At 41.2% G+C, this 127,824-nt stretch overlaps 1 protein-coding gene across 1 annotated transcript; it reads right to left on the reverse strand.

The window, feature by feature from the left end:
• Positions 1–24,533: 24,533 nt before the first annotated feature.
• Positions 24,534–121,444, reverse strand: LOC308075674 (GDNF family receptor alpha-4-like; the record flags this gene model as incomplete). Its single annotated transcript, XM_080415622.1, has 8 exons — positions 24,534–24,683; positions 25,900–26,105; positions 32,286–32,420; positions 35,373–35,482; positions 39,876–40,224; positions 45,335–45,415; positions 47,450–47,725; positions 121,402–121,444. 8 exons carry the CDS (start codon positions 121,442–121,444, stop codon positions 24,534–24,536), a joined length of 1,350 nt encoding a protein of 449 aa, XP_080271748.1.
• Positions 121,445–127,824: the final 6,380 nt, after the last annotated feature.

A 127,824-nucleotide genomic window follows, 5' to 3' on the forward strand; every position in this document is an offset into this window, starting at 1 on the left:
AGAATTTAGTTGTTTAACTTCATATATGTGGTCAATTAATCATGACAAAGCCTATTTAAAAAATAATAATTAGAGAACCGGTAGGGGCGGGCAGTGACACCATTGTACCCGAAAAAGGCAACCCATTTTGGGTATGGCTGTCTCAAAAGTCCCGTCGCGTCACATTAAGACTGGTGAACTGCTGATTGGCTGAAGGGGAAAAATTATCATTGGCTGAAGGGGTTGTCAGTCAACGGTATTACTCCCGCCCAACTCCAGCACAGCCAATATTGCAGACAGGCGGATCAGGCCAGACTCACTCCTGAAATGAAATGGAATTGAGATTTCCGGAGGGAGGGTTTACCAGGCTAGCTCTAAGCTACTCTACGTATGGATTCATGTCTCGCCTGGATGAGTCCCGGATAAGTATTAAGTATTATTGAGGATATAGTCAATCCTGGGAAGAGCTGTCTCCGGTAGTCTACTCATCCAGGCTGCGTAAACACTGGAGAGTCAGCCTCTATGTATGATTTTATGTTTTAATGTTTTATTTATTGTTTAATTTGTTGTGTGATGTTGATGATTTGTATGTACTCTATGGACCCCCTGTGTGTCTGGAATAAAGTTCGAATTGAATGGAATTTTAAATGTTTCCCTCATTCAGTGCCATTCTTATTTATGGCAGTTTGGTTCTGAGTAGACTGCCCCAACGCTCCTGATTTCGTGTATAGAGGGGCGGGTGTAAAGAGCCGGCGAGAGATTGCGGCTGATCCCATTGGTTCACCGATCTGTCCGTCAACCCCCGCCCCGTTAACACAACATTACGAGCGACGCCCACTGCACTCTGGTTGGTTGGGAAGTGAAACACTTCCTCATACCGAGTACACCGACGCGCTGGGCCAGGCTTTTATTTTTTAGCAACACTAAACAATAAAAGCCTGGAGATCGAGGCTAGGTTCTGAGTGCCACAGCCAAAATTCATTGTAAAAAAAAAAGTGCTTAGGAGCCGAGATACAGCCTTTTTCAGTAAGAAGTTAAACAAGAAGTGAATGGAGCAGCACATTTTCAAATCATCATATCTTGGGTTCTGAACACTTTTTTTCAAAAAAATTAAAAGGGAAAAAAAGAATATAAAAAAAGATATGACGTCTTAGACGTCACATGGCGCTCAGGGCGCTCAGAGGCCATGACGTCTTAGACGTCATGTTTCACTGTTAAGTGCAGATTATCTCAAATGTCATGAATAGGATCACAGCTTAAACAGTACAATCATGTTCAGTATATGCATAGATTCGACCTACAGTACACTTTGATATGAGAGTGTTTCAGAGTGTTCACCAGTTGTCTTTGGTTGGTCTGTAACAACTGTGTGCTCTGGTGAACCTGTTGGTGTTGCATGTCTGACACTTGTGTCACAGTCTTTTGTCTCCGAGTCTGTGTTCAGATCAATGTCCTGTTCACTAGTGGCTTGAAAGGTTTCCTCATTGGTTTTCTGTTTCTCCTGTCCTGTCTCCCATCAGGTGTATGGATCACAAAGGATCTCGGCTGCTCATGTTTCTGCAGGACCACAGCTCGCTGCCAGGTCTCTCCTCTTTGCACCCTGACATCTCCTGCTTGCAAGTCAGACTTGAATTTTTTAAAAAAATCATGTATTACATGTATAACAATACATGTGATCATGCATTGTATTGTTATATTGTTATTATGTATTATGAGGCAAAATCCTTTGTTTCTGTATTTCTGTTTGTTTCTTCTGTCTTTTCTTTTTACTTTTTTGAGACTGAAATTGTTTTCCTAAATTGTCATGTATGTAAGTGTTGAAAGGGTAAACAAAATAAGCTATTTTAGCTTCAGCTTATACCTTTTTTGGTCATAACTATGTTATATTTATTTATTATTATTGTTTTATGCGAATAGAGCATATTGTTTTTTTGCATAGTGAAAATGATCAAAATAAAAACTAGTGAAGTGAAGTGACAGGCTCTTGGTTTGCCTGTCGAAGTATAGTTTTAGCTTGTTTTTTCTCTCAGCTTGCTGCGTACCTTGTCAGATCCGTCTGGAGTAAGCGGTGAGGTTGAAGTTGGCAGTTTTCCGTTTAGCAGCCTTCCCATTAGCAGCTGTGCCGGTGACAATCCTACACCTTCCAGCGGTGTGTTGCCATACTCCAATAGTGAAATGTAGGGGTCATCTTTGCTGCACTCTTCTTTCTTCAGCAAGTTTTTAATAGTCTGTATTGCCCTTTCTGCTTGACGATTCGACTGGGCGTGACCAGGACTGGACGTGATGCGCTTGAATTCCCACTTGTTTGCAAAGTCTTTAAACTCAGCACTGGCATATTGAGTCCCGTTGTCTGAAATTAAAAGGTCGCAAAATCCATGCCTAGAAAATATCGATTTCAGTGTCACTATGACACTGCTGGTGTTTTTCACCTTTAATATTTCTGGGAACTTAGAGAAATAATCCACACACAGAAGGGTCGGATCCTCTAAAAATGAAAAGAGGCCAGTCCCTACTTTCTCCCACGGTCTGTCTGGTATTGGGTGTGAGAGCAAAGGCTCTCTCGGGTTGCTGGTGTAGTTCCTCAACCATTCTGTCTCTGAGCGCCACAGGAATCCTCCTGGGAGCGTGCACGACAGGTGTAACAGTGTGGTCAATCTGGATATGGTGCTAACCAGGTAACCAGTCCATTGAACAGATCCTCATACTCTTTAAGGATGTCATCCTCCATTCCAACTTCATGCATCCTCTTCACCAAGCCTAGTTTCACACAAGTGGCTCCTCCCAGTATAGCTGGGACATTTTCTTGTGTGATTTCAAACTCAATGTTGTTCTTCTGGCCTTTATATTCACATGTTAACGCTCTCTTGCCCAGTGGCGCTATCTTTTGGCCAAAGAAAGCAACAATTGCATTTACTCGCACTGAGCCTGCCTCTGACCTCCAGCGTATTGAATGTTTTAACTGTCATTGCATTGCAGTCTGCGCCGGTGTCCAATTTAAATGTCACAACTTTTGTATTTATTCTCAGGCTTTCAGTCCATTTTCCCTCCCTCAGTTTCTGTCTCAGCAGACTCCATCACACTGATGTGCTTGTCATGCTCCTTACTGAGTGTGCCAATGAACACGTCGTCATCTTCCTCCTCACTACTGCTCTACTGCATGCACTCTCTTTCTATATTGTTGCTGCCAAGAGCCTGACTGACTCTGTGTCTGACTCTGTGATCTGCACATTTTGGCAAAGTGATTTTTCGTTTGGCAGTATTTTGCAAATTTGGCCAATTGCAGGACATCTATTTGTTCCATGTTTGAAACCGCATCTATTGCAACTTGGCACATTTTGTTCTGTCTTTGTTTTTACTCTTAAGTCTTTTTTTCCTGACAGTTTTTACTGTGTTCATTTCCACTTCTTCTGACAGTGCTTTGACTTGAGTATTTGTTAATTCACTTGCCCTGCAAATATCAATGGCTTTTTCAAGTGACAAACTGCTTCTCTTAACAGTCTTCCTCTCACTTGGTCATTAGTTATGCCACACACAATTCGGTCACTTACCAGGGAATCGTGCAGATCTCCAAAATCACAGTCCGTGGCCTTGTTCTTTTAATCCGTCACATAGGAATCAATGGGCCCTGACTGCTACTGTGCTCGTGTGACGAATATGTGCCGTATATAGGCCTACGGTAATATTTCCTGGGCTCACAGTAGTCCTTAAACTGCAATGTCTCTGCTTTTTCCGCGACTCCGCTGGCAATACTGAAGAGCTCAAAACGTTGGCTCCATGCAGCTCCTTCAATTTTTGGCAAGATTGCCTCGCAAACTCCGTTTCGGTGGAGGTTGAAACTTCTGACACCATGTAATGTATTGACGAAGCGTGACAACGACTTTATATATACGTGACTTTACTTATCAGCAGGTACAGATAACAACATATAGACCGGTGCATATCCATCATAGTACAGTGAGCTTTACGACACTGCCGTTAAATATAAGTCTGCTATGGGTGCCTGCGAGGCACAACCACCTAGTATATATCTGAGGAGGAGACGAAATGAGACATTGTGAAGATGACAGGCCAGTGGGTTAGTGTGCACATGTCAGTTCAAATCCTGGTTCCAGCCGTGCAACTCCGTCAGTGTGGGGCTGCAGCGAAAGCTGTGCAGCCTGGAACAAGCATTGTGTTGCCCTGGAGGGAAAAAGGAGCAAGGTTATATGGGCTGGATGGTTGGCATGTTCTGTCTCCATCTGTCTTCTTTGTGCAGGCCTCCACTGATTGCTTTTGAGCCTTTTCCACTAGTTTAGCTCCAGCTGTATAAAGCCGAGCAAAGCAACTGGCCATTAAGGGGCATACTGTAGATCATCTTGTCGCAGAGCAGACAGCCTGGCTCAAAAGTGGACCAGCAAAAACCCAAAGTGTAAAAGCACCCAGAAATGGCACCAGCTATACTATTGCAGGTGTCCATTTACAATGTTGTGGACATTTATGTTGTGTTGCTGTTATCTTTATAATTTTTTTAAACCAATTTTTCACTCCAATTTAGTCACTATGCCAATTGATTCCTCCCCACACACCTTTCTGTGACAACTCACTGCTGTTATATTGGTTCACCTGCCAGTGAGGAACCCCCACTAGGAGGACATAGAGCCTTCATGCTACTCCTCCCGCTCAACACTCCCTGCTGACAAGTGCCGCCCCAGCCGGTAGGTGTAGGATTACGTGCAGTGCTAATTATCACTCCCCGCCCGGCTTCCCTCCTCTGAACACGGGCCAATTGCGTTTGTGTAGACGCTCGACAAAGCCGGATGCACCATGGTGGATTTGAACCCACAACCTCCGCGGTGGTGGGCAGTCACTTCGCCACTGTGCCACCCGAGCACCCCATGTTGCTGTTATCTTTGATTGTAAAATCTGCATGTAATCTGTTGCACCTTGCTACTGTGGATGAGGTACAGTACATTTGTCCACTCAATCTCACCAATTTACCCATGTATGTGCATGTCAACAAACAAGCAAACGTTTTGTCCTATAATGTCCTAATGTTTACAGTCAAAATTATTAAAATTCACCGACATAGTACAAAGGCTAAGAACCAATATCTACCAATACTTATTCAACATTTGTTTCAGGATCGTGAGGGGGTTATAATTTGAGGGGAGAATTCAACTTTAAAACTTTAAGCAGACATACCAACATGAAAAGTTTTTGTGTATCAATTGCAGGTGTAAAACTGTGGAACAGTTTGAGTGAGGAACAAAAGCAATGTCCAAGCGTCCATCAGTTTAAAGCAATGTTCAAGGGTTTGGAGTTCACAAGATACAGGGATGATGGGAATGGAAGGCAGTATAGAGTATTATAAGGTAGTATGTTGCGCTATTATATATTTAAGTATTTTTATTTTATTTTATATTTTGTATTATATAGTATGGAACAATGTTCTACACTATTTTTCATAGTATTAACATATTTAGAGTTGATGTGTATCGTGTATTGTATTACATTTGTTAATTAGAATAGTTATTTTTGATAATATGTAGGAATATGTCTATATATATATATATATATATATATATATATATATATATATATATATATATATATATATATATATATATATATAATATATATATATATATATGTAGGATATTTTTTTAAATATACAATATAATTGAAGAGTATGTTAAGAGTAGTATAATGTAAAGCACGGAAGTCAGTGAGTAATTATTTAGCTCACAGATATAAAAGGGGTAGGAGTTTTTAAGTTTTACTTCATCTCACTCCTTTTTGGATATGTTTAGATTACTTTCTCTGTATTTTTTCCTCTTATTTCTTTTTTTGCCATATTTTAATCTGCATTTAAATTGTTTATCTTTGTGATTTTGTGCAAAATAAAATAATTCTGTTTTTATTAACATATTTGAAATAAACATGACAAAACAAAACAAATGTCACTGCTATCTAATTAACACAGTATTTTAATATACCAGACCTACTGTTCCATTGACTTGCATATTAGTGTGATGGGTTATTATAGGCCTAGCACATTTTGTCTTATTTACTACGACTGAATTATCTTTGTTTCGTAGAATTGAACATACTTTGTTCTGCTAACAGTGTTTCTCTTAGTTGATATTTATTATACATGCAACTAGTCTTTAAAAAAGATTAGATGCAAAATAATAATTTTCAGACACTCCCCAGAGCAGAAGGCAGACACTCTGTGAATGCAGACACTTCCTAGCCCAGTGGTTCTCAACCTTGTCTGTGACCCCCCAAAATAATCTTATTTGAACTGGGGACCCCCCAAATAAATATTGTGGAAAATAGCAGATCTACTACGCCTCGCGTTGCCAGGCGTTTTGAGCTTGTAGATCGGCTATTTTCAAATGTTTTGCCTCTTTCTTATATTATTTGACAATTTGGCCAATGTTTGACCAGTTTTTATAGTATAGTTTGTTGATTACTTTAGTTTTGATGCTGTGATGGTAATTTTTTTAGGTATTAAAAAGGTCTTAAAAGTTCTTAAATTGTCACTTCACACTGTCATCTGGGGAACCCCCCAAAATCATGTGGGGACCCCCCTGGGGGTCCCAACCCACAGGTTGAGAACCACTGCCGTAGCTTACAAGCAGCGGGCTCTTTTCCCGCCCCCCTCCTCCCCTCCCCTCCCCACACCTGCGCGAGACAGACTGACAGAACAGGTGTTTGACATTAGCTCGATATATTTAGGAAGTTAAAGAGTGAAACCACCACATGGAAGTTGAGGAGAGTTGTTGTCACTATTGCCAGGGAGTGAGATAAAAACTGCTAAAAGACATGTGTGACTGACTGTGTGACAGTCAGTTGAAAGAGGAGAAGTTAGCATCATGCCAGACTGCATTTGGAGAACTATTGATTGGAACCTGGTGAGTTAGCTACCTTGTTTGTTTGTGTGTGTGTGTGTGTGTGTGTGTGTGTGTGTGTGTGTGTGCGCGTGCACGCGCGTGCGGGGCGTAGCCAGGAATTAATTAGTAGCGAGGCACAATATGGATGGGCACAGTGTGCGCGTGCAAAATCTTTCCATCAATTAATTAATTAATTAATTAATTAATTAGTACTTAGTTTTGCCTATCTGCACATGATTTAGCAGCACAATTAATTTGTATTGGTTGAGTAGGCCTAGATAATAAACAGGTTGTCAACTCCAATCAGTAAGAAATTGACACCCACTGCCCAAATGAACAGCTTAACAGTGTGACTTTGAATGCAGAGATAACTGTCCACATTATGTTGTTATTTTAGTTGAAAATTATATTTGAAAATCAAAATACATAAATACTCTTATCAAAATGGCTTAATATGATATATACAAAAAAAGAATATATATATATATATATATATATATATATATATATATATATATTTGTTTTGGGTAGGCACAAAACCCAAATGGGTGTAATCTGTGGATTCCTCTATAAGGACAAGTTACATGACATATCGTTGCTGGGTGGAAAACCTTTTAAGTCCAAAACTTTTCAGGAAAAATAATCAGTGTTCCAATGGATCCAATGTTGTAGCAAGCTCTTGTTAACACTTTTTATTGGTTCAATATTAGTACAATATTAGTACCCCCCCCCCCCCTCCTCCCCCCCAACACACACACACACACACACACACACACACACACACACACACACACACACACACACACACACACACACACACACACACACACACACACACACACACACACACACACACACACACACACACACACACACACTTAACCACTTTCACTTCATTAATATTATATATATATTTTTTGAAGTAGCCTAGCAGAAGTAGCAGATTTATAAGCTCACAACGTGCCGCGATGTGATGCATTGTGAGCTTTTGTGAGACACTGTTGTATGACGAAGTGGGGCAATAATTTATGAAAAAACATAGTAGAAATATGGAGGTTTTTATATACAGTACATAATGTTTAACTAAGTACTCAATACTCAATCTATTCATTATCATTTTCTTTTCTAAGTGCTGTTCTACCATTATGGCAATAATTATGACATAATTTACAGTAATGAAAATATAAAATGTGCTTTTCAGCTTCTTCTCAGCGACTGCAGAGTCGGAGGTGTGTGCTGGACCCTGAAGCCTGCCCTACAGAAGTCCCTGGCCACTGATGTGCTACACCAGAATGCTATGTATGTGCAATACTAAACATCAACCAGGATGAACATGTTACCAACAAGCATCTGTATGGGATGGGTGGCTACCAGTGGTGTAAAGTAGCCTAGTACATTTACTCACGTGGATGAATGAGAAGATGGCACCCATGGAGAATGAGGCTGGTCGGAAGACGACTGGAGACGGCGCTGGAGGACTCATCCGAGGATGAACTAGAGAGAGGGGGGGGGGGCTCTAACTCTCTATGATGAGTTCCAAAGTTTAACCCTGCAGGGCCTGCAAGTCAAGTAGAAGACTGCTCAAGGTAGGAACCTTGTTTTTCTTTTCTCTGCTGCTTGCTGCTGCTTGTGTTGTATGCTATGTGTATACTAATGTGATTCAAGCTGTTTTACTATGGATGTGGCTCTTGGTCACTTCAATTATCCTGTGTGTGAGTTTGCTATTTTAAGTTCAAGCTGTGAGGTTTCGGGTTTTGACATGACGTTCATTTGGATTAGAAGACTGATGTGGATCTACAGTGCAGTCTTCTGTGTTGTGGCTCGTGTTGGTTATGATCTGTGACAGGGTATCCTCGGGTACCCATGCGTTGTTGTTGTTTTTTTGGTTTAGTGACAGGGTGACTGTACTGGTTCATGACTGGCTTGGTGGCAACACTATGTAGGCCTATTCCTCATGGCCATGTGGCGCAGATGGCATTTTAGAATTTTGGACTGTGTGAGCACCATGTGCGCGTGCAGAACATGTTAAATTCTTATTTTTGCCTTCAAACGACCATAAAACAACAGTAACAACAACACACTCTCCCAGCCTTAACTAGCACCATAATACTGTGTTGATAATCTACTGGTTCCGTCTCAACTTGTGACCTTTTCACTAGTAGCAAGTGATACACACACACACACACACACACACACACACACACACACACACACACACACACACACACACACACACACACACACACACACACACACACACACACACACACACACAGTCACGTCACCTCTGTACTTTTTATTGGTTGCAGATGGCAACTGTTCCATTAATTATGACTTTGTTCATATTGAAGCACACACGTGTATGTTGTGTACACACATACATGGTCTGTCTCAGGGGCACCAGATTGCATCGATTAATCATTACTGTCTTAAAAATAGCCGATCTACAAGCTCAATACGCAACACGTTTTGAGCTTGTAGATAGGGTATTTTTGCAACTTTTATGTGACACTGTATGACGACGTATTAATTTACGAAAGGAAAAAAAACATAAAATGTTACATTATGGACATAGGAGGTTTTTGACGGTGACGATATCCACCTTGATGAATACGTTAGGTTGTTGACTCTCTAGCTCTGGATCAAAAGAGCAAAAGATCAAAATGACCTTGAAGGATTATGGACATGCCAGTAATATACAGTACAGTAGATGTTATACGTGACACATCTGTTCGCCGGAAGATTGTCTATTTCTCCCAGAACATTCTGTGTAAATCACAGGTTTTCAAAGTGTGGGGGGGGGGGGGGGGTGCCAATTGGAAAGGCAAGGAAAATAAAATTAATTAATTAATTAATTACCCAAGTTTGTGATCCACTGCTCTAAGCGAACATCCAATAGAGCACCGAAGTCTGACATCACTGTCGCTAGGGGGTGCTATCCCGCTGGGTCACAGAGTAATTATTTTCTATTGGAGTTCCCATAGACAAATCTTAGATCACGCCATTTAAGAACTGTGTTCCAAAAATAAACAAATCACCTCAGCTATTTTACTCATTATGGATATGAAGCATCAACTGAGGGTGAAAAAGTACTAATTTATCCAAAGAGTATTTTTCTTTTCTCACATACCTGACAAAATCTCCAGGGTGGTTTGTTTATTTTTGGAACACAGTTCTTATATGACGCAATCTAGGATTTCCCTATGGGAATTCCAATACAAAAAATTATAATTATGTGACCCAAGGGTAGTGGGAGTGACGTCAGGACTCTATAGACTTCTCGTCTTAGTTAGCGATGACTTTCTAATCACTCTTTCCTCGTTGGAGCTGAAACCACGGTGCCGTTTGCTAACAAGTCATTGCTCTCCAGAGGAAAACATAGAGAAAATTACACTGACATATTTCACCAACCTTCGTCGCAGTGTTTACAGCAATTAGCAGGCAAAATCAATTTCAATTACACCTCGCAACCATAGACGTTGGAGAATGTGTTGTGTTGTCTGCCTCGCAGAATGCCAAAATATGAGTAGCAAAACTGTGTACAGTATATCGTTGCTGTCGGGTGGAAACCTCATATGTCAAACTGTTACTTTTCAGTATTCATATTCAAAAGCATCAAAAGTAGCAGATCCGCAAGCTCGAAACGCGTCGCGCCGCGTTTCGAGCCGCGTTTCGAGCTTGCGGATTTGCTACTTTCGATGCTTTTGTGTGACGCCATAGTGTGTATGATCAAGTGGGGCGTTAATTTACGGAAAAAAGCGCGAGTTAAAACACGGAGATAAGAGGTTTCTGCCTGACCGTGACGATATGCAGGTAAAGTGTTCCAGCACCAACACACAGTGGATGGCAGGAGGCCTCAGCACCCCGGAGCAACAGTCGATTGCTCCCATTGATCGCCCCTGAACCCCGAGCCATTTAGCACAAAGCCACGTGAAAGAGGTGAAACTGTGAAAGTGGTGGTGAAAAGGTAGCTATTAAAGTACATATACTCAACTACTATTACTTATAACCACTTAAACCCTATATGGTTGACCGGAGTGCCTCATGGCTCTATGCTAGTGTCCTTTCTGTTATTGTGGGGAAAGCTTTCGCTTGAAAATAGCAGATCGACAAGCTCACAACTTGCAACGCAACGCGTTATGAGCTTGTCGATCAGCTATTTTCTGCGAAAGCTTTCACCACAATATGGATGGTGGGGTTTAAAAGCTACCTCAAAAGTAACATTTTTAGGTACTTTTACTTTGAGTGTTTACAATGTTTTATACTTTTGTACTTCTACTCCACTACAATTTTTTGACAGCATTAGTCAGTTACTTTGCCGATTTAAATTATTATTACAAAACATATTAACCGCTTAAGCCCTAATAATGTATAGGGCTATTTGAAAATAGCAGATCCACAAGCTCACAAGTCCGGCTATTTTCGAAACATTTTGGACAGATTTGAGAAGGCTATATACTCTTACCATATGTTGATGCCAATACTTTTGTGCTTTTCCTCAAGTCAAATTTTGAATACAGCGTGTTTTTTACTTGTAACAATAAAAAGCACTCACTCAGTTCCACCACTGAAGGAACTCTTGAGTGATAGATGCCACATAGACAAACTCACAGTACGATACAAGTGTATTGGAACAGCGTGACAGGGAGAAACGGGGCAGCGTGGCATTAAATTCCCTCTGTCGGGCTGTGTTTCACAGTGTGTGTCCCTGTACAATCCATCTCACTGATAGCCCAAAATCACCCGTCCTCACATAAAAGCACCTCTGTTTTGTTCTCCTCACTGGGAGGGGGGGGGGCATTGCAGCAATACTTCTGAATCATGTAAACTGCAGAAATCTCACATCTTCACACACTCTGACTCATGGACTCCCACAGAGATCTAACACAGTGGTTCTCAACCTCTTTTTTTTTTCTCCGGTATTATGCTTATTTCAATGATCAATCAATCGATTGCGTTCCGGCTTGGATAAATGGAACTACCATAGTATTATAGTAGGCTACTTTAAGTTGCTGTTTATTGGTATTATTGGTAAAAAGAAAAAAAAAACATTAAAAAAAAAAAGGATCCCTGGCTAATTTTGATGATGTCATTTGCCCATGTTTTACATGGAATGGAATGTAAACAATAAAAAAACAACATATTACTTCCTAAGGTTAGTATGGGCATCAAATCAATATTTTAAATATGTTTTGCATAATCTTTTCAATTATTTGGCCAGTGCTTGCAAAATCTTTGAATATATATATTTTTAAAGCGAACATTTGTAACTCAAATCTGTGCTTTGGGGATGTCCCTGGAACTAAATATTTTGAGATGGGGGGTCGGACGGTGGCTAAATACATTTTGGGGGTCCTTGAGATGAAAAAGTTTGAGCACCACTGATATAGCAACATGCGTTTTTCAGAAACCATGTTAGAGAAGACATTTGTAGCTGCGTTCCCGGATTGAATGGGTTAAACTCCTCAATACCCTCACGGCCCACTAGGGCTGTCAACTTTCCTCAGAAATGATATTCGAATATTGGTCTTAGAAATTGGCAGATATTCGAATACTATTATTATTATTTAAAAAAAAAATTTTTTTTTCAAAAAAAATATATTTTCTTTCTTTTTTGACAGAAACAATACAAAAAACAATGTATCAAGTGCTCGGATCCAATAAAACTTATATTTTGTTTGTTTTTATAACTTGATACATTGTTTTTTGTATTGTCCCTGTCAAATATATATATTTTTTTAATATTCGAATATTAATTTTCATATTCGAATATACATATTTTCCCCATATTCGAGGAATATTCGATATTCGAATATTAATTCACCAGCCCTACGGCCCACCAGCGGTCCCAGGCCCGCAGGTTGAGAAGCACTGTCTCAAGAGAAGCCCATCAAAGCAAGTTCCCACATTATTCTTATTTTCTTTGTAAAGCTATATGCCTCGCAACATTAATCCTCGCCAGTATCGTACCGATTACAGAAGGAGATCCATTTAACAGGAGCAAAGGTCTACGAACACACAGCTTTGGGGGAGTTTACAAGAGAGATAGCGTGACGCCTATAGTGACTGACTTAAGTTTTCATGGTACACAGGTCAAGTATTTGCCATTAATCAAGACGGGAAACTAAACAAGATAAGTGATGCATAGGGTGATGAATGATGTAGCGTCTCTAAAGGGCCTGGAAATGTTAGAAACAAACTTCTGCAATAACAGACTTGAATCAAGTTGTCTACATTTGTCATGCAATAAAATGCCTTCATCTGTACTGGTGGAAAGTACATTTACTCAAGTACAGCACTTAACCACTTGAACCCTAACACATATGCCAAAATGGGCAATTTATGCTAAAAGAGATGTGGTGTTGAAGGAAACGACAGAAGACCAAGTACAGTTACAACTCAGGTCTGTTTCACCAAGAATAGTGGGATTTAAGTGGTAAAGTACAATTTTGAGGTACGTTTACTTTATTTGAGTCTGTACATTTTTCAATATTTCACACTTCTACTCCACTACATCTCAGAGGTTGTACTTTTTACTCCACTACAATAATTTGACAGCTCTAGTTACAGGTTACTTTGTAGATTTGGATTGCTATTATAAAACATACATTAACCAAAGAAATGTTGGAATTAAATAACATAAGCCTAACCTAACCCTAACCCTAAAACCGAAATAAAGTAACAAAAAAACGCCCAAAAACGGCCACAATCAGCCCAATAACCGCACATTTTTGCGCGCGCACAGGTCGCGCAGCATGCACGCGTTGCCTAGGGCGCATTCTGACATTAACACGGCCCTGCTGATCCGAAAATAGCTGATGTACAAGCTCACAAGGTGTCGCAATGTGACGCGTTGTGAGCTTGTAGATCAGCTATTTTTGAAAAAGTTAGAATAAAAAAAATCTGGTTACTTTTACTTTGTTACTGTAACTATATTCTTATGCCAGTACTTTAAATACCGGCCTTTTACTTGTATTATGTTGTGCTATTGCGACTTTTACTCAAGTTAAACAAGTTCACAGTATAAATCCAGAATAAAAACCATAATTTCCATAATTCATCTTTGATATTCAAGCCCGTACTAAATAGTATATTTAGAGTGTCGTTTGGAAAGTGCAGACAGTTTCTGTCCTGTTTTGTTTCTAGAGTTCTGTGACAGCCACATCTTTGTACCTCATCTTATCATCTCCTCTGAAAATAGCACTTCACAGTCAGTAAAGGCAAAGAAAGTAAAAGAGACTATAAAAGAGAAAGTGTGAAGAAGAACCATTCCATATCTCTGAGGGACACTATTATATATTTTTTTGCAGATTTCAATGTCAAAGGCATTTCTTCCCCTCCTGCACAACAAAAAAAATAACCTTTTTGAAGCATGATTCATATGCATGGTACTAAAATATTAAATGGTGCATTCATCCAACGCGCTTTACAATGTGTGTTACATTCACACCCCGATGGAAGAGGAAACAGTGCAAGGTACCAACCTGCTCATCGGGAGCAGTTAGGGGTTCAGTGTGTTCAGTCAAGGGTAGCACAGGTCCGCCTGGAGCCGAAGACCCGAGTCCGGGGCCAAAATATTTACTTGTCCCTCGGGCACGGGTCGGATCTGTCTCGGTCGCTCTATCTCTTGGGCCACTGACACTATACTGTTGCATGACTTTTGGTTTTCTATGGCTAATCAAAAGCTTGGTAAAATGGATATTCATCAGCTTTACCAAGTTATGCCTGATGATCACGCCAAAACCAAATAATGAGGGCTTTGTGAAACAAACCTGGTAACGTCGATGTGTGTGTCTGCATTCCTGTAATGCTACAGAATACTTCATAAAGTAAATTACTGAATAAAAGCTATTTATGTTTCCACGAATAGCCATGAACCATGTTACATGGTTTCATGTCTACTTTGATATTTGTGTGAATAAAATGTCTTCTGACACACAATCTTAATGACATCGATTGATATATTCTCAAGCAAATGTATATAATAAAATAAAAACGGAAAATATCAATCCATCTAATAACTTTTAAATGTTCATTTATTTATTTTTTAATTGAATTCTGAGCCAATTATCAGAAAACTCTGCAATATGAAATGTAATATTCATTCAATTGGGAATGAGGTCAGAACTGCCAAATTGTCATTATTTCATATTACAGTATGTCTATTCTTTGTCTTAATTTATCAGTTTGGCAAAGTAATCAAAAGAGTTGGGGGATTTGTTTTATCTCGCTTGTCATCCAATTTTGTATTTTTTTCCAAATCCCCTTCTGCTTTTGTCAACACCAAGATGAGCCGTTTGTAAAAAAAAAATGCTTCAGGCATTTCACTTTAATTAAGATATAGTTTGGAATTGATTAGAAAAGCGAACAATAAACAATACATTTTAATAGGGAAAAGTGCCGTCTTGTTTTGTGTTTGTGGTAGGTCTGCCAGTCAGGGGAAAACTGATCTACTGATTCATACTTAGTTGCACTCTGGTGTCTCGCAGCTAAAATAGCAGATCTACAAGCTGGAAGCGCGTATTTTCGGCACAAGACGCGATGCATGACACCATCATACGCCAAAGTATAAACCAGGCTTTAATTACTGTAATAAAGGGGGATATTTGAAAAGGGGGGAAATGATAAACATGGGAAAAGTGGGCCTGATGTGCAAACAAAGGAAAAGCATGAGATGAATAATGTAAACACACACATCTCATTCATCAAACTTTAGATCATAGCAATGCAAATTCTTGGCTGTTTATGCCTCGAGGCACTCAATTTTTAAGAGCCATTTCAGGGCAAAAAAAACTGACAAAAACAAAACAAAAACAAGCATTTATCATCACTATCTTGCAGAAACCTTGTATGTCCAAAAAAAAGGTCCAATATTTATTAAACCCACAGAGAGACTTAAAGCTACACTATGTCATTTTCCTCTTCCACCCCGGATTTGAACCCGGTTTCCTGCACAAGTGCTGATTCTTTTTTACCACTGAGCTAATCGAGCCTCCCTGCTTGCTCAGGGGATAAATTAAAGTTTGACCTTCCGGTCAAAATTTGTCTAGGTGAGACATGACCTTTGACACGATCTAAATGTCTCAATAGAAGAGCAGGGAGACAAAATACAACCACCCCAATTGTATAAGTTATATTGTATTAACATACTCTACCATTCAGATTGGACAAAATTGCATTTTATTCATAAAAAAGCTTTAACCACTTTCACTGAGAAACAAAATAATACAACAATAGCAGTATGTGGCAAAGTAGTTAAATTTACATTTTACACCAAGTTGTTTAATTGAAAGAAAATCTCTGTCTCGATGAGTTTGAGCGTAGATCATTCAGGAAGAGATTTTTTTTTTCCTTCTCCACAGCTGCATTTTTTTTTTGTGGAATGACGATCTCTAGAGTTTGATCATTTTCCGGGGTTCTTCCATTCATCACCACAATGTGTTCCTATAATCAGCATGTGAAATGTAAACCGGTCTGTCCCTGTGGTGCTGCGTTTCAGAAGTCACCCCATCACAGCGGTTCCAGGGCCAATCCCCTCGACAGTACATTAGACCTTGACGGAAACAAAGCAGTGCATCCTTGACTTACTTATGCTGAAATCAGCAGAGACGCATTCCCCCTCCTCCTCCTACTCCTCCTACTCCTCCTGGGCTCCGTAAGGCCTCTCTTCCGGATGCACAGTCACCCACTTAACCAAAAATATTTTTTATTGTTTGGTTAACCACCAATATACTTAGTATTAAACAAATCAACAATTGGATGTGCCAACATTTTCCTCAATTAAACAAAGACAAAACTGAAGTGAGCCATGGAAGCCATGGAAGCCCCCTTCTAACCCTGTCAGATGCAGAGAAACTTGTTCATGCCTTTATCTCCTCTAGACTGGACTACTGCAACGCACTCTTCATTGGGATTCCTGGCAAAAGTATTCAGAAGCTGCAATACATCCAAAACAGCGCTGCCAGGGTCCTAATGAGAGTGCGTAAGCACGATCATATAACACCGATCCTATTTTCACTGCACTGGCTCCCCGTTTCAGCTAGGATCGACTACAAGGTCCTGCTGATCACCCACAACTGCATAAATGGACATGCCCCTCCCTACCTACAGAAATTAATTAGGCCCCCACAAAATTCCACCCGCACCCTCAGATCTACAAGCAGATTCCTCCTCGATGTCCCTGGTACAAACCTACGTACTATGGGTGACCGGGCCTTCTGCTCGGCAGCGCCGCGCCTGTGGAACAGCCTTCCTATTAACCTGAGAGCACCACAGACCCTGGACTCTTTTAAAATAGGCCTGAAAACGTTTTTGTTTCAGAGGGCATTTTCGTGCTGAATTGTTGTTTAGTCTGTTTTTAAATCTTGCTTTTAACTTTATATGATTGATGATGTTTTACCATGTGGCACTTTGAGATTCCTTGTGAATGAAAAGCGCATTACAAATAAAATTTATTATTATTATTATTATAAGACAGATTAAAAGTCAGCGCCCAACTCCAATCGGTAATGTTATAAACCTCTATAGCCAAGTCAAAAACATGGACTCAGACCTAAATGTAAACGGTCACATTAAGTCCAGGGCCCTCTGGGAGCACGGCCTCTGCCTTCCTGCCTCAAGGAATTTTCCCGCAGGTGCGTGGAGGGCCGACTGGGGGGTCCCCTCCACCCAGCCCCGTACCCAGGATTGGGGTGCCTTGTTTGGGTAGAGGCGGGCGGCGTGTCGCCTGGTTCTTTTTGAAAATTCCGAAAGTCCAAAGTACCACCAGGTCCCTGCGGAGGGGGTCCCCTCCACCCAGCCCCGTACCCAGGATCGGGGTGCCTTGGGCTGGGTAGAGGGGCGGCGTGAGGCCCCTGCCCTGGTTCTTTTTGAGAAAAAAAAAAACGCGCTTTCACAAAGTCAGCCTACTATCACCTCAAAAATATAGCACAGGTTAAAGGACTTATGTAGCAGGATCTAGAAAAAAATGCATTCATCTTCAGTAGACTTGACTACTGCAACGGCGTCTTTACAGGTCTCCCTAAAATATCAGACGACTGCAGTTGATTCAGAACGCTGCTGCTCGAGTCCTTATTTCAAGAAAGTGGAGCATATCACTCCCGATCTTAAATCCTTACGCTGGCTCCCTGTGTGTCAAAGACTTGATTTCAAAATACTACTGTTGGTCTATAAAACTTTGAATGTTTTATAGGGACAAAATAAATGTCAGCGTTCTGACCTGTAATTTCCAACACTTTTACTTCTACTCCACTACATCTCAGAGGCAAATGTTGTACTTTTTACTCCACTACATTTATTTGAACACTTAAGTTACTAGTTACTTTGTAGATTTTTATTATTATTACAAAAACATACATTAACCACTTCAGTACTTTTTGACCATTTGAAAATGGCCGATCTACAAGCTCACAATGCGTCGCATTGTGAGCTTGTAGATCTGCTATTTTCAAAAGATTATTATACATTTGAAAACTTGAAATGGGACATTCTGCATAATTCGTACTTTTACTTTTGGCACTTTAAGTATATTTTGATGCCAATACTTTTGTACTTTTACTCAAGTAAATTTTTAATTCCGGACTTTTACTTGTAACAGAGTATTTCTACATTGCAGTATTGATACTTTTACTTAAGTAAAAATTGTGAGTAAAAAATTAATACTTTTTCCACCACAGCTCTCAGGTCATCTGGGAAAGGTCTGCTTTCTGTCCCTGAAAACCAAAAAATAAACGTGGGGGAAGCAGCATTGAGTTTCTATGCACCAAATATCGGGATCAAACTCCCAGAAAAACTGCAGGTCTGCTGCCACTCTTATTTATTTTTAAACGCAACTAAAGACCGTTCTGTTTGCCGCTGCCTTTGATTGAGTTACTTTTATTTAATTTTTTGTATTTCTCTTCTGCAATGCAACTGTATCTGTGCTCTCCTGGCCTCTCACCCGGATGCACACACCCACTCCACCAAAAATGCTCTTTGTTTTTTTAACCACTTAAAGCGTTAGTTCACCCCCAAAATGACTTATTTTCTATCGATTACACCCCATGGAGACTTCATGGAATTCATGGATTTCTTTTAGTTTTTGTCGTATTCCTTGGCCAATAATTTGATGACTGGCGGCGGCTCCGGTAGGAGACTCAAAGTGTCCACTTTGAGTCTCCTACCTGAGGCATTAGCATCTTTCCGCCGGTCATCAAATTATTGGCTTAGGAATGCGACAAAAACAAAAAAAATCTCATTAAATTCAAGGCTTTATGGGGTGTGTAATTGATAGAAAATAAGTAATTTTTTGAAAGTCTATATACTTGGTAATACTTGGTTCGGTTGTTCTCAAACAGTATTTTAATTTCAAGGACCCCCATAACTCTCAGAGTTACCGACCTTGTAAGGGTCCATTTGGAAACCCCTCAAGGAACTTTGAGAGGGGGGGGGGGGGTCGAGGGGGTCCTCAGCAAAATGTGTCAGTGCAGCATCACAATCACACACTTTATCCATTTCTACGTTGGCTATTCAAACATATTGTAGCAGATCTAAAAGCTTGTACAAGTACAAGCTTGCAGCATAGCTTGTACATCTACTATTTTTTTAAAATGTTTTGGAACATTTAGCATTATGTTTTAACACAAATCATCTATTCTGGGGGTCCCTGGCACAAAACATTTTAAGACGGGGGTCCGCGGCCAAATATATATCAATTTGGGGGTCCTTTGCACGAAAAAGTTTGAGAACCATTTAACTAAATGTTCCACAGTTCAGCTGAAACTATAAGTGACCAAAGGGGACAGGCATCATTACAGTTTGCTAAACAGGGGACCAGCTGAGGGGTGAAGAAAGTTACATCGTGTCAAGGTCCTGTGCAGATACGTACTGTATCAATGAAACGGCTGAGCCCTACACAACGATTACCATCATCGTTGTTTTGAGCAATTAGATTGCAAATTAAGTCACTTGGCTGGCAAATTATTTCTGCAAAGATTGTACGAGCACGGCTTGAATCTTCTCTCTCTCTCTCTGTATCTCTCTATATTTCTCTTACACACACACACACACACACACACACACACACACACACACACACACACACACACACACACACACACACACACACACACACACACACACACACACACACACACACACACACACACACTACCGTGGCCTACCTGCCTGTGAGGGTGAGGGAGAGAATACAATAGAGCGAGCGACTGCTGTGTAGCAGAGCAGAGCAGAGTCTCGAACGGTAGAAAGAAAGGGAGCCTCATAGAGCATTTTTTTTTATATAAGAGTATATACAGTATAATATGTACAATAACAATGTAACAGGTTGACGACGTGCTGTGGAAACATCAAACGATTTCCATCTCCGCTCTTCACATTGATGTGGGCTGCCACTCACGACAGAGACGGCAGCAGTTATAATACTAATTCAAATTACCGTAACCCATGAAAGTGGGTTGTAACAAAGGTCCCTGCCCCCCCCCCCCTCCTCCTATTCACCAACGCCACTGTTGCTAACTGATTAACCCATTAAAACTGGGAAAGAATCTGTGTCATTTTAGATGTGAGCTAAAAAGCATAATTTTATACTTTGGCTATTAAAAAAATTGCAGACATACAAGCTCATAGCGCGTCACTTCGTGACGTGCTATATGAGCTTGTAGATCTGCTATTTTTGTGCAAATGTGTGCAAATCTTTATATATATATATGTCACAGGGTGAATGGAGAACCAGGTAGATTGAAGACAGAGCGCTCGTTTTTAGGCACGGGGCTTCGGGGCGAGGCGGGGCTTTTCGAGATAGGGTTTATTAGCGAGGCTCGCGAGGAGGAGGAGGAGAAGGAGGACGCGGCACTGCGAGGCGGGGGTTTATTACGTGAGGCGAGGAGGAGCTCCTCCTCGCGAAATAAACCGTCCTCCTCCTCCGAGGAGGAGAAGGAGAACGCGGAGAGGCGGGGCTTTGATGTGCCGACGCAGGACCTGTCTTTTGTTGTTCCCCCCCACATAGCAACCAGGAAGCTACGCTAGGGGAACGCTGAACACGCGTGCACACGCACACACTTGTCCACGACGGAGGCGCGCCGACAAGTGGAGCTTGAGGCCGAGGAAGCGTGCCCTCGCGCCTCCAGGCGCGAGTGCCCGCGCTGACCGGCCGATGCTCCACTTGTCGACTCAGCGCCGTTTGAGTTGTAAACCGATAGGGACAGAATAGTTCTTTTCATGGATCACTGTGTGTGTGTGTGTGTGTGTGTGTGTGTGTGTGTGTGTGTGTGTGTGTGTGTGTGTGTGTGTGTGTGTGTGTGTCAGGGAGAAAGTAAAACAAAAGCCAGAACACAATAAAAGTATCTTAACAGTCCTGCTTTCAATAAACCAAAAAAAGCATGAGTGTGTGTGTGTGTGTGTGTGTGTGTGTGTGTGACTGTGTGTGTGTGGTCGCAGCCATATATGTTGTGCACAACAAGCCTGGCTTGTGGCTCCCTCTAGTGTTGCTTCTACAGAATTGCTGGGTGGGTGGTAAAAACGAACGCGCCTTCTTCAATCTACCTGGTTCTCCATTCACCCTGTAACATATGTATATATATATATATATATAGTTTTAAGCAAAATGTTTTAACTCAGATCTTTGCTTCTTCGGCGGCCAAATACATATAATTTTGGGCGTCCTTGACATGAAAAAGTTTGAGCACCACTGATATACTGTAGCAACATAAGTTTTTCAGAAAACTGTTAGGATTTTGCATCGGCCTCAGGTCTTAATGGGTTAAAATAAGTCTGCATGTAAATGTCATCATCTGTGAAGTGTTTTTTTCCCCAGCACTTATACAGCATCTGAACACGTATAAGAACAACGCCTCCACATTCATAAGTGTCTCATGTCAGACAGGCTCCTCGCCTCGCTCTGTAATGGGCTGGCTCTTTGCAACTATGAAGGTTAAAACCCAGAACATTCCATCCAACTTCTGTGATGTTTTTTTTTGTTTACTTTTCCATTAGAACCAGAACCACCCCTTTGAGGAGGGGGGTATGTCATAAAAAAAGCAACAATACAACAAAAAAATAGCCGATCTACAAGCTCACACGTTGTGAGCTTGTAGATCGTCTATTTTTGAAACAGTTTAAACACTTAAACCCTCTAGATAAACTGGACGTGAGTTGGCTCTCTACTTGGACCGCTTATTTACGTCAACACCAATTGTCTGATCTGCAAGCTCACAACATGTCGTGTTGCAATGCGTAGTGAGCTTGTAGATCGGCTATTTTTGGCTAATGTTCCCCCCCCCCCCCCAGAAAATGGATGCTTTGGTTGGAATGGTTAGGTTCTGACAATCTCATCTGCAAGCCCCGACCTAACCAAAATCACTTTTCACATTTGTATGCAGGGTTTGATTTGTAAAGAAGAAAGACAAAAGGGGGGGAAACAGTGGGGGGACATATTTTCTCAACTACTTAAGCCGTATTCTTTGTACAACAAATAGAGAAAATAGCGGATCTAAAAGCTCACAATGTGTCTGGCATTTTGAGCTTTAACCCCCAAAATCTTCCCCAAATAGCAACGCCCATGGTTGATGTGATTAATGTGTCCTCCTGTGTCCTCCTCCCCCGGAGTCAAAAGTATGTAATCAAAACAAAAGAAAACAAATATACAATAACAACAAATGCTCAAGTAAAGTTCAGATACACCAAAAAATTACTTAAAGCAGCACTATGTAACTTTCCTCTTCTACCGTGGATTTGAACCCGGTTTCCTGCGCAAGTGCTGATTTTTTTTTATACCATTGAGCTAATAGAGCCGGCCTGCTTGCTCGGGGGATAAATTTAATCTTGACCATCAGGACAAAATCTGTGTCAGATGATCCTGTGTCTAGGTGAGACATGACCTTTGACACGATCTAAAATGTATCAATAGAAGAGTACGGAGGCTAAATCAGTGGTGGAAAGTAACTAAGTACATGTACTCAAGTACTGAACTTAAGTACAATTTTGAGGTATTTGTACTTCACTTGAGTATTTCCAATGTCCAATACTTTTACTTCTACTCCACTACATCTCAGAGGGATTTTATACTTAGGCTATTTGAAAATAGCCGATCTACATGCTCACAACGCGGCGCATCACAACACGTCGCATCGCGATGCGTTGTGAGCTTGTAGATCTGCTATTTTCTAACAATTCAGTACTTTAACTTTTTGTACTTTTACTCAAGTAAATTTTGAATACCAGACTTTTACTTGTAACAGAGTACTTCTATATTGCAGTATTGGTACTTTTACCTAAGTAAAACATTTGAGTACTTTTTCCACCACTGGACAAAATCACCAACCACCCCAACTGTATAAGTTATAAGTATTGACATACTCTACCATACAGATTGGACCAAATTACATTTTATCCATTGAGGAAAAGTTACATAGTGAGGCTTAAAGTACAGTACTCAAGTACATGTACCTGGTTTTACAGTCCACCACTGCTATGGCCCCAGGGCTTTGACATGCATCCTCTGACTTTGCCACATGTCTTCTAGACGACATTCTAGAAGCTTCGTCCAGTCTGTGTAATGGTCCAGGACGGACGGACGGCTGAGCGAGCCACAGCTTCTCTCTCTCTCTCTCTCTCTCTCTCTCTCTCTCCCACTCCGCCATTTCCAGTATTGATCAGCGCCAGTAATGGTCCTCTCAGTCGGGTTGAGGGCAGTTGCCCATTAACCCATTAAGACCTGAGGCCCATTCTACGAATGCCTTCTAAACCAGTAGTTTATTTCAATATTTTTTCTAAAATGTAAAAAAAAAAAGAAATAGCAGATCTACAAGCTCGCAGCGCGGCACGAAGTGACACGTTGTGAGCTTGTATATCTGCTTTTTTTTTTTTTTTACGCTAAACGCTAAATATCTAAGAGGACACAGATTGCTTTCCCGGTTTTAACGGGTTAAAAGTCCAATATCCTCGAGGGGCTTTTCCAATCACTTTGAGCACAAAAGTACAAAATAGAGACAAAGTTCACCGCTTGGCTCCTCAGACCTCTTTCTCCACAAAAAAGAGAAAGAAAAGAAGAAAAATGAAAAAAATAAAAAAAATAAAGACACCACACATTTGAGATAAGAGCCCTCCTGTTCTGATATCATGAATCTTTCAAAGATAACCACACACACACACACACACACACACACACACACACACACACACACACACACACACACACACACACACACACACACACACACACACACACACACATTGTGTCTCTGAGTATAGCATTATCGTTTTTTTTACATTTTCATATTCACTCTGGAAAATAAAATGGAATTATGGTCAGATAGCGGGGTGCTTGGGTTTAGTCCACATAATGCGGTGTACTTTTCAGTCCACTCGACCCCGCAATAGCAATGTACACATGTACAGATTGACTCCAATCTGTCTTTTGTCTCTCTGAATCACACTCCGTGAGGGAATAGCGACTGGACCACTGAAACACGAAAATAGAAAAAACAAAAACAAACAAACAAACAAACAAACAGATAAGCTGTACATATATTTAGATGGTAAGGAAGGGGCCCGGGGTTTTCCATTTTTGGCGTTTTCCCTCCGGAACTCTGTGAATCCGCCCATCTGCTTGTTTCTGGCAAGGTCGCACGGTACGGTACGGTACGGCACGGCACGGCACACGGGCCCGGCAGTCTTTAGTGTCCGTTACAGAGCACACAACACCAGCAGCAGCGGCAGCAGAAGGCCGGTGAAGCCGGTGGCGTGAGGCTTTAGGTCAGGAGGAGATGAGGAGGAGCTCGGGAGGATGTTGGATGGCAGGGTGGAGCTGTCCCAGAGTCGCTCGTTTCCCATCGTCTAGGGAGAAAAAAATGACACAGTCATATTATACCAGCTTGCGGCAAGCTAAACCCCTTGAAAAGTACTGTCAACTCATGACTCTTGCTAAACATGACTAACTATACGTATATTTTAAACTCAAGAGTTACATTATTTTTTTATAAAAGCACTGTTGGCAGTGTTGTAGTGCTAATTTTGGAAGTGGGGGAGCGCACCTCTGAAGCCTCCCGATAGCCGCCCCGCCCCCCGTGACCTTATTTTCGGACAAATGTCCCCCCCTCCCCCCAGAATGGAACGCATTTTTCCCATAGAGATTTCCAAATATGTATATTATATACTTAATTATTTTAAGCTTTGAACCAATGAAAGGATTATCCGCACTCTCTGCAGTAGTTTCTTATGTTCTTTTTTAATAGGTTCACAGCAGCAGCAGTCCATCTAGAGAAACGGACGCGTTTCGGCACGTCGGCCTTCCTCAGTGTTTCAAACTAGAATACATCAAAAGGAAGTGACATAGCTACTGTAAGCGATAGTGTACAGCTGTGTCTAATTAGTGAATACAATTCACTCACAATTCATAATACTGTCAATGTTTACATTCAATGCGTCATATATAGTACTTTTATTTTATTTTTCTGTTTCCATCCAGAATCACCACAACCAAATGATTTTGGTTTGATTCATAAAAAAATATTCAATCCCTTTGGGAATTTAGGAAACGGATTTGTAGTAGTACCCGGTCTCTGTCCCCACCTCAAGCCTAGAACCAAGCCATCCAGGCTCCTGGTGAATCAAACATTTCATTCTGTGTCACATTTAATTGAAAACCGCAAAAGGGTATTAAATATAGTATATCTCTGCTGTCAACTCCAATATGTAATTAGTTAGGAGGTCAAAAGGGTGTGGAGCAGGGAGTCAGCAAAACGATGAATAGCGAATAGCACTGATTTATGAAAAAAAAAATATATCTCAAAATGGAGTTAGCTGTTTTCTGCCCGACAGCAATGATTATAATATAATTACATATTCAAATATGTTTTTGACACAGAATCAAATGTTTTATGGTCATGATTCACGATTCACCAGGAGCCTGCATGGCTTGGTTCCAGTCTTAAAATGATTTATATAAATATTTTTGGAAATCTCTATGGGAAAAATGACTGGGCTTTCTATCTGTGGAACCACACCATGGCTGCCACTGGTATGCCCTATTATACCCTGACGCAGGCACTACCTGTGGGGGTATCGTGGCGTCCAGGCTGGTCTGCGTGGTTCCCACCGCGTAGCCGTCATCATGCAGAGAGGAAGTGGTGCTCTCCTCCTCCTCCTCCTCTCTGACTCCGCCTCGGGCCAGGCTGGGCGCCGCGCTGGATTGGCCGAGAGTGGTGGTGGTGGTGTGCTGCTGGTCTGATTCGCTGCCAAATGCCAGGAGGGCATTCCCTGCTCGGAGACACACACACACACACACACACACACACACACACACACACACACACACACACACACACACACACACACACACACACACAAATTACACAAGTGAAACGAGGATTATCGACGTTCTGGTCACGCCTCGCTCTGTGATTTGCTAGCCTGACACTTGAGCCTGAATTTACATTTCGTTTCACTCCATTGTTTAGTCTGAAGGCGCTTCCCATTGGAGCCGTTTTCTGACATGGGCGTTGCCAAAGAGCGAGACTTCGGCGGCGATTGGTTCATCCCTGTTCATACGCTAACCAATCACAATAAGTAAAAAGTGACACTGATCCATGCACTCTTGATGAATTGAATACATAGGACCACAATGGAAACAAGCCCTCAGGGCTTTTTTGTGTTATACTTATTATATAACTGTACCTCTGTACTTTTTTTGCAAACATTTAATAACATATTCAATCAATCAGTCAAAGTTGCACATGTGTTGCTAATCGCTTGCTAACCATCTAACCACACACTGTAAAAGTACGTCGGTCGATATTTCTACAACCTGTCGCCACAAAGTTGTTGTGGTTTTAACTTCACATCACATACAATCGCTCAACGCCACCGCCGCCAGTGTTGTTTTGAAACGTCTGGCACGGTTGTTTCACGGCGTCACATTGATTGGCCCCGATTAGATTTTCAACCAGCAACACCCTGCAAATGACAGACGGCATCAGCAGATCCTTGAATCGCCACAAATATTTGTGTAATGGCCGCGGCTAGCGTTTCAGGGTCTGGAGCCAAGCTAGTGACTCGCACAGACAAGGACGAACTCCTGCGTCCAAACTGGACCGTTTGGGCTCGGGCCCCCAGCTTTTGGCTCGCGTGGCGCGAGCCAAAAGCTGGGGGCCCGAGTCGTGGCGTCAGCCCCGTTTGGACACTTGTCAGCTGAGGAGATGAAGGGAGACGTTCAGTATTCTCTTCAGCTCTAACTACTGCACCTGCCTCTCTCTCTCTCTCTCTCTGTCTCTCTCTCCATCCCCTCATTGACCCATAGACCAATGGCACCGGCAGTGTTGCCAGATTTTGCAAAAGAAATAAGCAACCAGGTCTATGAAAACAAGCCAAAACCATATACGTTGGCTGTATGCGATGCGTTGTGAGCTTGTAGATCTGCTTTTAAAAAAACAAATCTTGAGGGAAAAAAGTGTGGAATATTTTGTAAACATTTTGACAACACAAATCTTGTATGGGGGTGGGGGTCCCTGGCATAAAATATTATCAGATGGGGGTCCGCAGACAAATGCATATTAATTTGGGGAGTCCTTGACATGAAAATGTTTGAGAACCACTGGTTTAGACAGCCCAAAACTTACAGCCCAATATTTACAAGCAACTATACGGAAAAACAAGCCCAGAGTTGCTTATAATAAGCGGACTTGGCAACACTGGGCACCGGCCAAGCAACTCTAAGAACTCTCTCTGTGTCCTCTTTCCCCTCTCTCTCTCTTTCCCTTTCTCTCTCTCTCTCTGTCTCTCTCTGTCTCTCTGCCCCGAGGAGTCGCGGCCAAAAGATTTACCTCCCCGCCCCACAGGGAGAGAACATAGTCCTTATTTAAACAGGCGGGATGAAAAAGGCTGTCACAGAGAAAGTCAATAGTAAGAGGACCATTAATTATTCACTCTGCACAGACGGGGTCATGAGTCAAAATTGGAGTCGAGGCATGCAGATCATCAAGGGTGAGATTCGCAGGGAAGATAAAGTTAAAGGAGTTCTGCAGCACGCGGTTAGAAGATGTCCTTTGGTTAAAATAAGTGTCAAATAGCTCTATATTCTGATAGCAATCATTGCTGTAGAGTGTTTGTTCAGTAACGGCGTCCTCACTGTCTCTCCAGTTCACTATCAATTATAGCCAATCAGTAGAGTGAACCTATACATGATACAGGATATACAAGGGAAATTGGTAGTGCTGGCTGAGAAATGAGCTGACAAAAGTGAAATTGGAACACTATAAAATTGAAGTTGATGAATGACTACTCTCTCCTAGAATTGGCAACCCACCTGAACATTTATTTTCTGTTTATCAAAGAGCTGGCGAGACAGGGAGACCCCAGTTATTGAACAAACACGCTATAGCAATGATTACTATCAGAATATAGTGCTTTAACAAAAAACAATACCACTTACACAACCTTTAAATCCTCAGTGTTAATCTCACTCGGAGAGTGTACATGTAATCAGATGGCCCCTTATGGGTTACATTTGCAATCTGAGTTACAAAAGGATAAATGAACGTTTATCCTTTTAACTGAGTATTTACTGTAACAGTAGCCTATAGGATCCCCTTTATATCTGTCTTTTTATGGCCTAATTTGCACCTGCCATCTGTATCTGCTATGAGGATAATGAACCGTCTGATCACACACTCACACCCGGCACGCGTTTGATAGGCTCTCATTATGTGCATTCTGCTGCTGATCTGTCTGTGTTCAGATCACACACACACACACACACACACACACACACACACACACACACACACACACACACACACACACACACACACACACACACACACACACACACACACACACACACACACACACACACACACACACACACACACACACACAATAGGAAAGAGAAAATAAATTGGGTGCACTTGTGAGGATACAAACAAACATAGCAATTTTACTTGACGATTAATTGTCACTCAAATAATTGCAAACGATTTAATTGTGTTGAACATTGGAACAGTATGAATAACATTTCTGTTTGGCTGTCAGGCTTCATAAAAACAAAAGTTGCACAGGGCAGATATGACAAATAACATACATATTTGAGCTTGTAGATCAGCTATTTCCAATATTTTAGATTTTTTTTGTTATATTTTGATGCCAATTCTTTTGTACTTTTACTCAAGTAAATTTTGAATTCTGGACTTTTACTTGTAACAGAGTATTTATTTTTTTGCAGTATCGGTACTTTTACTTAAACATTTGTGTACTTTTTCCAACACTGCCCCAGCATAGGGATTCTAGGGTTCATGTGGTGGTTAGCCACATGATGGAAATGTATAAGCAAGCACCGTACCCTATCTACTGTATGAATGAACGTCTGTAACCAATTGTGACTGTACTATCCTTTCAGATATGGTACAGTGACAACTCACAAATGGACTTGGCGAGGCCCAGCTCTTTCTCATCACCCCGACCCATTATTCTTCCAAAACCCTGACACTTTGGAGTATCCCGTTTATAACCATGGCCATTCGTCAAAGATGGGCCTACCCACCATTCTGAGTTGTTTCCTGTTGAAAATTCAACGTTTTTTTTTTTTTGCTGTACAGTATAGTGGGTCAGGGCTATAGTGTGGCTGCTGTGAAAGAGCTCTGCTTACAGTATTTACACCCTCATCGTTGAGTGATTCAGTCAATTGATTTGTGATGAAAATGCCCTGAAGACAATGCCTACATGGGGGGGCGCATACACGTGCGTGTGCATGAACGTGCGTGAATGGGCGCGCACGTGCACAAAGGTGCACATTCATTTAAGGGTCCCGGTTAGGGGATGGTCACCCTAGTTTTAGTAACTGACCCTAATTCCACCTGCAATATTTGCTACTATTTGCTTTACCTGTCCACTATGTTGATTGGGTACCACTGTGGCTAGGGGGGGGCAGAGGCTCGAGTTACATTCCTTGGTGCATTATTTGTCATATCGTCGCTGTTGGGCAGAAACCTTGTATCTCCATATTTCTGTCCCCTCCCCCCCCCCCCCCCTTTTTCCCCCTATAAATTAACGCCTTACTTCATCATACAAGAGTGTCACACAAAAGTAGTGAAAATAGCAAATCTACGAGCTTGAAGATCGGCTATTTTCACTGTTTAAAAATGTTCATAGATTGGGCCTGATCCGCTGGCGTAGCGGGTTCGAGTCCCGACCCCGACGCTCTTTGCTGCGCGTCACTTCCCATCTCTCTCTCTCCCTATTTCCTGTCAGCATACTGTCCTAGCTATAATAAAGGCATAATAAGCCCCCAAATAAATCTTTAAAAAAATGTGTATTGGAACAGTTTCTCGGACATATGAGGTTTTCATAAGATGTTATCTTATTGGTCACAGAGGATGGAAGCACATGCCGACCCTGCCGACCGAAGTGCAAATAAGTGCTTTGTTTTTCACATCAACTCTGAGCGTTGTTGCCATTACTGTATGTCTACAATTACCTGGCTGCTACACACATCAACACAATCATTACACACACACATACGGTATACACACACACACACACACACACACACACACACACACACACACACACACACACACACACACACACACACATAAAGAATAACCTACAGCCAAAACATAACCTGGTGAAAATAATCATTATGAATCCCTCAAGGTGAATGGTAAAACAGAAGCAGAGCAACATGCCTGCATCAACGCTCTGCTTCAAGATAATTGGAGGCTGCAGTGAAGAGACTTGTGCTGCTCAGGCCTGTCGCAATTATTACATAATTGCCTAATCGCAATTATTTGAGATAATTGCAGTTATTTTTTTACACAATCATCATGATCATTTCCACGTAGAAAATGTTGCATATCTTTTCAAACATTTTCAAAAAAAATTGAAAGCTCAAAACACGTCACATCTTGTCAGTCCTTTACTGTCAGTAAATGAACGCCCTACTTGATCACACTACAGCGTCACACAAAAGTATCAAAGGTAGCAGATCCGCAAGCTCGAAAAGCGCTTTTTGAGCTTGTCGATCTACTACTTTTGCTATTTTTGCATTTTAATCCTGACAACAGTTTTGGACATGTGAGGTTTCCACCCGACAGAGACTACCGCATATATTTTTAAATAATAAATTATAATAAAACATGTTTTCCGCCCAATACCAGCCCAACATCCACGGCCCTCGATGCCCTCCAGGCCAGCGTTCTAAATGTGCCCCTTAGGAGAACACACAGCTACATTAAGTCCTACACATTCCTTCTGCTATCGGGCTATTAAACGCCAGGCAGTAGTCATTGTAAATGACTGTTGTTGCATTCTTTTTAAACTCAAGGTTATTTATGAAACAATAACAAAAGAATTAATTGTGTCTACTGCTGGCTCGTTGTGCCATTATATTGACCCGTGTATGTTGTTGATGTGTTTGCCTCCATGACATGGTATAACTACCTTGCCTGTGAGTCTTTTGTTTCATGTGCGTGTGTGTGTTTGTGTGGGGGAGGGGGGAGGGGTATAAGCAGCAAATGAAACTGCCCTTTTTTGGATCAATAAAGTGGTTATGAGTCTGAATCTGCACACAAGATACACATATCGCTGCTGTTGAGCAGAAGTAGGTTTGCCAACCGTCCTTTGAAATACGGAATCGTGACACACTTCTTACAGGTACATCAAACAGCTCATATACATAATATACTATAATACCCAGGTTGTTTACCACTTAAACCCTCTGTCTCTGTTAGGGCATTAACGAATAGTGATTTATGGTATTCGAATTATTCGACCCAAAAGTATTCGAATAGTCGATTATTCGGTTTGATTATAAAAAATAAAAAAATAAAAAAATGTAAAAAAGTTTTTTTTTTTTTTTTTTTTTTTCAATTACATTGATGACTCGACTCAAGGAATGCGAGTTGACGTCACACCAGAGCTCACAGCTGCGTGTCTGCTCTAGAAAAGCCACTAAAAAAAAGAAAATCTAAAAAAAAAAAAAAAAAAAATGCTTTTATTTTTTATTTTTTATTTTTTATTTTTTATTTTTTCGAATAGTCGAATAGTGGTTTGATAGTCGAATAGTCGGTTTGATATTCGAATATTCGAATATTCGACTATTCTGTGAATGCCCTAGTCTCTGTACTTGGACCGCTTTTTTCGGTCCATACCAAATCTCTTTGCCAACAATAGCTGATCTACAAGCTCACAACGCGTTGTGTTTCGATGCATTGTGAGTGTATAGATCGGCTATTTTTGGGGCTAATGTTCACCCCGGACTATGGAAAGTAGTTAATGTAATATACAAAAACTGTACATATACAGTGAGACTTTTTCTTGGCGTCCCTTATTCTTCTGGTAAACCTAAGCAGAAGCCTTGGATCTATTGTATACTTCGTGACATGGCGGTGTCAGGCGGAAATTGCCATGATCTACCAGTTAACATAACGTATGGGTGTCACTCACGAAGACAGAGGTTGTCAGTGAAGAGTCCCAGGAAGTCACGGCACTCGTCCCTCTGGTTCCCTGTGGCCGAACACGAGCACCACGGCGCCACGCTGGACGAGGAGTTGTCCACGTAGTTGGGGGTTATCGAACTTCCTGTGGAACCAACCACAACCACAAGCCTGTCAATATTAAATATTCATCATCCCCCTTTTGAGATTCTGCGACAGCTCATTTCTTAATGCTGTTAAACATACATGAACATCACATTGGCCCGTCTTACAATAAATGCACCAAATCTCTGTACGTACAGTATTTGTACTTGAAATTCGGCACACACGTCGCAGACGACCCGAGGGAGTGCCGTGGCCGGCGTCGAGTTGGTCGGTTAGGCGGTTGTCCAGAACTGCCAGAAAAGGCTCTGGCCGTGGTCCAAATGAGCCAATTGATTGCCATGGCAACCCCAGCCCATGCTTGATTTGGCAGATTCCCCACAACTGCCATGTGTTTACTTAGTCAGTCCACTTTCCACAGTGAGTTTGCACTCTTCAGACATTCTCCACACATTTTCTGTGTGGGGAGTATAGTGTGCTCCTCGGAATGCATCATAACCAATAAGAACGGACTATGACAAATCAGACATCTTGAACACATGACTACCGGAGATAATGTGTACCGATTTGTGTGTGTTGGAGTAAAATCACACAAAATGGCTGAAAATCTAGTCTGGCACTATTGTCTCCCCTGTATGGGGAGTTGCGTCATGATCCAAAGAATCCGGGGGTGGGAGGGGCACTTGATTGTACAACCCACCTAAGGTTCAAGAGTCATAAGCCAGTACGTGAATCAACCTGTTCTAGCGCCACCATGAAAAATTTGGAGCAGAGGTTCTTCCTTGGCCTAGTGGGAGTGTGCGTGCAAAGTTTTAACGCCAATCGGTCCAGCGGTGCTGGTGATGAGCTGCTCACAGACAGACAAACAAACAAACGGACGGACGGACGGACGGACGGACGGACGGACAGGGGCGGAAACATAATCTCCGGCCTGACGGAAACGGCCTGACGGAGATAATAATGTTCCTGTTTGGGAGTTTGAACAGAGACTCTTGCTTGATAGAAGGTATTTTGTTAGGTTTCATCATGTAGTCAGATAACTGTTGCACTTCAGTTTTTTCCCTTTTCTTTTTCTAGGTCACACAAGTGCTTGACATCTGGCTTTTCTTTCTGCCAGGTTTTTATTTTTCCTTTTTTTTTCTCTCTCTCTCCAGTGGAGCTGAGAGAGGATTTGAAGTGCCTTAATAAATACAGGGCAGGAATGAAAATGCCAAGTGTTTGTTTGCGCTGAGGGGCACCATTTGCGGCTCTCCAAATGCATTATGTTAGACCCACCACTCCTGTTGTGGGCTTTTGCTAACCATTCGCCAAAAAACAAAAAGCTGCTGTTCCTTTGATGCATGCAGTAATGGTGCTTATGCCGTTTGTTTTAGTCCAAGGGGCAGTGGTTCAATATGTGTACATTCCCTTTCTCCTTCTGTTTCTTCTCAGCATTTATCTTTATTCATTGATTCCTATTGCTGCCTTTCCAAAACCTTCCCCTCTGTATTGATTGCATTTCTCAATCGCCTTTTCACATACTGTGGTGGAAGGCTATTAAGTATATTTACTCAAGTACTGTACTTTTCAATATATCCCCTTTACTTGTAACAGAGTATTTTTATATTGTGGTATTGCTACTTCTACTTAAAGGGATAGTTCACCCCCAAATGACATTTTTTCTATCGATTAGTCACCCCATGAAGACTTGAATTCATGGATATTTCTTTGTTTTTGTCGCATTCCTAAGCCAATGATTTGATGACTGGCAGCGGTTCTGGTAGGAGTCACAAAGAGTCTCCTTTGTGTCTCCTACCGGAACCGCTGCCTACCGGTCCGCTGGTCATCAATTTATTGGCTTAGGAATGCGACAAAAACAAAAAAATATCCATGAATTCAAGGCTTCATGGGGTGACTAATCGATAGAAAATAAGTAATTCTGTGGGTGAACTATCCCTTTAACGCATTAAGACCTGAGGCGATTCTTAAAACATTTGTAAATCAGATTTTTTTGAAAAAAATCTAAAACATTTTTTTTCAAGATTTTTCAAAAATAGCAGATCTACAAGCTCATAGCGCGGCACTCGGCACACTATTTTTGAATAGCCAAATCTATAGAATAGCCAAATCTAAAGTGACGCAGATGCGTTCCAGGTCTTAATAGGTTAAATAATAAATGTGTGTACTTCTTCCACCACTGGTATTGACTGCATTTCTGTCAATGGCCTTCTCACACATACAGCACATTTTGTCCGTTCACATATTTATGTATACAGTAATCTCCCCCAACCCCCACTCATGATCTTCAACGTTTCTCCTTCTAAACCAAGCCATCCAGGCTCCTGGTGAATCATGACCATAAAACATTTGATTCTGTGTAAAAAAAAAGAAAAAAGAATATGATAATATATACTATTTTTAATAAATATCTTATTTTTTGCGGGGTTTTTTTCAGAATCAAATGTTTTATGGTCATGATTCACCAGGAGCCTGGATGGCTTGGTTACAGGCTTAAAATAAGGGGGGGGGGAATGGGTTTTCTATCTGTGGCACCACAAAATGGTCGCCACTGCTATGCCCTATAAAGAATTTCCATCACCTTTTTCCTCACTGTTCTGTGCTGTGGTCTCTCGTGTGTGTACTTACCTTTTAGGGCTGTCATGATTATGACATTTTACTTGACTTTTAATTGACACTCAAATAACTGCGATTAGCGATTTAATTGTGTTTCTGTCGTTGAACATCAGGACATTATGAATAGCAATTACATTTCTGTTTGGCTTTTAGGCTTCGTAAACACAAGTTACACAGGGCAGATATGACAAATACACATTTAATTACTTCATACTTAAAAGATAAAAACATTAATAGTGGAAATAGACCATCTATTTCCACAATGTTTTTTTTTTTCGTTTTTTTTCGTTTACACATGAAAATGATTATGACGATTATACAAACAATAATCGCAATTATCTCAAATAATGGCGATTAGGCAAAATTGTGAAAGGCCTCTTACCTATGAGCCCTGTGTAGGCCAGCAGACAGGCTCCATAGTTTCCCTGTTTGCAGCCGTTGGGAGATGACGTGGAGGAGTGACAGTCATACTGGAACTGTGCCAGACGAGACCTGTAGAACAGTGGTGGAAAAAGTACTCAAAATTTGTACTTAAGTAAAAGTATCAATTCTGCAATGTAGAAATGTTTGTACATGTAAAATTAAGGTATTCAAAATGTACTCATTGTGCAGAATGTCCCATTTCACAAGTTCAAAATGTATAAAAATCTTTTGAAAATAGCAGATCTACAAGCTCACAATGTGTCGCATCGCGACGCATTGTGAGCTTGTAGATCTGCTATTTTCAAATGGCTGAAATATATATATATAGGGCTGAAGTGGTTAATGTATGTATTGTGATAATAATCTAAATCTACAAAGTAACTAGTAACTAAAGCTGTCAAATAATTGCAGTGGAGTAAAAGTACAATATTTGACTCTGAGATGTAGTGGAGTAGAAGTAAAAGTATTGAAAATGGGAAATATTATTATATTATATATTATAAGTAAAATTCCTCAAAAGTGTACTTAAAGGTAGGGTAAGTGATATTTTTTGGTTAAAACAAAAAGTATTTTCTTAAAAGGTTAAAATACTATATTCTGATAGTAATCATTGCTATAGAGTGTTTTTTCAGTAACAGATGTCTCCCTGTCTCTCCAGCTCTTTAATAAACAGAAAATACATTTTTCGGTAGGTGTCAAAATCTCAGCCAATCAGGAGAAAGTACACATTTTTAAGCTTAATTTGTATAGTGTTCCAGTTCCAATTTTGCATGCTCATTTCTTAGTGTCATCACTTCCAATTTCACTTGTTTAATCTGTATCCTGATTGAGTTCTCTGTCCTGGTTGGATAAAATTGGAAATGAAACTGAAACTGAAACGAAAATGCATTTTCTGTTTAACACATCGACCGCCAGAGGTTAATCTCATAATGTACTCACCAGTGCCAAGGTGTTTTTGTTGTTTTTTTGTTTTTTTCATGTCGCCATAGATCTTGTTAAAATCCTTAAGATTGAGATTGAGCCGGTCTGTTTACATCCGCGAGATCTCCCTGTATCTGCCAGTGAAGATCGCGTGTCAAACGGGGCATCCATGTTTGAGTTAGAGCGGATTACGTTAAAAAGTGAAATGCGAGGAGAAAAAACTACAGGAAGAGAATTGAGTTTCAGTTTCGTCTGTAGAACGAGGGCGGACGTGATCGTCAAAACCGGATCCCAAATAATTCCGTTTCCGGTCATCAAACCGGAAACGGAAGTGGATCAAAAAAATTCCGAAAGTGCACCCGGACCGCGCATGCGCGAAAAGACCGCAGCCCGTAGGGCTACGGTCTCGGCGCTTAACAGTTGGATTTAACGGACCGTAGGACTACGTTCTTGGCGGTTAATGTGTTAATAAAGAGGTGGAGAGACAAGGAGACTCCTAATACTGAACAAACACTCTATAGCAATGAGTACTATCAGAATATAGAGCTATTTAACAATTATTTTAACCAACACAAATCACTTACCCTACCTTTAAGTACAGTACTTAAGTAAATGTACTTAGTTACTTTACACCACTGTAAAGAACCACAATCAACTGTATTGTCACATCATAGGTTTTTGTTATTTTCCATAAAAAGAGAAAGGGAAGAAGAAGAGGGGAGGGGGGGGCAGGGGTTGCAAGGGGAAGAGAGAGAGCGAGATCAATAAAAAAACAACAATGTCTACATATCTCTATATAATTAAGGAAACCTCTGTGGACAGGATCTCTCTGTCCTGCCCGGTTCTCCTCAATGGCTGGAGCCATTGATATGAATTTACACACGGCCATTGTTCATTAGCATAATGCACCAAATAACGTCGCCCGTTTTTAACTTTTACAAAATGTAAGCTGTTTATTAACGCTTTTATGTCAACACCGGAGAATCGGAGTTTGGGCTATAGGAGCTGTCGCCATGGTTATAGCGCCCCAAGCTATAGACCATTTATTGTCTCCGCCAGGCCGAAAGGCATGGCGAGAGAGTATGTTTTCGCCCCTGTCCGTCCGTCCGTCCGTGTGTCCGTGTGTCCGTCCGTGTGTCCTGTCTGTGTGTTAGCAGCTAATCTCTGGCACCGTTGGCCCGGTCGCTCCGAAACTGTGCACACACACTCCCTGGATGCCAATTCAGAACCTCTGCCCCAATTTCTTCACATGGGCCTGTTATAGCGCCACCAGGAGGCCGATTTGTGCAAAACCCTTTTTTTTACATTACTCCTACACATTTTATTCAAATGTCATGCAAATTGGTACACAGTATCTCTATAGTCATGTGATCAACACAAATCTGTCCGATTTCCCATATTCCATCCACATTGCCTATGGTTGGCTTCCAAAGTTTGCAGGATTGGTCCGTTTTGAACAAAAAGCCTCAAACTATGCACGCAGCTTGCGATTTCCGTGAATTTTCACACACACATTCCCACTAGGCCGAGGAAGAAATGCCACCCTTTTCACATTGGCCTGTTATAGCGCCACCAGCAGGTCTAATTTAGCAAAATACATTTTTGGAACAAAATGCCTCAAATCATGAATGCAGTGTCTGATTGCCGTGAAAGACCTAAGAATAAATGGCACCCTTTTCACATTGGCCTATTATAGCACCACCAGGAGACCACAATAACGTACCTGACCTGGCGGAGACCTGTGCTCCGAGGAGCACTTCTTCTAGTTTGTTTACAAACATTGAGCCTGGACGCACAGGTGACTGTTTCATGTAATTAATTCCCAACAGATCCCCAAACCTGCTGTTTTGGGGAGCGCTGGTTTCAGTTCATTCAACCTCGTCTTGTGTGTTGGCTAGTGGGGTGCGCCCTAGCAAGACATATATACTTCATCGCGCAACGGTATTGCGCGCCGAGAACAGCTGACATACAAGCTCACATTCTCTGCGCGCGACACCTTCGCGGGACGGAGCATAAATTAGGCTTGACGGGCTGCAGCTGCGCGAGTCAAGCAGATTCTGGTGCCATGATCATAAAGCGCTCCCTCCGTTCTTATGACAGCCACTGGAGGTGGCTTGTGAGCGGTGGGGTTCTTTTGCTGCCGACCTGCGCGCGCATACTGTTTTTATTTTATTTAGGGACCCACTTGCAATATCCTCACGGCCCACCAGGGGGCCTGCCACCCACAGGTTGGGGATCGCTGGTGTACTGTGAAAGCACGAGGGTCCTAATGCAGAGCCCTTGAGAATACGATCAACTAGGGTTAAAGTGGTTAATACTAAAATAAAACCGTTGTATTGAAGTGGAACATTATTTATATATATCTTTTTGCTCTGTTTTGTTCGCTCCCTTTTTCCCTGACTTCATCTGGGCTTCTTTGATGAAGATTTATAGGTATTTTCCCCACCGCCTTTTTGTCAAAATTACGGCCGGTCAACGCAGAGAGTGAAGGCGACGGACTATAAAGCGATGGTGATTGAAAGCGCATTATGTTTCAACCCCCATATGCAGCCAGGATCATTATCAAAGCCCTGGGAGTGTAATGGGGCAGTGAGGAATAATGACCATGAGCAGAGATAGCAGTGAGCGATAACTCTGATCCATCTAGCTCTTTATCTGTGCTAAATAGTTAATGTGTTATTCCAACAGGCTCTCTGGGCTGTTCTAGTGTCCAGTGTTAGGTGGAGGAGGACAGGACAGCGAGACGGTTTGTTGATAGAACGGATGTTGTTGTTGGTTTGAGCAGCGTGTGAAGCAAGCCGGTCTATATTCAGTGACCTATTCAACACTTTCTCCTCATTGGCTGTCCTTTAAGGCAATGGGGAGTCTGCAATGCCTTCCCATACTCTGAACGGGCGTAAGAGCTATCGCTATATGTCTCTGAAATGTCTCTGAAACAGTGTTCAAAGGACTTGAATATGTTTTTATAAAACTGCAGTTTTTATTATAAGCCTAGTAGTTTAAGTTACTTTTGTTTATGTTTACAGTTCGATGTTGGATTGTTTGTGCCTGTAAGAGTGCATGAATGAATCCACTAGTGAGCTTTAGATGTGAAAGGCACCTTAATTTAACTCTATATATAAATTATATATCCTACATATAATTAACTTAATGTCAGTCTGTCAGTCTGTCTGAAGTGCTTGGTTCTCCTCAGTGGCTGAAGCAATTGCTCTGCATTTGCACTTGGCCATTCATTATTAGCAAATACCCACCGTGAGGAAGCCTGTTTTTCACTTCACCCAAATTCAAGCTGTTTATTAGCCTTTTTTTGGAAACACTGTCTAACTCTACATGGTCCCCCTGGCTATGGGATTGAGGAATAAGTAAGCAGGTCTATGAAAACGATGCTCATATCCCCAACGGGTATGGACTATATATAACAGCAGATATACAAGCTTGTAGATCTGCTATTTTTGAACATTCATGAACATTTTGTGCAAATCTTTTGCAAATCCTCACTGCGACGTAAAATAAATGAATTACAGCCATAAGTTGTACAAACCTGCACACATAGTCGTCCTTACAGGTGCGCATTTGCGTCAGGCAGCTGGGTTTCGGGTGCACGACTTCGTAAGAGCAGCCGGGCACGACGGTTTGCCTCCGGCGCTCGGCGCACGCCGTACCCGTGCAGGGGCAGAAGAGCAGCTCGTGGGTGTAGTCGGCGGGCACGCGGTCAAAGAAGCGGCGCAGCGCCTTGTTGCATTTGGCCCGGTTGCACAGGCCCGACTTGGCGGTGGGTTTGATGCACGCCGTCACGTACTCCGTGCGGAGCTTCTGGCACACGTCGTCAACGTTGCACGCTTTGGCGGCGTCCAGGCAGCGGTTCACAGTCATGCCAACCACCTCAGAGTCTGTGGATGTATAAGAGAGAGAGAGAGAGGTTGTAAGATAAGACGGTATTCTTATAGCACTCTTAACCACTTAATCCATTAAAGGAGAATTCCGGACAAATTAAGTGTTATCTTTGATGTCTCGTTACTCACCTACCGATGTGAAAAGTAGCGTTCTTTTTTTTCATATATTCCCCTGTCGTCATTTTTTAAACCCCCTCCGTTGTCATAATGGGAGCGCGTGGCTAAGGGAAATTCGTCTATTATAACCGATTTAACACTGGTTGCTTGTTTCTTCCAGAACCTGGCAACTCGTGTTGCCAGAATCTGGAAACAAGCAACCAGTGTTAAATCGTTCGCCATTGACGGCAGCCTCGCAGATAGTTTCAACGCATGTTTGACTATCATGAGACTCTACTATGAATACTAGTAGTGAAAAAAACAACTTTGCGTCGGTTATAATAGACGAATTTCCCTTAGCCACGCGCTCCCATTATGACAACGGAGGGGGTTTAAAAAATGACGACAGGGGAATATATGAAAAAAAAGAACGCTACTTTTCACATCGGTAGGTGAGTAACGAGACATCAAAGATAACACTTAATTTGTCCGGAATTCTCCTTTAAGACCTGAGGCAGATTCTACAAAATGTGTAGAATCTTCTAATTTAATGTCTTCTAAATTCCAACAGTTTTCTAAAAAACGTATGTTGCTATGTCAGTGGTTCTCAAACTTTTTCATAATTGTCTTGGACCCCCACAATTATATGTATTTGGCCGTGGACCCTCCATCTCAAAATACTTGGTTCCAGGGACCCCCAGAAGCAAAGATTTGTGTTAAAAAGGTTCGCTTTAAAGAATATATATATTCAAAGATTTGGACACATTTTCAAAATGTTTAAAAAATAGCAGATCTACAAGCTCATAGCAAGGAGCTTGTATATCTGCTATTTTTGAATAGCCAAAGTGTAAAATAATGCTTTTTTAGCTCAAATCTAAAAATGACACAGATGCATTCCCGACCGGTCTTAATGAGTTAAAGAGCCCGTAACCAGGAAATGCCCTGTTTTGGGCATTTCCTGCATTTCTGGGCGGGGCTAAACTCCTAACCCGATCAGGTGCGTTTCAGTGATGTCACCGATGGCATAATTCCTAACTACACCAGTCTTCTGCCAAGGTGCACCAGTCTTCTGATGCTATACCCTAGAGTGCACCGCCATCTTTCGGCTAGAATAATTATTTGACTGCCTTCAGTGGACACCTGGTTCTGGTTATAAAGGAAACTTCTTAAACTAAAAACTAAAAAGCCCATCACAGTACTTCATGGGTTCTGGATAGATAGATAGATATATTAATCAACATGCTCAATGACAATACGGTCATATTTACGGTTGGCTGTTATACCGTTTGAGAAGTGATATTCAGTTTTTAGGGCATGAGGAGTCTAATCATCTTGTGGCTTATTTCCTATGCACCGGAGATTGAAGCAAAATAGTTGTTTTACGTGAGGAGATTACAGTATGCCTCTAGCTGACAGCAAATCCATCTTTATGATTATGAGAAGGAAGAAGAAGAAGAAAAAAAAAAGAAAATGTAAATACATTTTTTGGGGGGGAGAACGTTACATTAATAACAGCTTGTACAAATATAAATGTGCTCTTTAAGCAGATTGCAATTGCAATATTTTGTTGTTAATGGTCTCACTGTTGTGCTCAATTATGTGTATTGTTTTCATTTTGTAGCATACTGTCATCATAAATAATGTTAATCTCTGCCACTAAGCTGTGAATGAAACGGTAGCCGGAAGACTCGCCCCAAAACACACTCGCCCCCATTATTTCATGGACCGCTCGCCCCCAGCGGTTATTGTATTCTTGTATTTGTTTTACTGAGGTTCAGGTTAGGAATAAGGTTAGGGTTAGGCATAGTTTTACTGAGGTTCAGGTTAGGAATAAGGTTAGGGTTAGGCATAGTTATACTGAGGTTAAGGTTAGGAATAAGTTTAGGTTTAAGCATAGTTTTACTGAGGTTAAGGTTAGGAATCCGTTTAGGGTGGGCATAGTTTTACTGAGGTTAAGGTTACGAATAAGGTTAGGTTTAGGCATACAGTATTTTTACTGAGGTTACGTTTGGGACTAAGGTTAGGTTTAGGCATAGTTTTACTGAGATTAACGTTTAGGAATAAGGTTAGGTTTAGGCACATAGTTTTACTGAGGTTACTTTGAGGTCGCCGGATTTGACCCGGGGAGACCGTGTTTTGGGGCGAGTGTTCTTGTATCCAATGAAACCAGCAGAAAGTCACATCTGACAGACTAGCAGCCATGAAAAAAAACAAAAAATAATTTTGACATTTTGTATACAAATCTTTTGTCACAGTGGTCCCTGGCGCAAAATCTTTTCAGATGGGGGTCTGCGGTCAAATACATAATTAATTTTGTCCATCCTTGACATGCAAAAGTGTGAGAAGCACTGGTTTAACTGTCTAATATGCCAGTGTGTGTGAGTGCAGGGCACTGCAAGGAAGTGATGGTAACACCATTACTATAACGCTGAACCCAGCACCCAACGCTAGAGTGTATCACCACCATGGCAAGCATGCCATGAATTAGATTGGGTGTTGGCATACATGCAAGCCTTTGTTAAAAGTTTAATTTGCAAATTTGGATTTATTCTAGGAAAAAATCCACTGTGAAACTTCACTGATTAAACAGAAAGTAGAGCACCTAAAGCAGAGTTTTTACGAACAATATAATGAATCAAAAGATGAAAAATTACACTAATGTTTTGCCAGTCAAAGTTATTCTAATCAAGGCTTTTGCTTGCATGCTAATTAAAAAGCTGTGGGCTTATAATTTCATTGTGAAGTGGACAACCATAGACGCTTCCAATGGTTTGGCTTGTTGCTGTTTGGCTTGGTACACAAATATTAAAGATGCCAACTGGAACCGAAAATGGTTCTTCAGAGTGGTGCCATAGAACACAGACAGCATTGACCATTATCAAGTCAAGGACACCCAAATTGATATGTATTTGGCCGCGGACCCCCATCTGAATTTTTTTTGTGCCAGGGACCCCCCAGAAGAGAAGATTTATGTTCAAAAGTTTCCAATTGTTTTTGATATTTAAAAAAAATAGCAGATGTACAAGCTTGTAGATCTGCCATTTTTATATATAAATACATATATAAATGGATAAAGTCGTTACAATGATTGTGACGCTACATTAACCACTTTAGCTGGGGACCCCCTCAAGGACCCCTGGGGGTCCCCGGGAAAACTACTGTTTTAAAGAACCATTTAAGAGCCATTATGTTTCTTCGTATAGAAGCTTCCAACGGCTGACTTGTCACTATTTGGCTCGGTACCGCAGCTATCCCTGTGAGTATTACCTAGCTGGCTCACTAATCACATCTCTGCTCTGGAAAGCTCCAAGACAGACTATGATGGCCTGAATAAACACTTTCTGTTCTGCTATCTAATGATCCTGTTTGGGAGCCAGTGTGTGTACTCTGGTGCCAGCTTCAGACAAAAACAACTTCTGTATACATGTTGCCTCGGTAACTACTACACCACACAGGCACATAACGGGGGCGATTCCCATACCTGAGGGCCGGGGTCCCCACTGGTCGGTATACACCACCCCAGAGACATAACCAGAGTTCCCTTTGCAGCTACACCCAAATATGTTGTGTGTCATGCTGACTATAACAAGCACGATATCAGACCCAAAGAAACCGTGTCGTCATGAGTCGGATCGGCGTTGTGACGTAGGTGTCCCCTCACACCTACGTTACACCGCCGATCCGATCGCGTAGCGCCCTGAACCTCTAAGTAAGTAAGTGAGTAAGTAAGCCTATTGTCGGTATCAGCCAGAACGCGGGAGTCGATCTCCGCTACAATGCACTAGACCCTTGGGAGATGAGTGCTGAGGTGGAGCGCCACACCTACCATCAGCTCCCAGCCCTTAACGCACGACTTGCCGCACCCAAGCCGTGCTACTCATACTCTGAGTTGGCGGTGCCCGGGATCTCTACCGACTAAGCTACTCGGAATCTCTTGTTACATAAAAGCTGCCGTGTTAAGTGGCCAGATGTGTGGGCCGCAAACGCTTTTGAGAATTTCAAGTGGGAACCTGATCCAGGAAAGGTTGGTAACGACTGCCGCGAATGAGTCATGCATGCACGCTTGATTGAGATGTCCTAAAATGGGAGGATATAGCGGGAAAAACTACAAAGCATGTTTTTAATCTAGCACTTATGTCTTTATTGTTTAAAAAAAAATCGAAGTAAAGTTGGTTCCTTCCTTTCCTTATGTAAAGCAACTTTGGGTACTGAGAAAAGCGCTATTTAAATCTGAGCTATTATTATTATTATTATGATGAAGGTAATAGAACAGTAGTTCTCCTCAATCTTTTCGTAATCAGGCCCCACTTGAAAATTTCAAAAGCTTCCGCGGACCACCTATCTGACCACTTAAGTCAGGAGGGTGGGCTGCGTGCTTTATCAGAGCAGGTTCATGGTAATGATCAATCAATCGATTGTGTTCCGAGAACTTCCGACTTGGATTGATGGAAATAACGTAATATAAGTTCTTATACAAATAGGTATCACTATGAAAACCCACATTTCAAGGTTTTAACCCATTAAAACCGGGATAGCATCTGTGTCATATTAGATTTAAGCGTTGGCTAATCAAAATGAATAGCGTTGGCTATTTCTGGGAAAATAAAATAAAATCTTGAAAGTGTGAGAACCACTGATTTAGAAGCCGTTTGTAGAACCGGTCTCAGGTCTTAACCCATTCAATCCGGGGACGCATCTCTGTCATTTTAGATTTCTTTGGGCTATTCAAAACTAGAAGATCTACAAGCTCATAGCACGGCTATGAGCTTGTAGATCTGCTATTTTTGGAAAATCGTGAAAATGTGTGCAAATCTTTGAATATGTATTTTTTTAAAGCGAACATTTGGGGTGGGGGGGGGGCGCTTTAAAAATATATATATTTAAAGATTTGCACAAATTCTCACGATTCTCCCAAAATAGCAGATATACAAGCTCATAGCGCATATTTTTCAAAATATGAATGTTATATTATCATTAGAATCTTAGTGTGCTAGAAGGTGAGTGAACTTGCCAGCGGTGATGGAGGCCAGGCGGACGTAGTCATAGTCTCTGTCCACTGCTTCATACGGATAGCTCTCCACCAGGTTCAGCCCTGAAATAATAAAACACAGCAGTATGGCAATTTAATGAAACCCTAATTATCATCTTTAAAACAAGAGGAGATCCGAGCACTCAAAACATGTGGAGAGGATGCTCAGATCTCCTCTTCTTTTTAAGCATGCATTCCCGCTGATCCTAGCACCTTCAGTATACTTTTTAGACTTTAAAAAAAAAATCTCCCTTGAGCACCCGGTTGGCCTCTGGGTTTTTTCCTTAATATCATCTTCTTTAGGTTTTGTATTATTCATAAATGAATGCCCTGTTTTATAATTTATTATACAACAGTGTCACGCAAAAGTAGCGGAAAATACCGATCTACACGCGCTGTGAGAAAGAAGAGTTCTATTGTGCACGCCACCACTTACATTGAAGCTCCACCAATCCATGAACCTCATGATGTTCAACACTGTTACTTTTGATGCTTTTGTGTGACGCTGTAGTATGATCAAGTAGGGCGTTAATTTACGAGAAAAAAAAAAAGGTTTAAAACACAGAGATCTATATGCCCGACAGCAACGCAATGTACATTGTTGTGTAAACAAATTATGACTTTGCTGATAGTGCCAAATGCAACCAACTCTTCTTCCTCAGCAAATCTACGCAAAAAAAAACCAAAACAACACAAGTTCTATTACTGTATTTACCCAGGGGTTGACACTAACACCTGCCCGCCTGCCCGGGGCAGGTAAATAAAATGGTAGGGCAGGTGAAGTTTGCTATCTGGTTGCCCCACGGGCAGGTGCACATTTTGTCTCTCCAGCTCTTTATTAAACAGAAAATGCCTTTTCGGGTCAGGATACCAATTTCATCGAATCAGGACAGAGAACTCAGACAGGATACAGTTTAAACAAGTGAAATTGGAAGTGATGACACAAAGAAATTAGCATGTAAAATTGGAACTGGACCATTGGCTGAAATGGTGTCACCTAACTGGAAATTTATTTTCTGTCTATCAAAGAGCTGGAGAGACAGAGAGACCCCTGTTACTGAACAAACACTATAGCAATGAGTACCGTAAATTTCGGACTATAAGCCGCGACTTTTTTCCAATTTTTCGACCCTGCGGCTTATATAACGGTGCGGCTTATCTATGGATTTTTACAGCTAACGGCCACTAGGGGACCTCCTAAATCTATGGATTTTACACCCGCGGCTTATAGTCCAGTGCGGCTTGTATATGTACAAATCATTCAATTTAGCTGCTGCGGCTTATATTCAGGTGCGGCTTATAGTGCGGTAAATTACGGTACTATCAGAATATAGAGCTTTAACCCATAACAAAACCCTTTTTGTTTTAACCAAAAAATATAAAAGTCATATTCATAGCTATTTAGATATTTGGCATACATATTGAGGTATGACATTTTTTTTCGTGCAGCCCCATAATTCGCAAGTAGAAAGTAAAAAATCAGTGTTTAATTGAATGGTAATTCAAATTTAACCTATAATTTTATAAAGGACGACTTACTTTTCGGGCAAGTGGGCAAGACCTGTGGGCAAGTAGAAAATGACCTGTACTTGCCCAACGGGCAAGTGCCTCTGAGACCTTAGTGTCAACCCCTGTATACCCACCACCAGTGGTGGAAAGTAACTAAGTACATTTACTCAAGTATTGTACTTAAGTACAATTTTTAAGGTATTTTTACTTTACTGGACTATTTCCCATTTTCAATACTTCTACTTCTACTCCACTACATCTCAGAGGCAAATATTGTACTGTTTTACTCCACTACAATTATTTGAAAGCTTAATTTACTAGTTACTTTGCAGATATAAATTATTAAATTATAAAACATACATTAACCACTTTACCTAGTTTATACCTAGGCTATTTGCAAACATTATAGTACTTTTACTTTTGGTACTCTAAGTATATTTTGATGCCAATACCTTTGTACTTTTACTCAAGTAATTTTTTTTTCACACAGGCCTTTTACTTGTAACAGAGTAATTTTCATATTGTGGTATTGCTTTTACTTCAAGTAAAACATCCGAGTACTTCTTCCACCAACAACAACAAACTGACCATGGATGACAGACTGGTGCAGGCTCCAGTAGATGCTGAGGCAGTTCTTCTCCTTCTTCATGCCCCGCTTGCACTGGCAGCCGTGCAGCGGGCTGGAGAGCAGCGCCGACACGGCGTTGGCGCACTGGCTCCGCGCCCCGGGCCCCAGCTTCATGCTGCCGTTGCCCGCCACGCACTGGCGCAGGGTCCGCAGGCGCGGGCTGCACGCCTCGTCGCTGGAGCACGAGTCTCCGGCCACCAGGCAGTCTCTGCCGGCCAGTATCACCTCCAACAGAGCTGTGTGTTGTCCAGGACAAAAACAATAATTAATTTGGATATAAACATTATCCATTGTGACTGTGTGTGATCGACAAGACCCACTGCCTCCATCTAGAGGCGTTACAGAAATATAGCACTGGCCTTTTTTTAAAGGCGTGCCCCCTTTCCAAAGCCACGCCCCCTTTCCTGGCTGGGGTATATAAATAAACGTAAGTGCACGCCTCTTAATCCAGGGCTGTCCATAGACCATATTCACACGGCAGCCATTTTGGAATTTAACATTGAAAGTGCCACCCCGTTGCCGTGGCAACCGGGGTGGCACTTCATTGACTTAAAGGAGAATTCCGGACATTTTAAGTGTTAAGTGTTATCGTTACTCACCTACCGACGTAAAAAGTGGCGTTCTTTTTTTCCAGAGATTCCCCTGTCGTCATTTTTTAAACCCCCTCCGTTGTCATAATGGGAGCGCGTGGCTTAGGGAAATTCGTCTATTATAACCGATGCAAAGTTATTTTTTTCTCTACTACTAGTCATTGTAGAGTCTCATGATAGTCAAACATGCGCTGAAAGTTCCTGAGAGGCTACCGTTAATGGCGAACGATTTAACATTGCTTGTTTCTTTCCAGAACCTTTCCAGAACCTGGCAACTTGGTGTTGCCAGGTTGAGAAACAAGCAACCAGTGTTAAATCGTTCACCATTAACGGTAGCCTCTCAGGAACTTCCCATTATGACAACGGAGGGGGTTTAAAAAATGACGACAGGGGAATCTCTGGAAAAAAAAGAACGCCACTTTTTACGTCGGTAGGTGAGTAACTAGACATCAAAGATAACACTTAAAATGTCCGGAATTCTCCTTTAATAGCAACATGGCCGCCGTGTGAATATGGTCTATACTAGGACTGCTTGTGTACACACACAGTCAAAAAAGAGAGACATGCCATCTCCGGGTTTACTTCCCGTATCTGCGTGACATATAGCTGGCCGGCCTCTTTAGGAGACCGGAATTAGGTAGGAGTCTATTCATTCCGATGGGAGAAGTTAACGTGAACACAGCTTCTGAACCATTCTTTAGCCCCATGGTCACTGAACTAAATATTGGACCCGATCGCATCAAGCCACACCGATATTCAGAACATTTTGACTCTAAAATTGCTTTTTTCAGAGAGACAAATCAGGACAAAAATCTACTTTATTATCGACCTTTCTCTGTCCCAGCAACACACTCTTGCGGGATCCAGCACCAGTAAACATAGGACGTTCTCGAGATCTGCCGTCAGATGGAGACCATTTGTATGCAATGTGTGTAACATTTTGCCTCTAGTCTAGCGACTAGACTGGGATGGCGTATCTTTCTAAATCCACCGTCTTTGTCTGTGTGCATGGGCCAGCAGAGCAGGGAGAGAGAGGTCAGGATGTTTGGGAGAGAGCCGTTTATAAAACACTTAAACCCTTTAGCAGCCATTCCCAACCTGTGGGCCCGGGCAGGGCCCACTGGTGGCCTGTGAGGATATTGCAAGTGGGACCCCCAAAGGTTTTGTAATAAAAGGACAGGAGGCTCAAGCCCCCTTTGATGTCTACTGTATATGCGGCACGTGGCTGCTTTGTAGTGATGATGGCGCTGGTATCCTCAGGAGAAGACTACAGTCAGTGGTGGAAAGTAACTAAGTACATTTACTCAAGTACTGTACTTACATACCATTTTGATGTATTTCTTTCAATACTTTTACTTCTACTCCATCTCAGAGGTGATCAAAAAGGTTAACCAAAGAACCCGCTTTTTGTATAGGATTGGACGTCTAGTCAGTAAGAATACTCTGAAGATTCTTGCAGGGGCCCTCATACAAGGTTATTATGATTATGCATGCACTTCATGGTATCACAACACCTCCAAGGCCTTAAAAACAAGGCTCCAAACATCCCAAAACAAACTTGTAAGGCTACTTCTTGGCCTCAATCACAAAACCCATCTAACCCCTGCTCATTTTGCTAGGATTGGATGGCTTAGGGTTGAGGACAGAGTACAGCAACTTGCTATGGGCCTGGTCTTCAAGATACACCACGTCCACGATCATAACACCAGAGGCAGCTCCACAAATCATGTTCAACACAGATTTGGCTCAACAAAGGGAATGAACTCGTTCTCATGCTATTCATCAAACATGTGGAATGCCCTACCAAAAGGAGTAAAGGAGTGTAAAACCCTACTCACTTTCAAAACTGCCCTAAAGATACACCTTCAGGAGGCTGCAATTCGAAAATGGCCCCTGTCTAAGTCTTAACCTACCCCCCTACCCCCCCCCCCTATTTCTTTTTCTTCTCTTGTACATTTTTTTCCATTCTTCATGCCAGTAACCTGTAAGCTGATTGTATGACATTCTGTATAGTAGTGTGTATATCTGTCTGTCTCTTATATGTCATCATGATTTGTGTGCATGGGGATCTCATCTAAAACAAGCTCAGTGCTTAATGAGTCTCCCAGTTTAGTAGACCTTGTATTGTGAATTTGTACTTCCATGTACTGATGTTCTCATGTCTTACTAAATAAAGTACATCAATCAATCAATCAATCAATCAAGGTAAATATTGTACTTTTACTCCATTACACTTATTTGAAAACTTTAGTTCCTAGTTATTTTTTAGATTTTGATTATTACAAAACATGCATTAAACCACTTCAGCCCTATGCTCTACCTATACTTAGGTTATCGAAAATAGCAGATCTACAAGCTCACAATTGCATCGCAAAGCAACTCGAGCTTGTAGATCTTCTATTTTCAAAGCATTTTTATACATTTGGAAACTTGTGCAATATGGGACATTCTGCAAAACGAGTACTTTTACTTTCAGTATGTTTTAATGCAAATACTTTTGTACTTTTACTCAAGTAAATTTTGAATACCGGACTTTCATTTGCAACATAGTATTTCTACATTGCAGCATTGATACTTATACTTAAGTGAAAAAAACTGTGAGCTCTTTTTCCCACCACTGAATACAGTCACCACCATGCTCATGTTTATACCGTGAGATTCAATGAATTATTGGTATGTTGGGACGCTAACTGCCACCGGGCCGCTTCCTGTATTCGCTCTGTTGCACATCAAAGATCTCAGATTTCTCTCCAGACAGTGATCCAATTTATTCCACGCATGCATGCAAGCATTTCCAGTTATTCTTTTTAATTTCAGCGAAAGACTAGACCAACCAGACGGATTAGACTGATTTGATTTAACTGGGGACGGAGCTCCTCGTGGACTATAAAAGTTGCAGGAATTAATTTCTGTGAGAAACGGTGTGGCGCCACAACTTGACTGGTATACAGCTTTACCCTGTGGGGGCTGATAAGACGTAATTCAGTTGTTGGTTTTTTTTTGCCTCCTGAATTGCGATGTAATTCACTTGCTCCGCGCATGTAAGCAAACAATGGAATAGCCGTGAGTAATTAAATGCCATAGGTCTTGAGAGCACATTTATGTTTAACCCTTTAAGACCGGGAACGCATCTGGGTGTCATTTTTGGATTTCTTTGGGCTATTCAAAAATTGCAGATATCATCTTCAAGCTCATAGCGCGGCACCGAGTGCCACGCTATGAGCTTGGAGATCTGCTATTTTTGTTTTTTAATCTTGAAAATCTTTGAATATATATATTTTTCAAAGCGAACATTTTAGCTTCTACAAATGTCTTCCAAATCAACAGTTTTTTTTTGTTTTTAACTCATTTTGCTATAATCAGTGGTTCAGTGGTTCAGTTTTTCATGTCAAGGACCCCCAAAATGATATGTATTTGTCCGTGGACCCCCTCATCTCAAAATATTTTGTTCCAGGGACCCCCAGAAGCAAAGATTTCAGTTAAAAATGTATATATATCTTCAAAGATTTGCAAAAAATGTTACGATTTTTTCAACAAATAGCAGATCTACAAGCTCATAGCGCGGCACTCGGTGCCGCGCTGTGAGCTTGTATATCTGCTATTTTTGAATAGCCAAAGAAATCTAAAAATGACACAGATTCCTTCCCCGGTCTAAATGGGTTAATGAAGTAATAATACAGTGTAGGCTACTATGATACATGCAAGGCCAGGGCTATAAAAACCAGTTCAGTTACTGGAAGTCGTTCATCTTGCATGTCATAAACGCTGTGTTGTGTAGGCCTACAACTGCATCCTTCATCAGTTTGGTACGTCAGTGGATGAAGTACTGAGATTCCTTTTACTTAAGTAATAGCAGCAATACCACCACCATGTAGACATACTTTGTTAAAAGTAAAAGGTCTCGAGTAAAAGTAAAAAATAATAGATCGGCTATTTTCACCGTTGTACAACAAAGTATAACACAGGGTTAAAAGAAATCTATTAGAATTGTTTTTGTTGATTCGTTGATATATTAGAAATGTAAAATAATGATGTATAAAAACTTCAATTATATATAATTATTTAATTAACTTACATGAGCATGATTAAGTCGGTTATTGGCTCTAAATATGGGTTTCCATACATTTTCCGTTAATTGCCCAGCCCTAGTTTAAAGGTAGGGTACGTGATTTTTCTTTGGTTAAAATAAGTATAAAATAGCTCTATATTCTGATAGTACTCATTGATATAGAGTGTTTGTTCAGTAACAGGAGTCTCTCCATGTCTCTCCAGCTCTTTATTAAACAGAAAAGGCATTTTCAGGACAGGATACCAACGTTTTCCATTAGGATAGAGAACTCAGTCAGGATACAGACTAAACAAGTGCAATTGGAAGTGATGACACAAATAAATGAGCAGACACAATTGGAACTGGAGCACTACAAAAATGAAGCTAATAAATGGGTACTCTCTTCTTATTGGCTGACATTTTGTCACCAACCTGAAAATGTAGGCTATTTTCTGTTTATCAAAGAGCTGGAGAGACAGGGAGACCCCTGTGACTGAACAAACACTCCATGGCAATGATTCCTATCAGAATATAATGCTTTAAACCTTTAGTTTTAACCAAAACATATCGCTTACCATACATTTAATCAATTTCCAGAATTTCCCTAAATGGTTTATCTCATCTTATCTGTATCTCTGTAAAACTTCACTCACCCCAAATACGTTCAGCCGTGTCCCAGAAATTCTATAAGAGGCACGAAGTGGAGCCTATAAGGTGTCACAATATGGGGCTGTGTGCTGTCTCTGTGGATAAAACCACAGACAGCTTCTGAGCTAATGAGCCTCTGTGTGGCCTGTGGAGGCCAAGGTTCTGTCTGTAACGTCAGAGAGGCGTTTCCCACATCCCTTAAATATGTCTCACAAAAAAAGGAGGTGCAGCTTTTAGTCTGCAGCATCAGTCCCACTTTTACAAGTTACTTTTGGAAGTCAAGTCTCCACACTTTCAAGCTTTGTGACCAAAAGGCCCTTTTTCAATTGACCTGCCATGAATATTAACCACTTAAAGGGATAGTTCACCCCCAAAATGACTTTTCTTTCCTATCGATCAGTCACGGAGACTTGAATTCATGGATATGTATTTTTTTGTCGCATTCCTAAACCAATAATTTGATGACCGGCAGCGGTTCCAGTAGGAGACACAAAGTCTCCTTTGTGTCTCCTACTGGAACCGCTGCCTACCGGTCCGCTGGTCATCAAATTATTCATGAATTCAAGTCTCCATGGGGTGACAAATCGAAAGAAAAAACATAATTTTGGGGGTGAACTATCCCTTTAAGCCTCTATATACTGTACTTCTCTTTATTTTGATTTTTTAATGATAGCCTGTAATGGCATGGCCAAGGTCGTAGAGCAGCTATTTCAGTATTTTTTGTTGGGATACTGATTGTACACTTATCGTATATTTGGTTATTATATTGGACACACGTTATGTCATGGCCTTTATACCCTACACTGGTAGGCTAGAACCAATCAGCTCCAAGGCACCACCTACACTCTCAGTCATCTCAGTCATTACAGCACACCTGCAGCACAACACCCAAATGACATACATCAGTGATTCCCAAACCTTTTCATGTCAAGGACCCCCAAATTGACACTTATTAGCCAGCAGACCCCCATTTGAAAAGATATGCCATGGACCCCCATGAGAGATTTTTACAGCTATAGCAGATTCTCAACCATTTTAATTTCAAAGACCCTCAGTTTGATTTGCATAAGACCATATGGACCCCCCCACCCGATACCATTTTGATCTCTGGGACCCCAAACTACCGTACATAACACTGTAGTAGCCTCAGTGTTAATTTAAAGGAGCGATCCAGACATTTTAAGTGTTATCTTTGATGTGTCGCTTATCACTCACCATCCTTGAAAGGGACGTTGAGTTATTTCAGAGAGTCCCGTGTCGTAATTTTTTCGACCCCCTCCGTTGGCATAATGGGAGCGCGTGCATAAGTGAAATTCGTCTATAATAACAGATGCAAAGTTATTTTTTTCTCTACTACTACTCATTGTAGAGTCTCATGATACTCAAACATGCACTGAAAGTTCCTGAGAGGCTAACGCTAATGCCGAACGAGCTAACGCTGGTTGCTTGTTTCTCTCCCAGAACCTGGCAACTCGGTGTTGCCAGGGAGAGAAATAAGCAAACAGTGTTAGCTCGTTCGGCATTAGCGTTAGCCTCTCAGGAACTTTCAGTGCATGTTTGAGTATCATGAGACTCTACAATGAGTAGTAGTAGAGAAAAAAATAACTTTGCATATAACAAATGTGTGCGCTCTCTGAGTTGCAGACCCATAAGGGTCCATTTGGTTCCTAACAATCAACCATTTGGCTGGGGACCCCCTGGAACACAAAAGAGTTTACATACGTCCATTATGACGTCAGGGTCATAACAAGACACAGAGCAATAAAAAGAAGAGTACAATAAAAACTGAAAAATTACGTTTTCGTATGTCAAATAGCAGCCCTTCCACAATGCGTCGCAGTGTGATGCATCAGTGAGCCTGTAGATCTGCTATAGTATTTCCTCTTATTTTTGAAAATTTTACAAATTCCGATTTTTTAATTATTATTTCATTATTTATTTTTTTATAATTTCGAAAGCTTTTAAAAAGTCGCAAACTCATTTTGTCTGTAATGTCGGCCCAAAACAGGGACGTCATGGTTAAAGGAGATCTCTAAACAAAGTGTGATGGGTATTTAGAGCAGCCGGAATGCCGTGGCGTAACGTACCGTAGATAGAAGTCACATTCCCGCCGCGGACTTCATTACGTTCCATTTTCATTTTCATTTTTTTATCTCTCCTGAAGTGGGCCCATTAAGTCAGCGCGGCCGCCAGGGTAACCGATCAGCTAATCTGCATGTGATTTATGTGGCAGGGGAAACTCTAGGACTTAAAAACCGTGGCTCGGAAGGCATTGATTACTGACATGGTTAACCCACTAAGACCTGAAGCCGATTCTAAAAATGTCTTCTAAATCCCAACAGTATTCTGAAAAAACGTATGTTTCTATATCAGTGGTTCTCAATCTTCTTCATGTCAAGGACCCACAACATTATATGTATTTGGCCGCCTACCCCCATTTCAAAATGTTTTGTTCCAGGGACCCCCCAGAAGCAAAGATTTGAGTTAAAAATGTTCGCTTAAAAAATATATATATTCAAAGGTTTGCACACACACACACACACACATTGCACACAACAAAAATAGCAGATCTACAAGCTCGTAGCGCGGCACTCGGTGCCGCGCTATGAGCTTGTATATCTGCTATTTTTGAATAGCCAAAGTGTAAAATAATGCTTTTTTAGCTCAAATCAAAAAATTACACAGATGCGTTCCAGGTCTGAAACTGTTAATTGGCTAAACCCACTGGTACACTGAGACAAGCTTATTGGAAATGTCAAATCAAGCGGGCTCATTTGCATTCATGATGTATGGCGCCTATTCCAGCTTCTGCCCAGCCAGCACATAAACTGACATACGCACGCACGCAGCCGCGGAGTAAAGGGGCCTGGGATCACTGCCTCCAGTTTGCAGCTTGACCATCTGTCCTCCGAGACGCTGGCTCGGCCGAGATATTTATTTTCTCTCTCTCTCTCTCTCTCTCTCTCTCTCTCTCTCTCTCTGTGTCCACGTGTGTATGTGACAGTGGTGGAAAAAGTACTCAAATGTTTTTACTTAAGTAAAAGTATCAATACTGCAATGTGGAAGTACGCGCTGTTACAAGTAAAAGTCCGGAATTCAAAATTTACTTGATTAAAAGTATAAAAGTATTGGTATCAAAATGGAGTTAAAGTACCAAAAGTAAAAGTTCTACAATGTTTGAAAATAGCAGATCTACAAGCTCACAATGCGTCGCGATGCGACGCGTTGTGAGCTTGTAGATCGGCTATTTTCAAATAGCCTACAGTATGTATAAAATAGGGCTAAAGTGGTTAATGTACGTTTTATAATGTAATATATTTATATATGCAAAGTAACTAGAAACTAAAGTTTTCTAATAATTGTAGTGGAGTAAAAGTACAATATTTGCCTCTGAGATGTAGTGGAGTAGAAGTAAAAGTATAGACAATTGGAAATACTCGTGTAAAGTACAGTACTTGAGTAAATGTACTTAGTTACTTTACAACACTGGTATGGGGTGTGAGGATGCAAACATGGAATAGGAGGAGACACATCATGAGCGAGACTCGGGTGGCTTTCACACTCTATAGTTTGCTGAATTTTATCCGATTCAAGAGTCAAGATGTTACGTCGTTGCATTTTTCATTAGGTCCGATTAGTGTTTGTTCACACAGTTGTCTTAACCCATTAAGACCGGGAACGCATCTGTGTCATTTTAGATTTCTTTGGCTATTCAAAAATAGCAGATATGCAAGCCCATCGCGTGGCACAGAGGGCCACGCGATGGTATGAGCTTGTAGATCAGCTATTTTTGAAAAGACGTGAAAATGCGTGCAAAATCTTTGAATATATATATTTTAAAGCGAACATTTGTAACTGAAACATCTTTGCTTCTGGCGGGGGGGGGGACAAAATGTTTTTAGATATATGTATATATTTTTTTTCTTCAAAACACTGTTAGGATTTAGAAAACATTTTTAGAATCGGCCTCAGGTCTTAGTGGGTTAAGTGAAAAAACATTTTGTGGGTTAGGGTAAATTAACGCCCTACTTCATCGTACACAAGTAGCGAAAATATAGCTTGTATTTTCGCTTATTTTGAAAAAAGTTAAACTGAAAGTAGTTGTCTGGTTTTGGACATACAAAGTTTTCTTCTGACAGCAACAAATGCCATGTGGTTCATATATTGGACAGAACATTTCTATAGGGGAAAATCACATTGTCGTGGGCTCAGGGCAGCAAATGGAGCAACAGCAGCGTACTGCGATATACATGTAGCGTTCATTATTATGATTGGTTGTTCCAAGTTGGAACACATCATCAAAACAGTTCAATTCCACACCCCCACCATGAACCTGCAATTTGTTTGAAAATGGAGCCAAATGCACACATTTCAGCACCGCAGAGAATGAGTAGCGACACTCACACACACACACACACACACACACACACACACACACACACACACACACACACACACACACACACACACACACACACACACACACACACACACACACACACACCGCCTGAATCATTTTGTAAAAAAGGGTAACATGAACATGTTAGTCGTGGGTCAAGTGCACAATCCAACACAATCACACCACGTGAATAATAATCCTCCATGTCTCACATGGCCGCTGCATTTTATGCTTGGAACAGTATAACATATTACCTACTTAAAACGTGTTGCAATAACTGACTCCATGGGTATATTGTGATCACAGTTAAGGTGCCTTGTTCAGGCCGACACAGAGCATCTATAATTTTTCTTGGCAACGTGAAAATTATACACATCCCAAATAAAATAGTTTTTTTTTTCATCACAAGAATAATTTCCAAAAGAAAGTAGTCCCTGACTGCCTGCACGACTGTTATATCGTTTTCCCTCCTTTGTTGTTTCCGAGACTTTCATTTTTATTGGCTTTATTTATTATTCTTTGATGCCGTTTGAAGATTGAAAACTACAGGTTTTTCCTGACAGTAGCCAATTATTTTTACTCCTTGTATTTTCCAATTTACCGGTTGCGCCAATTAATTCCTCTGTGTTTTAATTTCTGTGTTTTGCCATTGCTGTTGTACCCTACTGGCTCACCTATAGTGAGGAGACCCCACTGCCCCAGACAATAGCAGTTTCTGGTGCTGCGACAAAGATTGCCCTCCTCACCCAGCTTCTGTCCCCCCGACCAGAGGCATAGTTTCGGGAAAGAAAACTACGGGGTGGCATGAAAAGTGCTTGGGTGGCGCAGTGGTAAAGTCCCACCTGCCCACCACCACGGAAGTTGTGGGATCGAATCCACCGTGTGTCCACCTTTGTCAAGCGTCTATACGAACACAAAATTCAGGAGTAAAAAAATAAATAATAATAATAATGAAAAATAATGTTCACCTAACGACAACCAATTAGGGACACCAGGTTGAATGTGGCACATTTTTGTTGCAGACAAGAAAACGCAAGTCTACTGTATATAACGTGTCACGTACAGATGGATGGACGTGATTTGAGATGCCCTCAGTGCTGATCTGAAATCTCATTAATCTGCCAAAAAAATGGAGAAAATATGCATAAATATGCATAAAATAACTGAATTGGAGGTTACATGTGAACGCTAAGGGGTGACAATTGCCATTCCCTGGCATCCCATCATGCCGCCCCCCACTGTTGCACCATTCTTTATTTTGTGGTGCCCCTTCGAGAGGGTTACTGGCTGATGGACAATCGTGTTGTACCGCAAAATTGTGCAAGGAATTCAACTTAAAAAAAAAATCTAAAAATATTTCTTGATCTATTGAAATGAGGTCAGTTGAATTCCTGACAACCAAAAAAAGCTATTAACAAGCCTTAGCAACGTGGAATCCAGCGCAGAGCAGCAAGAAAAGGTATTCACTTTTTATTGGCTTTTTTGTTAAGCTTTTAGGAGCATAAATTCGTTCTGAATAAAGTTTATCAATACACTTCTTGGGCAGGCCAGTAAAAAAATGAATTACTGCGGGGCAAGTATGGCTATAGATAAAAGTGCGTATCAGTTGTTCAGCATCTTTATGTGTTAAAAGGGTTCTTACTTTCTTAGGTGAAAAACTGCAGTCTTTGTCACCTTGTCTGTGTGAGATTGAAAATTGAGGTCAGCATTCAAGATGACTCGCAGGTTTCCGCCCTCTCTTTGTTGAAGCTTGTCTCTTTTTTTACTTAGAGCCCACTAGAAGTATACCTCTGGCTTTTCTTCATTTACTTTCAAGACATTTCTGTTAATCCATTTATTCTGGCCATAATAGGCTGCAACAATCTTATACACACGACACATGGTTCAACATCTCAACGCCTTTCAGTAAGTTATTTTAAGAACACGACACTAACATTATTTATTTACATAATGTAAAGGTTCTACCTCATCAAGCCCGTGTATAGATTGTGTTGACAGGCTTTGAACCACAGAATAATATAAACCAATACATTAAATGAGACAATGAAACATTCATATTCCATGTCGGTGAGGAAATGAGGAAGCATGATTGCAAATTAATTAAAATATGCACGATCCGGTTCTTTCAGTTTATTGTGATTTATAAATCGTCGCTGTTCGGTGGAAAACTTGTATGTCCGAAACCGTTCCTTTTAAAAATGATATAGAATAGTGAAAATAGCAGATCTGCAAGCTCACAACGCGTCGCGATGTGTTGTGAGCTTGTAGACCTTTTGTGCGAAACTTGTACTGTATGATTTTGTAGGGCATTAATTTACGAATATATAAATACAGTCGGTGCTGTCGGGTGGAAACCTTGTATATTCCAAACCTTTCAGGAAATGAAAATAACCTTTTTTTATTGTTTGTATATTAAGGCTATATTATCAATAAATCTTAGTGTTTTGCCAATTATTTGGGGACCCACATAGAACTTTGAAATATGGAAATACTTGGTTTCTGCCAAACTGCAACAAAATAGATCACTGTTCTCCCCTAATAATAATAATAATAATAATAATAATTATTATTATTATTATTATTATAATGAATGAAAATTCATAGTAGATATGTTAACCATTTAAAGCGTTGTTTAAAAGTAACTTTTTTAAATTCATAAAATGCAATTTTGGCCAATCTGTATGGTAGAGAATGTAAATACAATATAACTCATACAATTAGAGTGGTGTTACATAGTGCAGCTTTAATGAAACAAAAACATAGGAAAGGACCAATGATACATTCCCCAGAATTCATGAATATAATACATCTCAATGAATCTCTTTTGTTCCTCTCACTGATACTGCATCACCATGACGATGCTCTGAGAAGACGGACACAAAGTCATTTTGCCTGTCATTTTGCCTGTCATAGACATTGGTGGAAGAAGTGCTCAGATATTTTACTTAAGTAAAAGTAGCAATACCACAATATAAACATACTCTGTTACAAGTAAAAGGCCTGTGTTCAAAGTGTTACTTGAGGAAAAGTACAAAAGTATTGGCATCAAAATGTACTTAAAGTACCAAAAGTAAAAGTACTAAAATGTGTGAATATAGAATAGCAGAAAATAGCAGCTCACAACATGTCGCGATGCGACGCGTTGTGAGCTTGTAGATCGGCAATTTTCAAATGGCCTAGGTATAAAATAGGGCTAAAGTGGTTAACGTATGTTTTATAATGTAATAATTTATATCTGCAAAGTAACTAGTAACTAAAGTCTTTAGAATAATTTTTGTGGAGTAAAAGTTCAATATTTGCCTCGGAGATGTAGTGGAGTAAAAGTAAAAGTACAGAAAATTAGAAATACTCCAGTAAAGTAAAAAATACCTCGGAATTGTACTTAAGTAAAGTACTTGAGTAAATGTACTTAGTTACTTTACACCACTGGTTGTCATAGATGTAACATTGAGATAGACTGAACACAAAATGTTTGTTTGTTGTTTGTTTGTTTGTTTATTTTCACTTACTAGATAATTTAAAAATGATACACAAAGAATCAGTACAAATGTGAAGGAGAATGCCTAAAACCCCTACAGGGGCTTGAGAAGTTGCATTCTCCGGGAATATTTGTACATTCATAGGCTAGAATTACATCAATGGGGAATATACACATCTATTACAAATAAAAAATTAATAGACATGTCATATAGATGGAAAACAAAAAAAATTGGACAATATAACAAAGAAAAGAAACAGCTAAAACATATCGCAACAATAAGCACAAAAGGCACAAAAAGTAAACCTCTAGGGAGAATATTGAATGGACCCAGGTTCATTAGGCAGACCATATGGAAAGTATTTGGTGGTTTAGAGAAGCTATTTCAGAACCTTCTTCAATTGGAGAGAAGACAACTCCCATATTTTAGACCCTCTGAAGTCTATATTAAAGGTATCATGACATTCATGTTTACACCACATTCAGAGTCTTTGTCCTGGTCCTTCAAACGTGTACAAAACGTTTTAACTGAAAATTCCACTCCAGTGATTCACTGTAGGTGTTTTTGTCTCACATTTCTAAAGCCTTTTCAACTGCAATGAAAAAATAAATCTTTGCCTGCGGGTGTCGCTGGTGAGGGATTTTGCCTGTCAATCATCGCCTCTGCTCCGCCCCCCCCCCCCCCCAAAGGAAAGGATAGGGGAGGGGAGGGGCGAGGAGGAGAGTGGGCGGGATTAATCGACTGTGACCTCACTGCCGAAGGGCCAAGCTCAGATTACTTTTCAGCCTAATTATTCAGAAAGCCCCAGACCACAGAAAATCCACTGAATGTTCAAAGTTCCGATTTTTGGGGTGTAATTGAGGTCATAAAACCCCAAAAAAAAACATTAAAAATAAAAAAAAGTGAAAATGAATATCATCGAACCTTTAAACTGAGTTTGAGACGTTTGGGCTTTTGGGGGTCTGAGGTTATTAGAGCTAAGTCAAATATATGATGAAAAAAGGAGGGAAGGGTTCTCCCCAATGAGCCATGAACAAATTGACCAATTTGAAGATGGGTTCACTTGATGAACACTGAGGACACCTAATCGAATAAATTGGCTGAGATGGCTGAGATGAATGTCTTGGAGTTACAGTTTGTACACAACTTATTGATCTTAGTGCTTGTTTCTGAAGACGGTATATGGGCTCAAGTTTGGTCTGATTAGTACTACTACTAGCCTAGACTGTATTACAATAATAAATATACGTATAAATCATAGAATAATATAACATGGTGACTACCTCAGAGCTGACCAAATGACAGGTTTTACGTACTGTAGGATACCAATATTCTTAGCGATGTTTGTGGATATAGCCAGGATCCAGGATAACGATTCATCAAGCATAATGCCAAGGAATCGTGTGGAACACACATTAGTTATAGGGATGTTCTCAGTGTCTATTTTAGATGATAAAAAATATGTGGTTTAAGGCCAAGACATATGAAGTTTTTTTTTATTTTTTATGTTGAGTGATAATTTATTGGACCGAAACCGACAGCTTACCAAGTTCTTCATTTTAGACCTTTATAATGGTGTCAGGATCTTTATGAGAGTATAGGACGCTTGTGTCATCTGCAAATACAATTTTAGACAGTTTATCTGAGACATTTGGAAAGTAAATGTATGTGTCCTCTCATGTGAATGCTGCGTATTGTGTACTCAGCACATATTCTGTATACTGTACTGTACCTATTATTCATGTGTGTGTTAAGGCTCGCTGAATCGGCTTGACTCATGTAGCTGGGGAGGGTTGTTGTCACATAAATGCACAGGTGCACAAATGGCTTATCTGTGAAACCAGTGGTGGAAATGTACAGTATAGTATATAAAGAATACTCTGTTAAGTATTTTTTTCTTTTTCTTTTTTTTAAGCCTGTATTGGCATCAAAATACTGTATAAGAAATAAGAAATGTCCCCCCGGAAATAACCGATCCACAAGCTCATATTGCGAGCTTTGTCGGTTATTTTCGAATAGGTCAAGTGGTTAATGTATGTTTTGTAATACTTAGGTGCATTAAGTAACTAGTAACTGAAGCTGTCAGATAATTGATAGAAAAGTACAATATTTGCCTCTGAGATGTAGCGGAGAAGTACAAGTAGACACTATTGAAAAATGGAAATAAGCCAGTTAAGTAAAAGTACCTCAAAATTATACAAAAAAGAACAGTACTTAAGTAAATGTGCTTAAATTACTTTCCTCCACTGCATACAACATTTCAGGGTGTGTTGTCAGTGGCTTTACTCTGGCTGATAGATTCCTAACCTCTCAGTGCGACTGAGGGAGGAATAATAAACCTTGGTACCTTTCTATCTCCCTCACGGCTTGTTGGAGGATTATAAAGCTCTTATCATAATAAAATAGCAGAGCAGAGCCAGCCTGCCACTTTCACCTTTAACCCTTTAAGACCGGGAAAGCATCTGTGTCATTTTAGATTTCAGCTATAAAGCATTATTTTATACTGTTATACTTATATACAAGCTCATAGCGCGTCACTTTGTGCTTGTAGAGCTGCTATTTTTTAAAATATTGTGAAAATATATATATATTTTTTAAAGTGTACATTTTAACTCAAATCTTTGCTTCTGGAGGTCCATGGAACAAAATATTTTGAGATGGGGGTCGGCGGCCAAATACGTATCATTTTGGGGGTCCTTGACATGAAAAAGTTTGAGTTTTTTTAGAAAACTGTTAGGATTTAGAACAGGGGTCTTCAACAGGGGGTCCGGGACCCCTAGGGGGTCCTCAGAGCTACTATAGGGGGTCCGCCAAATCTTTGTGTGAGAGGATTTTTAATTTAATTCTTTTTACATTAACCACTTCAACCCCAGCATTGCTATTCTGAGGGGAACATTAACCGAAAATAGCAGATCTACAAGCTCACAACGCCTCGCAGCGCGAGGCGTTGTGAGCTTGTAGATCGGCTATTTTTAGCAAAGAGATATAGGTGACTGTAGAGGGAAAAAAGAGGGAAAAAAAGTTTAATCTGAAACACAATGTTATACAATATAGTGGGGGTCCCTGCTTCATCTCTCTCTCAGCTAGGGGGTCCTTGGGCTGAAAACGTTGAAGACCCCTGATTTAGAAGACATTTTTTGTCGGAATCGGCCTCGGGTCTTAATGGGTTAAGCTCCTTCTCAAGTTTTATCATTCTGGTGCGTTCAAACACATTTAAATCTCCCTTTAATGAGAGCGTTGGCACGGCACCATCCCGAAGAAACCTCCTCTCATCCAGGTTCACTCTGGAGGAATCCACCCGTATAATACTGGATGCCCTGTGTTATAAGCCAAGAGCGGAGATTATGCAATAGTAGCAATACTATAAAAAATTATGTTTATCTTTTAACACCTTTACCGCCGGGCCCGTAGTTCTACGGGCCGTTAAATCCAACGGTTAAGCGCCGAGCCCGTAGTCCTACGGGCTGCGGTCTTTTCGCGCATGCGCGGTCCGGGTGCACTTTCGGAATTTTTTTGATCCACTTCCGTTTCCGGTTTGATGACAGGAAATAGAATTATTTGGGATCCGGTTTCGACGATCACGCCCGCTCCCATTCTACAGACGAAACTGAAACTCAATTCTCTTCCTGTAGTTTTTTCTCCTCGCATTTCACTGTTTAACGTAATCCGCTCTAACTACAGTCATGGAAGTCCGTTTGACATGCGGTCTTCACTGGGAGATACAGGGAGATCTCGCGGATGTAAACAGACCGTTCACGGCTCAATCTTAAGGATTTTAACAAGATCTATGGCGACATGAAAAAAACAAAAAAACAACAAAAACACCTTGGCACTGGTGAGTACATTATGAGATTAACCTCTGGCGGTGGATGTGTTAAAGCTACCACAGTCAAATAAAGACACATTTCTCTATAGGCCTACATTGTTTTAGTTTTTTTTGCACCACAACAATACATTAACATTTTATTTATTTAGATTCTCGCAGTAGACCTTATATTTTTCATACACTAATGCAGTGGTTCTCAAACCTTTCAGGCCGTGACCCCCCAATATAATCACTTTTGAACCTCGGACCCCCCACCCTGACAAGCACTTGGAATTGTAGGAGTTGAAGCATTACATTTACTCGGTTCCACAAATAAATATTGTGAGAATAGCTGATTAGCTATTCTCTATTTGCCAATGTTTAGCAATTTGTTATAGTATTTGATTAGATTTTTTAATTATCACTTTAGAAATGTGCTGTTGAACCAGAAAACAATGTTGCACGTAAAGAAAATCTTCTGGGGGGTCCTGGCCCACAGTTTGAGAGCCACTGCACTAATGCGCTGGTTCTCAAAGTGGGGTCCTTCAGGGTTCCTTGAGGGGGTTCTAAATGGACCCTTACAGGTCTGTAACTTATTATTGTTATGCATACTAGACCATGAGCACCCAAGCCCCGGTGAAGGGCGCAGGTGAAAGTACAGACCTTGCTGCTTATTTCTCGCGCGAAACCCGCGAAACCTGGCAACGTTATCTCCCATTGTTTGACACATAATGGCTAATAAAAAGCTGAGATTTTATGAAATTAGGAAACGGGCTTCGCAGTTAAGTTCAGATGGTAATGGGCAATGGCTGTGTGCAAAATCAGATCAAGTGCTCCAGCCAGTGAGGAGAAACGGGCACACACCGAGGCCACACCGAGGCCACAGAGGTTAGTCAAATTATAGTTAGATATGTTATGTTACGTTATAATGGGGTCCTTGCAATGAAAAGGTTTGAGGACCACTGAACTAATGTATTCCCCTGTTGGCCCTGCTTAACCCATTAAGACCTGAGGCCGATAAAAAAAATGTTTTCTAAATCCTAACGCTTTAAATATATACATATATATTTAAAGATTTGCACAAATTTTCACGATTTTACAAAAATAGCAGATCTACAAGCTCGTAGCGCGGCACTCGGTGCCGCGCTATGAGCTTGTAGATCTGCTATTTTTGAATAGCCTAAAGAAATCTAAAAAGTGACAGATGCGTTCCCGGTCTTAATGGGTTAATGAAGTATTCCATCGGCAAATAGATCGGCCAAAAGTGCCCTTTTAGACATTTCAGCCCCTGACCCTGTGACATTCTCTTCACGTCTCTGCTACGAATGCTGTAGACGGTAGAACTATAGGGCTGGGCAATTAGCCACTTAAACCACATACTAGGGATGCAAATTATTGATGCATTCATTAATTGATAGTTGATAACCTTATCGATCAATTAATTGATAAGCAGCGTTTATTAGGACCAAAAGGAAAATTCTTGTCTGAAACCGGAAATGAGTGCAGAAACATAATGGCCTTGTTGTATAAAACATTAACGAGCGTCAACGAGCATCGGCTGGACACAGACACACACACACACACACACACACACACACACACACACACACACACACACACACACACACACACACACACACACACACACACACACACACACACACACACACACACACACACACACACACACACACACCTCCCCTCTGCAGTGGTCTATGGAGTCTGTCTCTTTCTCTCCAAACGAACCTTGAATATGATGGAATATGATTAAGGATCACTGTGATTATGGTAAGCTCACATTTGATATCACACACACCATTCCTATAACTTTCACCAGCCAAAAACACCAGCCAAAAAAAAAAAGAAGTAAAAATTGTTTTTCGATACATTTAATCGATTAAATTCTTAATGGCAATGAATCGATTAGAGATTAATTGTTAACATCCCTACCACTTAAGTTGTTGAGCGGAGTCCCTCAGGGCTCTATACTGGTGCATTAAAATTGTTTCCCCCGCTCGACCTCAAATACCTTCACGTAAAATAGCCGATCTACAACCGTACAATGCGTCACAACGTGGCACATTGTAAGTTTGTAGATCTGCTATTTTCTGTGAAAGTTTTCCCCAGAATACGGACGCTGGGGTTTAAGTGGTTAACTGAAACTATATCAAAACAGATATTTAGAACCAATAAACGACTTAATCTTGCTCATGTACTGTAGGGTAATTTGAATAACCTAGAGAAGCAGGTTTTTTATTATTTATTAAATAAATTAATGAATACAATTTATAATCTATCAACGTTTCGACATGATGTCTGCTAAATGTCCTGTTTCCATTTTCCCTGTTCTCACAACAATGAACATTTAGCCTCCCAAACAACTAAATATACATTCTTGATTCCCACATTACTGGGTTCCCAGTTAAGACAATATGTCAGCACCGTTGCTCTATACTGTAGTTAGTAAGCTATTATGGCAATATTTTGCTGGTAATGAATATGCATATATCGTCTCTGTCGGGTGGAAACCTCATTATGTCCAAAACTGTTACTTTTCAGGGTTCAAATTCAAAAGCACCAAAAGCAGCAGATCTACAAACTCAAAACGTGTCGCTTCGCGCTGCGTTTCAAGCTTGTGTGGATCTGCTACTTTTGGTGCTTTTGTGTGACGCTGTAGTGTGATCAAGTAGGGCGTTAATTTACGGAAAAACACAAAAAGTTATAGTATGGAGATAAGAGGTGTCTGCCTGTTTTATAGTATTTTATAGTCCTATTTGAAATGGTAGAAAACAATCTAGTGTGTATGAGACAATCCAGGGCATTCTCAGAACGCTCTCGTATCAATCTTTGTGGCCAGAACCAGCAGGATTCAGCAGGATTCAGCGTGTACACGCTGTACGTTTAGTTCATCCAAACAGCCTCCATTATTCCCGAGGTGATTAATCAAGTATAGTGTTGTACTGTATATAGTAGCCTACTGTGTGACCTTGGTACTGTACTGTGGTGATGATGATGATGATGATGATGGGGGAAGGCTGCTTGATTTCTCCCATGTATTCAAAGGAAGGGAAACACACCATTACCAGTCCAACAGACAGGAACCAGGCTGGAGGGCACCCTGTCTCTCTGAGAGCTGCAGTGGATTTATAACACCTGCTCCAGTCCATGCAGGACAGAGAGCCGCCATCAGTGGTGGACAAAATACCACCATTCCAGTGCATGAGTCAAATCTGTACTTGAGTTACACATTTTAAATATATATCGTTGCTGTCGGGGAGAAATCTCCATATTCATATCCATATCCATACGTTTTTGTGCATTTTCTTTTGTAAATGAATGCCCTACTTGATCACACTACAGCGTCATACAAAGGTATCAAAAGTATACGTTTTTTTATCTTTAAAAGTAACAGTTTTGGACAGTTTCCACCCGACAGAGACGATATTCAATACAGCAGATCCACTGGGCTATTTTCACTACTAGATTATCAGGCCTTCAAATCTAGCCCTATATTGCACCGATCGGAGAAATGCTCACCGCGTTATGGGCATTTGAACAGTTAAATACTGCCGTAACACTGTACCTGTGGCCCCTAGTAGGGCCCCTGTGCAAAAAGTAAATAAAGTATTCAATCACGTGGCCCCTGGTGTGACTATTGTCATCATGACAGAGCCCTGAACAGTGTTTGTGGCCAGTTTTGAGCGGATTGGAGCTCAAGGTTCCAACCAATCTGAACCAATCAAACAAACTGAGCCAGAAGAGGAAACGGTTATGCCACCATCTGGAAACCCAAGGTAATTAAAAAAGAAGGTACGCCGTTTTCGCTATCCAGCAATTCCAGCCGGCAGATTGGTTGCACTGGGAGGCAAACTGCAGCTGGGAGTTCGGTGGAATACATTGGAGTCAATGAGAGCCAGGAGGACCAGCTTATGAACAAACACTATTTCTGAACGATTGAGCGAGACCTTTATAAAATACTCGGCCCAGGAAAATAAAAGAAGACATATCACACATTTTGTGTTGCTTTTCGATGGGTACCCTGTATGATTTTATCGAGGTATCTAAAGAGCACAAAGTACATTTCTGAATGTGCCCAAGTGTCGCGAGAGCGTCCATCACTGACCAACCAAATATCTTCTTGTTGTGTTGCTTTTCGACGTGCACACTATCATTTTATAGAGGTATCTAAAGATCACAAAGTGTGTCTCTGAGCGGCCAAAGTATCGCGAGACTGTCCAGTGTCCACCATTTCCTGTCTGGCGACCAAATCTTGCGATAACCTCCAAGCCAGAAACGATACCTGCCGCTGTTTAGATGCCTCAATAAAATGATGTACTGTGCACATCTAAAAGCAAGTGATTAGAAAACAACCTGTGATTATGCCTTTTATAATCGTCCAGAAACAGTGTTCGTTCATGAGCTGGTCCAGCCGGTTCCATTCAATGACATGTATTCATCGAACTTCCGGTGCGAGGTTTGACACCCATGAGCATCCACTACATCCAGCGTCAGTGGTGGAAAAAGTACTCAAATTATTTACTTAAGTAAAAGTACCAATACTGCAATATAAAAATACTCTGTTACAAGTAAAAGTCCAGAATTAAAAATTTACTTGAGTAAAAGTACAAAAGTATTGGCATCAAAATGTACTTAAAGTCCCAAAAGTAAAAGTACTAAATATTTGAAAATAGCAGATCTACAAGCTCACAATGCGTCGCGATACGACGTCTTGTGAGCTTGTAGATCGGCTATTTTCAAATAGCCTCTGTATAAAATAGGGCTAAAGTGGTTCATGTATGTTTCATAATGTCATAGTTCATATCTGAAAAGTAAGTAGTAACTAAAGTTTTCAAATAATTGTAGTGGAGTAAAAGTACAATATTTGCCTCTGAGATGTAGTGGAGTAGAAGTAAAAGTATTGGAAATTGGAAATACTCAAGTAAAGTACAAATACCTCAAAATCGTACTTAAGTACAGTACTTAAGTAAATGTACTTAGTTACTTTCCACCACTGCCCAGCGTGTCCCTTCCTTAAAAAGAGATTCCTTGATTTAAATGGGGAAGTTGCATTGTGCATTCCTTGCTTTGCCTTTTAATGCTGCCTACTGACGCTTGCTGCTGCTGCTTTAATCCATTAATACCTGGAACGCATCTGTGTCACTTTAGACGTCTTTGGCTATTCAAAAATAGCAGATATACAAGCTCATAGCGCGGCACCGAGTGCCGCGCTATGAACTTGTAGATCTGCTATTTTTGAAAAATCGTGATTTTTTTTTCTTTTTTTTTCCGAAAAACTGTTAGGATTTAGAAAATGTTTAGAAGCGGCCTCAGGTCTTAATGGGTTAAAACATGCATGCTCACCCTCCACCACCCCAGCTACCACCTGTCGTTTTGGATCTTCTTTTATGTACCGGGGGATTCGGAGTCCCTATTGGTAGGGAAATGTAATGTGCTTTCTCAGAGTACCTAAGAGCAGATCCGATTCATCACCAAACCAAAATAAATATATTGCTCATTTTTATATTCAATACAAATATTTTATCCTTCCATGAGTTGTCCATTATTCATGAAAATGATGACACTGCTATGCCCCTTGAAACGCACCTTGCTTTTCTATGAGTGCAGCCCTCAATTACTGATACCTATCTGCTTATAAACCACAGCAAAAATAAGATTGGTGTTTTTATAACCTCCTGTCGTTGGGTAAGAAGTAAGACATGTCACAAAGTCGTGCAGTGCATGGTGCCCATTTTAACCACTTGAACCCCAACGCCCCACATTCTGGGGGCAACGTTCGACAGACCTATCCGATCTACAAGCTCCGCTTGTCGATCGGATAAATAGATCTGACATTTTATTTTATATTTTTATTCTATTTTGGCCAGCTAGAAGACTTGTCTAGGTCCAGTTGCATATTGCAGGTGCTCTTTCATGGCGGTTTTGAAGGAGGGAAGGAGTCACACTTTTTGATGGCTGTTGTGGATGTGGATGGGCATTCCACATTTTGGTGGCATAATAGTAGAATTAATTCATCCCCATGTTTGTGGCGAATCTGAGGGGGAATGAGATCAGTGGCGCTCCCTCTGGCGTTGTGCCCGTGGGCGTTGCTCTTTTGAAGTCGTTTGACAGGTACATGGGCACACTGGTCCCTTGAGTATCTTGAAAACCAGGCCTATTGCACGTTGCTGTACTCCGGCCCATTGCAAGTTGCTGGTGTCGAAGGAAACGACAGCCGAACGAGTACAGTTGCAACTTGGGACCATTTTCCTAAGAATAGTGGGTTTAGGTGGTGACGGTGCAACTATGAAAGGCTCCTGTTCAAAGTACGCAAAGTTCACTGACAGAGATTTGATAACATTCAGGGCCGTGTAGCCGTTACCTCAGGTGAAAATGTCCTTTGCCAAAACGAACTGCTTAGCTTCAGTGCAGCAAAAAAAAATCAAAAAAGCAACGTGCACGGCAGTGAGAAAAGCCTGCTTCAGTTCCAAGTTTTTGGCAGCATTGTTATTTATTTCAGGAGGTTGATCCATTGCCCCCACAGATTGCATGGTCTGCTTTTTAATGAGACTTCACTTGATGTTTCCTTTAGAAATATACGCACGCATGCACACGCACACACACACACACACACACACACACACACACACACACACACACACACACACACACACACACACACACACACACACACACACACACACACACACACGTTACTACTTTTACTATACTTGTGAGGATATCAACATTTTAGGACGCCAATTTTCTGGATGCAATTTTTTAAGTTTTTACTATTTTTAACCCTAGCCAATCTACAAGCTCACAACGTGTCGCGCTGCAATGCGTTTGTGTGAGCTTATAGATCGGTTATTTTCAGTGTGTGACACTGGTGTGCAACTAAGTAGCCTATAAATCAGGCATCACTTCAACCCGAAGTCATATAAACCTAACCTCTACATGCTTAATCCTAATCCTTAATCCTAATCCACACCCCAACCACAATTTTGTCCTAATTGTAAGCCTAACTGTATTTTTTTATTTAACCATAGAACAACCATTCATCTTGGAAAATGGTCCTCACAATGTCATATATCTCAAATTCTACCATACTTGAGAAGACATAATTGGTCATCTCATGCACGCACACGCACGCACGCACACACACGCAAACACGGTTCGGAGATGTGAGAGCAGCGTACGAGCGAGGTCGGGCTCGGAGCAGGCTGCTACCTGAGATTACTCGCCTCAGTACTCTCCAACATGCCCTCTAACCCTGCAAGGAACACCTGTTTGAGGTTACAGTGGTAACATATGGTGATGCTGCGCAGAACAAAAGGTCATGTACGCGCTGATGTACTGCTCACTCTGTAATTACTTTGCCATAAGACTTTTTTTTTTTTTTTTAGAACTCCTTGCCTGTGCCAGATGGCAAGGTCATTCACATCAAATAAACCATCTTCATGAATTCCTTGCCATTGTTAACAACTTAAAGGAGTAGTTCATCAGATTAAAATGGCAATCGATAGCATAGCTTGAATACACCAATGTCAACTAAACCATTACTTTATTTAACTGTAATTGAAGTTGAATAGTGGCTGGCATTTGTAACAAATCATTCCTTTTAAGCCTTTTTTGTTTAAATTCCTAATTCTCTCTTTATTATCATAAATAGTTTCCCCAGCGCCCAGATATGATATGTTCTAATCCTCCAGTGGGGTTGGCCATACTTGACTTGTCATACACTGTACTTTGGTTTAAATTCAAGGCTATCTCATACATCTGTTTCTCCTGTAGCATTTGCTCTTGAAAGCGAGGACGAGCGCGGCGAGAAAGGCACAATTCACACTCTTTGTGTTACAGTTTGATTCTTATCGGGGTAATTTCACGTTAGTGATGGCGTACATTCATTTTAACCCTTTAAGACCGGGAACGCATCTGTGGGTCATTTTTAGATTTCTTTGGCTATTCAAAATTAGCAGATATACAAGCTCATAGCGCGGCACCGAGTGCCGCGCTACGAGCTTGTATATCTGCTATTTATTTATTTTTTTCGTGAAATTTTCAAAGCAAATATTTTTAACTCAAATCTTTGCTTCTGGGGATTCTACAAATGTCTTCTAAATCCTAACATTTTTTCTTTCTTTTTTTTAACTTATGTTGCTATAATATCAGTGGTTCTCAAACATTCTTCATGTCAAGGACCCCCAAAATGATGTCCGCGGACCCCCCCCATCTCAAAATATTTTATTCCAGGGACCCCCAGAAGCAAAGATTTTAGTTAAAAATGTATAAATTATATTCAAAGATTTGCAACAACAAAAAAAAATCACGATTTTTCTAAAATAGCAGATCTACAAGTTCATACTTGTAGATCATTCATTTTTAATAACCAAAGAAATCTTAAAATGACACAAATGATGCTTTCCCGGTCTTAAAGAGTTAAAATATGTGGTCACACCAAGGATCCTGTTGAAAGGCTACACTGGGAAGGGATGTGCATTGCATTCAGTATGAGTGAGCCTTGGTATCACAGCAGTGCTGCTCAACATTGTTTGAGCGCTGGAGTCTGGACCATATATATCGTCTCTTGTCGGGTGGAAACCTTGTATGTCCAAAACTGTTACTTTTCACGGAATGGAACCAACATTTTGAGAGATAGTAAAAGTAGCCGATCTAGTCATTTCTATGCTATTTTTTATGTTTCATTAATATTTATAAACTTATCTTAAAGCTGGACCTATCCTAGGTGTCGTGCGAGGATAGTAGGTCTGACAAGCTCACAACGCATCGCGCTGCAACACGTTTTGGCTTGATCTGCAGATCTGCTATCTGTTGTAGCTTGTAGATGTGCTATTGTAAGCCCTTAACTGCCAATGTTTTACTTAGATAAAAATGTTTTACTTAAATTGGATGAAAATGTCTTCAAATTAGAGTCATGCAATATGAATTTAACACATTTTTATACATTTAACTCATTCTCTGCCAGACTTATTTCTGGCTGTGTTTGCCCACTGCCAGCGATTTAGTGTTTTTCTTTAACATTTTCACACATTTTCTTTTTCTTCATTATGATCGCAAGTCCAAACGTTTATAAACACACCGGCGATCCGTGCACGTCGCTCAGACAACAAACATTCCGATCGGGGCGGAGTCCTTCTCCTCCAGCCCAGCGTAAAAACACCATGTTTCGCCATGTGAACGGAAAACTCACTTACTTTTTCACCTCGCCACAGACCTCGCTAAATCCCTTATGATCACGTGTTTGTATGATCAACAGTTTGTAGACACACAGGGTAGTTGTGTGAGTGGCCCAGAGAACACATTTTCAATCGGCGACATTCCATTTTGCAGTAGTAGCAGTTTCTAAACAGCGTTTCTAAACAGCGTTCCACGGCGGAGAAAGACAAAGCCGAGATAATGGCGATTTAACGGAAGGTTTAGAGCGGCGGCAGGCGGAAACGGAAATCTTCGATTGACGTCATTTCCGTATCCGGGTGTGCTACAATGAAATGTGTCACTTCGAGAGATGAAGGACGGTGAGATCTTTATAAAATCAATGTTTTATCAGAATTACGTTTTTTACGTTCTTGGCAGAATTGGTAATTGGAAATAATTACGTTTTTTACGTTCTTGGCAGGGAATGAGTTAAGAGAGGTAAAACACAAACAAACAAACAAAAAAAACATTTTCCCACGGACCACCTGTAATTATGCCATGGACCGCTAGCGGCCTCTGTGGACCACTGGTTAAGAAACAGGCCAGTGGAAAGTAGTCTACAGCGTGTGATTATCATGGTGTGCAATTAAATGAAACTAACCTGCTGCTTGAAGACTCTTTCATAAGCCTGACCACATTCACATCACTTTAAACAACAGAAGCTTTCACGTGCCTTCATTCCCCCCTGTATTTACTATTCCACTTCCCTGTACAAGGAGAGTCAGTCTCACCTACACCTAGGAACATTAACCCATAGAATCCCTATGTTCTCGAACCTTTTAATTTCAAGTACCCCCGTAACTTTGAGAGCGTGCAAATGGACCAATAAGGTTCCATTTGCACGCTCTCTAGGACATTGGTTCTCAAAGTGGGGTTCCGGGGACCCCCAGGGGTCCTTGGGGGGGGGGTCTCCAGCAAAAGTAGCTAATGTAGCATCACAATCATTTTAACCAGAATAACCACTTTAACCTTTTATATTTCGGCTATTCAAAAATAGCAGATCTACAAGCTCATAGCGCGGCACCGAGTGCCGCGCTATGAGCTTGTAGATCTGCAATTTTTCAAAAATCTTGAACATTGGTGAACATTTTTAACACAAGTCTTTGCTTCTGGGGGTCCCTGGCACAACACATTTTCAGATGGGGGTCCGTGGCCAAATATTTATCAGTTTGGGGGTCCTTGACACGAAAAGGTTTGAGAGCCACTGCTCTACGAGATACAGACCCGTAAGAGTCCATTTCGAACACCCTCAAGGGAACCCTGGCAGTCCCCTCACCCCACTTTGAAAACCGCTGTAAACGGACGAACATTCGGCCAAAACAAGTGAACATTTGTCCCCCTAAAAGCTTGGATATCGGCAGACAAAGGAGAGGGGAAAAGTCGATGGGGGAAAAAGGAGGGGACCAAATGTAGATGCCTGGGGGACGCCACAGTCAACAAAGCATATCGCCGGGCAGAAACCTCTTATCTCCATATTTTAACTTTTCGGGTTTTTTCGTAAATGAACGCCCTACTTGATCATATTACAGCGTCACTCAAAAGCATCAAAAGTAGCAGATCCACAAGCTCAAAGCGTGTCGCTTTATGCCGCCTTTCGAGCTTGTAGATCTGCTACTTTTGCTGTTTTCGAATTTGAATCCTGAAAAGTAACAGTTTTGGACATGTGAGGTTTCTACCCGACAGAGACGACATAGGGTTTAAGTGGCTATAGTCTGTCTGATAGGCTCCTGACTGGCACTATAGAAGGGAGACCATATAATGGCATAATGGATACAGAACAGAGTTGTATTATTTGTTATTAAATCATTAACATGGTTTGGCACCAGATTATATCTGCAACCAGCTCTGCAGGCTTCTGTTCTGACCAGCGCTGGAAGAACAGAAGTACTCAGCTTTTACTATTAAGTAACAAAACCATAGTGAAGAAATACTTATTTACAAGTAAAAGTCCTGTACTTTTACTTAAAGGTTTAATGACATTCACTTTTTCACCACATTCAAAGTCTTTGTCCTGGTCCTTCAAAAGTGTACAAAAAGTTTTAAGTGAAAATTCCATTCCAGTGATCCATGGCAGGTGTTTTTCTCTCACATTTCTAAAGCCTTTTCAACTGCAATGAAAAAAGAAATCTTTGCCTGCGGGTGTCGCTGGTGAGGGATTTTGCCTGTCAATCATCACCTCTGCTCCACCCCCCCCAAAGGAAAGGATAGGGGAGGGGAGGGGCGAGGAGGAGAGTGGGCGGGATTAATCGACTGTGACCTCACTGTCGAAGGGCCAAGCTCAGATTACTTTTCAGCCTAATTATTCAGAAAACCCCAGACCACAGAAAATCCACTGAATGTTCTAAGTTCAGATTTTTTGGGTGTAATTGAGGCCATAAAACCCCAAATAAAACATTGAAAATAAAAAAAGTGAAAATGAATGTCATGATACCTTTAAGTCAAAGTACAAAAGTATTAGCATTAAAATATATTTGAAGTAGCAAAAGTGATAGTACTTGTTATACACACTCGAAATGTGCCGTGAATCGATCTTGTAGATCTGCTATTTGAATTTGTATCCTGAAAAGTAACAGTTTTGGACATGGTTTCCACCCGACAGAGACGAGATATTATGTTATTGGACTACAATTATTGATTAAAGGAGTAGTTCACCCAAACAATTACTTAATTTCTATCAATTACACACCCCATGAAACATTGAATTCATGGAGATTTTTTTAGTTTTTGTCACATTCCTGAGCCAATAACTTGATGATAATAATAAAGATGCTAATGTATCCGGTAGGAGACACAAAGGAGACTCTTTGTGTCCCCTACCGGAGAGACCGCCGGTTATCAAATTATTGGTTTAGGAATCCGATAAAAACAAAAAAATATCCTTGAATTTGATGCTTCATGGGGTGTGTAATTGATAGAAAATAAGTATTTTGTTTGGGTGAACTACTCCTTTAAATATACTATAATACTCTAGATATACTATAGACTATAATTATTATTGTAAATGTGCTCCACAAATGCATTGACTTGACTTTCTGTTTCTGCTGGCATTGTCCTGCCTCTCTCAACCCTCCTCTTAGAGAAAAAGCCCAGAAAAATAAATAAATAAGGAGAGAGAAAAAACATGAACACATCATGAAGCCGGTTCTCATGGATCACAGAGAGACGCAGACAGAGAGAGACGGGGGCGTATAACGCTTGTTATGAAAGCCGACTCTGATGCTACCGTTTAATTATGGCACCACTCATTTAAAGCTGTCATCCGCTGGGTTTCCACAGAGTTCACCAGATGCATTGAGTCACTCTGGAAATACACCGCTGTCTAACGTGGAAACCTCGCTTGTCCAAAACCAGTGGTCTCTCAAACATTTTCATGCCAAGGACCCCCCAAATAATGCGTGTTTGGTTGCGGACCCCCATCTGAAAAGATGTTGTGCCAGGGACCCCCAGAAGAGAAGGTTTGTGTAAAAAAATTAAAAAGTTCAAAAATGGCAGATGTGGCCCGGACCGTGCAGACTTAGCGGTCCGGGCACCTAGGCTCTAAAGTAGCCTGGCAGTGCCTCGCGAGTTCGAGTCCCGTTCCCGACGATCTTTACCGCATGTCTCTCCCCATCTCTCTCTCCTTGTTTCCTGTCCATCTCCACTTTCCACTATAAATAAAGGCAGAAAAGCCCCAAAATAATAATTAAAATGTATTCGACCCGGTCCGACCGGGTCTCCAGACCCGTACTGGACCCGGAGCTCATTTAATGCTAAAATCACAGTCGTATTCATATTAGCCATGTGTGTCAGTCACCTCCTGCTCCCCCCGCCCCAACAGAGTAATCAATCACAGACGAGCTGCGTCGCTCGTCTGTGTTCTGCTCTGTGTTGCAGACAGACAGACAGACAATTTCGCGGATTTTATACCACCCGTCACCGCAGATAACGACCATAAACATGCTCCAGCAGCTCCACACATATGACGTTCCAACTTGCATCTTCCCGGTGGCTTTTGTTTGCGTTTCACCTCGCTAAAATACCTCATGGTGTTCAACTTCAGCAGCAGTGCAGTGCTCTTGAGGTTGGCTGCGTTACCATCGGGTGTTAACAGACGATATGGATTTGGGAGCGCAATTACAACGCATGTGTCTCATTTTAAGACCGAAGGTTAAAGAGATTAATATAATAACTCCTCGGACCACAGGTCTCCGCCAGGTTAAGTAGGTTATTGTGGCCTCCTGGTGGCGCTATAATAGGCCAATGTGAAAAGGGTGCCATTTCTTCTTAGGCCTTTCACGGCAATCAGACCTTGCATTTTATGATTTGAGGCATTTTGTTCCAATGTGTTTTGCTAAATTATACCTGCTGGTGGCGCTATAACAGGCCAATGTGAAAAGGGTGGCATTTCTTCCTAGGCCTAGTGGGAATGTGCGTGTGGAATTGCACGGAAAGTGCATGCTGCGTTCATAATTTGAGGCATTTTGTTCAAAACGGACCAATCCTGCAAACTTTGGAAGCCAACCATATGCAACCCAATGAGGATGGAATATGGAAAATACTGTGTACCGATTTGCATGACGTTTGGATAGAATCTGTAGGAGTAAATGGGTTTTGCACAAATCGGCCTCCTGGTGGCGCTATAACAGGCCCATGTGAAAAATGGGGCAGAGGTTCTGAATTGGCATCCAGGGAGTGTGTGTGCACAATTTCACAGCGACCGGGCCAACGGTGCCTGAGATCAACTGCTCACAGACAGATGGACGGACACACGGACACACGGACGGACGGACGGACGGACAGGGGGTAAAACATACTCTCTCGCCATGCCTTTCGGCCTGGCGGAGACAATAGTAATAAAAAGCTGCTCGCCGGTTCCTCACGGGTCCATACAGGTCTATCCATTTCAAATGGATCCGACCGAGACCCGTGGCAATTGGAACTGATCCGACCTGTGCCCGAGGGACAAGTCAATATGCTACACCCTGTAGCATAGATTAGAATACAAACAGAAATTGACATATGGAGATACCGGGTTTCTGCCCGTCACCAACGATAATTGGTCCGCCACCGAGTGTTTTCAAATGTCTTATCATCGCCTTGAACTGTGTTTTATACAAAGCCACTTATCTAATTATTGTTCAGCTTTCAGTTATGTCTGGCTCTGAGCGCTGTTTCTTTGTTCGGAGAGGATGGGTGTTGCATTTTACAGCAGAGATTAATTAGGCCATTGCCAGGGTTTTCTGCCAGTGGAAGCAACAAAGACAACTTTGTTTAATTGTATATGCATGACACTGCTTTAAGGTTCTGAGAAACTGAGAAGAATGCATTGGCTATTGGCTTGCTTCAGGATTCATTGGTTTTGTTTGCAACGCCACAATTATTTAATTTAATTTAATAATTGCTATCTATCTGCACAAACAAACCATTAAAAATGCATATCGTCTCTGTCGAGTGGAAACCTCATACTGTATGTCCAAAACTGTTACTTTTCAGGATTCAAATTCAAAAACAGCAAAAGTAGCAGATCTACAAGCTTGTGGAGCTGCTACTTTTCATGCTTTTGTGTGACGCTTGTAGTAGGACGAAGTACACAAAAAGTTACAACATGGAGATAAGAGGTTTCTGCCCGACATTAACAGTATGATCCAGTTAAATGTATTGTAATGTGTATTATAATACAATGAACTACTTGTGCTCTGGCTGTCTCTGCCTTTTACACAAAGCACACACCATCTGAAAACAAAACCGCAAAGTAAACACCACAGACCTACTGTAGGCCAACACAGACTGTGTACACAATGCAATGCACCTCTCCATCATACAGGGACGGGTCCCTAACGATTTAAAAAAAAGCAAGGGTGACCCCTCTGTACAAAAAAGGAAACAAATTAGACCCTGGCAACTGCCGCCCTATTTCTATTCTTAGCTCCATCTCGAAAGTCATGGAAAAAATAGTCTATGAACAGGTCGATAAGTATCTTGCCGAAAAAATCTAATCTACAAATTCCAATCTGGCTTCAGAACAAACCACTCCACTGACACATGCCTTCTCTATTTGAACGACTCTATCAAACAAGATGTCGACAAGGGCAAATATTGCGGCATGGTCATGCTGGACCTCCAGAAGGCCTTTGACACCGTTAATCACCCAATTATGATCAATAAGCTCAAAGCAATAGGTTTTGATGATACGTCAGTGAACTGGATGAGATCCTACCTGGAAGGGAGGGAGCAAGTGGTGGAAGTAAACGGCACCCAGTCCCCCCCCTCCCTGTGACTTGTGGTGTCCCACAAGGAAGCATACTAGGACCTTTACTGTTCCTGATATATGTGAATGACATGTCATCGGCCTGCGACTGCAAACTGTTCCTGTTCGCAGATGACTCGGCCCTGCTAGTCTCGGACAGGGACAGGCTGCAGGTTGAGAAAACTCTCAGCTCCGAACTCAACAAGATCTGCATCTGGCTCTCTGACAACAAACTTTCATTACACCTGGGTAAAACTGAATCCATCCTCTTTGGGTCCAGTCCTAACCTTAGCAAGGTAGAGAGTTTCACGATCAAAGTGGGTGATGATGTCATCAAAAGAAAGGATGAAATTACCTACCTGGGCTCCATCTTGGAGGCAAACCTCTCTGGTAACAAAAACGAAAAAAGTGATCAAAAATGTCAACCAAACAACACGCTTTTTGTGGAGGATTGATCGTCTAGTCAGTAAGAATACTCTGAAAATTCTTGCAGGGGCCCTCATTCAAGGTCATTATGATTATGCATGCACTTCATGGTATCACAACACCTCCAAGGCCTTAAAGACAAGGCTCAAAACATCCCAAAACAAACTTGTAAGGCTACTTCTTGGCCTCAATCACAAAACCCATCTAACCCCTGCTCATTTTGCTAGGATTGGATGGCTTAGGGTTGAGGACAGAGTACAGCAACTTGCTATGGGCCTGGTCTTCAAGATACACCACAACATTGGGATCCCCCTGTATTTGTCAAAATACTTCCAAAATGTTAATGCAGTCCATGATCATAACACCAGAGGCAGCTCTACAAATCATGTTCAACCCAGATTTGGCTCAACTAAGGGAATGAACTCGTTCTCATGCTATTCATCAAAAATGTGGAATGCCCTACCAAAAGGAGTAAAGGAGTGTAAAACCCTACTCACTTTCAAAACTGCCCTAAAGATACACCTTCAGGAGGCTGCAATTCGAAAATGGCCCCTGTCTAAGTCTTAACCTACCCCCCCTACCCCCCCCCCTCCTTCATTTTCCTCTTTTGTATATATATATATATTTTTTTTCTCTCTTCATACCAGTAACCTGAAAGCTGATTGTATGACATTCTGTATAGTAGTGTGTATATCTATCTGCCTCTTATATTTCATCATGATTTGTGTGCATGGGGGTCTCATCTTAAACAAGCTTAGTGCTTAATGAGAGTTCCAGTTTAGTAGACCTTGTATTGTGAATTTGTACTTCCATGTACTGTTATGTACTGTCATGTACTATTCTGATGTCTTACTAAATAAACTACATCAATCAATCAATCAAACACTCATATGTGTAGACATTATGTACACAATGTACGGTACAGGATTGCATTACATATTATACAATAACGGTTGTGTCAGCTGTTTGGTGTGACGTTGTTTTTTAGAGCCTGACCAATGCCGGAATTTTGGGGTCTGATGCAGTGTTGATTTTGACAGCAAATTTTGATTTAGTTTTAGTCAGTCTTTTGAATAGATTTCCATTTAGTTTTAGTCATATTTTAGTCATCTGAAATGTTTTAGTTTTTGTCTAGTTTTAGTCGACTAAATATAAGATTTTAGTCGACTAAATGTACAGTTGATTTAGTCGACTAAAATGTATTTTGGCGGTGCCTTGATGGCGCCATAATGGCTGATTTTACACTTGTTTGCATGCTGAAAATAGCCGATCTACAAGCTCACAGCGCGGCGCGTTGTGAGCTTGTAGATCGGCTATTTTCAGAGCGCAACACCCGAGCGCAGCCAAACATAAAATGACGTGTCTTTTAGTTCTACATGGATCTCTTCTCCACTAGTCTCATTTTAGTCTAGTTTTTATTTGTTGACGAAATTGTCAATATATTTAGTCGTAGTTTTAGTCGTCATAGCTTAGTTTTTATTTAGTTTTCGTCCGTGAAAAAAGGTAGTCGACCAACATTTTTCGTCATATTTTAGTCGACGAAATCAACACTGGTCTGATCCCGGCCAATCCTGATTTTACAGAAAAAAAGTGGGTTTGGTTCGCGGGGCAGTTGGTGTTCCCAAACCATGTGAGGGTGTTTTAGAATAGATGTACATCATACCAAGAAATCTAAAACTGTAAAATATTTCAACAGATGGATTTTGATTTCCTCAGATTTTACCTCCATATAAATTATAATCAGTTTTCATCCAAAGCACGCCAAATAGCATTGTTACTGTTCACTCTAGCACCTTATATTTATGTCCTATTTTTTCTGCTTAACTTCTCTTAAGAAACCTATCCATATCCTTTTCAGCCTATACTCTCCGACATCTGCAGACAGGTAATTCTAGGAAGAGAGAATTTGCACGTATAGGTAAATCTTTCCCCCGAGATATGTCACAAGGAAACCTTGAGAGAATATCCATTTCGATTAGAACTGATTGAAAATAACTTTGTTCTTGAACTTTGTTCTCTCAAACTCATGACATAATTTCATAAGTGGCATTGGTAAATTCCAAACATTATCTCAGTATTCTGCGGCACCCCTGGGTGCCCACTTTGAGAAACCGTGCATCATCCACATCTGTAACGTTACCTGGGGTTTGTGCTGATGTCATAACTATAGGCTTGCCTATTCTGTTGTTCTGCACCAGGCAGGATGATTGTATACGGCAGGGGTCTTCAACAGGGGGTCCGGGACCCATAGGGGGGCCTCAAAGTTACTACAGGTGACCCGCCAAATCTTTGTGTGATAACATTAGTCAAAAATAGACGATCTACAATCTCGAGCTTGTAGATCGGCAATTTTCGTCCCCCAATTGTTTTATTTCAAGCACCCCTCATAACTCTGATAGTATATAAATGGAACTATTTGTACACTCTCAGAGTTACAGACCTGTTAAGGATCCATTTGGAGTGTCCATGGACCCTACTTTGAGAACCACTTCTCTAAGGTTGTGTCTGTATTGGTTCTCTGTGTGTCTGGACAATTATTTGCCCATATATGGACATGCCTGATGTCACACCGCTGATGTCATAGATAACTGACATCATAGTACTGATGTCATAGACTAGCCTCAAAGTATTCTGACAACGAGTGCCGACTATTAGATAAGCTGATGGATGCGTCACTATGTCCACTAAGTCCAGAGACATCGCCGAGCATGTTGTCCTGTAATCTGGGGGATTCGGAGAGAAACATGGATTCATGTGAAAACTTAGTGATGTTCATTCCCAAAGAGGCAGAAGTAAAATCCATCCCTCTCAAAAGATTCCCAGAATGTATTCTGAGGCAAATAGGATTTACGGAGGAGCCTATCAGCAACGGTTCCATGGACCTCACCGGCTCTCCCGAAGGAACGTACATTTCTCCGGTAGTGATTCACAGGAAAAGTGGCCCGGCGCTCTGCCGTACAGACATTAAAGACAAATTACGTATGGCTCAAAGCCCTATCATGTCTTTTGTGTCCTCCAACTATGTGGCCTTCACCGTGCTCGAAGATCTAGTTGAGATCTCCGGAAAAACCTCCAACCCCACTGAACCTTTGCCAGAACTCCCTCATGGTTCCACATATCATGCCAACCAAGGTGCAGTTATCATCTCCCTCACAATCTACATCTACAACAAACAGGTCTACCTGTCAGTGAAGAAGCCAGAGCCCATGACAAGTCTGAGACAGAGCCTCCCTGGCTCCAACACAGATGTACCTTCCCCAGCCATGGAGATAGCTTCAGTTTCTTTCTCCGCCAGCCAGGAGGAGTCATTTCCGGCAACGTCTCCTGAACCCTCCAACGACCAGTTTCAGGAGGAGGAGGAACTGCTCAAGTGGCATTGTCTTCACTCCAAACCCCAAGTAAAGTTGACCAGAATTCCCCATGAAAAGATTTCACTGTACCTTTGAAAAAGCATGGAATGTTTATTCTCTGTGACCTCCGTCCTCACGGACATCGCCTCATTCCACGCACGGGGTTGTCGTTTTAGAGGAGGAAAAAATATATATACGCACGGGGTAATCCCTTGCACAGCTGTGGCCGTTTGAATCCAGCTTGCTTTTGTCGTAAAGCAAGAGGAACGGAGATATTGGCATTTCTCCACAGGAAGTAAACAAGACGTTTTTTTCTTTTTTAAACTTCAATCTCGGTCTGACGTCATCTGGCAGTGAAAGCATCATTCATACGGTTGACAACAGCACCAGCTAGAAAACCACTGAAAACACAAAATATTCAAAAATAGCAGATATACACAGGGGTGCACATAACTGGTGCGCAGGTGCGCATGCTCACCCAAAATAAATAATGCGCGGCACATCAGACGACGCGAGGCGCTTTTGCGTACCAACAGCTGGGACAGGAATTTCCAAGCTTTTATTTTTTAGCAAAACTAAAAAATAAAAGCCTGGAGATCGAGGCTAGGAATTTACTTCCTGAAGCCACACTCACAGACAGGGAGAGGACGCATGCTGCACGTGATTGTGTGAGTGTCTCGCATCGCCTCGGCTCGCATTGCCTCGCTGCGTGCACGCAGCCAGCAGCGGCTGTTAGAGGCACTCGTCACCGATGATGAACGCACCGTAATGGTGCAAAAATGACCGGTGGGCACCGTGCTGAATTCCCCCCCCCCCCGTTGACAAAACGGCACGGGACCATTTATTTTGTGCGCACCAAGTCACATCTCCAGGTGCTCTTCTGAGTACTAGACCTAAAAAGTTATGTGCACCCCTGGATATACAAGCTCATAGCACGGGCTATTTTTGAAAATGCAAGAAAAAATTTGCAAATATTTGAATATATGTTTTCTAAAGGGAACATTTGTAACTCAAATCTTTGCTTCTGGGGGGTCCCTGGAACAAAATATTTTGAGATGCAGGTCCGTGACCAAATACATATGCCTTTTGGGGTCCTTGACATGAAAAAGTGTGAGAACCACTGACATAGCAACATACGTTTTCTTTGCCAGACCCAAGGGGTCGGCCTACATGAGGCTTTGTACCTGTTTTCTCCATACATGGGCATGCCCCCTTTGCCCTTAGGCCCCAGCCATAAAAGTCTGTCCCCCTTTCGTCCATACATGGGCATGTTTTGTACCTGTTTTCTCCATACATGGGCATGCCCCCTTTGCCCTTAGGCCCCAGCCATAAAAGTCTGTCCCCCTTTCGTCCATATATGGGCATACACAGGCTGACACGTCATGTGAAGTTCGGCTTATAAAAGTCTGTCTGTCCCCCTTTCGTCCATACATGGGCATAGACACAGGCTGACACGTCATGTGAAGTCCGGCTTAGCCGTGACGTAGTGCTCTGATCTTAGTACTTATTCCGGGTCTGGCAGAACCAGGTCTCCCCTGGTCTTGTTTAAAACTGTTAGGATTTAGAAGACATTTTGTGGAATCGGAACCTCAGGCCTTAATGGGTTAAAGGGTGAGGACACCCGCCTTTTAAACATATTTTTGTAATCATAATACAGTTATGAGAACAAACATGAATTGTAGCCGTGGTCAGCCGTGTGAGTGAGTGAGGGAGGGGCGGAACGGAGTATGGACTAGGTATATAATTATACACTCAACAGCCCAGCAAGACAGTTGAAGGCAGTTGAAGGTGGAGCATGTAAAATAAAACTGCAGATTTAGCTCCAAAAATAGCAGCAAGCTACCAATGCACAGAACTATGAAGAAATTGTCTTTTATTATTGTTCCCTGTCACAAGCAAATAATCTGTTAAAGGTAGGGTAAGTGATATTTATTGGTCAAAACTACGTTTTTTGTGTTAAAGCACTATATTCTGATCATTGCTATTGAGTGTTTGTTCAATAACAGGGATCCCCCCCACATCTCTCCAGCTCAAAAGCCTCAAAAGACGTAGGCGGGTCTCAAGGGGAAAATAATAATCCATTCCATAGTTATTGCCCATAACTATGGCATGGATTATTCCGATTAGTCCGTGGCTTGTTTTCGCCAAAAACAACAGAAAGCTGAGAAAAATGTAATTTTATAAACCCTATATTACTAAACAAAACCAACTTTGTTTTGTTGTGATCACGTGCTTTCTGGGTGTACTCTTCATCATCATAATCATTCACAGGAACTGGTTGGAATAACGTGTTCCTTCCGTGCGCTACTCCCCCCCGTCAGGTGATAAGCAGCGGCCTGCTCAATCCTCATACATTGAGGGAAGCATGAGCTCAGTTGGGGGATCTCCCCAGGCTGGCAGAGGGAGAGTAGCGCCCAGGATTACAGCTTAGGCAATTGGCACTAGGTGAAAACATGGGTTACAAAAATCGTGGGATCAGAATTTTAGAAAGAAAACAAAAGAGGGAAGTGCAGAGGGGGAAAAGGTACAGAGCAAACGGTCAAGTTTACTAAGTATTGAAGGTTTAAGTGGTTAAATGTCTGAAATAAACAAAACGAAAAACATGAGTTTACACAACACTGATGATTGTCAATGGAGCTAACTATTATCTATGAAAATCTGCAACACAATGCTATACAATGTGTAGTGGGGGTCCCTGCTTCATCTCTCTCTCAGCTAAGGGGTCCTTGGTCTGAAAAATGTTGAAGACCCTGGTATAGGGTGTGTATATATCTGCATACTACTGTATATTATTTATTGACTGTGTCTTGTTCTGCACCAGGCGAGATGATTGTATTTGATTAATAAATACATCGTCTTTATTGTGATGTTACCCTTCTGCACCTACCGCACTTCTATGCCCTGTATCTGTAACTTTCACTGCTGTGCTGTCTCTGGTGCCTGAATTTCCCCCCCGCGAGATCAATAAAGGTATCTATCTACAGTAATAGGGGACTGAGACAGCAGCCCTGATGTGTGCCGGTCTTAAGACCTCATTTAGATGAGTGTGTGTTGTCTATTGTCGCAGTCTGGGGCCTGTTAGGAAATCGAATAGCCAATTACAGACATAGCTATCCAGGCCAAGACCTTCTTGTTCCAAATAATCAATATAATGGAGAAGGCTCTTAAAGCCAGTACTCATGTTAGTAGTTGTGTTAACATACCATCGTTTTTCATTACTCAGACAGTAGTAACTCAAGGTCACTCTACTAGCCCAGTGGCTCTCAAAGCAGGGTCCACGGACTCTATTCTATGGGGGTCCTCGAGGGGGGTTCTAGCCGGTCCCCAGCAAAATGAGCAACACGAACCACTTTGACCCTATTTGATACTTCACCTATTAAAAAAATAGCTGATCTGCAAGCTCACAACGCGTCGCATCGCGATGCGACGCGTTGTGAGCTTGCATATCAGTTATGTTCAAAACATTAAAAAAATGGAATGCATTTTGAAAATGTTTAACAAGGCAAACCTTCCCTGATGGGGGTCCCTGATGGGGGTCTTTGGCACAAATAGTTTTTTCAAATGTTTGAGATCCACTGAGAGTACTAGGTGTCATTCGTCTTGTGCTTGATGAGAACGGGAAAAACATGGAGGTCTGACTCTCATCCATGTGTAGTAAATCTCTGGCTCGCTGTCTCTCTGATCACCGCTTGACCTTTCTTTGTGATGCTCTGATGCAGTGTCACTCAGGAGCTCCAAGACACCATCATTGCTGTCAGGTAGAAAACCTCTTATCTAGGATTTGTACATCCCCACAGTTCTTTAAACACAGTGCTGGACCCAGAAATAATCAAGTGAAGAGAAAAGGAATATCCACACACGAATCTACACATTTTTTTTTATTGTTCTCTCAGTCGCCACGACTGATTTCAGTCATTTAGATTCCATAGCAGTCAGCAAGTCTTCTATGGCAGCATGTTGTGCAGTGAAAGTAGCTGTGGGACGGTTATCATTTTAAGATCGGAGCATTTGAAGTGGTCAAACTAGCAATATTATGTGACCGGTTATTCATTTTAAAATGTAAAAAATATGTGTAGAAGCATCTCCCATAAAATCCTAATGGTCTGGGATATTTCATAAAAGCTTTTTAATGTTAAACTCAATCTGTGGTTTCTTCACCTGGTTGGCTGTATGCAGAACAGCAGGAATGATATTACTAACACATTATAATTTTGCATATTGTGTTAATTGTTTAGGAAACGGCACTAGTGTGGGGGGGAGGCTCCTTTCACACTGACTGTCTGTTTCACAAATCGCACATCCAGTCGTGAGATGTTATGTTGATAATAATGTTACTATAATAACTACGTTGGAAGAAAAAAAGGAATGTCCGCAAACGATAAACTGCTCTGCCGTTTCTTTTTTTATCTTAACCCAAAGTGAACAACGTTTCGCCCCATGCAGGGCATCACTTGATGAAGCCCTGCATGGGGCGAAACGTTGTTCATTTTTGATTAAAATTAAAAAGATGGGAGAGCCGTTTATCGTGTGTGGATATTCCTTTTCTCTTCACTTGATTATTTCTGGGTCCAGCACCGTGTTTAAAGAACTGTGGGGATGTACATATTATCCTACCTTTAAAAAAAAAAACTACATTGGATCCATTGGCACACAGTTTCTCCCCCCCCCCGTTTCCTGATAAGTAAGTAACAGCTTTGGACATACAAGTTTTCCCAGCTGACAGTGACGGCATGTAATGGATCCGCTGCAGATCAGCATGTCCCTCTGTGGCGGGATGACTGACAGGCTCATGGTGTGTGTGTGTGTGCGTGTGCGTGTGCGTGTGCGTGTGCGTGTGCGTGTGCGTGTGCGTGCGTGTGTGCGTGCGTGTGTGTGTCCTCCGCATGAGCTGGGGGAGGGGAGCCACACTGACCTGACCTCACACACACACACTAGCCCAGTGGTTCTCAAACTGTGGGTCGGGACCATAGAGTTATAATATCTAGAGGGCGTATGCCCCGCCCCCAGCTATTCATTTCTATGAAAGTTGCTCAGTGGCGTTTGAAGCACCCGGAAGTCTGGCGCACAAACGGAGGTAGATGCACGCGCAGTAGCATTTTAAATGCGGAAGTGTTGTATTCTCGGATTGACCACCAGGTGACGGCCGCTTCACTGTTCTACCGCGGCTCTGGGGGCTTGGTCGGGACCCACAGGGGGGTCCCAACCAAATTATGTTTGGGGGGTCCCCAGATGATTTGCTTAATTGTTAAGCAAAAATTGCTTAACATTGTTTTCTCAACAGTAAACAAACCAACATACAGTATAAGTGTATACAGGGTATCTGCACATTTCTAAAGTAACAATTTAAGGAGTTTTAAGATCGTTTTAATACCTCTAAAATGAAGAAAAATATAAGACCATTACTACGTCAAACATAATCAACAAACTATCTATCTATAAAAGGGGCTTGTGGTCCAACTTGGTGTTTTTTTGTCTGCTAATTTCCACAATTTCCTAAAAATCGTCAGTATCATGCCCGAAGCCTTTGGATAGGGTACTTTCCATTGGTCAGTATACATTTGTATCCATTATTCGGCCCATATTTTGCCTCCTGTTTGTCTGGGTGTGTGGCTCCGGTGTTGCCAGATCTGTGCGTGAAACAAGCGGACCATGAATACTGACTTTAAGGTAGACCAGTAATTCTACACAGAGCTAATGTGACACGTTCTGCCATAGTTATATCAGCATGCCCATTAGGGGTGGGACGATATGGGTACCTCACGATACGATATGTATCACGATATTAGGCCCACGATAACAATATATATCACGATATCTGAAAATGCCGATATATTGCGATATCACGATATATTGCATGAAATTTCACCAACGATATATCACGATATCTGAAAATATCGATATATTGCGATATCACGATATATTGCATGAAAATTCACCAACGATATATCACGATAGTCCTTGTATTCAATTCATAAACACATAAAATAGCACCAAACAGTTCAAAATCATCATTACACAAATACAGAGTAGGAAAAACAACGTATCACAAACAAAACAAAAAAAAGGTTTTTTTTTTTTTTTTTTTTTATATATGGATATTTTTCGGGAGGATATCGATTATTTATCGCGGGAGAAAGTATCGCGATATCGATATATCGTCCCACCCCTAATGCCCATATATGGGCAATTGGGCATATACTGATGGCATCAGGGATCTCCATATATGGGAATAAAAGGGACAAGGACTGACGAGATCTCCATATATGGCCATAAAAGGGATAAGGACCGACAGACACACAGATCTCCATATATGGGCATATCAGTCACATCGGGGGGTGGCATGTAGGTGTCGAGCTCTAACGGCCTGAACTTCTAGTACAATAGTAGTGGTCAAACATTTGCCAAATTTTCAAATATTACCTGAGAAAGAGGCAAACATTTTGAAAACAGGTGATCTACAGTACATGCTCATAATGCCTTATGTATCTGTGGAACCGAGTCAAACTAAATCAACTCCTACAATTCCAAGTGCTTGTCAGGATGGGGGGTCCCCATTTCACATATGTTTATTTTGGGGGGCCGTGGCCTGAAAAGTTTCACAATCACTGCCCTAGCCTGCTGGGACAAAAAAAATGTTAGGTATTTTGGCCGCGGACCCCCATACGGAAGGATTTTCTGCCAGGGATCCCCCCATAAGAGAAAATTTGTGGTAAAAAGTTCAATTATTTCACTATTTGTAAAAACAAAACAAAAAAGACAGAAATGAAAATAGCAGATGTACAAATCATCAATCAATGGGGTTGGTATTTCAGATACTGAAGCGGACAGTGCCCTTAATACACCCTCATACCTGTTCAACTACTTCTACAAAGTGAGTGACACCCACGGCCACAACACTAGAGGGAGCGACCATGATCTGGTACCATCCAAATAGGCTGTATAGAACAAACATGGGGAAATTCTATTACTCTGCCACCAAAATGTGGAATGCCCTGACATCATCCATTAACCCATTAAGACCAGAGACCGATTCTAAACATTTTTAAAATCCTAACAGTTTTTCGGAAAAGAATATTTAAAAAATCATTTTCACGATTTTTCAAAAATAGCAGATCTACAAGCTCATAACGCGGCACTCGGTGCCGCGCTATGAGCTTGTAAATCTGCTATTTTTGAATAGCCAAAGAAATCTAAAATGACACAGATGCGTTTCAACTAGTTTCTTTCCAAATTGGCCTGAAAAAACACCTATCAGGAGACCTAAAGGGGAGGTAAATGTAATTTCCCATCTCCTTTGTACAGTACATAGTGTTTGCATTTGTTGTATGACATGTATTATTGTGTATTTGTTGAGTAATGCTGATGAATTGAATACATACTGTAGGACCACAATGGAAACAATTCCCAAGGACTTTTTTGTGTCATCCTTTTAGCCTGAATGTCTTACCGTACCACACGCTGTTTACATTTCTGACTAATAAAGTATTCAATCAATCAATGGTACTGACATTGTTATACTGACCGGAGTACGTATACAAGGCCCCCCCCTTCCTTTTTTCCCCTCTACACTGAATATCTTTAGTGAGAATAGCTGATCAACAAGCTCACGACATGACACCCCAGAATAGGGATGCTATAGGGTTTGTCTGTGGTTAAGGCAACACAGGAACTAATTATCAGGTATGAAGAATATACATCATGCGCTCCTGTGTGTTAATTGCATTGTATGTTGTATACATGATTATCATATGCATACATGTTTCCGGGGATTTCAATTTAAGTCATCCACTCCCCCTACTTTTTGCTTTATTATTTTTTATTTCGTTTTAGTATTAATAAACTGTAGGGCTACTACTAACATACATACATTTTCTGCACAACTCGTTTCGCTGTGTTTGCTTCATCAGGTGCTATATATATATATATATATAAATTACATTTGTGCCATTTTATTTGCTGATCGTTTGGGCCGATGTTGAAGCAGCCTTTTTGTAAATTTGAAAAATATTATACAAATTTGTATTATAGAAAAAACAAAAGGCAACACAGGAACAACTCGCAACTAAAATAATCTATATCAGCACACTGTTGACTGCACTACACTCAATTAAGTGCAAGAATGTTTCTGAGAATCCATAAAACCACCAAATCAACGCAATTGCCTTCCAGATTTATCACCTCTACAACAACACACATTATGGGAATTGCCATGTTGCGACCTGTTTATGTAGATGGAAGCAAGTGGAGGCAATCAGCTGAAAGGTCCTTTGTCTCAAAGATGAAACTCCTGGTGTTCATCCCATTACCTTACAATACAATACAATACAATACAATACAATACCACACGCATGTCCCACAGGTCAGGGCCAGTGTTGCCATGTCCGCCTATTATTTGTAAACAACTTTGGGATTGTTTCTCTGTAAAGACGCTGGTAAATATTGGTAGTTATGGAGTTTTTTTGGGCTTGTTTCCAAAGTGTAGTTGCTTATTGGGGCTTGCTTCCTTATGTTGTTTAAACCAGTACGCTCTCAAACATTTTCATGTCAAGGACCGCCTTCATTAACTCTTCTTGACTCCAGAAATAAAACATAATTTGCTACTCTACTGCCAGCGATTTTCGAGTGTTTTCACTAGCCTTTGAAAAATCATAGAATATTTATCTCCAGGGGGTGGGGGGAGCGAGCCGCCTCGACCATGTGTTCCATAGTTTTGGGCAGTTGAATGTAGGCTGTTTTTTTGCCAAAAAGCAACAGAAACAGAGAAAAAGCCATTCATCCAAATGGAATAACAAGGAAGTGAACGGGCTGTTTTTTTTATTTTTTGCTATCACGTGACCCGTTGCTCCTCTCTGCTTCACAGGGAGCTAAACGGTGACCCCATAGGCGAGCGAACAGCGTCATCTAGTGGAAAACCACTGAAAACACAACATATCGTCATCCTCGTCATTGGCAGCCTGCACCTTAGCAAAATATGACGAGAAATCTCATCATTGCCAGTCAAAGAGTTAATATGTATTTGTCTGCGGACCGAGTGCCGCGCTATGAACTTGTAGATCTGCTATTTTTGAAAAATTGTGAAAATGTGTGAAAATATTTGAATATAAATATTTTTAAAGCGAACATTTTTAACTCTATTCTTTGCTTCTGGGGGTCCCTGGAACAAAATATTTTGATGGGGGTCCGCGGCCAAATACATATCATTTTGGGGGTCCTTGACATGAAAAAGATTGAGCACCACTGACATAGAAACATAGGTTTTTCAGAAAACTGTTGGGATTTAGGAGACATGTAGAATCAGCTTCAGGTCTTAAATATTAGGAATATTTGAATGCTTTGTAATATTTGAATACTTTGAATACTTTGACTCCAATACTGGGGGGGGGGGGGGGTGATGAGTACTGTGTATCCACCACCACCACTGAGAGTGTCATTATCAGTGAAAGTGCCCATCAGTCATTGTGACATAATGTCTGGGCTCCGCCCCCACACTGCACTGGCCCTTGAGTGACTGACGGGCCCCAGCTGGGAGACATTATGTCCTCAGTGTGACATGGGTGGTGAAGGGGGGGCCCTGTAGGAGGGTTAGCACTTCATCACTATGCTAATGAGAGAGAGAGAGAGAGAGAGAGAGAGAGAGAGAGAGAGAGAGAGAGAGAGAGAGCCCTTTCCCTGTCACATTTCAACGCCTGTTTCTTACATCCAATTTGCAAACAATTTGACAAACACAGCTCCCGTTTTTTGTTTTGTTTTGCCGTGACGGTGTGAGATAAACGCTGACTCCCATCGAAAGGAGGTGTCATTCGCTGCCATCGTGTTTGTATTTGTTGATGACATGTATTTTATTGTGTATGTTGCTGAATTGAATACATACTGTAAGACCACAACGGAAACAAGTCCCCTACGACTTTTCTTTGTGTAATCCTTTTAGCCGTAGTGTCTTGCTGTATCACGTGCCGTTTACATTTCTGACTAATAAAGAGTATTCAATCAATCAATCAAAACGCACTTGAGTGTGGACATTTTGGGAGCTAGACCAGTGTGACTCTCTCGCTATACCTTGCTATTACGATTTCTTGTTCTGCACCAGGCGGGGTATGATTGTGTATAGGGTGTATACGTCTGTATACTTTTATTAACTCTTTGACTGCCAATGACGAGATATTTTGCCATGGCTAACACCGCCAATGACGAGAATGACGAGATTTAGTGTTTTCAGTGGTTTTACAATAGAGGGCGCTCTTCCGCAGCCCGTGAATGATCCCGGGATCACCCAAGAAGAGTACACCCAGAAATCACGTGATCACGACAAAATGAGGCTGGTTACGTTCAGTATTATAGGATTTATAAAAGTCAACTTTCTCTGCGTTCTGATGTTTTTGGCGAGCCACATTCAACTGCCCATAACTATGGAATGGATAATCCCCCTGATTCTCGGAGACCCCCGTACGTGTAATGAGGCGATCGCCGGGTGGAACGCTGTGAAAAATAATATGTATAGGTTAGTAGAAATATTTTGTTCCAGGGACCACCAGAAGCAAAGATTTGACTTACAAATGTTCGCTTCAAAGGTATATATATTCAAAGATTTGCACATATTTTCACGATTTTTCAAAAATAGCAGATCTACAAGCTCGTAGCGCGGCACTCGGTGCCGCGCTATGAGCTTGTAGATCTGCAATTTTTTAATAGCCAAAGTGTAAAAATAGTGCTTTTTAGCTCAAATCTAAAAATGACATGTGTCACCCGGTCGTAAAGAGTTAATACTAGTTTGAGGGTGTCTTTATTGTGAAGTTATTCTCCTGTACCTACTGTACTTATACCTACTTCTATGCCCTATCGATAACTTTTATCTGTCTGGGTCCATTTGCTCTCCAGGACCCCACGATGAGAACCTGTGAGCTAGACGACCATGCACGACTTTCTGAAAGAGATTGGATCGACTTTGATGGCGTGTGTGCGTTTTCCTCCCGACTGTGCGACTTTAATTAACGTTCCAAAGCCCACGGGAGTGCATCCTGTGTCACGTCAAAGCGGACTCATCGAGGCATGCCACATACAAAAAAAACATCGTTGGCGGATGTAAAAGCTTGTATGTCCAAATCTATCAGGAGACCACAAGGGGAGGTAAATGTAAATTACCCATAGAAAGGAGGTGCCATTCACTGCCGCCGTGTTTCCCCTTGTCTCCTTTGTACATATAGTGTTAATCTGTTATGCTATCCTACTATCATTCTACAAACCTCTGTAGTGCATGGTGAGGCCAAAATCAGTTCTGCCCGGTTCTCCTCAGTGGCTGGAGCAATTGATCTGAATTTGCACACAGCCATTGACAATTACCATGTGTACGGAACAGCGAAGCCCGTTTTTCGATTTCACCAAATCTCAGCTGTTTATTAGCGTTTTTGTGTAAAAGAATGTCGGCTGCCCAGCTGTGGGATGGCCCCGCGGGCTATGGGATGAACTGCCTCCCGGGTTAACAGATCATGTGCGCATATCCCCCCACGGGTATGGACTAGTGTTGATTAATTGAACCACAATGGAAACAAGTCCCCCAGGACTTTTTTTGTGTTATTCCTTTTAGCCTTAATGTCTTATACTGTACCATGTTTACATCTCTGACTAATAAAGTATTCAATCAATAAAAAATTCAAAACTATTGAGAAAATATTCAGCTATTTTCACTACTTTTGCATGACACTTGTATGGTGAAGTAGGGCATTCATAAAAAAGCTGGTGTATGGAGATACGAGGTTTTTGCCCGACAGCCATCGAATGGGGTGATGAGCGTGATTATATTTGCATTGTTATATTATTTAACATTGCTACAGTAGCTGCCACTGTAGAAGACAGGCCCCGTCATCGATGCGGGATGTGAGGGTGTTATGATGACATCAAAATCCATGTTCACGTCAGTGTTTTTTTATCAATTATTTCTCCGGTGCTTCACTTGACATAGAATCAGCATCTGCCACCAAAAATGTTTTTTTGTTAGCTGTTAGCTTTACCTTTTTTTCCACCCCTGGGGAAAAGTGGGGCAATTAAATATCTTCATTTCACTCGCATTTACTCTATCTGTGGAAATGTGGAAACATCAGTCCAAAAGGCAGGGAGAAACAGACCCCTCCCAGGAGGGAGGTTTTCTCTTTTAATTGTTGATGTATGTATAAAATATATATTCCCCACCAAATCTCTTATTCAATGGTGGGAAAAGTACTCAAATTCTAATAAAAGTAATAAAAGTACCAATACTGCAATATAAAAATACTCTGTTACAAGTAAAAGTCCAGAATTCTAAACTTACTTGAGTAAAAGTACAAAAGTATTGGCATCAAAATGTACTTAAAGTACCAAAAGTAAAAGTACTAAATATTTGAAAATAGCCGATCTACAAGCTCACAACGCGCCGCGATGCGACGCGTTGTGAGCTTGTAGATCGGCTATTTTCAAATAGCCTTTGTATAAAATAGGGCTAAAGTGGTTAATGTATGTTTCATTATATCATAGTTTATATCTGAAAAGTAACTAGTAACTAAAGTTTTCAAATAAGTGTGGTGGAGTAAAAGTACAATATTTGCCTCCGAGATGTAGTGGAGTAGAAGTAAAAGTACTGGAAATTGGAAATACTCCAGTAAAGTACAAATACCTCAAAATTGTACTTAAGTACAGTACCTAAGTAAATGTATTTAGTTACTTTCCACCACTGCTCTTTATTTACACCTACATCGTCCATGTGAAGCAGTTTGCTTATTGTTAATTATTACAATGATAAAAATGTGCTATTGTCATTTGACAGCTCTCACTGTGTGAGAGAGTAATACATGGTCTGGCCAGACACACAGCATGGCAGAGCGGACACAGAGCGGCTCTCTCTATCTCTGGCTGCTGGACTTTCCACACTCTAGACCAGTAGTTCTCAAGCTCTTTCATGTCAAGGACCCCCAAATGTAGTTGGTCGCGGCCCCTCCGTCTGAAAATGTTTCGTGCCACGGACCCCCAGAACAAACAATTTGTGTTAAACGATCCAAAATTATTTTAACATTTTCCAAACACTTTCAGGAATTTTCAAACATTTCCAAAAATAGCAGATGTACAAGCTCGATGTGCCACGCTGTGAGCTTGTAGACCTGCTATTTTTGAATAGCCAACTTATAAAATATGGATAAAGGACCCCCCACAAGGACCCCTGGGGGTCCCACTTTGAGAACTACTGCAATAATTAATAAAAAAATAAAAAGATCCTAAGTACTTCTTCTACCACTGGTGATGCATTGAACACCGTACAGACCAGGGGAACAACATCTGTCCTCTTGGCTGGACACAGTGGACATCAGGGACCCTCGTGGTCAGCAGCAATGTGCTCAGCCAGCACTTTTAGAGGTAGAAGAGAGGAACCGCTCTCGCCCGACCCTCAGCGCGCCAAGGACGATGTGCCGATAAGTTAATTGCAACCATTACTAAAGCGATCATCAACGGTGTTCTAATGCCACTGTTTCCGTCCGGAGATAACAGACGCAATCTTTGTTGTGTGACATTGAGACCGAACTTGACAGGCCTCCGTCCTCTCTCACAAACACACACGCGCACGCATGCAAACACACACACACACGCACACGCACGCACACACACACACACACACACACACACACACACACACACACACACACACACACGCACGCACGCGCACACACAAACACACGATTACTCCTATTTGAAAAGGTTTCCCTCAGAATAGAAGATTCATTCAAAAAATGTGTTTTACACATTTTGATATTTTTCAAAAATATTCAAAAATAGCAGATATATGCGCAGTGAGCTTGTATTTCTGCTATTTTTGAATAAGCCAACGTATAAATGGATAAAGTGGTTAAAATTATTGTGATGCTATATTAACACACCCATACACGCACACGCACACGCACACGTGTGTGTGCGCGCGCACACACACACACACACACACACACACACACACACACACACACACACGCACACACAGAACTTGCCTCACAATATAATCACTGCTCTATTTTATCCAAAATCAAGGGAAATGTATCTAATTAAAATGTCCAGAGGCAGGCCGGGGAGGAAACAGTCGTTGCATACTAAAAGCAACGCTCCTACAAGTTAGTTTGTGTTGTCCTGCTGCCACATCACATGTCCACTGCATCCTCATTAATAGAAGGGCCTCTCTGTGTGAAGGACTTCAAAAAGCATCAAAGTTTAGGCCTAGAAACACAGTCCTTTCAACACAACGTTGGATGATGATGATGATTTTGTTGCACTCCCTCATGGAGCTACATGCGGATTATACTAGGGTCAGTCCACTCTAGGTGGACACGCACTGACCTTTTGCACCTTAATCCCTTGTATAACGCACTGACTTTTTTTTTGGGTCTTTTTATTGTGCTCCTTAAGCACCTTAACGTCCTTTGTCTATCATGCACAGTATAAGTATAACATGCACAGTACAATACATTGCTGCTATGCTCAGGCACCTTAGTTTAGTTTTTTTAGTTTTTATTTATTATCTCAGGTAATTTGTAAATATGTAGATAACTTGTCTGGCCTTCTGTTGCTCTCTTGTTTTTGATCTCCTTCCCACCTGCCCCCCACCCTCTTCTTCTCCCCCCCCCCTCTTCTTTCTATGGAAACTAACGTTGCGATGGGAACGATGTACAAAAAAGAATTTCACCCACTTTTTTACCTTGTAAACCTGTGATGTGACAATAAAACTGATTCTGATTCTGATTCTGATTCTGATGATGGGTGAAAAAGCTCATGTCCAAAACGGCTCCGGTTTATTATTATAATTATCGTTGCAGAAACCTCTTAACTCCATGTTCTAACTTTTTTTTGGTGTTTTTTTCCCTGTAAATTAAGGCCCTACTTGATCACACTACAGCGTCACACAAAAGTATAAAAAGTAGCAGATCTGCAAGCGCGAAGCGGCACGTTTCGAGCTTGTAGATTTGCTACATTGGATACTTTTGAATTTGAATCCTGAAAAGTAACAGTTTTGGACACGCAAGGTTTCCACCTGACAGAGACGATATGAAAAAATATATAATGATAATAATGGGTAGAAAAATCTTGTAGATCGGCTATTTTCACTACTTTTGTGCAACACTCTTGTATTATGTATGAAGTTAAAGGTAGGGTAAGTGATTTGCTTCGGTTAAAATAAGTTTTAAATAGCTCTATATTCTGATAGTACTCGTTGCTATAGAGTGTTTGTTCAGTAAAAGGAGTCTCCTTGTCTCTCCACCTCTTTATTAAACAGAAAATGCATTTTCGTTTCAGTTTCAGTTTCATTTCCAATTTTATCCAACCAGGACAGAGAACTCAATCAGGATACAGATTAAACAAGTGAAATTGGAAGTGATGCCACTAAGAAATGAGCAGGTAAAATGGGAACTGGAACACTATACAAATTAAGCTCAAAAATGGGTACTTTCTCCTGATTGGCTGAGATTTTGACACCTACCGAAAAAACTATTTTCTGTTTATTAAAGAGCTGGAGAGACAGGGAGACATCTGTTACTGAACAAACACTCTATAGCAATTATTACTATCAGAATATAGTATTTTAACCTTTTAACAAAATACTTTTTGTTTTAACCAAAAAATATCGCTTACCCTACCTTTAAGCACTAATTTACAAAAAAAATAAAACATAAAAAGTTGAAATATAGAAATACTAGGTTTCTGCCAGACGTCAACAAAATGGAACAGTGTTTGTGTGGTAGGGCTGCATGGGCTCTCATGAGCTTGTAGATCTGCTATTTTCAAACATTTTAGTACTTTAACTTTTGGTACTTTAAGTACATTTTGATGCCAATACTTTTTGTACTTTTAATCAAGTAAATTTAGAATTCTGGACTTTTACTTGTAACAGAGTATTTCTATATTGCACTATTGATACTTTTACTTGAGTAAAGAATTTGAGTACTTTTTCCACCACTGCCCACTTGTGATCAGATCGCCCGCTTCAATGCCAAAGTCTCAACGGCCACCTGTGTGTCTCGTCTATCTTTGTCCTACCTCGTCCTCGTGTCTTATCACGTCTTTATCTGATGTTGGAGATCCATTTGTGACGTGACGTCAGTACAGTGTACATGTCTATACCTATCAACCTTAGCAGACTGACTGAGAGTACGTGATCGCCCTCCAAATTACTAAATTGTCCGTCACTAAAGGGCAACTTTGCCAATTTTGCACCCAAATCCTATTTTAATTAAGTTGAGGACATAAAAAACATGATGTTTTGTGTTTTTCTCGACTGTGACATGCATCGTACAGAATGTCAGTTCTTCCTGGACCAGTTCTTCCAGCTGATGTCAATCACCTTGTTAAGACTGCTCTAAGGCAGTGGTTCTCAACCTTTTCAGACCGTGACCCCCCAAAAATAATCATATTTGAACTGGGGACCCCCCCCCACCCGCCCCCACCCTGATAAGCACTTGGAATGTAGGAGTTGAGGCATTACATTTTCGTTTTCACAGATAAATATTGTGAAAATAGCAGATCTACAAGCGCGCAACGCATCACAACGCGAAGCTTGTCGATCGGCTATTTTCTGCGAAAGCTTTCCCCACAGTGACAGAAAACAGAAAAAACCCTAGTATAGAGCTCTGAGGGACTCCGGTCAGCCCATGTAGCGTTTGCACTTGATGCTATACTTGATACCCGTAGATATTCTGACGAGCAAAAGTATTTTGCGGCATTTTGACCGATTCAGCACCATGGAGAGGGCACATTTTCGAACGTTGAATCAATAATATTTTTTGCTCATTTTACTTTGTAGTTTCAGTCTGAAACAGTGTTTCAACCAATCAGAAGGTCCCGTTCCCTCAGGCTATGGGAACGCTGGATTCTTCTCACTCCACTGCAGCTGTGCGCATTATATTGTTCTACAGCTGTTTCCTGCGAAGTCCCGGAAAGGACGCGCTATGTTTGGCTAGCGGTCCCTTTGATGGGCAGGTGTGCTTTGTGAGACTTGTGCTGTGCCTAAAGTGGCAACATTTTGCCTAAAGTGGCAACATTTGGCCTAAAGTGGCAACATTTGGCCTAAAGTGGCAAAAATGTTGCCTAAACCTAACCTTAACCCTAGCCTCACAAAAAAAGTTGGGTTTTATAAGCGGTGGCAGCGGGATTCCATCTAGGGCAGTGGTTTTCAACCAGTGGTCCGGGGACCACCAGTGGTCCTTGAGGGAGTTCCAGGGGGTCCCCAGCAAAATATCATTTTTAACCACTTAGCTTTGGCTATTCAAAAATAGCAGATATACAAGCTCATAGCGCGGCACCGAGTGCCGCGCTATGAGCTTGTAGATCTGCTATTTTTGAAAAACCTTGAAAAGGTGTGCATATCTTTGAATATTTATATTTTTTAAAGCGAAAATTAACTGATATCTTTGCTTCTGGGGGTCCCTGGCACGAAACATTTTCAAATGGGGGTCCGCGGCCAAATGTATATCAATTTAGGGCTCCTTGGCATGAAAAAGGTTGTAAACCACTGATCTAGGGAAGTATGGGCTGAAAGTCTAAGGTCTTGCGAGCCACTACTTGCGAGCCACTAACACAAGTAGTGAAATTGGGTTTCGGGCTGTACTTGAATGTGACCCGTTTCCTTCTTGTCCCGTTCTTGCATTCAGCCAATCGCAAGCAGGGCAGGGCGGAGCTTGGCAGAATATAGTTACCGTTAAATAGAGCACCGAAGTCTGACGTAATTTACTCATCCTACCTGGGTCGCATTTTTTTCTCCCCCATTCTGAATTCCCATAGACGCGTTTAATATTGCGTCAAATAAGAACTGTGTTCCAAAAATAAACAAATGATCCCGGCGGTTTGACTCTTATAGATATGAAGCATCAACTGACAGTGAGAAAACGCTAATGTAATTTCCGCCAAATTAGTAAAATTTTCGCCATAAACAGACAGTATCAAATATGAGGGACTGACTATCATAAACGATACAGATCCTCCTCCCTGACAATATCGGCGAGACAATTTGTTTATTTGTGGACCACAATTCTTATATGAGACGATTTCTAACATGACCCAATGTTATTCTACATAGAGAAATTACTTCCGCGACCCAGGGGATGAACGAGTGACGTCAGGACTTCTGTACTATATTATACGCCAGCTGTGCAGCAGAATGGCTTTAGTGTTTGTGTAGCATGACGCTCACCTAGCCCAAGGGGGAGAGAGAGGGGGGGCCAGTGAGAAGCATGTTTGTTACTATGTTGCTCATGACTAACCTAAAATGTTTTCAGATACATATTTTAGTGTACTGATTAAGTTTCAAATGAGTAACACACTGTCTGGACGTCATCTTGAATGAGATTCAAAACGGAGTAGCTCTGTAATTAAAATCAGGTGTGTTTGGAGGAACGCGCAGCTATGGGAATCACACAGCTGAATGCAATCAAGATTCATATTTATTCATGAGAGTCTATCTATGTCATCACGCAGTATGTCGTCGTTTTACAGGAAGTAATTAAGATTAGCCTTTAAGGGACTTCAATTCTATCTATTGTATTATGAGCACGGATATGCTCTAAAAGTGTGAAAAGTTTCTCATTTAACCACGTCTTTTAGCAGTCCATTTCAGACTTGGTAAATACAGTACACTGTCATAGACTGATATAGATGTTTTCAACAATACCAAGTTAATGATTCATGCTCATGAACGCAGTATATTCTCCCAAAAAATACCTTTCACCGAGTGCTGCGCTATGAGCTTGTAGATCTGCTATTTTTGAAAAATGTTGAACATTTTTGCAAACCTTTTGAATGTATACATTTTAAAGCGAACATGTGTCAAAACTCAAATCTTTGCTTCTGGGGGTCACTGGAACAAATATATTGTGGGATCTGGGTCCGCGGCCAAATACATATCATTTTAGGGGTCCTGGTTGAGATGAAAAAGTTTGAGAACCATTGCCCTAGAGTAATATCATGTTTGGTCAATTTCCCGCAGCACTACTGTGACAACAGCACTATACTGACTATAGGTTCTGCCTGGGTAGTTTCCAGCTGTCACTAGTTCCTACAGTACTTTATGCTGTGTTTGGGGCTTTTATGTTTTAGTATTATAGGCAGATGATTATGTGAGATATTGAATCGTGTCAGAATGAAAGGTCAGAGCCATCAAACTGACTGACATTAGATGAATGGCAATCTGCCAGCTGAACAGCAAGCCTTAAACCTCAATAATTAAATACAAAGGCATTTTTAAGAGCCTCAGACAGTGGTGGAAAGTAACCAAGTACATTTACTCAAGTGATGTACTTAAAGCTATGTAACGTTCTTATTCTACCCCGGATTTGAACCCGGTTTTCGGCGCAAGTGCTGGAATGTTTTACCATTGAGCTAATAGAGCCTGCCTGCTTGCTCAGGGGATACATTGAATTCGTGTCAGATCCTGTGTCTAGGTGAGACCTTTGACACGATCTAAATGTCTCAATAGAACAGCAGGGAGACATGATCTAAATGTCTCAATAGAACAGCAGGGAGACATGATCTAAATGTCTCAATAGAACAGCAGGGAGACATGATCTAAATGTCTCAATAGAACAGCAGGGAGACATGATCTAAATGTCTCAATAGAACAGCAGGGAGACATGATCTAAATGTCTCAATAGAACAGCAGGGAGACAAAATACAACCACCCCCAGTTATATTGTACACTTTATACTTCTACTCCACTACATCTCAGAGAGATAAATACTGAAATTTACAAGTTACTTTGTAGATTTACTGTAGGCTCTACTAGTGTCTTTTCTGTTTAGAGCCTAAATATTCGAAGTAACTTGTAAAAAAGCTTTCGAAAATAGCCGATCGACAAGCTCACAACGTGTCGCGTCGCAACGCTTTGTGAGCTTGTCGATCGGCTATTTTCTACGAAAGCTTTCCCCACAGTACGGATGCTGGGGTTTCAGTGGTTAAGTAAGAAGAAAAATAAAGTACTTCTTCCAGCGCTGTTTGGAGAAGAGACAGGAGGCAGACCACAGGAAGGGAAGAATATAGTAGCCATGTTGTCTGTCTGTAAAGCTTTTAGCCCCACAGCCCTTCCAGTATACTCACATAATATTGATACGGTTACACACACAAAGAAATAATGCTTCTTAAATTGTTCTTTAAAAGGTTTACATGCCTCCACAAAGACACTTCACCTATTCATTCATCTCCAGTAGACTTGACTACAGTAACGGTGTCTTTACAGGTCTCCCTAAAGAAATCAATCAGACGACTGCAGTTGATTCAGAACGCTGCTGCTTCAAATCCTTACTAATATCAATAAAGTGGAGCATAATATCACTCCAGTTCTTAAATCCCAGTGGTGGAAAAAGTACTGACACTTTTTTACTTAAGTAAAAGTATCAATACCACAATGTAGAAGTACTCTGTTACAAGTAAGAGGCCTGTGTTCAAAATGTTACTTGAGTAAAAGTACAAAAGTATTGGCGTCAAAATGTGCTTAAAGTACCAAAAGTAAAAATACTAAAATGTTTGAAAATAGCAGATCTACAAGCTCACAACGCGTCGCATCGCTGTTGTTTTGAGATTTTGTTTATCCAGCCCACGTTTAGCCATCTGCCCGATCGAATTAGGAAAGGCAACACTCCAATATATTAGCAACTGCTTGTTGCTGCTGTTGCTGTTGCATTTATTTGGCTGACTATTGAAGAGCTATACTATGCTAATATGGACAGAGCTAGGGGCTCATATACCCAGAACGTGGCTACCACCAATCCGTGCATCAGTTCCAAATCAAACCAGTAAACAAAGTGTGTGCACATGGGAGTGTGTATACAACAATGAGACAATACTGTCACCCCCGCTGGAAATAATTGCATCATTAGGCTACTGTGCATGTGTCCATCATCTCTCTCCCTTTCTGTTGGCATGCTCCATGTGAATATAATGATCATGCTAGTGACATATGAGTGGGGTTTGCTTGACATTGCAAAATGTTTTGATCATGACACACAAAGAGAGACTGCATGGAAAATTTAACCGCTTTCTATTCTGGGCATGTCATTATTAACTCATTGACTGCCAGAGTTATATATATATACATCGACTATAGCTGCCCTTGCCATCGAGTTTTCACTAACCTTTGAAATATCATACAATATTATTCTTCACAACGATCCGCCCGGCGATCGCTTTAAAAGACGAAGGGGTGTCTCGTAGAATCCGAGAAAAAAAAAGTGCCGCGATAATCCATTCCATAGTTGTGGGCTGTGGGTTGAATGTAGCTTGTTTTCGCCAAAAAGCAACAGAAAAGCAGAGAAAAACTGACTTTTGTAAATCCTGTAATATGCTAAACCAAACCAGCTCCATTTTGTTGTGAGCACGTGATCTTTGGCTGTGGTCTTCATCATCATCATCATCATCCTCATGATTCACAGGCTGCAGAACAGCGACCAGTGAAAACACCACACTCTCGTCAAATCGTCAACGGCAGTGTGAGCCAATGAGTTAAAGGCGAAAAATATGGCTACCCCAAAATTTCCCAAATCAGCAAAACTTTTCAGATGGGGGGTCCGCAGCCAAATACGTACATATCAATTTGGGGGGCTCTTGACGTGAAAAAGTTTGCGAACCCACTGTCTTAGGTCATTTCCCACAGCATTGGTTTGAGACAATGAGCTATGGTGATCTGCTATCTAGAGCCTGGAGGTCTTAACCCTTTAAGACCTGAGGCGATTCTTTAAAAAAAATAACAGTTTTTGGAAAAAAATCTAAACATTTTTTTTTTTCACGATTTTTCAAAAATAGCAGATCTACAAGCTCGTAGCGCGGCACTCGGTGCCGCGCTATGAGCTTGTAGATCTGCTATTTTTGAATAGCCAAAGGCATCTAAAGTGACACAGAAGCGTTCCAGGTATCAATGGGTTAAGGAAGACATTAATCAGAGCAGAATGCTAGATTATGCATTCAGTCAGACGACGAGGAGGTGGGGGGAGGGGGGGGTGGGAGTCGAATCACAGACTGAATCCATTTCATGTCCACCTTTTTATGAGAAAGCAAAACGAATCCCAGGCACACAAGGGTAGACGGAGCCCAAGCATTGATCTTATCTACATGATAAATGTGCACAGTGGCTCACGTTGACACATCCACATGAGGGCAACAACACAACGATATATGGAATTAAATGTGATTGTGCAACGCAAGTTCTTTTTTTTTCTCTTCTTTTTTTTTCTCTCCCCCCCGGTTTGATAATCTTTAGTGGCGGCAGCGGCGGCGTGAACTTGAGATTCCAAAGGTAGCGTCGCAGACGAGTCACATCACGGCCCCTTTCATATTAAGGCAACGGGTCCCCAACTGTAGCAACGGTGGTGCGATTGCATTGAATATTAATGGTTTTTAAATCACTGTTTCTCATCAACATCGGGTCAAGGGAGGTTTGTAACTCTGAGAGTTAAATTAACACTGAGGATGTCACAATGTAGATTGGGTTCCCAGACATAAAATAAATAAATGCTGGTCTCAAATGGGGGTCTGTGGCCTATCGAACTGGGGGTCCTTGAAAAAAAAAGAAGAAAAAAAAAGATATTTATATAAACTTAGAATCAGTATGTATTGAATGAAATTATGGGAATGGTGCTGAGGAGGCAACTGTTGCTGTATCAAACTGAAAGATGATCACCAGTAGTCGTCATGGCTTTTCTGACTAATAAAGTATTCAATTGGGAATCCCCCCCCCCATCAAAATTAGAGATAAAAGTGTAGCTGTAGGAGATTTATATTTTAACCCCCTGTTCGGCTTTCTCCATAGGATCAATAGCCTATTAGGCCTATCATGCTTCTATTGTTTGATTTAAGGCATTTTTTGCGCGTCGCGGGATATGACCCGTGTCTGTAATAGGAACAGATATGGCATTAGCCACGCGTGCTATCACCTAGCATATCATCGCTGTCGGGTGGAAACCTTGTATGTCCCAAGACAGACCGTTCCTTTTTTAAATATTATGTTAAAAACACTTAAAGGTAGGGTAAGTGATTTTCTTTGGTTAAAATAAGTGTTAAATAGCTCTATATTCTGATTGTAGGCTACTCATTGCTATAGAGTAAAAGGAGTCTCCTTGTCTCTCCAGCTCTTTATAAAAACAGAAAATGCATTTTCGTTTCAGTTTCATTTCCAATTTTATCCTATCAGGATAGAGAACTCAATCAGGATATAGATTAAACAAGTGAAATTGGAAGTGATGACACTAAGAAATGAGCAGGCAAAATTGGAACTGGAACACTATAAAAATGGGTACTTTCTCCTGATTGGCTGAGATTTTGACAATACCGGAAAATGTATTTTCTGTTTATTTAAGAGCTGGAGAGACGGGGAGACTCCTGTTACTGAACAAACACTCTATAGCAATGATTACTATCAGAATATAGTGCTTTAACCTTTTAACAAAATACTTTTTGTTTTAACCCAAAAATATCACTTACCCTACCTTTAACATTTTTATGGGAAAATAGCCGATCTACATGGTCACAACGCGTCTCGTTGTGAGCTTGTAGATCGGGCTATTTTCGCAACGTTTATGCGACACTCTTGTTTGATGAAGTAGGGATTTCATTATTACAAAAGTTTAAAAAAAACATAAAAAGTTGAAATATTATGGAGATAAGAGGTTTCGGCTCCGACAGTGACAACATTGCTAGACCTCTTGTAAAAGGGATTAGTCACGCGTCTCATTTGAGGCAACCATTATTATCAGCCACGGTGATACACAAGACAGCCTTGTACACTCACACAGCCTGTGAATGAGAGTGTAACAAAATGGACTCTTGCGGGTCAAATTAAATTGACACTCTGGATTTCCATTGTGCGTTGGATTTGCTCATGCTGTTCTCACACGTGGGACATGCGTAGGCCTCTGCGTGCCATTTAATCCATGAAAGCATCCGTGTTCTTTTCCGATTTTAGCTGTGTAGCACATTGGTTCTCAAAGTGGGGTCCTTGAGGGGGGGGGGGTACCAGTCAGGGGGTCTCCAGCTAAATTTGTTAATTTAGAGTCACAATTATTTTAACCACTTAACCTTCTTTTATACTTTGGCTATTCAAAAATAGCAGATATATACAAGGTCATAACGTGTCACTCGTGATTGCGCTATGAGCTTGTAGATCTGCAAAAACAATATATTGTGAACATTTTAACTGAAAATGTTTGCTTCTTGGGGTCCCTGGAACAAAAATATTTTTAGATGGGGGTCCGCGGCCAAATACATATCATTTTGGGGGTCCTTGACATGAAAAGGTTTGAGAACCAGCGTTGTGTAGATCGGCTGTTGAGAGCAGTTTTCCTGGGTGGGGCTAAACACCTCACCTGATGACACACTCAGGTGAATTTAAGTGATGTCATTGTCACTGATGACCCCCCCCCCCCTCCCCCCTACAGTCATTAGCAGAAGAAACTGCAGCTTATTTTTCATGACTTTGAAACCAATGTTTAAATAGACATAATTAAGACAAAAACTGGAATTCATAATACTGCTTATAGGCCTATACTGGGTTAGGGTACGTTCTGTTCACAGGGTCTTTAACTCTGAGAGTGGGACCGCTGATGGTCCCCAGACCCCTTACATTGAGAAACAGAGCCGGGCCTATTATGCTGCCAATCCATTTCAAAACATCTGTGGTGTATCAGTATTCAAGACTGATGAATATGAAATTATTAGGATATTAATATATTATAAATACAAATTGTTAGAATGTTCCATTCAATGGGACCAACAGTAAAGTTAATAAAACAGGCTCAATTTGCATTGAGTGACTTAGCTGACCTCAGCCCTAGGTACGGGTGGTGGCTGTGCAATCTAAAAGTGGGATCAGGCTGAGTTCTTGGGTCTCTGCTCCCCCGAGTATTTACCTGGCATTCCAGAGCAGCTATCTACAGATCTGTGAGCCATCTGTTCACTGTCCGAAAACCCTATATTTAAGTTGTCTTCTAGTAGCAAGAGTGCCTTTGGGTATTGACAGCTGCTCTCTCTAGGGGCTTGGAACCCGGGTGCGTTCTATTAAATAACTTTAACTATAAAGGTCATTCATACAACATCGAATATATTACTGTTTAGACTTATTTCAAAGCTAATAAAATGTTGAATAATAATGTTATAATGGGAACATATGGAAAAGTACAGTCTTATAGATAAGGTTTAAGGGAATGATGTCATGTGTTCAGATCAAGGCAGACGCTATTTTCAGTGTCCTGGGAGGAGAAGGCGGGCCGAACCTATTGCTTAAACAGGAGCCTGATTGTGATTGACTGTCACAGAAAAAGGGGAGTTTATCTTTAAACAAATGTTTTAGTACATAATGACTTGTAGTAGGAGTGAACGGGGCTCTGTGAATCTGGACCCATGCAGATGCCACGTTCAGTAGGATAAAGCAGAAACCTATGAATAAGATGCGCTATATGTTGAATTGACTCGAACGTATAGATTGTTAAAAGAACTCTGACAATAAAATGGAATTGTTTGAGAATGAAAGCTCCGGTCTCTGACGCTGATTCTTTATTCCCCGCCTCCGGAAATGAACTCGTGTTTCCGCCGGTTCCCTTATGACCCAGATACGACAGAACTTGGCGAGCCAGCTAGTCTCGTTGCTGATGGGAATCGGACGATTATACAGCATTTAAGGTATGTGGTTGTATGCTTTTCATGTTGCCTGATCTGGGTTCCTGTCGGCATGTTAAAAACGGACCGGTCGTCTGGTTCCGGCCGGGATGCCTCCGTTTCCGGCGGGGTTTTTGTCTTCGTCCAGAGCCTTTGTTTTTACCGTCTCTGGAGACGCGCTTGGTGAGTAGGCTTATCACCATACAGTGGACGTCTGTGTTACAATCCTTTGTATTCCCTTTGGAAAGACAGTGATGTGACATCTAGTTTCACATTTGGCTTAAGCATAGGAGGCATGGCGTTCAACCGTTATGTTTAATTCCTCTTTGATGGTTCACATCATGGATTAATTAAATTGCAAGTTGAACAATTTAAATGGATATTTGGCTTGTTGTGGCTTGTTGTGTTCCACCCGTAGGCTAATATTTCATTTCTTAATGGGGATTCTAGCCATTAATTAATTAAGTATACGAGTTAAAGTATGCATTCGGCGCCTGAAAAACGATGTCTCGTATTCAGTGTATAGATAGGACTGTGGCTGAATGCACATTTAACTTGTCGTGGTTCACTGTACGTTTAAGTCCTTTATGGACTGTATATGTTAAGACTCTTTTATTATCCCTGAAAAGCACAGAGGTTGCATTCAGTGTACTGGAAAGAGATGGGTTCTCATTCGGTTCTTGATGATATTGAGTCTTGTAAATGGATCCTCGCTACTGGTAGATTGGCCTGATCAGCCTTTCTAAACGCGAGCGCCCTGGTATTTCACAACGGCTAACGAGGCATTTAATTTGCATTTTGGCTTAAGTGGGACTCTGGGTCGTAAAAGAGATCTATTTGTTGCTAGTCCTAACAGCACAGGGTTGCATTAGGCACCTGAAAAACGATGTCTCGTATTCAGTGTATAGATAGGAAAGTAGCTGGGAGGCCGCGTCTCCGCGCGGGGACGTGGCGTTCGCCAGCGTGCCAGAAAGTACAGGTTTATATCTGGTGTAGCGCTTAGTGAGACCCGGGAGAAGTTGACTGAGGTATTTGTTTTGTGTGTTTCAATGATATTGTTTTTCTGGGGAGTGCTTGTGGCCTGGCTTGGCTTGTGTGGTCTGTACTGTTACTACAGTGTAACTACGTGGATTTAAGCTGCGCGATGCGCATGTGTGTTTTTTTTTTTTTTTTTTCTTCTGCATTCATATTTTTTACGTGAGTGCTGTTCGTTGCTTTTGTTTGTTCAAAACATTTTTATAGGGGATAATGTTTTGAAGAGGGGTATGGAGTATTATATTATTTAAAAACTTTTGTTTGGACTTATAGCTCCGCTATATTATTATAAGAAATGGACAGAACTATGTGGTTGAAACTGGAGGCTGTAGAGGTTGGCTGAGTGGAGTAAATTGTGGAGTAATTATTTTATCTTGGCCTATTGTATCGAGTGGACGAAATTTGTGTAATTATGAAGTTGGTTTGGATTTTTGGAATAGAATGGCTATGTTTTGTTTTAAGAGCCAGTTAGAATGTGGCTGTCTTCAGGATTAACGAAGCGTTCTTGCTTTTTGATTTTGTAAACAGGTTTTAAATTTAAAGGATCGTTTACTGTAACATGAGTCTCATGGGGAGATAATGTAGGTCTACTGTTTTGCGTTGCTGTTTATTTTAAGGGGGAGGACATTTTCTCATGGCTCATTCTTCTGTCTGGGAGCCGTCAGTCAAACAGCGCAATTTGTAGTTTTTTGGGCCGGAAATGTAGTTTTTTCTACACGTCTTGACTTCCGCGTTGTCACGTCAATCCGGTGCATCGTCGATGTTGCTGGGGAGAATTACTTTTCTTATATATAACATTCTTAAATGTGTTTCTTTTCGTGCTGTTTTTCACGTTTTTAAGGTTCATGGGGTTATTTGTCTGTTTGACACGTGAGTGTGGAGCAGTGCTTTAATTTTCGTTGAGATGTTTTACCGTTGTTTTTCTCTTATAGTCGTTAAGTGCTCGTTGTGAGAAGAGTTAAACAGGGGTGTGGGCTATGCAGTAGCACAAGTAATGTGTTTCTTTTCGTGTCTCTGGGACACTTGTTGAATGGCATTATTCCTTTGTGAGAAGCTAGTAAAAAGAGCCGTTTTTAAGTGCTTATTGAATGGCTGTTTCTATGTTATTGAAAGAGGAGTAAGGTCGGGTTGCGGGTTGTATTGTTTATTGTGAGGAATAGAGTAAATGAGCTAAAATCACTGTTGATGTTCAAGTTAAGTGAGTTAAGGTATTGTAGAGACATATTGCTTTGTTATATGGCAATGAATGTGGCTTTTTATTATTCAATTGATCATCAATAGGCTGTCATGGGAGTGATGTATTGGAGTCGGATAAGGTATTTTTTGGGGGAACAATAGCCTGTGATGTACACACAGGTTACTCTATAGTTTCAATGGCTGGCCCAGGGAATGGGAGTATGTTGTCTTCTTTAAAATGGACCTAAGTCCGACTTTATTTGAATAACATTTCTGTGGAAGCATATAGTGTTACTTTTCCATGTTACCTTTATAGGTCTGCCTATAGTGTGTTATATCTGTGTGATTTAATTCATGGATGTGCCACATTTAAGCTGACTAAGGTTTAGGATAAGAACAGATCAAGTTGAGACTAATTGTTTGATTGTAACTTTACTAACTAGTAGACAAAGACGATACATTTGATAAAAACGAGTGCCTGCTAAAATACCCAAAATGAGATATTTTCCCCATAATATCTGAAATGGTGTATAAAAGTGGTGCTATAAGTGGCTTTAAAACCTTGTTAGAAGTATGAATTAAAATTGTTTGAAACCTGTGATTATTTGATGGGGCACGCCGCACAACCATTTGAGACTATTTCTGTCTGGTGGATGAGATGAATTATCACACCCTTTAGTAACCTATTTAGATCGATATGTTAAAGGAAAGTAGAGATTTTTAAATACAATGAGCCCGAATTTGAATGACAATTTATGAACAGTTAACCAGTCTATGTTACTATTTTTAATGACACGAATATGTAGGATATGAAGCTGCAAACGTGTAATTATACTCGATTTTTGTGACGTACCACTAGTGGCGAAGAATAGGTTGAAATACGTTTTTGGTTTAAGTATTATAAAAGAGAAATTAGGAGTTCACCCTACTGGACGTACGTACCGTCACGTGATCATTACGTGGTGACGTGTTGCCTGTGGGAGTGATCTATTTGACGACATGATAGTGTATTTTACCCATAGAGGTAAAAATAAGATTTTACCTCTGAGGGGGCTGAGCTGACACAGTCAGATTGGCTCCCCCTGGCGGTAAAAGTATAAAGTCAGTCTCATTAATAATGAGTGGATTTCAGGTCTTTTGACAGTAGTTCCTTGCATGATGACAGAGTTGCTTCCTTCTAACAGTTCTTAGTTTTAACGAGGTTACCTTAGTAGTATTTTTCAGGTTTAGTATGTTAAGTATGTTCGAATTAACATTGTTTGTTTGTTGTGTTAACAATTAATATTTTATTTCATGGATAGCCTTCACAAGTGAGGCTGGTCAGTATGGCTTGAGTGTCTTGTGCCAGCTTGACGAGGACAGTTCCTGTCTGGAAGAAGTAATGTATCGACCAGACTTTTAAAATTGTTAGACGCTCAGAATGTTTGATTTGTATTGATTCAGTTATAGAAGTAACTAGAGGGGCTTAGTGTAGTCCCAGACGAGTGTCTTAATTCTAGAAAGAAAAACGTTTGATTTTTTATTTTAAAATTCATTGATGAGATTATAAGTTCCTAAAACAGAGTGTTTTAAGTTGAGCGTCAAAGCTCCTAAAACCTTGGCGATAAAGCCTAAATACCTTTTGTTGACATTTGCTACAGCTTCTGACAGAAATCATAATGATACATGTATTAGAGCATGTACATAGATGTACATGTGTTGACCAAATTCACACCCATTTTCTATATTGTATTGACAATGCTTAAAAGTTTATATGTAATACTGATTGTGGAATATCGTGTGTTGTGTAGAATGACACATGTTTGATACAATATATTACATTAGTATTAGTTTCCGTTTGAACAAACTGCTCTGAAGTAACTGACACAATGGTATCCATAGTTTGTGTTTTATTTTGAAGGAAGGGAAGTACAGTGTAAAACATACTTTCAGTAGTCAGAATAATAAGAGGAGTAATTGACATTTTTGTAAAAAAAAAAAAATGGCTGTATGCCTGGAGTATAAAATGGAGTGGCAATATTTGTGACTGAAACGATTTGAACAAATACTAATTAATGTGGCCTAGGGGGAGCATATTTGATCCAAAATAATTGGGAAAAGAAGGAGAGAATGTTCATATTACTTTTCAAAAGAGGGAACGAGGTAACCAAAAAGCTCACACACAGATCCCACACTAAAACTGACAACCGCATGTTGGTCCAGTGAACAGACATTGAAGGAATTGACTGCCAGATTCCCTATGTCTTGCGAGAAGTCCATGTGTCACAACAGTTTGATCCAGTTGTACAGGAGGCCGCAGCCACAGCAGATGGAAGGTGCAACCGTTTCGATGTCGGTATGCTGCTACAAGCCTGCTGTCTAGTTCTAGCAAGACGACAGGTTTTTGTCGTCACACACAGGTGCTCGACGGACGTGATCGATCATCAGAGGTTGCCTGACACATTTGCCTGTCACATCATCTTGCATAATCCTGTCCACGGCCTCTCAACAAACCTTCGTCTCAACGTCTCATATCATGGAGCTCTCCAGGGGGCCCAGCGGAGTCACGAAGGAACCGGTGATCCATTGAAATGAGTCACCGGAGAGGGGAGGAGTCTAGTGGGCATGAGGTAAGCCTGAAGATATTGATTGACTGCAAGAGACATTTGAAATATACAGAGACATTACTTTAGGTGTTGGTGAATATTGGAAGTACTGGAAAATACCAGAAGAAGCATCACCGTACAAGGAAGGAAAACAGTAGTCATCTTTTGAACTTGACACAAGGACTTGACACAACACAGATTATAGTTTGGTGTGGGAGTTTTAAAAAAAAAAGAGCTAAATAACTTGCTTCCATGCCTATTTTGAACCTTGATAACAAACCCTTTCCTTAAAACTAATGTTAGGTTTAGCAAAATATGCTTTCAAGAGTCTACTAAATTGTAACAAAATTATAGAGTATGCAGGTTGCAGATATTGTCAATTTATTCTTGAAAATGCTCATTTAAAGAAAATATTGTCCTGTGGTTGTCTTTCAGACTTCACAGTGTTGGGATACTATCATGATTATCAAATCATGGGAAAATACATATCGGAACATGCTTAAAACAAAATAACAAGTTAACCAGGACTCTAAGAGAGTCACAGGAAATTAAGAGATTTGTCCTTAAATAAATTACAAACTTTGGAAATTATTGTCAGAAAAATTTGGAGCAAAATAAGATGCAATTGTGCAGTAAAAGATTTAAAATAGGAGATGAGGTTAGGAGGTAGGCTCTCCAATCCCTTGTCTCCAACAGGCGACGGTGGAATCGCAAGGTTCCGAGGGCACGTTAAAGACTTTATATAGTGCTGGGGAGAAGTACTGAAGGCCCCCGTGTCTAATGAAGAATGAGTTTACATTCTACCGTGGTTTCGTCTAGTCGATGTGCCGACTGCCGCTAGTTGTATAAGGCAGCACATGGTGCGTGGATGACAGTCCACACCTAACCGGCAGAGAGCGCGAGGGCTCACCGGTTACAGGCAAGGCTGGTGAAAACGGTTAAAGTTTCTATACCCATAGCGAAAATGGGATAGGGATCAGACCGTCGGTTTCCTGCTCAGAGTGCCAATCACACTTTGAGTAAGGGATCGCTATCGACTGGGTCACCGGCCGGTCGGGTCGCAGATAGGCATTAAATCCATGCGTGGTCGCCGCGCCTGGCTCAATGTACAGTCAGGCCATCATAAGCTGAAAGCGAAAGACAGCTAAGTAGGCGAGTGGTGCTCCTGTGATCGGTGTTTTTGAAAAGAAGACACCGGGAAGCAGGAGACTGAGATGTTTGTCCAGGGGAGCCTGGGTAGAGACCTCAGATGGAAAGGGGTCCAGCCTGGGATTGCGCCCTGTTGAGGGAGATCCGAAGGACTTAAGTGTTATTATTAGGGAAATACAAGAGTCATAGGGAAAAAGGATAAGAGCTGTGGTAAATGGATAAACAAAATGGAATGATTGATTGGCAAAGTACAACAGGAATTAGAAGAGTAAAATATGTATAAGGTGGGGAAAGATCACTTTAATAGTGGGTGGAGTTAGTACAATGTATGAAGGAGCGAATGGATCAGAGTCCAGGAGAATGTACTGTCTGAAGAATCAGATATCAGTCAACAATTTAATGATAGGTTCTCTAATTTTAACAGCATGAGTTAAACTATGCGTCTATGAGTGACTAATCCCTGAATGTATGAGTATTAAGCAGTTAGGCATCTGTCTAGCTTATGTAGAGCAGGTATAGGTGGACTTTTGTTTTTGTACTAGGAGAAATAAAGCAGGTGCTGAGACTGGAGAATCTGGACCAGGATGACAGCAGGCAGAAGCTGACCCGGAACAAACAGAGGTCACCTGGACTTCTACCTCCAGGGAACCACAGCTACCCTATCTTCACATCTCTCCACCTACCAGTGACCATCACAGACCATGGTCGAGAGGGGAGTCGTGGGCATACAGCCTGCATGAGATTCAACCGGCCACACCGGAGGAGAGAGTTCCAGACCCGACAGCCGTTCCATCTCCGTGTCATCGATCCAGCAGGAAGTGGCGACCACCAGCTATCTGTCAACTCATCATCATCGGCCCTGCAAAACACCTTGGTCAAGGCCAGGGTGCAACACCCCTGACGACAGGAAGGCGAGAGGTCTCAGACCTACATGGTTTCTGACAAACCAGCAGCGGTTGGAAGTCCCAGGTACTTAGGAGTTACCCGTGACACATCAAGTTGCATCTGCAAATTGAAAGGCATGACACTTTCTTTCGATCATATGAAAAGAGGGGCACCCATACGGATCAGGTATGGATAAAAGAATCCTGATTGTCAAGATCAGACAAGTACTGAAATAGCTGTGATTCTATTCAGAAGCAATACACTCAGGATAACAATTCCTGTGTGATTCACAAATTCGGACAGAAAGGAGTGCATTGTGGTCGGGTTTTCTGGGCTATGGTGATGTGCAAATCTGCAGATTGCATACTCACCATGTCCAGAGAATTCAAACTTATGCCTCATGTCGAATTGTGCAAAATGGACAGTCAAGAAGAAGGAATTGCGTTCGTTAGAATAGAAAAAATAAGAGCAGGGCTGTGTGTCTGTATTTGCGCGTTGTCCACACAATGTACTGCCAACTTGTAATAATGATGTTTGTATTAACTTGACTTTTTCTTAGGTTTTGTGAAAAGAAGTCCAGCCGAGAGTACAGTGATATTATTTGTGTGTGTTTGATGTACAATGTTTGTTGATGATTCACTTAATAATTCAACAGTCTGAGGGTTACGGATTGACCATTTTAATAGAATAAGTTGTCTTTTTGGTTAAAACTGATTCTAGTTGATACGTACACAAGTGACATCAGTCCTTGAATATCCTTGTGTGGAGATGTATTAATATATCTCCATGAGGGGAATATGTGGTGTATCAGTATTCAAGACTGATGAATATGAAATTATTAGGATATTAATATATTATAAATACAAATTGTTAGAATGTTCCATTCAATGGGACCAACAGTAAAGTTAATAAAACAGGCTCAATTTGCATTGAGTGACTTAGCTGACCTCAGCCCTAGGTACGGGTGGTGGCTGTGCAATCTAAAAGTGGGATCAGGCTGAGTTCTTGGGTCTCTGCTCCCCCGAGTATTTACCTGGCATTCCAGAGCAGCTATCTACAGATCTGTGAGCCATCTGTTCACTGTCCGAAAACCCTATATTTAAGTTGTCTTCTAGTAGCAAGAGTGCCTTTGGGTATTGACAGCTGCTCTCTCTAGGGGCTTGGAACCCGGGTGCGTTCTATTAAATAACTTTAACTATAAAGGTCATTCATACAACATCGAATATATTACTGTTTAGACTTATTTCAAAGCTAATAAAATGTTGAATAATAATGTTATAATGGGAACATATGGAAAAGTACAGTCTTATAGATAAGGTTTAAGGGAATGATGTCATGTGTTCAGATCAAGGCAGACGCTATTTTCAGTGTCCTGGGAGGAGAAGGCGGGCCGAACCTATTGCTTAAACAGGAGCCTGATTGTGATTGACTGTCACAGAAAAAGGGGAGTTTATCTTTAAACAAATGTTTTAGTACATAATGACTTGTAGTAGGAGTGAACGGGGCTCTGTGAATCTGGACCCATGCAGATGCCACGTTCAGTAGGATAAAGCAGAAACCTATGAATAAGATGCGCTATATGTTGAATTGACTCGAACGTATAGATTGTTAAAAGAACTCTGACAATAAAATGGAATTGTTTGAGAATGAAAGCTCCGGTCTCTGACGCTGATTCTTTATTCCCCGCCTCCGGAAATGAACTCGTGTTTCCGCCGGTTCCCTTATGACCCAGATACGACACATCCATCATTATCAACCTAAAATGAGTGTGTGTGTGCGTGTGCGTGTGCGTGTGCGTGCGTGCGTGCGTGCGTGCGTGCGTGTGTGTGTGTGTGTGTGTGTGTGTGTGTGTGTGTGTGTGTGTGTGTGTGAACAGCGAAGGTCAAGAGAGAGAGAGAGAGAGAGAGAGAGAGAGAGAGAGAGAGAGAGAGAGAGAGAGAGAGAGAGAGAGAGAGAGAGAGACAAGGCAGTGATTGGCAAAGCCAAAGCCCCGCTCATTTCCATCCATTCAGTGTATGTGTTCCACACGCACCGTCGTTCAATTGCTCTGATGAGGGCAGTGCATGAAAGGAAGGTTGCAACACGCAGCCTGCTGCTGCCTGCGTGCTTCTGTTGAGCAGGTATAGCCTGTGTGAGCAGCTGTCACGACCCACATCAACAACCCTGCAGGACCATATGGTCAAAGGGCTGCTGAGCCATCATATGACTTCAAATCAATAGAGTACCCAAGTCCTCACGTCACTCCCACTATATATACCCCTGGGCAGTGGTGTAAAGTAACTAAGTACATTTGCTCAAGTACTGTACTTAAGTACGATATTGAGGTATTTTTTTTACTTTACTGGAGTGTTTCCAATTTTCAGTACTTTTACTTCTACTCCACTGCATCTCAGAGGCAAATATTGTACTTTTACTCCACTACACATATTTGAAAACTTTAGTTACTAGTTACTTGATTAAGTTACTAGATTTTTACAAACATACATTAACCACTTCAGCCATATACATTTCGGCCATTTGAAAATAGCCGATCTACAAGCTCGCAACGCATTGTGAGCTTGTAGATCGGCTATTTTCAAAACATTTGTATACATTTGAAAACTTGAAATGGGACCTTCTGCATAATGAGTACCTAATACTTTTGGTACTTTAAGTACAGTTTGATACCAACACCTTTGTACTTTTACTCAAGTAAATTTAGAATTCTGGACTTTTACTTTTACTAACTTTTACTACAAAACAATGTAGCACTTTTTCCACCACTGCCCCTGGGTCACGTGGGTATTTTTTGTATTGGATTTCCCATAGGGGAATCTTAGATCGCGTCTGCGTTCCAAAAATAAACAAACCACCCTGGAGATTTTGTCAGGTATGTGACTCAGTGATGAGAAATGGCAGATCTACAAGCTCACAATGTGTCGCATCGCGACGCATTGTGAGCTTGTAGATCGGCTATTTTCAAATGGCCAAAATGTATATAGGGCTGAAGTGGTTACTGTATGTTTTATAATAATAATCAAAATCTACAAAGTAACTAGTAACTAAAGTGTTAAAATAAATGTAGTGGAGTGAAAGTACAATATTTGCCTCTGAGATGTAGTGGAGTAGAAGTAAAAGTATTGGAAATTGGGAATACTCAAGTAAAATACAAATACCTCAAAATTGTACTTAAGTAAATCTACTTAGTTACTTTCCACCCTTGACAATGGCGGCGTGCAAACATAGTGAAAATAACTAATCTTAGAGCTCACAACGCCTAAGCATCGTGAGCTTGTAAAGAACTGCTTTTCTCAATATATATATATTTTTTTTTAAATGGAGGTAAAAGTTTGAAATAATGGTGATATTGATTAGAAGTCATATTGCCTCCATGCCCTGTGTGTCAGAGATGCTGCTGTGAGGAGCAGACAATGAGAGAGAGAGCTGAAGACTCTGGACTGTCTTTTCCTCCTCCATTGCCCCTGGACTGCAGACACTAAATCAATACTCCCAACTTCATTCAGTATAGCACAGTGAGTGTCTGCTCACCCAGAGGGGTCCCCACATGATTTTTCCCCCCTTCCCAGATGACAGTAAAGTGACAATTTAAGGACTTTTAAGACCTTTTTAACCCATTAAGACCTGAGGCGATTCTTAAAAATGTTTTCTAAATCCTATCAGTTTTTTTGGAAAAAGAAATCTGAAATTTAAATTTTCGAGATTTTTCAAAAATAGCAGATCTACAAGCTCATAGCGCGGCACTCGGTGCCGCGCTATGAGCTTGTAGATCTGCTATTTTTGAATAGCCAAGAAAGAAAAAAAAAGACAATTACTGCATCGAAAGTATTCAGCAAACTTTACTATAAAAAACGGTCAAACATTGGCCAAATTGTGAAATGAAATAAGAAAGAAGCAAATAATGTGAAAATAGCCGATCTACAAGCTCACAACGCCTCGCAAAGCGAGGCGTTGTGAGCTTGTAGATCGGGTATTTTCCACAATATTTATCTGTGGAACCGAGTCTAACTAATGTAATGCCTACAATTCTAAGTGCTTGTCAGGGTGTGGGTCCCCGGTTCAAATATGATTATTTTGGGGGGGAGGGGTCGCTCCCTAAAAAGGTTGAGAACCACTGCATTAAGGAACAATTCAGATGCCACCCAAAGTAGCAGAGGTAGCAATTGATTGAAATAATGAATCCAGTTGAATATAGCCTATTAATAGTCAATGTCAAGGGATCAGCAAAATAAATATAAAGCAAATATAATGGGAGAAATTCATGAGAACAATCTGCAAGTGCAACAGTTTACAAGTTCTATATAGGAGCTAGACTTGAATACAAGATACAGCAGAGTGGTGTGTGTGTGTGTGTGTGTGTGTGTGTGTGTGTGTGTGTGTGTGTGTGTGTGTGTGTGTGTGTGTGTGTGTGTGTGTGTGGGGGGGGGGGTGGGGGTGCGTGTGCATGCGTGTGCGCGCGTGCGTGCGTGCGTGCGTGTGTGTGTGTGTGTGTGTGTGGTTATGTTAATGTCCTCTGTGTCTGACTTGACATATTTAAATACTTAGAAGAAAACGTGCACACAGCACAGGCACAGCGCGTATAAAGTCTCACCACACAGGCGCAAACACATGAATGAACACGAAAAAGGCGCGCGCGCGCGCACACACACACACACACACACACACACACACACACACACACACACACAGCCACACGCAGAGACCCACGCGTGTGCCAATATAAATGGGCTTAACAACCGTGCACGCCGGTCGTGCGTGTGAGTAATATAGGCTGCTAAACACACTGTAGAAGAACTCATTTGATAGATCGAAAGATTTGACAGATCGGAAATATGGGTTGCAGCGTGCAATAATTTCTGTCTGTATTGATGGGAACAATAATTAATGACAGGCTAATTCATGCCCCCCCTTCAACACATAGAAATTGTCTTATTTGACTGACATGAATCTGTCGTCTGAAACTAAAGAGATTGAATATGAATTAAAGAAATAATTTGTAGGGATCATTTAATTCAAATGGAAAGAATAGCGTGTTTTTTGCCAGTATAAGACTGTGATAGTGGTGGAATTAGCCTGATCAACTATAGATACATTGTATCGAGTCTGACTTTTACTTTCGGATCATAGATATGCAAATGCTCATCGATAAAATACACAGTATGATCGTCTTAATCCAAGGCTATAGTGGTGGATATTAGCCTACATTATATAGGCTTACACTTCAGACTTGTGAAAACAAAGTGTTTTTTTTTATATAGAAGGCTTTACGTACCTGAAGTTATGAGATGAAACACATAAACTCCCCACAGATCCATGGTGTCTCGTGTCGAGAATAAACCAACGGTCTGGACTGGTCAAATGTGCGGCAACTAACTCCAACCGACGTATAACGATCCGCGCCTATTATTATAGTTGTGTGATTATATTATTATACGACCAAGAAATATCCTGTGTTGAACATGAACGTCACCATCACTGACACACACGACACGGGAATGAATGACCTCTGGAAATCCCTTCTTTTTCATTCACAAGTCCGTTACTTTCCGTTACTTTCTTCATTCAAAGAGGATGTTGTTTCGTTGGGTTTGCGCATCAGGAGAGGAGAGAGCCATGCGCCCTCCTAATGTCCAGCGAAAGTTCTCCAGCGCGTGTGTGTGTCTGTCTGTGTGTGTGTGTGTGTGTGTGTGTGTGTGTGTGTGTGTGTGTGTGTGCACGCCCGCGCGTGTGTGGGTGCGTGCGTGTGTGTGTGTGTGTGTGTGTGTGTGTCACTGTGTGTGCGTCGGTACTGCTGTTGCCAGATTTTGTTGCCAGGTCTATGAAAACAAGCCCAAAAGAAGCGACTACTAGGCTACACATGAGCACTTTAAGGAGTAATTCACCCCAAAAAAATACTTATTGTCTCCGCCAGGCTGAAGGGGTGGAAGAGACTATGTTTTGCACCCTGTGCGTCCGTGTGTGTCTGTCTGTCTGTAACAGCTCCGGCACCATTGGCCCGATCGGCCTGTTATAGCGCCACCAGGAGACAGATTTTTGCAAAACATATTTTTTTATATTACTCCTACAGATTTTGTCCAAACATCACACACATCGGTACACAGTATCTCTATAGTCATGTGATCAAGACGGATCTGTCCAATTATCCATATTCCATCCTGTTTTGCGATTGGCTTTCAAAGTTTGCAGGATTGCTCCATTTTGAACAAAATGCCTCAAATCATGAACACAGCTTCCGGAAATTTTGCACGCACATTTCTACTAGGCAGAGGAAGGAAAATGTTCAAATCAGCCTCATGGTGGCGCTATAACAGGCTGATTCACGTTGTTACCTATAACTGCACCGATCTGCATGACACTTTGCACGCACACTGCCTAGTGGCCACAGAAAAACCTTTGCCCTGCATTTTTCACATCTGCCTTTTATAGCGCCACCAGGAGGCTGATTTATGTAAAACACATTTCTGGATATTACTCCTTCAGATTTTATCCAAATTTCACGCAAATTGGTACACATGATCTCTATATATACTCCATCCTGATTGCCATCCTGATTGGCAATTTCTACCCTTTTTTTTTAAACTTTTACTAAAGTAAGAAATGTGAGTACTTTTTTCCACCACTGAGCAGACATGGCAACGCTGGTCAGTACACTGCTGTTTAGAGCTGGATGCTGAACAGACCGGGCGGGAGGGATGGAGAGGAGCGCAGAAAGAGTCCGTAGGCTACAACCAGAGTGAAAGTGTTCTGCCTGCAGTAATATCATCTAATATTTACAACAAGCAAAATGTATGCATCGACATTTAAGTGCGCAACACAAACACGGCGGGGCTAATAAAACTAGTCTCTGTCATGTGAGGTTATTCTGCAGTGCTAGCATTGTGAAGGCACTGTGTGTATATATATATATATATATATATATATATATATATATCTTTTGTGAATAATGTATTCTGAAATTAGACTTGATGTAGCTATACTTTGCTCATTTATTTAACAGAACAAATTACTTTTCAGCAATGTTCAGTCTTAAAAAAGAAAAAGTTTCCTTAACAAGGAAGTAAGACTGGATGACCAGCATAAAGCATACAATGTAACAGTTAGGCTGTACAGTATATAGGTTATTTATTCTGCATGTACTGTATATCCTGCATTCTGTCTATATTCTAGACTAGCATATAGTACAGTGATTCGGGGTGGGGGGGTTACAGACATGTCTCCAATACAGATATTGTCTCTGTCGAGTGGAAACCTCATATGTCCAAAACTGTTCGTTTTCGGGATTCAAATTCAAAAGCATCAAAAGTAGCAGATCTACAAGCTCAAAACTGTTGTAGTGTGGCTGGTCACGCAGGGCATTAACTTACGGGGAAAAAACTAGAAGTTTACATAATGGATATAAGAGGTTTCTGCACGACAACACAGAAATACAGTAAGATATCAGTATCTTGTAGTGAAGGCTATAGCACCATATAGTTGCTGTTACACAAAGGTGATTTTAGAGGGGATCGGGATGACTATCCTGATGAATCCCTCCTATCCCTATGATGAGAGGATGAGCATTAATGGATGAATAGACTGCCCCAACGCTCCTGATTTCGTGTATAGAGGGGCGGGTGTATAGAGCCGGCGAGAGATTGCGCCTGATCCCATTGGTTCACCGATCTGTCCGTCAACCCCCGCCCCGTTAACACAACATTACGAGCGACGCCCACTGCACTCTGGTTGGTTGGGAAGTGAAACACTTCCTCATACCGAGTACACCGACGCGCTGGGCCAGGCTTTTATTTTTTAGCAAAACTAAACAATAAAAGCCTGGAGATCGAGGCTAATGGATGAATGAACCCCTCCCATCTATGATGAGTATCATGTCAGTATCATGTCAGTATCATGGTCAGTATCATGGTCAGTATCATTGTCAGTATCATGTCAGTATCATGTCAGTATTATGGTCAGTATCATGGTCAGTATCATGGTCAGTATTATGGTCAGTATCATGGTCAGTATCATGGTCGGTATCATGGTCAGTATCATGTCAGTATCATGTCAGTATCATGTCAGTATCATGTCAGTATTATGGTCAGTATCATGGTCAGTATCATGGTCAGTATTATGGTCAGTATCATGGTCGGTATCATGGTCGGTATCATGGTCGGTATCATGTCAGTATCATGTCAGTATCATGTCAGTATCATATCAGTATTATGGTCAGTATCATGGTTAGTATCATGTCAGTATCATGTCAGTATTATGGCCAGTATCATGGTCAGTATCATGGTCAGTATCATGTCAGTATCATGGTCGGTATCATGTCAGTATCATGGTCAGTATCATGGTCAGTATCATGGTCGGTATCATGTCAGTATCATGGTCAGTATCATGGTCAGTATCATGTCAGTATCATGTCAGTATCATGGTCAGTATCATGTCAGTATCATGGTCAGTATCATGTCACTATCATGGTCAGTATCATGTCAGTATCATGGTCAGTATCATGTCAGTATCATGTCAGTATTATGGTCAGTATCATGGCCAGTATCATGTCAGTATCATGTCAGTATCATTGTCAGTATCATGGTCAGTATCATGGTCAGTATCATGGTCAGTATCATGTCAGTATCATGGTCAGTATCATGTCAGTATCATGGTCAGTATCATGTCAGTATCATGGTCAGTATCATGGTCAGTATCATGTCAGTATCATGGTCAGTATCATGTCAGTATCATGGTCAGTATCATGTCTGTATCATGGTCAGTATCATGTCAGTTTCATGGTCAGTATCATGGTCAGTATCATGTCAGTATCATGTCAGTATCATGGTCAGTATCAACTCAGTATCATGGTCAGTATCATGGTCAGTATCATGTCAGTTTCATGGTCAGTATCATGGTCAGTATCATGTCAATATCATGTCAATATCATGTCAATATCATGTCAGTATCATGTCAGTATCATGTCAGTTTCATGGTCAGTATAATGGTCAGTATCATGGTCAGTATCATGTCAGTATCATGGTCAGTATAATGGTCGGTATCATGGTCGGTATCATGGTCAGTATCATGTCAGTATAATGGTCAGTATCATGGTCAGTATCATGTCAGTATCATGTCAGTTTCATGGTCAGTATCATGGTCAGTATCATGGTCAATATCATGTCAGTATCGTGTCAGTATCATGTCAGTTTCATGGTCAGTATCATGGTCAGTATCATGGTCAGCATCATGTCAGTATCATGTCAGTATCATGTCAGTATCATGGTCAGTATCATTTCAGTATCATGGTCATTATCATGGTCAGTATCATGGTCAGCATCGTGTCAGTATCCTGTCTCTGGATAGGTAAGGGAGCCTAAAAAAGCTAAACAGAAAATATATATTTACAACTAAAATGACGTCTTTGGATCTGAGGAGGGTCTTTCATTCTCATAGTAAAAAGGACCAGTCTACGGTCAATCATCTCAGCTGTGTACAATCCTATGAATATAGTGTAGGGAGCTCACCATGAATCAAATGTTCCAACTTTTTCTCTCAAGTTACAGTTGCTGGTTGTCAATGAGTAGGAATCTCTTCCAGCTTCTCTCGGCTCTTGAGTGCGGGTCTGCTTTGAATCCGGGAGATCAACAGCTCTCACTCCTCCCTGCTTAAGAGGGCACATTAATTTCCAACCTACACGGCGTGTGACCTGAGGCCAGGACATGGCTGTAATGAGGGATTACCTATTGCATCCATAATCTCCTTTATGACCATGGACAAATGTGTGAATATTTGCTGGAAGCGTTTAACCCTAGATAAGAACACTAACGTTGAAAATTGTCACAGCATCACTAACCTTCGGTATATTTTACCCGATATAATAAATTCCATAAAAAATATTTTAAAGTGCAACAATACATGGCAAATTAAGGTACTCTTCTTAAATCTTTCAACATGAAATTTCACCCAAAAATGAACTACAAGCTCAAAACGCGTCGCTTCGCACCACATTTCAAGCTTTGCAGATCTGCTATTTTAGATACGTTTGTGTGACGCTGTAGTATGATCAAGTAGGGTATTAACTTAAAGGTAGGGTAAGTGATATTTTTTGGTTAAAACAAAAAGTATTTTGTTAAAAGGTTAAAACACTATATTCTGATAGTAATCTATTGCTATAGAGTGTTTTTTCAGTAACAGATGTCTCCCCGTCTCTCCAGCTCTTTAATAAACAGAAAATACATTTTCCGGTAGGTGTCAAAATCTCAGCCAATCAGGAGAAAGTACACATTTTTAAGCTTAATTTGTATAGTGTTCCAGTTCCAATGTTGTCTGCTCATTTCTTAGTGTCATCACTTCCAATTTCACTTGTTTAATCTGTATCCTGAAAATTGGAAATGAAACTGAAACTGAAACAAAAATGCATTTTCTGTTTAATAAAGAGCTGGAGAGACAAGGAGACTCCTGTTACTGAACAAACACTCTATGAGTACTATCAGAATATAGAGCTATTTAACACTTATTTTAACCAAAGCAAATCACTTACCCTACCTTTAAGAAACAACACAAAGAGTTAAAATATGGATATAAGAGGTTTCTGCCCGACAGCAACGATATGTCCTAGGTATCTGTTTTCATTATGGGGGGGGGGGGGGGGGGGGGGGGGGGTTCTCATTTAGCATTTTGGAGTTTTTTTGGCTTTGCCTCGAATTCCCAGCTTAATGAGGCGTCGAGGAGAGGATGCAGGAGGTCTAGCCAGAAGTCCACATTATAAAACTGTTGGTGATTATACAGGACGGGCCTGCATGTCCACATGTGCTACAGGATCTCCTTCAACACCTCCTCCCCGCTGGGTATGAAGCTGGCCTTACATGCGACTCCCTCCCGGGACGGTGATGTCACTGCGGTGCTTGATTGCACACAGAGAGAACCTTATTCCCATACATTGTGTTTTTCTGCTGGCTGAGAGAGAGCTCACGTGGAGTAGCCGTGTTGCCTGGTTTTGCAAGAGAAACAAGCGGTGAGGGTCTACGAAAACAAGCCCAAAAGAAGCGACTAGTAGTATGCCTCATGAGCACATACACACGCACACACACACACGCACACGCACACACACACCCACGCGCACTCACACACACACACACACACACACACACACACACACACACACACACACACACACACACACACACACACACACACACACACACACACACACACACACACACACACATAAATACACATAATTGTCCCTGGGGTCCCCTGGCACAAAATATTTTCAGATGGGGGTCCACAGCCAAATACAAATTAATGTAGGGGTCCTTGACATATATATATTTTTAAGAACCACTGATTTAAACAACATTAGACAGCAAGCCCAAGTAAGCAGCTACACTTTAGAAACAAGCCCCCCCCCCCCTAAAAACTAAACAAAACACTACTTGCTATAATTGTGTTGACTAAAGGCCTTTGCAGACAGGGTGTGATTGGTCAATCAGTTGTTACCGCATGCGAAAAGACGCACGAATCGGAGCCGGTGTGCATGAGGTCATAGAGAACCATGTGTTCTTTTAAAAAAAATTATATTGTCCGTTTTTTCCGTGCGACAAATCGCACCCTGTCTGCAAAGGCCTTAAGACTAAAGCAGGGGTCTTCAACAGGGGGTCCGGGACCCCTAGGGGGTCCTCAGAGTTACTACAGGGGGTCCGCCAAATCTTTGTGTGATATG

This window comes from Gymnoscopelus braueri (assembly GCF_963280865.1).
Source record: "Gymnoscopelus braueri genome assembly, chromosome: 20".
NCBI classification, from domain to species: Eukaryota; Metazoa; Chordata; class Actinopteri; order Myctophiformes; family Myctophidae; genus Gymnoscopelus; species Gymnoscopelus braueri.